Source organism: Eubalaena glacialis, chromosome 20 (genome assembly GCF_028564815.1).
Source record: "Eubalaena glacialis isolate mEubGla1 chromosome 20, mEubGla1.1.hap2.+ XY, whole genome shotgun sequence".
NCBI lineage: Eukaryota > Metazoa > Chordata > Mammalia > Artiodactyla > Balaenidae > Eubalaena > Eubalaena glacialis.
In genome coordinates this window covers 32,560,474-32,704,652 of record NC_083735.1, presented here as the reverse complement: position 1 = coordinate 32,704,652, position 144,179 = coordinate 32,560,474, and the positions used below count along the sequence as shown (strand labels likewise).

Below are 144,179 nucleotides of genomic sequence, written 5' to 3'. Positions count from 1 at the left end.
TATCACTGATGAATATAGACGCAAAAATCTTCAACAAAATACTAGCAAACAGAATCCAACAACACTTTAAAAGGATCATACACCATGATCAAGTGGGATTTATCCCAGAATGCAAGGATTCTTCAATATATGCAAATCAATCAATGTGATACACCATATTAACAAATTGAAGAATAAAAACCATATGATCATCTCAATAGATACAGAAAAAGCTTTTGAAAAATTCAACACCCATTTATGATAAAAATTCTCCAGAAAGTGGGCATAAAGGGAACCTACCTCAACATAATAAAGGCCATATATGACAAACCCACAGCAAACATCGTTCTCAATGGTGAAAAACTGAAAGCATTTCCTCTAAGATCTGGAACAAGACAAGGATGTCCACTGTCACCACTATTATTCAACATAGTTTTGGAAGTCCTAGCCATGGCAATCAGAGAAGGAAAAGAAATAAAAGGAATCCAAATTGGAAAAGAAAAGTAAAACTGTCACTGTTTGCAGATGACATGATACTATACATAGAGAATCCTAAAGATGTCACCAGAAAACTACTAGAGCTAATCAATGAATTTGGTAAAGTTGCAGGATACAAAATTAATGCACAGAAATCTCTTGCATTCCTATACACCAATGATGAAAAATCTGAAAGAGAAATTAAGGAAACACTCCCATTTACCACTGCAACAAAAAGAATAAAATACCTAAGGAAAAACCTACCTAGGGAGACAAAAGACCTGTATGCAGAAAACTATAAGACACTGCTGAAAGAAATTAAAGATGATACAAACAGATGGAGAGATATACCATGTTCTTGGATTGGAAGAATCAATATTGTGGAAATGACTATACTACCCAAAGCAATCTACAGATTCAATGCAATCCCTATCAAATTACCAATGGCATTTTTTACAGAACTAGGACAAAAAATCTTAAAATTTGTATAGAGACACAGAAGACCCCAAATAGCCAAAGCAGTCTTGAGGGGAAAAAATGGAGATGGAAGAATCAGACTCCCTCACTTCAGACTATACTACAAAGCTACAGTAATCAAGATAATATGATACTGGCACAAAAACAGAAATATAGATCAATGGAATAGGATAGAAAGCCCAGAGATAAACCCACGCACCTATGGTCAAGTAATCTATGACAAAGGAGGCAAGGATATACAATGGAGAAAAGGCAGCCTCTTCAATAAGTGGTGCTGGGAAAACTGGACAGTTACATGTAAAAGAATGAAATTAGAGCACTCTCTAACACCATACACAAAAATAAACTCAAAATGGATTAGAGACCTAAATGTAAGATCGGACACTATAAAACTCTTAGAGGAAAACATAGGAAAGAACACTCCTTGACATAAATCACAGCAAGATCTTTTTTGATCCACCTCCTAGAGTAATGGAAATAAAAACAAAAATAAACAAATGGGACCTAATGAAACTTAAAAGCTTTTGCAAAGCAAGGAAACCACAAACAAGATGAAAAGACAACCCTCAGAATGGGAGAAAATATTTGCAAACGAATCAACGGACAAAGGATTAATCTCCAAAGTATATAAACAGCTCATGCAGCTCAATATTAAAAAAACAAACAACCCAATCCAAAAATGGGCAGAAGACCTAAACAGACATTTCTCCAAAGAAGACATACAGATGGCCAAGAAGCACATGAAAAGCTGCTCAACATCAATAATTATTAGAGAAATGCAAATCAAAACTACAATGAGGTATCACCTCACACCAGTTAGAATGGGCATGATCAGAAAATCTACAAACAACAATGCTGGAGAGGGTGTGGAGAAAAGGGAACCCTCTTGCACTGTTGGTGGGAATGTAAATTGATACAGCCACTATGGAGAACAGTATGGAGGTTCCTTAAAAAACTAAAACTAGAATTACCATACGACCCAGCAACCCCACTACTGGGCATATACCCAGAGAAAACCATAATTCAAAAAGACAGATGCACCCCAATGTTCATTGCAGCACTATTTACAATAGCCAGGTCATGGAAGCAACCTAAATGCCCATCAACAGATGAATGGATAAAGAAGATGTGGCACATATATACAATGGAATATTGCTCAGCCATAAAAAGGAATGAAATTGGGTCATTTGTAGAGACATGGGTGGATCTAGAGACTGTCATACAGAGTAAAGTAAGTCAGAAAGAGAAAACCAAATATCGTATATTAACGCATATATGTGGAACCTAGAAAAATGGTACAGATGAACTGGTTTGCAGGGCAGAAATAGAGACACAGATGTAAAGAATAAACGTATGGACACCAAGGGGGGAAAGTGGCAGGGAGGGTGGTGGTGTGCATAAATTGGGAGATTGAGATTGACATAAATACACTAATATGTATAAAATGGATAACTAATAAGAACTTGCTGTATAAAAAAATAAATAAAATAAAATTAAAAAAAAAACAAAAAAACATTTTTCCACCAGTGTCTCCATTAAAAAAAAAGCAGGGGGGGAAGCTTCCCCTCATTCACTTCCCAGGTCCCTCTCCATCCAGGTTACTGAAAAGTTCCTGACTTTCAATATGGCAGTTGGGTAATTTCAGGTTTAGAAATGGAAAGAGCAGCCACAGCCTCCTTTCACTGGGACTGTTAATCATTCACATTGCATTTCCAAGAACCTCAGATGGGGTCTGTGTGAGTATGTCTTAACTCACATTTGGATGGTTGGCCCTCAGGGGCCTATGCAAAGAAAACCAATACAGACCAGTAAATAAAATCTCATCACAGTCGAACATCTTGTGCATCTAAAGTGACCTATGAATGTTTTTTCACTTTCTGGGGCCCTAAAGGCAGCCTGCCAACCAACACAGCTTCTGAACCAAGGAGGGCAGGGTAAGCAGTCTACTGGGAACGCTTCCTCTCCTTGGGGTTGGGATGCTCTGCTTGGCTGACCTTGGCCTGGAGTCTGGCCTGCCTGGGATGAGCACCTCCAGAGACTGAGTGTCACCTATGCCTTCCTCCAGGCCTCCCAATATAGACTGCAGGTCCCTTGAACTTCATCATCTGGACTACTGCTCATCCTTGAAAGTGTTCCTTTAGTCCTCTACCTTTCACCGTAGACAGCCTTGGCCAACTCCCAATGACAGGTCCAACAGGTGACCTGTAGACCACTTTCTATGTTACTAATGTTTATGGGATAATTGTATTAGTTAGAATAGGCTACATTGTGCTGTGATAACAAATTAGCCCCCAGATCCAATGTTGAGCACAAAAAGATTTATTTCTTGCATATGATACATGTCGGTCACCAAGTCAAGGGTGGTGGGTATGTGTATTGGGAAAATTCCACACCATCAGTCACTCAAGGATCCAGGCTGATGGAGGCTCTACCATCTGTAGCTGTAACATCTAGAACATGTGACTCCTTTGGTCTCCAGGAAAGAGAGAGGTTGGACGTCTCATCCGCTCTTCAATGCGGAGGAGTGACAGGTGTCACCTCAGCTCACACCCTGTTGGCCTAAACTGGTCACACTGCCCCACCAAACCCCAGAGGGCTGGGCAGTCTTGTCTTCCACATGCCTGGAAGGAGAGGAGACCCAGATGGTGTGAGCATGTCACGTCTAACAAGGCCTACGCTTTTGTTTCAAGCACGACTTATTTATTTACTTACTATAATGAATAAACACCAGGCATTTCAGGGCAGACCTCATCCAGAGCAGTGAAAAGTTTCGTGAAGCCCAGTAAGCTTGCCTCTGTAGCCTCAAGCAGGAACATGCAGGGTTCAGAGGGTTTTTTTTTCTCCCAGCCAAGAGGTCAAAAACCAAAAATATTTTGAGGAGCACGGTCTTAGATAGCCAAGCTACACAGCAGCAACTAGGAAACCCTGAAGAGTGGGGCCTGCACTAAAACAGCCCCCAGATAATTAACCCCATGGCCTTTTGTGGTCCCATCCACCCACAGGCATGCAGATTCAGCCTGAGTCTGCGTTCAGAATTCCTCTGTAGCTGGGCAGGCTGCGCCAGTTCTGAGATGCCAGAGCTTAACTTACTGGAACAGAGACCACATCAAAAACCCTGTCACATGACAGAGCCAAGGGACTCAAACCCCACATCAGAACGCTTTGGCTAGTGTAGAAGTCCTGAAATGTAATGTGTATTCTTCACTGGGAATTAAAACCATGTGGGCCCATCCTAAGTATAGCTTACTCTGAAAGTGTTTTTAATTAGGAGTTGAGACACTTGAGCATTAGTGGCCAGAAGTGACCTGGCTACAAGATGAAGGCCACAGGGATGGGGTCTAATGTCTGAGAACTTAAATAACTTGCACATAGTAGGTGCTCAGAAAGGTTTTTCTTCGTGATGATGATCTATTGTGTGACTTATATGGTAGAGATAAAACTCGGTTGAATTTCTTCTGCTTGTTCATTAGACGATGAAGCCACAAGGCCACATGCTGCCTTAACTTCTTGGCAGTGAGTAGAAAGGCTGATCATTTTCAGGATCTGAGAACCATCAGCAAAGTTTACTTACCAAAAACAATAATAATTTGTATGATTTATTGTATGCCTACTCAGTTCAAAGGCACTGTTTGAAGAACTTTACACGGATTATTTTATTTAATCCTCACAACTACCTATGAGTAGTTGTTATACAAATGAGGGAACTGAGGCTTTAAAAGTTCAAGGGACTTATCTAGAATCACAAATTCCAGAAGTAGTGGAGCTGGGTTCTAATATAAGCCTGTCTGATTGCAAAGTCCACATGTGTTTCAAAATAACTTCCTTTATACAGCCCAACTCATAGAAAAATTTTAAAATAGAAAAATGAAGAGGGAATGAAATAAATATCATTTGTAATCCACTATCCAGAGATAGTAACTGTCATAATTTGGTGCATGTATATCTCAGACTTTTCCTATTCTGATGTTACTCACAAGTGACTTGAAATTCCTTAGGTTATTCTTGTTCTTGGTCTGGATCTGCCTTCAGTGCATGTCAACGTCACCCCAAATTTTCCCCCAAAGAGTACAATCCAACACCCAAAAGAATTTCTATAGGTAATATAGACATTTTAACAATGTTCATTCTTCCAGTGCATGAGCACAGAATGTCTTTCCATTTATTTGTGTCTTCAATTTCTTTCAGCAATGTCCTATAGTTTTTGGTGTACAAGTCTTTCACCTCCTTTGTTAAATTTATTCCTAGGTGTTTCATTCTTTTTGTTGCGATTGTAAATGGAATTGTTTTCTTAATTTCTCTTTCTGCTAGCTCATTTTTAGCATGCAGAAATGCAACAGAGTTTTGTATATTGATTTTGTATCCTGCAACTTTTCTATATTTGTTTATTATTTCTAATAGGTTTTTCTTGGTGGAGTCTTTGGGATTTTCTGTATATAAAATCATGTCATCTGCAAATAGTGACAGTTTTACTTCTTCCTTTCCAATTTGGATGCCTTTTATTTCTTTTTCTTGCCTAATTGCTCCGTCAAGGACTTCTAATACTACGTTGAATAAGAGTGGCAGGAATGGGCATCCTTGTTTTGTTCCTGATCTTAGAGGGATAGCTTTCAGTTTTTCACCATTGAGTATGATATTAGTTGTGGGTTTGACATATATGGCCTTTATTATCTTGAAGTACATTTATTCTATACCCACTTTATTGAGAGTTTTTATTGTAAATGGGTGTTGAATCTTGCCAAATGCTTTTTCTGCATATATTGAGATGATCTTATGGTTTTTATCCTTAATTTTGTTTATGTGGTGTATCATGTTGATTGATTTGTAGATGTTGAACCATCCTTATACCCATGGAATAAAATCCCACTTGATCATGATGTATGATCCTTTTAATGTATTGCTGTATTCAGTTTGCTAATATTTTGTTGAGAATTTTTGCATCTATGTTCATCAGAGATATTGGCCTGTAATTTTCTTTTTTTGTGTTGTCTTTGGTTTCAGCATCAGGGTGATGTTTGCCTCCTAATATGAGTTAAGAAGCATTCCCTCCTCTTCAATTTTTTGGAAAAGTTTTAGAAGGATAGGTATTAGATCTTCTTTGAGTGTTTGATAAAATTCACCTGTAAAACCATCTGATCCTGGACTTTTGTTTTTCAGGAGCTTTTTGATTACTGTTTCAGTCTCTGTACTAAAATGGGCAAAGAGGGCTTCCTTGGTGGCACAGTGGTTAAGAATCTGCCTGCCAATGCAGGGGACACGTGTTCAAGCCCTGGTCTGGGAAGATCCCACACGCCGCAGAGCAACTAATCCCATGTGCCACAACCACTGCCCCTGCGCTCTAGAGTCCGTGAACCACAACTACTGAGCCATGCGGCACACTACTGAAGCCCACACGCCTAGAGCCCATGCTCCGCAACAAGAGAAGCCACTGCAATGAGAAGCCTGTGCACTGCAATGAAGAGTAGCCCCCACTCACCGCAACTAGAGAAGGACCACGTGCAACAATGAAGACCCAACACAGCCAAAAATAAATAAATAAAATAACTAAATTTAAAACAAAAGAAATGGAAAATTTTTAAAAAAATGGGCAAAGAAGCTGAATAGACATTTTTCCAAAGAAGACATACAGTTGGCCAACAGGCACATGAAAAGATGTTCAACATCACTAACCATCAGGGAAATGCAAATCAAAATCACAATGAGATATCACTTCTTTCCTGTTAGATTGGCTATTATCAAAAAGACAAAAAAACAACAAGAGTTGCCAAGGATGTGGAGCAAAAGGAACCCTCATACACTGTTGGTGGGAATGTAAATTGGTACAGCCACGATGGAGAACAGTATGGAGAGTCCTCAAAAAATTAAGAATAGAACAACCATATGACCATAACTTTCCCACTTCTGGGTATTTATCCAAAGAGTATTAAAACACTAATTCAAAAAGATATATGCACCTCTATGTTCATTGAAGCATTATTTACAATAGCTAAGATAAGGAAACAACCTAAGTGCCCATCAGTGGATGAATGGATAAAGAAGATGTGAGATCACACACACACACACACACACAATGAAATATTATTCAGCCATTAAAAAATATGAAATCTTCCATTTGCAACAACATGGTTGGACCTTGAGGGTATTATGCTAAGTGAAATTAGTCAGACAGAGAAAGACAAATACTGTATGATCTCATTCGTATATAAAATAGAAAAAAATGAATAAACAAACCAAAAATAATCAAACCAAACCAAACAAAAAGAAACACATAAACACAGAGGACAAAATAGTGGTTACCAAAGGGGAAGGGGTGAGGGAGAGGGTGAAATGGGTGAAGGGGATCAACTTGTATGGTGACAGATAGAAACTAAATTTATGATGGTGAGCACACTGTACTGTATACAGAAGTCAAAATAGAATGTTGTACACATGAAGCTTATATAATATTGTAAATCAATGTTACCTCAATAAAAATAAATTTTAAAAAAAGAGTTGCCAAATAACACAGGTTTTACTGAAGGTTTTGTGGTGACCTGGAGGAGATTCCCTGCAGCCCACATAGGAAAATTATCCTCCACCCACACCTTTGAACAAGTCATCCTCTCTGCTTTTGCCTCCTTCCAACATCTCTTCCTTTTCTCATGGAAAAAAAAAAAAAACCTTCTTATTATCTCACTTTTACTAATTTGTACCCTCCCACATCACCCTGCTCAGGAAAACAACAGATTCTACTCAGGATCTGCTCTTCTTAGCGCCAGAATTTAGGATCACAAATAATGAAAAAAAATTTTATTCTTGACGCTCTCACACACATTTTCTTACAAAATGGGTTTATTCTGTTTAGTAAGCCACTTTATCTTCCTCAAGAGTATATTATGTTATTTAGGGGAAATCTTAAAGTTCTATTTGCAATTGTTTTGCTTGATTAATGAGAAAGGAAACCAGGTGTTAGCCTGTGCACTGGGGAATTTCTGATAGAACACTGTTACAACTATAGCCCTTCAAGTCATAACGTCATTCTGACTATATTTAGGTTAATATTCAATATAATTTGGTTTAAAGTATACTATTTTAAAAAAGAAATTTTTTACAAGTCACCAACACCTGACCAGATAACTGATTTATTTCTACGGTTAGTCAAACTCTTTCACCAAGCAAGATAAAGCAGTAGTGCCAATAAGAGTTGGTTCTATTTTTCCCTACATTATCCTGCATATATTCTTCTGACCATGCTTTCGGAGTAAATAAGCCATTAAGAGAAAAGCCTAATGAAATAGCTTTGGGGAGGCGCATCAATAGGAGCAGACCAGCTTCTGATGGCCAGGAATTTCTTATACAAGAGAGCTAAGCCCCAGTCTGGCGGTAGAGCTGCTGGTACATATTCTATTTACGTAAATTAGTGGTTTTCAGACATTTGTGACTGCATACAATGTAATGGATTAAAGATGGGCACAAATGCTTTGCCAGATCACTCACTGAGAGATGGAGTCTGTGCCTCCACCCCTTGAATCTTGGATGGACTCTTGGACTCCTTTGACCAATAGAATATAATGGAAGTGACATGATGGTATTTTCTTGCTTCAGGCCTTAAAAGACAGACAACTTCTACTTCCTGTCTCTTGGAACATTCCCTCTTGGAATCCAGCCTCCATTTCATGAGGAAACCCAAGGAGCCCAACGGGGAAGCCATATAGCAAAGAACTGAGACATTCCCCTCCCCTACAGCCAACAGCCCTGGCTGAGCTCCCATCTTGCCAACCAAGTGAATAAACCATCTTGGAAGTGGATCTTCTAGATCAAGTTGAGCTGCTCCAACTGGTGCTGTTTGGGAGAGGGATAAATTGCTCAGGTTGAGTCCTTCACAAATTTCTGATCTACAAGATTGTGAACAAAATTAAATTGTGTTTTAAGCCACTAACTTTCCGGTGTATTTGTTACACAGCAATAGATAACAAGAACACATCCTTATCATCAAAAATATTTTAACAATCTTTGTTTTCTTATTTGTTATGTACTATCCAGTTATATTATATACATTATAAAACATATCAGAAGTAGAAAATAAAAAGGGATTAGCTATAAATAGAAATTCTAAACGTTTCTTCTTATAGCCCAGTGGTTTGTTTTGAGCATATATATATTTTGGCAATCATTGGTCTAGAATAGGTGATGCTTGAAACCCAACTCACTGACAATAAATAATCTCCCAATACTAATCAAGTGTCTGAAAAATGGAGAGTGTGTAGATAGTACGTGGTCCAACAGGGGATAATTAACCACACATCTCTGGAAAGCTGAATTTGACTCAAGCAAGAACACCCAAACTGTGAGAATAGAAGGGCAATTTTTGCCACTTCTATATTTCTCCCTTTTTAATTACCCCAACCAATAAATAGGCTTTTGTTTGTTTGTTTGACTTTAAAACATAGGGTTAAGGGTGAACAATTATTTGAAACTTGCTGTGGCCTAGGGGAAATGTAGATGTGCTAGTCCAAAATCACCCCATGATATATGAATATTATTCCAGGTCAGTAAATAAAAGTCCACATCATTATTTTAGTAAATACATGATATTCCAAGGGATGGACATATTTTTTTTTTTGACCCATAACTTATCATTGGATATTCAGGCTGTTTTCCAATTTTGGGTGATAGCAACAATAATTCTTATGGCTAAATATTTGCATGCATTCTTTTTTATTTAATTATTTCCTTCCAATGCATTCTGATTATTGGTTATGGACAAGCACTGGATATGAATAAGCACTGTCAAATTTCTCTCCAGAAAGTTCGCACCAATTTATAATTTTTCTATCATTAGTGTCCATTTCCCAGCACCCTCAACAATACTTGGTATTATAATTTTAAAAATAATTTTGTCAACTTAATATAAAGATTGTGCTATACATACACATATGACATGTATTTTATATATTAAACTTTCCCTTTTACTTATTTTGTCTAATTGCCTATTTTTCCTATTTATTTTTATAAACTGCTTCAGAATTTTTTGTGTGTGGGAAGGAATAAAGCATACTACAAATAAACAGTTTTAAAGAGGTAATTTCCTAATTCTGGGAAAGACAGAATCGACAGTTTTATTAGTCAATAACTCCTTTCATTTGCAAGTGTCATAAACACAACTCCAACTGGCTTAAGCAAAAAAGGAATTTATTGGCTCACTGAAGAGTTTCAGGCACAGCTGGATTAATGGGTTAAATAATAACATCAGGACTCTCTCCATCAGCTCTGGTTCCCTCTGCTTACCTTCATTCCTAGTCAGACTCTTGCTTCATGTCAGCAGGGATCCAGAGAAAGAGAGTACATCTTTCCCAAATGCTTTAACAAAAGACCCAGAGAAGACTGTGATTGGCCAGCTTAGGTCATGTGCTCATACCTGAGCCAATCATAGTGGCTGGGATAATAGAATACTCTGATTGGTCAGGCTTTAGCTCCATGTCTTCAGTAAGGGACATGGTGGGTTCTACCACAGCCAAACCAAATGAACTGAGGGCGGGGTGATTCCCAAAGGAAGGGATGCTGATACAGTAGAAATAGGATCTAGGAGTCAGGAAACCTGGAATTCATCCTACCTTTTCACTACTACCTGTGGCAGCTCTCTGAACTTCAGCTATCTCACTCAACCAAGGGAAAGATTGATCCCCACCATACCTACCTCAAATGATTCTGGTCAGATGAGATCATGAATATGAAAGTGCTTGCCAACAATAAAGTATCATGCAAACATACCCTGCCTACAAATAAAACAAAAACAGGAAATTCTGTGTGTTCCCAATTGCAGTTTTGCATGAGCGCCCCCTTGAGAAATCAATGAAAAAATCAGTGCCTTGTGGCTCTAAGGCCCACCCCCGCTCCCACCCTTAATACTGGCTCTGTCTAAAACAGTTCATTCTAATTGTGCTGAAAATCAGGTTGAACTGTTGTCCTCAGGAAGCAGGAAAGGGTAGAGGCCATAATCACCGCTGAAAGTTGGAAATAGTACTGACGTCACACCATGCTGGTGTCTCTCTAGGAAAATTTGTATCCTGTCTGTCTTTGCTTTCCATCTAATTAACAAGCTTGTGACCTGCCCTAGCATGGAATGACCCACAGTCCAGCGTGAAGCAGCAGGAAGCACCAAAGTGCATCTGGGCAGCCATGGAATTGCGATCTTGCTGAATCCCAGTTCAGGGCAGGGCCAGAGACAGAAGCCAGACACGAGGCTGTCTGAGAAGCTGAGGTGTTCTGGCTGCGAAATTTGTTTGGAAATAGCCACATGCAGGCAGGGAATTATACATGGGGCCTGTTTTTCACCCAGTTACCCAGGGAAATCTGTACTAATTGCTCTCGGCCACCAATGTAGGCTCGTTCACGCTCTGTGCTGTACAGGAAAGCAAGACTTTCTTTCACAGCTATTCCTGCTCACACCTGCCAGAATGTGGAAGGAGATGAGAGGCCCAGCCAAAGGAAGCTACAGCCAGCCTCAAGCCAGAACGGCCACGTGCAGGTGGCGAATGTCTGTGGAGTGGTGATTTGAGAAATGTATCAACCCTTAAAATGCAGCCCCTCTCTCCACCCCACCCGCCCAAGCCCGCCAGGTTACTGCCTAAAATTCCCACAGTTCAGACAACTGTTTTAGAGGTATTTTTTGTTGTTGTTTTATTTGTTTTGGGTTTTTTCTTGGCTGTGCCGTGAAGCATGTGGGATCTTATTTCCTGGACCAGGGATGGAACCTGTGCCCCCTGCAGTGGAAGCTCAGAGTCGTAACTACTAGATCACCAGGGAATTCCCCTAGAGGTATTATTATCTCCAAAAAGACGTTAAAAGGCAAATATGGAGAAAAGGTAGGGTGGTTGAGGAAAAAGACTAACAAATCCATTAAATCATTATCCTCCAAGAACTGTGATCTTGTGGGGCAGAGAGGGGAAGAGGGGGCCAGAGCAGGGATGTTAGATACTTAAGTGGAATGAAGGGTCTTGAAGATAGAGTCTGCCTGTCTCTGAGGCTGGTCTCTATGGGTTAAAAATTACTAAAAATGCATCAGCAGACTATCACATCTCCACGCACTGGGTCACATCTGACCTCATCTCTTGATTTAAATACAGAGAAGAAGACAGCAGCCTGCATCTGTCATTTTGACTGCGGATTTTGCTAAATGATTGTTTATAGCTTAGTGCCCTGTTGGAGCCTTCTGAGATTTGAGATTCCCTAGCTGGAACTGGTTTCCAGTACAAATCTGTAAAAACAAAACCTGAGTTTTGTTCATTTCCAGATGGTATCTGTTCACATGAAGACTGCTGCTTCAGGAACACTTTCAAGTCTATTTTCTCTTCCTAAACAAAGTGAAGTTCTGGGCCCGAGGGCAGCCTTCCCTCCATTTTGTGCTGCTTCGATGCCTAACTTGCCTGTTCTTTTGCTCTTTCTTGGCAATTCTTCTTTTGCCTCTGATTAGTGACTAGAACTGTATTTGCTGACTGTCAAGTCACTGCGTTCATTGGCAGTGACGCCCCCATTCAGAGAATCTGTAATACCTCATGACATATGGCACAGTGCACACTTTGAAAGCTAAGAACTGGAAAGTTTCTCTTTTGCCAACGTTTCCCCCAGTTGCCCAGGCAATTTCCACATGCAACACTTTCCATCCTCATTGAGAGCAGAGTTGAGAGGGCTTGAAATAAAAGACCTCGCAGGTTTTCAGGATTGGCCAACAAAGCCATCTCCACCAGATGCCAGGACAACTGGTCAGTTCAAACATTTTGGTCTGAAGCCTCAGTCAATGCAGAGGAATTTGGGGCCTCATTTCTCATTATTAAGGGTAGCCTTAAGAGTGGATTGTTTTCCCCAGGCTGACATTTAGCCCAGTTATAAAATCAAGCAATGAGGCAGTCAGCTTTTGTAATGGCAGGGCTACTGAAAAGAAATTGCTGGGAGAGAGTCAAGAATTATCACCGGGAAGGGTGACTCTGTAGCCAGGGCTGCAGAGTGGAATCTGGGCACTGGGACCTAATAGCAGTCACAGACAGTCCTCTGAGGGATACACAGCAACAGGAGAGCCGGGTCAATTTGGGGATCAATGTGGGTCAAATTTGGAAGTGCTTTCAGCTCTGGTCAAGCTGAGAGAGGTCAGGTCGCATATTAAATAGTCTTTGATTCACCTGAGAAGGCCAGGAGGGCAAGTAGCAACCAGGAAGACACAGGAAAGCTCACTGGACCTCCAAGGATGCTGAGGGTATGTCTGAGGGCCTCCCTCGTGTAAGCCACACGTAGCTCTTCCTTTGCATCCCAGAGGCTACCTTCAGGTGAGAAGGAGGAGGAAGGATATTTTTATCCCTGAAACACTGAACTCTACCCAAAGGGACTGTTTAAGTTACTGAAGCTTTAAATGATGTTGGACAGTTAGTTACTTTTTGCCTTCTAAACAGTGGGTAGAGAGGGCTCAGGGGGAAGACCAGCAAAGTTATAGACAAAATAAATGAATTGCATCTTCTCTGCACAGCTCTGATGCAGTGTGGCTTAGCTCTGCCATCTTGCTACAGGAAAAGTAGGACCTGCCCCCTTGCTCCTCGGCCCACATGGTTTCTTCACTGTCACCTGCAAACAGAACCCTCTGAGCTTTTGGTCCTGCCCAGATCCTCTTGGTTGATGACAAGCTGTGATGTCCCTCAGTCCAGCCCCAAAGGCTTGGGCTCCTGGGCTCCTCTATCCCTTGCATTTGTTGCAAGTTGCTCACACATTGGGCACTTGGTTATTTCCCCTCTGCATGTTCTTTTCCCAAATCTCATCCCTTGGGGAGCTGTCCTTTGTTCTCTTCCACAGTTCCAAGGGGAAGGACCAGACCTAAGACTCAGACTGACCTCAAGGCTATGAACGAGATGCAAAAAGAGATCCTTGAGAAGGGTCTCAAATCTACATGCAAACTGACAAAGTGCAGACTCCTTAGGATAGGACATCTTATATAGAAACAGTATATCTAGAATTAAGTCAACAATAGATCTAGAAAAAAGAAAAATAGCCTAGTATGTTTCTAAAGATTCCCTGGTAAGGATGTCACCCCCTCCTTAACCTCATCCCCTCCCTCTCCCCCTCCCTGGCCTTCTTTTCTTCCCTTTTGTTTGCATATCTTTTTTCCTAAGGGCTCATGATTAATAAAAATAATAACAATAGCCAACACTTATTGAGCACTTACTATGTGCCCGCTCTGTGTTAAGTGCTCATCATAGGAAGCCACATCTGTCCTCTGCGGTTGAAAAAATACTTGGGATTGAAAAATAAGCGGAGGAAACTGCGGCGGGGGATGTGGAGAGGTGGCCGGAAGATGCTGGGTTGGAATATGGACAAGACGCAAATTCACAAAATCATGCTGGATGCAACTCCGTTCTAGCTAATTTCCAGACTTTCCTGTTCCTTTTGCTGCCAAAATCCTCCACACTGTGGCCACACTCACTGTCTCCATCTTCTCTGCCCTTAACCGCTGACTCCCCCGCCCTCAATTCTATGGAAATGTCTCATCAAGGCCACTGTGACTTTCTTCTGGCCAAACACGATGTGTTGTTTTTTTTTTTCCTAGTCCTTGTCCTTTCTGACCTCACGGCAATACTTGACATTGTTAATTACCTGCCTCCCGGGCACGTCCTCTCATCTTCTTCTCTCCCTGCCCGCTTGCTTATTTGCTAGATTCTCCGGGTGCCCCTGAGTGTGGGGATTTTGCGGGGGGTCCCTCCCACTCCCCACCCCCCTCTGCTGGTTGTAACCATCGGGTCTCTCTAGGGCTCCCAAACTTACCCCTTCATGCTCCTGCATGCTGTACGGCAGGGGTCCGCAACCCCTGGGCCATGGACCAGTACCAGTTTGTGGCCTGTTAGGAACAGGGCCGCACAGCAGGAGGTGAGCGGCGGGCAAGCGAAGCTCCATCTGTATTTACAGCGGCTCTCCATCACTCGCGTTATCGCCTGAGCTCCACCTCCTGTCAGATCAGTGGCGGCATTAGATTCTCATAGGAGCACGCACCCTGCTGTGAACTGCGCATGCGAGGGATCTAGGTTGCGCGCTCCTTATGAGAATCTAATGCCTGATGATCTGAGGTGGAGCTGAGGTGGTGATGCTAGCACTGGGGAGCGGCTGCAAATACAGATTATCATTAGCAGAGAGGTTTGGCTGCACAGAAACCATGGTAAATCAATTGCTTGCAGACTCATATCAAAACCCTATCAGTGAGTGACAAGTGGCAATTAAGCTGCATCTTACAGAGTAGACTGGACATAAGCAACACACGTCGGGTGTCCCTGTCTCCCATCACCCCCACATGGGACCATCTAGTTGCAGGAAAACAAGCTCAGGGCTGCCACTGATTCTGCATTATGGTGAGTTGTACAATTATTTCATTATATATTACAATGTAATACTAATAGAAATAAAGTGCACAATAAATGTAATGTGCTTGAATCATCCCAAAACCATCCCCCCGCCCCAGTCTGTGGAAAAATTGTCTTCCAAGAAACCAGTCCCTCGTGACAAAAATGTTGGGGACCGCTGCTCTACGGGTAAGCCACACCCTCCACGTCCAAAATTAAATGTGTCTTCTTCCCTCAAATTAGTCTCTCCTCCAAATATGCCCATTTCCAAAGTGCGTCTAAGGCAAAAGCAACCCCAAAGCCTTGGAGTCATCTGCTCCTGCGCCCCTTGGACTCTACAAACCCAGACTCTCAACGCTTCCCACTGCTGACATCCTCTCCACCCCACTGCTCTGCATGGGTCAGACCCTTCCCACTTCACCCCTCCTCCTTACACTGGTCTTCTAGCTAATCTCGGAGCCTCGACCTCTCCATGCCTCAGTATTTTCCTAAAACATTTCATTTGAAAGCAACTTTTGTGAATTAACACTTTTAAAATCATCTTTGATCTGGAGATTCTATGTATAGAAATCTAACCTAAGGAAATAATCGAAGATGTGTGAAAACAAAGATTCATGAACGAGAATATTAAGTGATAACCAGTTCAATGGACAAAAGGGGGGTTTAGTAAATACACTGCAGTGAGTCCACTACAAGGGAACACGGTGCAGCTAATTAAAACTGTGCTTCAAAAGGATGTTCAGTGATATGGAGAAATATTTATCCTATGTTGTTAAATGAAAAAAGCAGGCTACAACCCAGAACGGACAACATGACCCCTGTCTCAACCCACTCTCTTGCTCATTACATTCCAGTAACATTCCTCTTCTTTCAGTTCTGCTAAGGTCTTTCCTTCCCCAGGGCATTTGCACATGTCAGCAAAAACTGCAAAATGCTTTGAAATGGTGTGCGTGTGTGAAGGGAGGGGGGGATTCATGGGTGTCCTGACTAGTTTACCATCCTGGTTATCTACATCTTTCCTTTTCTCTGAGCTAGTTTACAAGTCTATAAGTTGTAGATAACTGAGAAAAATGCAAATGATTATTTTCCATACACCAGTGAATTCTGTCCAAGGGAGAGACAGCGAATTTTCTTGCACCCAGTTTGACATCTATTTGTATTTCATTTCAATATTCCTGATTGATAAATGTGGTACTTTGAATTCTCCTTTGAACAAATTGTAACATCTTACTGGTTCCCTCATTACTTTATGAGTTAAATAAAATCTTTGGTACATGTTCATTTTATACTTCTATAGAGTCATAATTTACCTTTTTAAAAAATATATCCTTTAACCCTGACTGTTTCTCCCTCTCTTTCTCTCTTCACCTGTCTAAACCCTGCTCACCCTCAGGTCTCAGCTTAAATGTCACATCCTCAGAGAGGCCTCCTCTATTCTAGATCAGGTCCAGATCAGGTCCTCCATTATTTATTCTCTTATTTATCTGTTCCTTCATAGCACTCGTTACGGTTTATAATTATATATTCTGCATGTGAATGTTGGGGAGTCAAACTACCTGTGATTTGCATTTTCTTCTTTATTTTTTTGTTACAAATTTTCTATGATGGATATGTACACTTTTATACATTTCTTAATGTTATCTTTTTTTAAAAATTTTATTTATTTATTTATTTATTTATTTATGGCTGTGTTGGGTCTTCGTTTCTGTGCGAGGGCTTTCTCTAGTTGCGGCGAGCGGGAGCCACTCTTCATTGCGGTGCGCGGGCCTCTCACTATCGCGGTCTCTCTTGTTGCGGAGCACAGGCTCCAGACGCGCAGGCTCAGTAATTGTGGCTCACGGGCCTAGCCGCTCCACGGCATGTGGGATCTTCCCAGACCAGGGCTCGAACCCGTGTCCCCTGCATTGGCAGGCAGATTCTCAACCACTGGGCCACTAGGGAAGCCCCTTAATGTTATCTTTAATCACTACTTTTGAAAGGAAAAAAGAGAACCACAGCATGTCAGTTGCCTCCTGCATCTCCCGTGAAATCTCCCTCCAGCTGCCCCAGGCCACCCAGATTGCTCCCTTACACAAACTCCCTTTGCAATTATATTCTGTTCCACACGATTATACTTACTGGAGCATTCAGGAACAGCATAATGAGCACCTAATGTGTGTATATCACCGTGTGTGTGTGTGTGTGTGTGTGTGTGTGTGTGTGTGATGAGACCCTAAGAAGAGCAAGTTGTGCTTTCTACCCCGGAGGAGTTTATAACCTAATAGGACAGACTAAATAACAATGTGAGGTATTATTTAACAAAGTACCAAAGCTCTACCACACAAATGTTCGGGCCAGAGCTGACTGAGGGCCAGAACGATCAAGTGGCCTTCTGTGGTCTCAGCCTTGCAGTTTGTTAGCTCTGTGAGTCGAACTAGGATGTAACCTCATGGAAGCCCAAATGGTGTTTTGGTTTCTTTGATACCCACAGTACTGAACACAGTCCAGATACATGGCAGAGGCTCTCATCCATTGATTCACTAATTAACTGTCCATGATGATTGGCTGGGTCAAGTCTTAACTCTTAGCTTATCTGGGAAATGGGAGTTTTGCTAAGAGGCCCTCCTCACTCCAGCAGAGTCTGTATCCGTGTTTACCCTATAGACATTCAAGTTACTGCAAAGTTATATATTCGTGATTGCCCGACTCCTGCTGGGACTGCTTACAGGGAAGGCTGAGAATCATGCAGAGGCTAATAAAACCTCCCCCTTGGGGTCCCTCTATGGGCAGTGTCGGGGGAGGGCAGCAATGGCTGCTTCCTGCAAGTGGTTCTGTCACAGCAGCCTAGGGCCCAGACAGCAAGAGTGTTTCCAGGAAGACGGGAAGCTTTGCTTAAGCAGAAGCTGGAGACCAGCCACCTTCCCATGCCCGGCAGGGTCTCTACAATTCCATCTAGTCACAAAGATGTCAGCTCTTGGACAACAACTTGCTTCAGACTCTAGTTCAGGAGGCCCGAGGTCAGACTCTGCCATCATTCTGTTGTTTGACATCCTGCGTGATATGAGTCTTCTCAGGGGCTTCCTTGTAAACTGGCCCCGCTCTCCGCAGTTGCACCTTTGCACGGTAACACAGCCTGGGCTACTTCCACGTTTGGATCTGCAGAATAATCTGTGACAAAATAAATGGACCAAAGGAATTTTGATTGGAGAGGGAGTTACTTTATAATCACAGCGTTCTATACGTTACATACCGTGCCTTCTCCAGGTAGCCTTAGAAACTGGTCTCAGAACATGGTTCTTACCCTTCCAACCACCTCCCATATCCTTTTTTTAGAAAACTCCCTGTCTGGACAAGCTGGTGTCTCATTTCACAAGGAACTGTGTATCTCTCCGTCTCTCTTTTTCTTTCTCACTTTTGGGAGGCATCCCTTCCCTTTAAGACTGACAGCAAAGAAGTCACTATATCATCCCCCAAATTCTGTGATGCTATTTTCAGGAAAGACTCCCGGGCCGGATGAACCAGGGTCTAAAGCAGCGTGGCAGTGATGCCCGTCCTAGAGCGGCACCGTGGGGCCAGGATACCGGGCACAGAAGCCGGGAGGGGCAGCCAGGGTCCCAAGAAACGGACTCCGGGGCACAGCTGGAATCCCAGTGCCCGCCCGTCTCAAGAACATTGTGGGTTGTCTCCTTCTGAATGTGAAATTCTAGCAGCCAGATGTGGGGCGGGAATGCCAGGGCGACTGTACTCTCCGCTCACAGTGTGGCCTTTCATCTGCGTCCAGGGAAGGATAAAAAATGGTCATGTTAAGGTCTGCATCCTGGCTGTGATGATCTCCACACAGGCATGTGGGCGGCATTGTTCCACCTCTCCTGGAAGATCTTTGGCGCTCACAGCGCTGGCTGGCTCCCAGCAGGTCTCCCTGCAGCTCTGCTCAGGGCCTGGATGGCTTGGTCTGATTATCGCAGCCCAGCTTTCCCCAAAGATGCCTGGGGGATGTAAGTCGTTCTAGCAGCCTAATTGACGATCACTTTTATTTCTCCTTTGCTGTTGACTTCCTGTTTACCGCTCCTTCACCAAGCCGTTTGCAGCCACACGATGTTTTAAGATTCTTTTCATTCAGGGAGAGCCAAGAGACAAAACTGCAGTCTGCCTGAGAAAACAAAAGAAACAAGGGCTCTGAGGAACCGTCTGATTCCCCGTTGCGCGGGTGGCTGCCTACCGCTTTGCCCTGCGATGTGATGATTGCAGTCATTAAGGCTGTCTGGTGAGGGGGAGGCCAAGTGAAGAAAAACAACAACAAAAGAGAGAGAAATGAGTCCCAGGGATGAAGAACTGCGCAGGCAAAAAAAAAAAAAAAAAAAAAACCAACCTTGCACTCCTTTTAGAGTTCACAGCCAGGAGGATAAACACCACTTAATTTGCAAAAGATTGCCATTTGGAGATGATAAAAAAAATTAAATGTCGCTGGAAGAAACACTTACATGAAAATCGTGAGATCCTGTGCTGAGAACGTGTGTGAATTTCTCCTTAGCGGTCTCTGTTTGCAACTAGATTCCACGACGTCTATTCCAAGGACAGTTTGGTTTTTGGTTTTTTACCAACCGTGAAGCAGTGGTTCTCAGACCAGGGTGAGAGGGTGATTCCGCCCCTCCCTTCCTGGGGTCATTTGGCATGTCTGTAGACACTTTTGATTGTCACAACTGTGTGTGCATGTGGAACAGGGATTGAGTTGTGAGCGCTACTGGCAACAAGTGTGGAGAGGCCAGGGACGCTGTTGAGAATCCTACAATGCACAGAACAGCCCCTGCACAACAAAAAGTGTTCCAGCCCAAAATATCAGTAGTACGGAGACTGAGAAATAAGGCATCCAAAAGCAGAAAGAAGCAGAGACGAATTGGCTTAAATTCGAACTTTCTACTTGGAAAAAGATGGGGTAAAGGCAAGGGGTCCATCTAGGAAGTTCCTGACTTTCTGGAAACATAGAGACCTAATGAGATCTATGGAACTGGTATTATAGTCCAGATCTGGTGCGATCAGAATATCTGGAGGGTCTTCTAAAGTCTAGGTGAAGATGTGGCCACCCATCACTACCCTCAAGTGGACCAAATCTCTGAGATGTCTATGTGTGTGCAGTCACTGCCCTCTAGGGGAAGAAATGCATGGAGCTGCCCATCGTGTGTTCATTTCAAGGCAATGGGATAAACCTTGGAAGCCCCTTCTTCACTTTAGTGGCATCGGAGAAAGAAGCCTAATTTTATGGTTAGGAGACTGGTTTCAAGCCCCAGCTCTATCACTGGCTCACACTGACAAACCTCTTATGGAACCATTCTTAGCTCCAGTCACGCCCTTTTACTTGACGGGTTCTGGGCATCTCACCAGAGCCTGGATGAGCAGGCACTGCAGAGGCATGAATGCATCACATAAATAAATGTACATGGTTATGGTAACTCTAGGATTATGAGGTCGGAGATGCTCAACTATTAGCAAATAGTTATTCAGGACCTATCATGTACCACACTCTCTTGTAAGGGCCGAGAATGTAAAGTAGACGTGAGAGTCCACAGGTGGGGGAGAAAGATAATAAGCTACCAACAAATGAGATAGAATTGTATTATCAGGTGGGGTCCATGGCCATGAAGAAAAGCATCTAGGACGATGGGATAGAGTAAGACTTGGGTGGGGAGGGGACACCACTTCAGTTAATCCAGGCGCTCAGGAAAGGCCTTTCTATGTCTGGGACATAGAGAAAGTGACCTTATGAGCAAAACTACCCTCGGACCAAGGCACTTGGCACTTCCCTGGGCCCTGTGTGAAGAGGACCCTGAGCAACCTCACTCCTTAACACTGTTTGGACTCCAGGGAAATGCTTCTCCACTCTGCTGTTGGAACGCAAGGTGGCATTGAGAGGACTAGTATGGCGGGGGCACTTAGGGAAGAGGAAGGACAATTGACGAATGAGTTAATTGGTTAAACTCTTCTTCTCGGATTGCATCAGTGCAAAGGATATTGCATAAGGAATTGTTTCCCAGAATTCCTAACATCCATTTTTGTTGTTGTTGTTCTTTGTGTTCTGGAGACGCCCATGGATTAGAGGCGTATTTGCCACATTTGCACGTGGTGTGTGTGAGGAACATTTTGCAATGTTAAATAATTCATGTTTCTCTTAAAGTTGTATGTAGTTTGGTCTAGACGTAAGATGCCTGACGCATACCAATTATTTGCCTTGACAATGACATGGACATTCAAAAGTCATAATGAGAATTGTTTTTTTAATAAGAATATTTAGTACAATTTAGATAAATTTCCATCCAAAGTTCTTCAGCTTTATTTAAATAATTCTAAGTTAAAATGATCATACCTGCTAATTTTAATATGCATTTATGTAATTTAAAATAATTTTGAATGAGAAAAATAACTTCTTTGAAAGCGTATGTGAAAACATTTTAGTTTTTTATACTTACTTTCAGTTACATTTTTAATGATAATATATTCAAATTTTGTACATCTGAGGACAATAACATTAAAAAAAATCTTTTATATCATTCATCTCAATAGAACACAAATTACTCGACAATGATTTTATTAGTGATTTCACTTAAATGAAAGCAAAAAATGAATTTTTGTGAAATAAACATATCAGTTGTGAATAACATATGTCTGTTCTGTTGATCATTCAAATGCCACCCGCCAACCCACAGAACCCTCAAATATGCACAATAATAATTAAATTCCATTTTGTTTTGTGTTTTACTAACATACAGTCATAAAAACCATACATTTACACATATTTTTCAATTTCGCCATTATGAAGGCATTTGTCATGGTAAGAGGACAGAACATACTTTATGTAACAGTTTTTAGTGGTATGTGGGCCTCCATTTGTATCCTTGTCCTGGGCCCCTCTAACATTAGGGGTGAGCCTGTGGGGTGTTGGAGGGACAGAAAAGCTGGTGTGGCTGCAGCCTGGTAGGTGAGATCAGAGGGGTGGGCAGGGCCTCATGACATGGTGAGGGGTTTGGATCTTCCTATACTGGCAGTGGGAAGCCAGGCGAGGGCTTTAAGCTGGAGAAGATGGGTCTGGGGCTTCCCTGGTGGCGCAGTGGTTGAGAATCTGCCTGCCAATGCAGGGGACACGGGTTCGAGCCCTGGCCTGGGAAGATCCCACATGCCGCGGAGCAACTAGGCCCATGAGCCACAATTACTGAGCCTGCGCATCTGGAGCCTGTGCTCCGCAACAAGAGAGACCGCGATAGTGAGAGGCCCGCGCACCGCGATGAAGAGTGGCCCCCACTTGCCGCAACTAGAGAAAGCCCTCGCACAGAAACGAAGACCCAACACAGCCATGAATAAATAAACAAATAAATAAAAATTAAAAAAAAAAAAAAAAGATGGGTCTGGCTGCTGTACAGAGAGTGATGTCTGGGGGAACGAGAGTAGGGGCAGATTGGCAGGCTGCTGCATTAGTCCTAGCAAATGAGAGTGCCTTTGACTTGGGTGTCAGCAGTGGAGTTGGTGAGAGTGGTCAGATTGGGGATATATTTGAAGGAATTGAAATATAGAATTTACTGATGGATTGAGCATTGGGGTGGAGAAAAGAGGGAATTATTTCTAGGGCTTTGGTTTGAGCAACTGGTGTGTGGTGGAGGGAAGCCTAGAAGGTAGGGGAAATTTTACTACTGTACCCTCTGTTGTTTTTGTTTTTTTGGCCGCACCATGTGGCATATGGGTTATTAGTTTCCCGACCAGGGATCGAAACTGTGCCCCCTGCATTGGGAGCACAGAGTCTTAACCATAGGACCACCAGGGAAGTCCCACTACTGTTCCTTCTTACATTCCTATCAACAGCTTGCAGGTCTCACTGGGGCTTGTGAACCAGGTGCCAGTCAGAGCCTGTCCCATCAACCTGTCCCAGGTTTTGATGGGATAACTGAGCCATTATCCGCTAAACTCCTTTCCAACCTCGAAATTCTATGATTTTAAGGTGACAATGTAGGACCCCAAAGTATTCGAATTTTAAAAGGAGACTTTTCGAAGACAGAAGAAGAATCAATCTGTAAAGGTAGAAGTGTTTGCAGGGCAGACTTCCAACTGGCCACCACTCACACTAGCATCCTTACCCGCAAATCCTTGTCTCTGTACACCAAGGGGTTGCACATTCACCCAGACGTGCTATTTTTTTGAATTAACGAATTCGGTTAGATGTCACCATGTGTTTATGAACCCACAGTGCTATGCACTCAAAATAAAAGCATAGAATATGAGTACAAGAAGGAGCTTTAGGGAGCAGCTGCTCTGACTCTTAGCTGCCCTGATAAGGGAAGCGGAGGGTAAGCTGCTACGTGATGGTCCATGACATGATCACACAGCTGGCTGGTGATGGATGTGGACCCCAAGCCCAGGCTCTGGGACATCCGGCCCAGGGTGCTTCCCACAAGTAGGGTCTCTGCCCCTGGGATGAAGCAAGGGGTCATGCAAGGCGAGGACCTGACATCAAAATAGGTCTCAGATTTCTTCTTGCAGTGACTGCAGACTCACGCCATTTTCTGCTCTGTATAACCTTGTCATACCTCCCAAGAGCTCAAAGCTCTTTTCATAAATACAGTAGCATCCATCTCCACTGCCATTCATTCAATCGACCAACATTCGATTGAGCGGCCAGCTCAGCGGGTACCAAGGATACAAAGAAGAATGGGGGCGTGTCTTCATATGGCTGATTCACTTTGTTGTACAACAGAAACTGACACAGTATTGTGAAGCAATTATACTCCAATAAAGATCTATTTAAAAAATTAAAAAAAAAAAAGGTGCTGCCAGCGTCTGTGTGTGGTAGGTGGCATGGGGGTGGAGGACACACTGACATTGACAATTCCAATGCAGTGCGTTCGGTTTGGAGCTGTGATGGCAATGTGCCCAGGGTCCCGTGGGATGGCCCAACACTGACAGCAAAGAAGCGTAGGTATTGAGCCCTGGGCTGCACGGAGGGACAAACAGGAGTTAAACAGGAGAGAAGGGAAGACTGCTGAAGGCGGTTTCAGGAAAAGGGAACAGCGTGTGCAAAGACCAAGAAGGAAGGCAGAACTTGGCACATTTGAAAAATTGCCAGTACTTGATACCATGGAGCCCGGGGTCAGAGCGCGGAGGCAGAAGTGTGGACGGGATGGAGAAGTGGGTGGGGCCAGGGGCTGTCACTCCACGATACCGGCGCTTGAATCTGAAGCAGAGTGAGATTCCCAGGCCTTCACGCTATTTGCTCCTGGGTCAAGAAATGTCTCCTCCTCCAGGGCGGAAGCTTAACCAGGAGAAATCTTCGGAGTGAACAGCAAGGAGAGTATTAAAAGTTTAGGGACTGGTGGAAAAGGCAGCCCCAGAGCGGGGTCTTCCTCTTCTCTCTTGGGAGCACCTGGTGCCTCCACCTCCTTCTGTATCTTACCTTTGCCTCCCCCAGTGACTCTCTTTCCCACCAGCCTGAGTCATGCGTGGAGCCCAACCAAGACAACCCCTGACTTTACCCCTGTGGAAGGCATAGGCTCAGCAGAAGACCATAAGCCCATTAATCACAAGGTATCTGGCACCTAGTAGGTGCTTAATTTCTTTTTCTGTGTGTGTCATATGAATGAATGACGTGAATGCATCAGTGGGATTCTTTGCTTTGTCCCTCCTCCCCTTTCTCTCATGTGCCAGACCCCAAATCTGATTGGCTGGGGTTGGAGAGAGAAGAGCCCTAGCGGGGTTTGTGTGGCAGATGATTCAGACAAGTCACCAACCTTTATCCTCACAACACCCTTGTGGTCAGTATTGCCAATTCACAATCTTTTACCCAAAAGCCAGGTGTACTGCAGGATTCTGATTTTTTTTTTTTTCCTAAGATTTTGGAAAGGTAATACGACATAATATATGTTTTATGATAGCAAGCCCTCAGTGGGTGGGAGGAGCACCTTATAATCAAACACATAAACCCTTTCTGCCGTGTAATGTGAGAAAATTCACATTAAGTAGTAAAACGCATAACCTCAGGTCAGTTTAGGTCAGGTCTTGCTGCCAAGTGAGTTGCAAAACGCTTCTGGTTTTCAGAATGTGGGAGTTTGGAAATGTGGACAAGAGAGTGTGGCCCTGTGAAATCCTCACTTTTTGGATGAGGCAACTGAGATTCCCAGAGTCGCTCTAATCAGAAAGGGGAGTCGGGATTAGGACACGACTTTGTCCAGCTCCAAAACCCACGCTCTTTCTACGGCACCTTCTGGGCTCCTTGCCTAGTCTGCCGCCCAATGCAAAAAGGAGTAAAGGGCAGACCCTGCTGATCCTCAGCAGCGCCAGCAATTCGGAGACCAAGTTTGGAAAAAAGAGTTTTCTTTCTGGAACAGCAATGCCTCCATCTACTGGACGTATCTGAGAATGACATCTGACTCACCCAGAGAATGACTTTTACTGGCCTGGTGGGGGCCTCTATAAAGGGCAGTGGAATTGGCTTTCCCTCTGTAACCATGCAAGCCATATTTCAGGGAGCAGATAGCTGCTACTAAATTACCTCTACGTAATCCCGCCTTCAAAACAAAACAAAACAACCACAACAGTAATAATAATGAAACCCCTTTCACCCCATTGCCAGAAATTCTGGACCACTTTCACCGTTCTCAGTGATTGCAGTACCTCTTCTAAAACATGACACCCTCTTTCTTCAAACTTTTCAGTGGTTCCCATCAATTACAGAAGCGACTCCATAGGCCTCCTTTTAACCACACCTGCCTCTCCCGCCATTCCCCACGCCATACACTCTCTGCTTTCGCTGGGCCCTTAACCTACCGTATCTTCTATTATAGCACCTGGAACTGCCCGCTACGTTGTTTTGTTTGCTTGTTTCCTCAGCCAGACTCATAGCTCCTGTACATTTCAGGCTACCTGCGATATAGTAAGAGTTTGATCATTTTTGAGAGATGAAAAATTAGAGTGAATTTATTTCATTAACTTAAAACACCCCAAAATTTGTTCATCAATTAAATGCACATACAGTAATCGTTGTCAGGCTCCTAAATCTCAGGTAATTCTACTTTCAAAATTCTTTCTTGAATATGACGTTTGGTAGAGGGCAGGATGGAGAGAGTTTGGGGATATTTATTTCCCTAAAGAAGGAAGATTCTCAAAGAATATGCAGAATAAAGTGTTCCTCTAAGAAATGATTCTTTCCTTGAATTTCCCACATCATCTTTTCTTTCTCAATGTCTTGAATTTCTCAAAATAAAACCTCAAAATGAGTTAGCGAAGGAAACAAGAAACTGTACATAGACTATGGCACTTTAGAAGTTGGGGTAGGTTACAAAACAAACAGAAATAGTTATCTTTTCAGGTATGTGTATTATTTTTGCAACAGCTTTATTTAGATATAATTTACATACCATAAAGTCACCTACTTAGAGTGTACAATTCCGTGGCTTTTAGTATATTTACAAAGTTGTGCAATCATTGCCACAATCAATTTTAGAACATTTTCATCATTCCCCAAAGAAACCCTGTACCCTTTAACTAACAACCTCCCATGCCCTGCTCCACTGTCACCCTTGGCAACCACTAATCTACTTCCTGTCTTTTAGGAGTTGCCCATTCTGGACCTTTAGGATAAATGGAATCATATAATATGTGGTGTTTTGTGACCAGCTTCTTTCACTTAGCATGATGTATTCAAAGTTCATCCATGTTGTAGCATGTGTTGGTACTTCATTTCTTTTCATGGCTGAGTAATATTCTATTGTATGGCTTTATCACATTTTGTTTATACGCTCATCAGTTAATGGACCTTTGGTTGTTTTCACCAGCAGCTATAGTGCAGAACGCTACTACAAACATTCGTGTACAGGTTTTTGTATGGACATAGTTTTCAGTTCTCTTGGGTATATACCTAGGAGGGGAATTGCTGCATCAAATGATATGGGTATGTTTATTTCCATCCCCTACTAAATACAAACACCCCCAGGGCAGAGTTTGAGGCATTCATCTCCTGGCCCAGTACTTTGTACATAAATGTTCAGTAAATGTTTATTGACTGGAATGAAGGAATGGATGATATTTGCAATTCTAACATGGAACATAGTAGGGAGTTGGAGGACTAGACAGGCAGCATCAGGAAAATGAATCTTTGGAAAAAACTTAAATCATGAACAATCTTGACAGTGCCAAGTAAAATTGCAAAACGTACTTCTCAGAAACCAGCTCCCCTTCTGTACAATGAAAGTAACAACACCTTTCAGAGTTGTGTCAAATTGCTTTCTATCTGCGGAGGCTTCAGACAGGCCCAAGACACACCCTAGGCACTCAACTAATGCTGTACCGCTACTTAAATTCAGGATGGTCCCTCAACCACAAACCATCCAAGCTTTGACCTTCTGTGAAATATTGACTAGATTCTTTTAACCTTGAAAAGACTGGGTTTTCATCTCACTTCAGCTCTGTCTTTTGCTGCCCAATGTGAGGTCATCATACCTGTGTCTACATTCATGATATCAATTTATTTTTTTAATTTTATTCTTTTAATTGAAGTATAATTGATTTACAATCTTATGCCCATCTCTGCTGTACAGCAAAGTGACTCAGTTATACACACGTAGACATTCTTTTTTTTATATTCTTTTCTGTTATGGTTCATCACAGGATATTGAATATAGTTCCCTGTGCTATGCAGTGGGGCCCTGCTGTTTATCCATCCTATATATAATAGTTTACATCTGCTAATTCCAAACTCCCACTCCATCCCTGCCCCCCCTTGGCAACCACAAGTCTGTTCTCTGTGTCTGTGAGTCTGTTTCTGTTTTGTAGATAAGTTCATTTGTGCCATATTTTAGATTCCACACATAAGTGATATCATATGGTATTTGTCTTTCTCTTTCTGACTTACTTCACTTAGTATGATCATCTCTAGTTGCATCCATGTTGCTGCAAATGGCATTATTTCATTCTTTTTTATGGCTGAGTAGTATTCCATTGTATATATCTACCACATCTTCTTTATCCATTCCTCTGTCAGTGGACAGTTACATTGTTTCCATGTTTTGGCTATTGTGAATAGTGCAAAGCAGCTAGTTTAAAAGCAGGTGACTAATCTAGTGACTCTTGCTCTCAGAAAGAGCATCAGAAGTGCCATTCCCTCAGTCTTGCCTGGCAGCATCCCCCCATCCCCATGGTGAGCTGTGCCCACCTGGCTTTACACTCTTCAAGTCCATGGAATTAGACTTTTGCCCTCAATTGGGGGCAGGATCGATCTTTCAAAAACACACTTTGTTTATTATTTAGATATCAAATAGACTCTATCTGTTGACCTTTTTTCAGAGTGTAATTCTTGAGATTGTTTGGGGATAAAAAACCAGGTGAGGGAGTTCTGTGTTTGTGATACTATCATGCTTAAATATGTCTAAAAATAAAATTGGCATCTAATTAAATACTTTTAATGATGGTTTAGATTTTGTTATGATTATCTCCACAGTAAAACATGTTCAAAATGATAGACTCTCTAAATTTCAGAATATAAATGCATGTCAATTACTTTCAAGTTCAGGTACCGGACTCAAGCTAGAACACAAAAATGTCACCTAGCTCAGTTTTGCTTCACTAACTAGATAAAAATAGTATGTAATCAGTACATCAACTCAATGATCTAAAAATTGTTAGCCTCAGCCTGTTATGTGTATAGACAGTATAATTTCTGTAAACTGAAGGAGACTTCCAAAACATTTGAAACTTTCTAACCTAGTGAATTGGCCCAAAGTTTTTTTGTTATAATCTTGCTTACACTATTCATTTGTTTCTTACCTACCCTCTTTCAATAAATAGAACAAAGGAGACGTTCTCATTTCCTGTTTGTGGACCAATCCCCCAATCAGTTCTTGTGAGAACCACCAAGTTTTACTGCAGGGGTCAACGAGGACCCCCAAAGCTTCCCAATTTGTGGTGGCATTTGACAGTTCACAGACATGCTGCCCTCCAGGGGACCGCCAACAACTGAATCTCAAGATGCCTTCTCACCCCCATGCACCCCCTACCCTCCAAGAATCACAGCTAGGAATCTTCTCACTTCATCCCTGGGGGGCCAAGGAAGCAGAGTTTGTAGTTGGAACCGGACCCCATTTGGGAAAGATAGCCCATTCCTGTGCTTCCGTCATAGAAATACCTAGAACGAAGAGAGGGCCTGGAAGACGGTCACTACCCCTCTCTGCCACACAGCACACACATTGTTCTGTGGGCAGAGGTGTGCGCCCGGGGAAGGCTGACCCAGGCAGGACCCCATGAGCCCACAACCTAAGGACATTTTCTCTGCCATCTTTCAACAATTATTATTGTTACTTTTCAGTTAGAAGGGGAGGGGGGAAAAAAGTCAAGGGGGACTTCCCTGGTGGTCTAGTGGTTAAGACTCCATGCTCCCAATGCAGGGGGCCCAGGTTCAATCCCTGGACAGGGAACTAGATCCCACATGAATGCCGCAACTAAGAGTTCGCATGCTGCAACTAAGGAGCCTGCGTGCTGCAACTAAGGAGCCCACGTGCTGCAACTAAGACCCGGCGCAACCAAAAAAAAAAAAAAAAAAAAAGACACTGTGGTATTGGTGTAAAAAAAAAAAAACATTAACCAAAAAAAGGTCAAGGAGGGATGTGGGTGTGTATATTTCTTGGAATCCAGAGGTTCAGGGGGAAAAAAATCCATCAAAAATGTCCCTAGTACAAAAGTTGGCAAAACAAAGAGCACTCTGTGTCTGTCTTTTTTTCTTAAAGCTGAACTGTGTAACAGGAGAAATCCTCTCACAAGGGGAGAGTGTTCCTGAGCCAAGTTTAGGCCGAGGAAAACTTTTCCAGCATGTCAGGAACGAAGCCGACGTTCCATTAAGGAAAGAAAAAAAAAAAAGTGCCGCAGGAAAGAGTAAGCGGGAAAAGGATTCAGAGGGAGCTTTAAATTCCAGACGGGGCCGCAGTTGAGAGCCCTCGGGAAGCTCGCTCTGAAGGGAGACTGCAGCCAATTTCTCCCTGGGGCTCCCAGCCCTAGTGGACATTTCCTGTTCTGCCCCTGGACATTCAAGCCAAAACTTACAAAACATCCTTTTCCCTCGAACCAAGCGTTTGGTTCGGAGACCCACCCTTCCCCACGTCGGTGATCTCAGCCCGCCCTCCCCTTCCTTCCACGCAACCCCTCCCAGACCAGAGGCGCTCGGCTTCCTAAGCAAAGATGATGGATCCGCTGTAGCAGGTGATGCCAAAGGGAGAGAGGAGACCCGGGGACCACCGCCGACGAGGTAGGAACAGGGGTTGGGTGTTCCGGGGTCATTTGGCATTTATTGAGCAAAGCGGGGGCCCTTGAGCTTTAAGCCTTGGGCTGGGGACGTTTTCTGGTTGATGGGGGTGTGTGGTGGGTGAGTGGACTCCAGGGAGGTCGGGCATTTCTTTTCCCTCTCCCTTTCCAAGTTTTACTTTAATTCTTGGGTCTCTGGAGGCACGCGTTGTTTGTCTGGTGTGGAAAGTGTTAGGGCAGAATTCTGGGAATTCCCTGATTTCTTTTTTCTTTTGCTTTCTTTTCTTGGAAAGAGAGGTCGTGGGGAGGGAGTCTTGCAATGTCAAGGAGCATTCATAAATACATTCATCTCTGAATAGATTCAGAGAGGAATGACCCACGCGGCTGCACAAGGAAAAGGCATTTTCCCCTTGATGAGCTGGGGTCCAGCTGTTTCCCAGGACCTGGGTGGTGTGTGCTCCTGGTCCGCCATGCTTCCCCCTTCCCCCCCTCCCACCCACTGTCATGGGGACACACACCTTGAGCTGTTTCTCAGGTCGGGGGATGTGGCACATGGCCCCAGTGCTGTGCATTTATGGGCAGAGCCCAGGTGTCCCTGGAGACTTAGATGTCTGTGGCAGAGCTAACTGGTCTACCTGGAAGGCTGCATGTGGCTTGTTAGGGAATTGCCCCAGCAGCTGGTCGCTGAGAAGTTAACCTTGGCAACACGTGCTGACATTGGACTGACCCAGAGAACTCAGCATGGCTTCTGCACAAGGAGTGCTCAAAATTTTATGAAGCAGTCATAAACAAAGAATTTCAAACGCCCTTTCTCTGAATTCCTATGGCCTTTACTTCTCAGTAGCACTCATTTTGCTCCTTATCCACATACTGCCTTGCACTGTTCTCTAACAAGATAAATAAATGAGAGAGGGAATTGGACAAATGAATCATAACCTATTATGGTTATGATCCCAAGACAGCTACTAACTCTAGCTGAGCACTGGCTGTGTGCCAAGCACCATTGTAAAGGTGGCAGGTTTCATCATCATCATCATCCCCATTTTACAGATGAGGAAACTGAGGCTGGAGACACAACTAGTAAGTGCAGAGGAGGGATCTGTACTGAGTCCAGGATACGATGTTCTGAAACCAAGATAGGGGTTTGACCCTTGGTTCCCTCATTGTCTAGCTGGGTGATTTTGGACAAGTTAAATGTCCTCAGCCTCAGTTTCCTCATCTGCAAAGTGAGACAATAATAACCACACCTCACAGAGGTGTTGTGAGAGATAGATTAATTTTAAAGATTATTTTACTGAAGCAGGTCAACAATGTAGGCATGCTCTTCCCAGACCCTCCTGTGTGCGTTATAAATGTGAAGGGATCTCTTGCAACTGAAAAGCCTCAGGGTTCTGTAGGAGGTAGCAACAGTGCCTTGTTAGGATTTGTACCTTAACGAGGGACGTTGGAGTTCACTTGCCGGCCAGTACAAGCCTGTAGCTGCCAGCTCACTAGACTCTAAGCTCGCTAAGGGCAGGGTTCGTGTCGTATACACGTTCTGCATTCTGGATTCAACCAACCTTGGAACCACCCCCCCCCAAAAAATTCCAGAAAGTTCCCCAAAGCAAAACTTGAATTTGCACTGCAATTATTTACATAGCATTTACATTGTATTTACAACTATTTGCATGGCACTTCTGTTGTATTAGGTTTTATAAGTAATTTAGAGATGATTTAAAGTATAAGGGAGGATGTGTGTAGGTTATATGCAAGTGCTATGCCATTTTATAGAAGGGACTGGAGCATCAGTGGATTTTGGTGTCCGCAGGCATCCTGGAACCAATCCCCGGGGGAAACCAAGGGACGACTACGTATTTGTCTCTCTTAGACAATGTTTCTCAACCTGTGATCGAAGGACCTCATTGCTCTTTAGAAGTGTTGCAGGGTCCCCTTAGGGGAGGAGTTCAACAAAGAAGCTGTGGATGCTCCAGGAGCCTCCTCTTCCCACTCCCGACAAAGCAGCTCCATCTTTACCTGATTACGTGTTGGGGTGCCCATTTGAAAGAAAGTTTTGAAAGCAATGTTCAGAACTGCTTACCTGGGACAGGTAATGTTGTGTCTAGGGAGAAAATGACTGCTTACGGAACGGAGTTAATTTATGGAGGGATTTCCAGCTGGGCCCTGTCTGGACTCTCACTTGGCCCTCCCCATCACCTTCTACTTAGTGACCATCTCCCACTCTGGGGAACCCACAGGAGGTGTGTGTCAAGCGGGCTCGGGAGGTGAGCCCTTCTGTCCCAGGCAGCCGGTCCTCAGGTGCAGGGACAGACAAGGGGCGGGGCCCCAGAGAGCTTATATTACAACCCGGCCTCTCTCTGAGTCTTTTCGGAATGTGTCCTTCTCAATTCTGCTCACAGTGATGGACTGCCTGATCAATACTCATAATAGCTATGATTCATCTACCTTAACGATGACAGCTTACTTTTTGAGCCTGGCGCTGTGCTGAGCACATTACGCAGATATGCTCAGGTAATCCCCACGAAAGCCCTGGAAGGCAGTTTCAGCCTGTTCCCCACTCTGCTGACGAGCAATGTAAAGGTAAAGATGTTACATCACTTGACCAAGGGCACCCAGCCAGTTAGTGCTGAAGGTGGGATTGGAGCCCCTCCCCCAAGTCTGAGCCACCCCACCTCGATTATTTTTGCAGCCCCATTTGACAGAGGTAAGAGGGATGTTGTTGTGTGTTTCTTTCATATTTTTGGCAAAGGATGGTCCCTGAGAATAGGCTGGGAGGAACGGGGCCAGGACAGAACGTTCCATGGAGGAAGAGTGCTGCTGTGAAAAAGTAGAGTCGGAATTCCTGTCCAAGCTGTGGCCCTGGGAGCGTCACCTGTCCTATGAGAGGTGATATGGTTTAGTGGGAAAGAGCCAGCTCTATAGCCAGACTCCCCGGGCTCAAATCCTTGCTCTGCCCCATATTAGCTAGATCATCTTCGGCGAATTTCCAAAATAAAGATATTCCATGTAGAGGGATGATAATAACCGCACCTATATCATAACGATATTATGATGAAATAACTTAGTCCACATAAAGCATTTAGAGCTGTGTCTGGCACATAGTAAGCACTCAATAAATATGTTATTATGTGTAAAAGAGGTTGGTTTAAACTTAGGCAAGTAGTTGGGTGGCAGGCTGGAAATAAGAAGTAACTAGTGTTTGAGATTGAAAAATGGACACCAGCAATTTCACCTGTGAGCTGGGGATGGGACGGTTGTGCCTGGACCCCAGCCAGGAAGGATCCAGGGTCCCTGAGAGACAGCTTAAGACCTACGAGAAAAAGCTTAGATGTTCTCTTAGAAGTTTAATAAAACTGAAACAACTAGTCTTCAGGATTGGACTTGCCAAATTGGATCCTTTGATTAAATGAAGTTTAACTTATTTATCTTTGTAGTTATGGAAATTAGTCCCACTTCTGACCTATTGTTATTTCCAAAACAAAAAACAAAAAACAAAAGCTTGCTTGTAAATGCCATTGGCTGAACCACTTGTACTTTTGGAAGGATGACTTTAAGATTTCAAGCTGAGATATTAAATTTAAGAGCTAAATATAGCTGATAAAAAAAAAAACAGGAAGGGATCATGACTTACAAAAGAATTTTGAGGCTTTTTCAGAGAACAAATCCGTGAGTGCCGCCTAAGTCTAGATTAAATTCGTAATGATTTTGAGAGGAGCATGCATCTGTTTGCCGACTGTTACTGGAAGCAAAAGTATGCAAGAAATAAATTAGCGGGGGCTGTTTATTGAGCACTTACTATGAGTCAGGCATTGTGCTAAGTGCTTCATACGTATTATCTCACTTGTTTAAACCCCATGTCTGCCTATCAGGTGAGTACAGTTGATCCCTGAATAACATGGGTTTGAGCTGCGTGGGTCTACTTATAAGATGATTTTTTTTCAATAAATACATACAGTATTTAAGTATCTATTGAAAAAACTACCCAACCTGGGGTTGGTTGAATCCACGGATGCGGAATCTCGGATACGGAGGGCTGACTCTGTGGAGGGTGGTGATCCCTAACCCCCTGTGTTGTTCCAGGGGCAACAGTACTACTATTATCCCCAGTTTGCAAATAAGGATAACAAGGCTTAGAGAAGGAAATAATATGCAAAAAAACACACAGCTGCTAAGTGCCAGGGTAGGGATTCTAACTCAGGATGTCTGGTTTGGGTATGGGCGCTTAACTCTTACCTTATGGTAAATCTAATCCTCCCTGATTTAAGCCCTTTCTATCTGCCTGAGAAGGGCTGTATTTGGAAGGGGATGGAGTAACTCACAGCCCTCTTAGGTATTTGGAGAGCAGGGGTCAGAAGATGTAAAGGGCACCTGACAGCAGAGGCCCAGCGCAGCTGCATCCAAGCCAGCAGACTGGGTCAGGCGGCCAGGCGTGGGTAACCTCGTGAAGCAGGTTGTCTTCTTAACCTTTCTCCGTGCACTCCGAGAGGCCCACTGTCTCCAGGGATTTGTCCCTCCTTTTCTGCAGGGATCTCAGCACCTAATCCCCTCTGTATCCCATATTTAAAATGGAACTTCTTATTTGATGTCCATCCAACCCTCCTTTGACCAGTGCTTGACCTTGAGCAAACCATTGAAAGTGACTAATAAGTGAATTGATACACAGGTGCATCTCCAGTGGGAGACTTAGCTGTCACTGTGGCAGCAAATAGGAGAGCATTTTGGAGGAGGGAGACTCCCCAAGCACCCGCTAGCCAGCTCCCCAGTTGTTTCCTGCTCCAGTCTGGAAAGACAAGCTCCTTTGTGAGGGTCTGGGGTCCAGATCGCAAGCTTTTCATGTGTTACTGGATACAGAAGCTGCTTATCTGAATTCTCCAAATCTTTATAGCACCGACTCAACCGGGACAGCTCCAGGCAGCGGCATGAAGTGTGATGTCTTTCCTTGGTGCCCAGAGCACTCTCTCTCTGTCTCTCTCTGTGTCTCTCTTTCGTAGAGGCCCTTCTTCCACCCACCTTCTCAGCCTCCGACATCCAGACCCCTTCCTTCCGCATCTCTGGTAAGGCTTTCAGGCCCTTAATTCACTGAACAACCTTAAAGCACACATTGCCCACGTGTGGGTGTGTTTACAACAAGAATAATTTTTTGTTTTTTGTTTTTTTTGCTGGAGACAAGGTGACAATGGAATTTAGGAATCAATGAGCAGTTTGGGGAGGGTTTTTAAGGATTTTGGAATATAGGTCCTTCATACACGATAAACTAAGGCTCACGTGGGGCCTATCAGTAGTTATGGAGGGACCTAGTGTAATGGCTAACGGTAGGGTTAGGGGAAAAGGAGGAATCTATTTTATCTCCCAGGTCACCCAAGATACATGAGAATGGGGAGGTTACACCTTCTGCACTTTCAGCCCTGGAGGGGCTCCTAGCTTCACCTCTATTTTCAAAAGGAGGTTCCATGAGACAGAAGCAGACAGAAGTCACTGAAAAAGCAGACACAGTACCGAACAAAATGTCCCAAGGCAGCAGGGGAAGGCTTGGTGATGTTCACTGGTCCATGCGGGGCTCTCCTGGACCCTTGGAACTTTCCATAGTTTGACTTTCTGGCTAATTATTAGCAGCTGCATGGTGGCTGGCAGCCACCACTGCATTGGGCCTGCCAGCCAGAGTTCTGGGCCAGCCTGAGGGCTGCTCCAGCTGCCGTCGGGGGCTGAGGTCCCTGGAGTTTTCTTCAGGAACAAGCAGGTGTGCCCCGGGCTGCTGACCCCCCCGCTGGCTGAGGGACAGCTTCTCTGCTGCCTCATGGCCTCTCACCGTTGGTTGTCCAGAGCCCCGTCTGGTTTTCCTACCTCAGGTTTCCTTCTCCAGCATCCCTGAGCGAGCACCGGCCGGCTCCTTTCCTGGGAGCGGCTAGGCAGCCCGCCCGCGCTGCCCATCCCTGCAGAGATGCTGGGGGGCGTCAAGGAAAAGAGACATTAGTAAATAAACAGCTACTGGGGCTCCAGGCAGGGATCAGCCTTAGCCTGAAGGCATTCAGTCTGCTTCTGGAACCAGGAGCGTCAGGCCTGAAAGGGATCTCAGAGGCTTTCTGGTCTAAACCCTTCATTTTACAGATGAGGGGACCGATACCTAGAGAAGTGGTGACTTGGCCAAGGTCATAGAGCTTGGGTCCACAAAACCAGTCTGCTATGTGGGTGGTCTGGGAGGGGTGGTTACAATTTCTCGGGGGCTGGATATTTCCATTGGCCCCTAAATCCCCTCCCCACCCTTCTCTACTCTCCTCTCTGTTCAGGAGGCTGACTTGAATGGTTCCCTTGCATTTGGCTCCTATATAGTTTAGGTTCAGCCAACGGAGGCCTCAGGAAGGAGGTCAGAGGGAGGGGAGAGGGACACAAAGGTATTTATTCCCCTTGGTCCTTTCGTGCTGCGTTGCCTGGGCTGGTGTGTCCCCTGACTGAAGGCCACACTCCTATCAGACGGCCCTTGCCACACAATTCTGTCCCTCCGACCCTCAGGCCTAGGGCAGCAACAGTGTCTCCCCGACCGTACAGCTCTGGAGAACTGCACTTTCTCTTGTCCCCAACTCTACTCAGGCCTTTGTAAACCATCCCTTTATTAAACTCTCGAATTGGAGAGTGTTACCTGCCAGGGTCCCGACAGATACAAGAGGGTTTGTTTATTAGAGAGAGGAAAGTCTATATGACAGGAGGATGAAATTTAGCAAGAGGGTGTATTTGTTTCCTGAGGCTACTGTGAGAAATGACCATGAACTTGGAGGCTTAAAACAATAGGCATTTATTCTCTAACAGTTCTGGAGGCCGCACGTCCTACCTCAGCATCACTGGGCAGAAAAGAAGGTGTCGCCAGGGCCGTGCTCCCTCCAGCGTCTCTCAGAGAGGATGGCTGCGGTGGGCTGGAGTTGAGTATTTCCCTTTCCAGGTCAGTTAGGCTTTGATGGTACCCCAGCAGGTTAGGCTCTGGTTAACTAGTTTCCCCTGCAGACTCACAGACTTAGAAAACAAACTATGGTTAACAAAAGGGAAAGGCGGGGGAGGGATAAATTGGGAGTTTGGGATTAACATATACACACCGCTATATTTAAAAAGGATGACCAACACAGCACAGGGAACTCTGCTCAATATTCTGTAACAACCTAAGTGGGAAAAGAATTTGAAAAAGAAGAGATACACGTATATGTGTGACTGAATCACTTTGCTGTACACCTGAAACTAACACAACACTGTTAATCAACTAGACTCCAGTATGAAATAAAAATTTTAAAAAGAAGAAGAAGAATGGACCGCTCTGGCATGTTTCAAATGGTTTCTTTCCCTCTCCCCTTGCCGGAAGCCCAAGGGGATTTTTCTCTGTGGGAATCTGGTCTAGCTCCTGGGGATAAATCTCAAAATTCTGGGTCTCCCTGGAGTTTGAAACCTTCAGAGCTGTCCACACTGAGCCCCCAGCAATTCGTCAACTGCAGATAACCCCAGCATGGTTTCCGCCGTGGTCTTGGCTGTGAGTCTCTGCTCCGCTAAGCAGTGACTTCCTGCATTCACCTGTATGCTGCTCCAATCCGGCTGCAGTGGTTTGCCCTCTTTCCTCCCCTCTCTTACGAATCCCAGAAGAGATGTTGATTTTTCAGTCTGTTTATCTTTTTACTTGTTGGTAGGACAGAGTGGCGACCTCCAAGCTCTCTACACACGGAACCGGAAAACTCCACACATTTATTGACCTCCCCGTGCTTGACAGAAGCATTGCCCAGTCTTTGGGGGACATGTATTGCTGAAGATGCCTTTCAGCCCCCCAGACTCTCTAATTCTCTTATCCTTGGGCCTGGCAGCTGGCAGTCACTGTGGCATTCCCATTCTGAAGCCAGCAGATTAGTCACCAGGCAAAACACTGTGGGAGACAAAATGGCATCAGGGGTGATGGGGCACCAAAGTTGTGGAAGGGCCCAGCCTACCGACATTATGTATGTGGAGGTTTTTTGACTCAAGAATTGAATCCTACAATTGGGAGTTTGGGATTAGCAGATGCAAACTATTATATATAGGATGGATAAACAACAAGGTCCTACTGTATAGCACAGGGAACTATATTCAGTATCTTGTGATGAACCCTAATGGAAAAGAATATAAAAAAGAATGCGTATATATGTATAACTGAATCACTTTGGTGTACATCAGAAAGTAACACAACATTGTAAATCAATTATACTTCAATAAGAAGTATACCTGAGTATACACACACATTTATAAATATTTTTATATGTAACCATATGAATCTATATTCAGCAGAACATGAATTCACACTGATGCCTCCAACTCCAATCCATGACCACATGGATCTTTCTAGACCTCCCTTTGCTCATCTATAACTTCCCACTCCGACAGTGAGAAACCTGGCTCCCACCATCTGCCATCCACTTCATTGTTCAACTGAGACATACGTGTATAGCGGTATTAGACGTGTTAACACGTACACCCATGGGAACAACTTTATCAGCTAGAGAACAGTGCTTGTGCACAATTTCCTTTGCCTTCAGTTTTACAGACTCCACTCATTTCCAAAGTTAGTTAGGTCAGCATCTTTCCCCCCACATCCCCTCCAGTGGACTTGTTTCATACATTTGCAATACAGTTAGGTCGTTTTGTCACAGTCTGCATTCCATCCTGGGATTTCCTGATCTCCTAAATATTTTTTCTTTAATTTGAACACATTAAGTTTCACTTTTTTGTGCCGTAAAGTTCTATGGGTTTTGACAAATGCGTAGTGTCATGTCCCCACCATTACAGTATCATATGGAATAGTTTTATACCCTAAAACAATCCCCTGCCCTTCACGTATTAAGGCTTATTGAGGAGTAACACCTGAGACAGGAAAAGGAGAGAAAGCAAGATTGGACACGACAGCCTTCAGACTGTGAAACAGGTCACATTAAGTCTGCCAGGCCAACGTGAAGCTCCAAAGCAAAAATTGCCTGAGAGAGGAGTCCCACATTGGGCAGGAATGGCCAGGACTTTGTACCACCACCTTGCTCAGCCATTGGCTGGGGGCTGCCAGAGAGGACTGATCTCAGCTCAAAAGCCCAGGCAGACTCTGAAGGCACTAACAGCTGGAGGTTAGCAGCTAACCACATTCCTTGATGCTGGGTTGCTAAATCCGTCCTTGACAGGGGACTGAGTGCTGCAGCTCTGTGTCTGCCAGAAAGATCTTTGAAGTTTCCAAGCAGAGGCTGGCTAACCACTGATCAGGAATCTTGAGTGGAGGATCCCTGCATCAGGTGGGATTTCAAATCAGGTGATCCAATGGCCTCTCTCAGCTGTTGGGCCCCATGACAGGCCTTCAGCCTGCTCTGGTCCAGACGACCCAGCTATTCCGTTTCTCACATTCATTCCACCTTGCTCAAGCCCCTGCTTCTCTTCTTACACTGGCTAACGTATGCCCTGCTCTGTCCTAGAGGTAGGATCAGGGACCAAGACTATTCGTGCAGGTGCCAAGGAGCCAAAAGATGGAAGCTATGGCTCCCACTTAAGCCCACACCTTCTTAGGCCCCAGATGCCCAACAAAATGGTTACAGTATCAACGATGAATGTGGACCACAGATTAGAGCATAGATAAAAAGCTTGTGAGTGCAAGCAAGAAAGTTGAAAAAGTCAAAGCTAAGACTACACAGACCAAATCCTGTTTGGAAATGTCCGCTCCCTTGAACATGGAAAAAGCAAAACAACAGCACTCCCTACTGATCTGTGTATATACCATACCTGGCAAGGTATGATACTTTTATTTTCTTCAATCCTAACTCCTATGGGCGCCCCTGGGTTTTTATCTGCAGATGTGCAATTCTGGTCTTTCTCTGCAGGAAGGTGGAAAACTTCCAGAAGAAGGAGTGGCTCTGATGCTTTGTTCTACCTGTGCTTACTTTTGCTTTTATTTAACCTGTTGAAGGTTAAAAGCCTGTTTTATTCTTGTAACTTGGCAGCTCGCCTGGCTCACAAATGTCCTAAGATAAACAAGCGTGGTCTGTATATAACCTCTTAGGACAGTCTTAGCTTCCAAGCCAAAAGAACTTGTAATATTTACTTTGTCTCTCTTTAGAGATTTCCTTTGAATGTTTGCTTCTGCTTTGAAGCATTTTCAGACTCCATAGACCCTGTTTGTTTTGCCCAGCCAGAGAACAGTGGCATTTTTTTTTCTTATATTCATGCTCCTATTTTTGTACAATGACCCATGCATACTGATTTTAATTCCAAAGGCTCACAAATTAAAGCGCTTCCTTGAACGAAGACCCTCAGTACTTTTGCCAGCCTTCTCATTTTCTTGTCCACTTTGTCGTTTCTTGGTGGAGTAACTAAAGCCAGAACCTGCTGGCTCAGAGTGGAAATAAACTATTGGTGGATAAACTCTCCTGACCCTCCGACCCCCAGGACCAGACAATGGGGTTGGAATCCATGTTTAAATACCCAGTGGTTGCTCCAGGTCACTACCCCAAAGTTATACGAGACCCACAAAAGTACTAAGAGTTACTATTCCAAGAAGACACTTGCGGTTTCTGAATCCAGGACTTATGAATTATAGGCAGGTTCTGTCTCTGAACACAAAGCTGGAGCACACATAAATAGCCTGCTTAAAAAAAAAAAATCAATAAAAAGCCCACAAAGCATGGACTGTCCCTGAAGCATTATGTCGGAATAGAAGTGACAAGTAAATGAAATAAAAAAACAAAAGAAGTTTTTTTTTTAAGTGCTTTCATTCCTCTCCCTGAGAATACAGACTGAAATTGTGAACCTGGCAGCCGTTTCCACAGGAGGAGATGAGGGTCACAGGTCTGAAGCGCGAGCTGTCTTCTAGAAACTGCCCTCTTATGATAGGTGACAGTTGCATCACCTTGAAATAGGAGAACACTTTTTTGTTTTTCTTTTCCCTCCATAATTCAACTTTGCTGGCACAGTGTGTTAGAGAACAGTCACAGAGTGGCTATTGGAATTATAGAGGAATTTCTGAGAATTAGCCTTAGGCAAAAGGCATTTGGCTGGAAACTTGCACTGAAAACTTACCTTGCAAGTCAGCATGTGACTTCCACCTGACTTAATTTTCTTCAGTCCCAAGGGTTCCAAGGCCAGAGAAAAGGTTCTGGTCTGGGTTGCTGGCGTGTTTGCTCTTCAGAGTCAACTGGGAATAAATTCAAAGACAAATCAACAAAGGTAACTTCTCTCTTTGACACTGAGTGTAACTGGGAGGGTTTCTTAAGTAAAATTTTTTGTTTTCTCATCAAAATAACAGATATGCAATCTTTGTATTTGGTTTAAGTGTGAATGAAAGAGATAAGGATTGAGGAAAGCACAAAGGACCGGGCAGGGGCGGGGAAATCTGAGTCTTGGTTCTAGCTTTGGCTCTGTCTCTTGACCTGGGGCAAGTTGCTGGGGTATCAGGGCCTTGGTTGACATATTAAAAGAAGAAGGTGGAACTAGATGGCCTCTAAAAGCCTTTCCAGGTCTGTTCTAGGAATCAGTCTCTTAGTTTTTATTTTTTGTTATCTTTAGGCCAAAACAATGATGCAAGGTAGAATTAGGGTATAGATTTGCATGAGTGTCATCTTTTTTTTTTTTTAATTTTCTTTTAATTAATTTTTATTGGAGTATAGTTGATTTACAATGTTGTGTTAGTTTCTGCTGTAGAGCAAAGTGAATCATTTATACATATATATATATATCCACTCTTTTTTAGATTATTTCCCCATATAGGTCATTAGAGAGTATTGAGTAGAGTTCCCTGTGCTATACAGTAGGTCCTTATTAATTATCTATTTTATATATAGTAGTGTGTATATGTCAATTCCAGTCTCCCAATTTATCCCTCCCCCCTTCCCCCTTGGTAACCATAAGTTTGTTTTCTACATCTGTGACTCTATTTCTGTTTTGTAAATAAGTTCATTTGTACCATTTTTTTAAGATTCCACATATAAGCAATATCATATGATATTTGTCTTTCTTGCAAGAGGGTCATCTTGAGGCTGGTAGCAGGCTTCAGGTGACTCTCACCTCATCCAATATGTTTGCAAAGATGAACTGAGATCAAGACGGGCATCAGGGTAGGCGTTTATAGATATTTGTCAAATAAATGAGTGAATCAATCAATCAGTCAGGATAGTATTGAGGGAGAAGGGAATGAAATCATTCCACTGGAGGAAGTTTATTTGGGGTAGGGCATAGATTTGCTTAGCAGTGATGGCTGGGGAGAGCTTTTATAGACAGATTCAGCCAGAGCTGAACTTCAGGACTGGGAAATATTAGGGTTAAGACTAGTTTACATAGCACTCTTTATCTATAGAATAAAATAGAGTGATTGCTGGCAGGCTGCTAAGGACTACAGTTTTTCCAGCTACAGGTGGTTTAACTACAAGATAATGGGACTCTTTTTCTCCCCAGTTTAATGACCAGAATATTGATTAGTATTTGCTTTGGCTGAGTCTTACAGAAATCCAAACTTATAGTGGCTAAACAACATGTAAGTTTATTTTTCTCTTACATAAATGAAATCTGTAGGTAGGCAATTCAGGGCAGGCTTAGAGGTTCCAAGGTGTTATGGATTAGCATCCTTCAACCTCAAGTTTAAGTATGGCTGCGTGAACTCAGCTATCCCATCAGCATTCCAGGCAGCAGGCAAAAGAAAGAGCCAATAAAGGGCTCACCTCCTTTCTTAGTCTGTTTGGGCTGCTATTACAAACTACCACAGACTGGGTCATTTATAAACAACAGAAATTTATTTTTCATAATTTTGGAGGCTGGAAGTCTGAGATCAGGGCGCCAGCATGGTTGCATTTCAGTGAGGGCCCTCTTGCTGGTCCATAGCTGGTGCCTTCTAGCTGTGTCCTCACATGGTGGAAGGGGCAAGGGGTCTCTCTGGAGCCTCTTTTATAAGGGCACTGATCCCATTCATGAGGGCTCTACCTCCATGATTTAAGCATCTCCCAAAGTCTCCACCTCCTAATCCCATCACCTTTGGGGGTTTGGGGGTTTTTTTTTGTTTTTTTTTAAAGGAATTCGTTTATTTGTTTTTATTATTTATTTAATTATTTATTTATTTTTGGCTGTGTTGGGTCTTCGTTTCTGTGCAAGGGCTTTCTCTAGTTGCGGCGAGCAGGGGCCACTTCTCATCGCGGTGCGCGGGCCTCTCACTATCGTGGCCTCTCTTGTTGCGGAGCACAAGCTCCAGACGCGCAGGCTCAGTAGTTGTGGCTCACGGGCCTAGCCGCTCCGCGGCATGTGGGATCTTCCCAGACCAGGGTTCAAACCCGTGTCCCCTGCATTGGCAGGCAGACTCTCAACCACTGCGCCACCAGGGAAGCCCAGGGGGGTTGGGTTTTAACATATGAATTTTAGGGGGATACAAACATTCAGACCATAGTACCTCCCCACGTGCCATGAATGATACCTCTTGGAAGTTGAACTTGACACTTCTATTGTCATCCCATTGACCAAAACTTAATTACATGGCCACACCTAAGTGCAATGGAGACTGGGAAACATAACTTTTATTTATAATACCTAAAAATTAGCTTTTTTTGGTTTGTTTTAAGAGAGAGGGGGAGAACAGATATTAGGGAATATTAGTCTGTCACCTTGAGAGATTACACACTTATTCCAGTTATGCAGTGAAGCTCCTGTTGTTCAACTCCTTTGGTCCTTACCCCTTAAAATCATCTTCAGGGCCCATAGCAAATTATTTTCAGTATTCCAAATCTTTACCTTGTGGAGGTGAATTTGATTTTTGAAAGCAGTCCAGGGTCACTCAGGACAACTGTGATGAGTAAGGTGGGTGATAAGGCTGAGAATTACCATTTCATAAGAATGAGATATGGGCTTGTAGATCTGGATATCATAGGCTATACTGGGCATTAGGATCATTCCTACAGAAAACAGCTCTAGAACCTGGACATAATACATAAAGCGATTACCTGAAGGTACTGAAGAGGAAACAGAAGTAGGTAGATTCTGGTGTTGCATGTAGCTTGGAGAAGAGGAGATGAGGAGCCATACAAGTAGTCCCTCTGCCACGGCTTTTAGTGCGGGGCTAAGTGTAGTCCACACGGTGGCTTGTGTAATAGAGACATACAGGAAAAACTCCCGAGTCCTGCTGTTCTGGGGAATGAGAGAAGTGAAGCCAGGAAATGATGAATGCTGAAAAAGTGGGGGAACCTAGAAAGGAAAGAGCCAAAGAGGGGATCCCTACACCAAATCATTGGCCAACCCCTGAACCACACATGCACAGAAAACACTCAAAGCAGCTCAGCTACACAGAAGGTCTGCACTCAGACTGGAGCTGCAGCCCCGAGAAACAGGGTTTGGAGTTCAAGCCCAACAAGAAAATTATCTGCTAAAACAAAGGAAAAACAACTCTCACCAGAGAAAAATAATGGAATCTGAAATCTCCACAGCTTAGTATTCATGATGTCCAAGATGCAGTCCAAAACTATCCGACCAATGGATACTAATAAACTAACACTAATATTAGTCTCTAACATCTGAAAAATCAACATAATTCAACAAATTAATAGAATATAGGGGAAAACCAATACAATTATTTTAATAAGTGCAGAAATGGCATTTGTCAAAATTCAACACCCATTTATCATAAAAAATGTCTTAGTAAATTATGAATTAAAAAAAATCTTTCTCAACTGCATCTACAAAATCAGACAGCTAATGTACTACAATGTGAAGGATTTTATGCTTTCTACCTAGGATCAGGAACAAGGCAAGGATGTTAACTAACTAGTTTTATTTAACGTTGTATAGAAGTGCCTAGTCAGTGCAGCAAGGCAAGGAAAAAAAAGTTTACAGATTATAAAGGAAGAAGTAAAATTGTCTTTATTTGCAAGTGATATATAGAAAACCCTAAGGAATGCACAGAAAAGCTATTAGAAGTAATAAGTGAGTTTAGCAAGGTTGCAGGATACGCTATACAAAAGTCAATTGTATTTCTATATACTAGCAACTAACATTTAGAAAGTAAAATTATAAAACAACTCCATTTACAATACCATCAAAACACTTAGGAATAAATTTGGCAAAAGATATGTAAGACCTGTAGGCTGAAAACTACAAAACATTATGGGAAATTCAAGAAGATCTACATAAATAGAGAGCTGTACCATGTCCATGGATCAGAAGTCTCAAAATTGTTAAACTGGCAATGCTCCTTGTATTAGTCAATAGAATCAATATAATCCCTTTGGAAATCCAATCACTGGGATTTTAAATTTTTTTTAATTTAATTAAATTTTTAAAAAGAAATTTATAAGTTTATTTTATTTATTTATTTTTAAAATTAATTTTATTTATTTATTTTTGGCTGTGTTGGGTCTTCATTGCTGTGCGCGGGCTTTCTCTAGTTGTGGCAGGGGCTGCTCTTTGTTGCAGTGTGCAGGCTTCTCATTGCAGTGGCTTCTCTTGTTGCAGAGCACAGGCTCTAGGCACGCGGGCTTCAGTAGTTGCAGCACGTGGGCTCAGTAGTTGTGGCTCGCGGGCTCTAGAGCGCAGGCTCAGTAGTTGTGGCGCACGGGCTTAGTTACTCCGCGGCATGTGGGATATTCCCGGACCAGGGCTCGAACCCGTGTCCCCTGCCTTGGCAGGTGGATTCTTAACCACCGCACCACCAGGGAAGCCCTATAAGTTTATTTTAAAATTTATACAGTAACACAAAGGACCTAGAATAGTCAAAACTATTTTGAAAATTGAGAACAATGTTGGAGCACTTACACTACCTGATTTCAAGAACAGTATGTGGCTCTTAAGTAGTAAATCCAGTTTTAATCTTTGGTTTATAAATTGGCATTTAAATAATTTCCAAAAAAAGGGAAGATGGTGCAGCTCTGAGATAAGCATGTAGCTTCCCAAGTTGGCTACTTTGAAGAGTAATATTCATTTGGCATGATTGCTGGGGGAAAAAAAATCCACTTTTAGCATAAGCTTTGTAATAAAGACAGAACTGGGTTTAAATACCGAATATACCACTTTCCTTTCTACATCTCAGTTTCTTCATCTTAAAGTGGAGTGCACAGTGTAAAAATTAAGGAAATACAGCATAGAAACTAAGCTTTATGTTATAGCTCTGGAACGAGCCTAGCTGGGTTAGAACCTGGCTCTACTGTTTTCTAGCTGTGTGGCCTTAGGTGTGTTTAATCTTTCTATGCTTCGTTTTACTCTTTGTAAATTGAGTATACTAAAAGTACCTACCTAAAATGTTGTGATGAACTAAATGAGTTAATAAATCTAAAGCATTTAGAACGGAGTTTGGCACATTAAAAAGTGCCCAACAAGTGTTACCTACTATTATCCTTTCCCAGTGTTATGAGGACTAAACGTGGTTACTTTTGTCAACCACCAAGCAGGGTCCCTGGTATCCAATAAATGTTCGCTCCCATCCCTCCTTGCAGCATAAGTAGCATTCTGAGGGTAGGATTTGACACTGAAGGGTGTATTTTGCCATCTCGGGGACAATCTTGAATTTCAGTTTCTTAAATTTTCTTTCTTTACTCTTTTTTCAATGTTTAAAAATGACTTACTGACAGAATCACAATGCACAAAGGGAAACCTTAACACTGGATATCAAATACTACCCCTTCTGGACCCCATCAGGCATTTTCCCTGAAAAGCCCTCATAAGTTTACTTCCCAAAGACAAGAATTCCCTTCACTGTCTTCACTCCTCTGGTTATCCCTGTCTCTGTACCAGACGGGGCAGCAAAAGCAGTAAACACAAGCATCTTAGTAGAGATGCCCTTTGGGCCCCTGTAGACCATCTTTCACATTATTGTACAGACTCCTTTTCCCCCTCATTGTCTCAGTTTCTGTGCACCACAACAGGATGTGGGCTTCACTCTTTTCCTCTTCTTTTAAACCATTTTAGTGATGCTATCCTGTGCCTTTCCGCACAAATATTGGATTGGACAAAAAGTTCGCTCAGGTTTTTCTGAAAATCTTACAGAAAAACCCGAAGGAACTTTTTGGCCAACCCGGTAGTAATAAAACTCCTCCCACAACCCATCTTGTCTACCCGGTAAAAAGAAAACTTTCCCATCCTCATTCCCCTCTCCCGCCGCTTCCCCTCCCATTTTTCCCTTGGAATGACCCACCTTTCTCCCTAGGAAGGGCTGAATGTTCCTCTGGAGGGGACCACAGCTCTTGACAGGGTTGTATTTGCATTCTCAATGACACTTCGATCACATTGCCAAAGTATTCCAGGTAGAATGTGGGGAGAATTTGAACTTTTAAATTATCTGCCAAGAGTCAACTTTTCTTCAGCTATTTGAAATCCTTCCCACAAAACCTCAATGCCCAGTCTCACTATACTGTTACTAATTAATGTTTATTTTCCCACCCTCAAATATTCTGCTTGTATATGTCTACAATGCAGCAGCATCCTGAATCCTGGGAACCTTCTGGCTATAGTAGAGTGAAGATAATGTATAAACAGGAAGTCAAAATTTGACATGAAAAAGAGAGATCTGTTGTAAATATAAGTCTGTATTAGGGGTTTCCCGTCCTTTCTGGGAACATTAAAATGTAGCCACATACATCTTTACTGCCTGTAGCTTCCACTCAAGGGGGACGTTAACATTCCACGCCATTCTGTGTGCTAAACCACTGGCTCGTTCATTCATTCGGCAAATATTTATTATATATAAGCCAGGATACAGGCACTGCGCCAGGCACTGAGCTTGGATACAGAGATAAGGAAGCTTTCCTGCCCTTAAAGAACTCATATCCTAGTGGAAAGACAAGTAAGTGAAGAGATCATTACAAAATAAGATCGGTAAGTGCTATGTTAGAGAAATTAACAAGTGCTATGGGAGCAGTGGGAAGGAAGGTGATAACGTGTGTAGGATGAATGCACTTATCAACAATTATGAGTATGTACTAGGTATGTGCTAGGCATGTTGGGGGAACAGTGAAAATGAAACAATGAAATAAATTCCCTGTCTTCACGGAGTTTACATTCTAGTGAAGGAAACAGGCAATAACAAAAAAGTTGTAAGATCAGGATGCAGGATAGTGTTATGGAAGGGAGTTTGAGTTGCGTCTGGAAGGATAAATGGGTGTTAGGAGAAGAGAGCGTTCTTCTTCCCACAAAAAAACGAAACGCTGGGGTGAATGAAGGAGAGATGGCTGGAGGGGAGGGAAGTGGGAGGCGGGAATGGATGAGAAACAGCATGAAGTATTCTGAAAAGGGAGTTATGAGGTGTATGAGTAGGTGGATCACAGGTGGAATGGGAGGGACAAGGTGCGTTTTTCCCCGCCCAAGACAGAGTTCGGAAGAGAATTCATTCATTGGTTGTCAGAACCGGAAGGGACATTTAAGAGGTAAAGAATGATCACATTCCCTTATTTTACAAATGAACAAAGCAAGACTCGGGGAGGGCGCAGTAACTTGTCCCAAGTCACCCGGCTAGTCGGGAACATGACCAGGATTCCCCCAGTTTTCTGCACAACTCCGCGGAGGCCTCTGTGCGGGACTAGCGGCTGGGGGAGGCCGCGCCGCGGGAAGGCAGCCCGGGTCGGGGATGCCGACGCACACCGCCCCCTCCCGGGGCTTCTCCGCACCGCCGCCCCGCGGGCCTCCTCCCAGCCGCGCCCCTTCCAGCCTCGCGCCGGGGCTCCCCGGGAGCCCGCCCGCGCGCCGGGCGGACAGGGAGGACGACGGCCGCCGGGCCCCCAGCCCACTCCACCTGTTGCCCTCCGCCGCCCAGGGTCTCCCTGGCGCCGTGACCCGCTCGCTCAGCCTCGCCCCGCGGGGTCCCCGGGAGGGGGTCACGGGCCGCCGCGCCGGCCGAGCCCTGCGATTGGCGGAGAAGTAGCAGCGTCTCCAGCAACGCCCTTTAGCCGGCTCTCCCGGCGGCCGGGACCCTGAGGCCGGGCTCCCCGGCACCCCCGCCCACCCGCGGCCCCACCCTTCCTCCTCCGCCCGCCGCCTCCTCCTGCCGGGGTCCGGGTAGGGCCGGCGCGCGGCGGAGCACGAGCGGGCGCAGCCGGGGCGCCGCGCTCCGAGCTATGGGAGGCGCCCACTCTCAGAGCCCGAGGGGCCGGGAGCCGGCCGCGGAGAGGCCCCCGAGACCCCGAGAGATCGCGTGAGTCCCAGAGCCCCCTGCCTCCCGCCCCCAGATCCCGGGGCCGCCGTTCCGGGCTTTGCATGCCGGCCGGGGATAGGAGCGCACGGCTCCCGTCCCACCAGGGCTGGGAAGGTGGGGCTCCCGCTGGCGCCCGCGGGGCGCAAGGGCACAGGGGTGGGCCTGGTGGGACATCCCGCCCCGAGCCTCGCCCTGCAGTGCCCCGGGGGCGCTGGGCCACGACCCACGGCGACAGAATCGCGCCCAGGCGGGGCTGCTGTCCCGCGCCCCTTCGCGCTGCGCGGGTGGGACATAGGGACCCCGAGGTTTTCCAGACTCGTCCAAGCAGGAAGACGCACGTGTCCCTAAAGGGCTCAGAAACACTCCAGAGACAGATCTAGTTGCAGGGAGGAGTAGAGATTAGAAGGGGACTCGAGTCTCCAAGATAACTCGGCTCGTGTTGGCCTTCAGGGTCCAGGAATTTGATGCAGTGCTCGCTGTTCGCGAAAACTCCCTCTCTTGTTTGCTCCGAGGGCTTCATGATGATCTCAGAGAAAGGGCTGTATTGTAGCATTAGCAATTAGTCTTTTGTTCTGGGACTGCAACAATTGGGGACACCAAGTACTGAAATGCTCCGAAGGGACATTTTTAGAGAACGTGATTTAGAGCAAGTTGCACGGTTTGGAAGATGGCCTTGCTTCTTACCACAGAGAGGATGCGTCGATAACTATATATTTATTTGAGAACCCAAACAATCTTTAAGCGTATAATTAAAAATGTTTAAAGGGTGTGCGTATCTTGGAGGTGAGGTAATGTCAAGGAATCCACACTCTATTTGAATTCAGCCAATGCCAAAGCTATTTAGTTTGAGAAAGATACACTTAGCCATCACATATAGGCAGCCTGGGCCATGGGAGGGCTTTTTTTGGATTATCTTTTCAAGGCAAAGTATCTTCTGGAATACCCAGATGATAGACGTGTTAGTTGTTCCTTCTGATGTTTACATATGATCGGTAATCTAAACTTAGTTCAGGCATCTTATTAATCATAAGAATAGCTGAGAATTATTGAGCACGTAAAATGTGCCAAACCCTGTTCTAAACACTCTGTGTGTTATTTAATCCCCAAGAACACTGAGTTAGTTTCTATTATTGCCCTCATTTTATTGGTGAGGAAACTGAAGTAAAAGAGATGTGACTCGTCCAAGGTCACAGAGCTAAAATGTGGTGGACCCTGCTTGTCTTACTCCAGAAATCCTGCTGCAGCCACTTTCCACGGGAGAGTTGGGACTGACTTAGGAAACAAACTGTTATCTCAGCTGGCAGAACATACCCCATTTTCCCCTTTAATTCCTCCCAAATAAGGGAGAAATCTGAATTAGCAATATTTATACGTAATGAGCAAAAACTGCCAAAGTTGATTTAACTTTTTAAAAAGTGAAGAGGCAGTGTAACACTGAGATGAAGTTTCAAGTTTTGGAGGCAGATTGCCCTGGGTTGAACTCTAGGCTCTGCTCCTGAACAGCTGGAACTCTTTTATCTCTTCCTTAACCTCTCTGGGTCTGTTTCCTTGTATGTAAAATGGGAATGAAGATAATGTCCACTTCATAGGCTGTTCTAAGGATGACATAAGATCACGTATATATGAATAACAAGTTCTAGTTTTATCTCTGAGCAGTAAGTTATTTTAGCCAAGGATGACAGTTGACTGTTTAATCTTTGTGAGCACGTGGCTGGTGTAGCTCAAAAGTAAATACTTAAATCATTCTCTGAAAGGATGCTGAAGCAATGAACTCAGGGCTTTCTGTGTAGGATTCAGTTGTCAGGAGCTGATTCTTAATTGTCAAATTATCCCGTGCTTCGGCAGTAGGTAGAGGATCCCTCTCTCTCCAATGAGGTTCTGCATGTGCCTTATATATTTAGCTAAACTTGCCTAAAGATAAACACAAAAGCCATCCTTGGTCTAAACCTGGGAATACCGCCCAGGGATGCCCTATCCTACTGGAGTGAGTACATTAAGAAGGACGTAAACGCACGTAGGCAGTGTTGGGAGTTTTGGCCGCATCAGAGTGTGCAGGCTTAATGAGTCAGCCCTACAAACCACTTGGTGCAGACCAGCTGAAAGACGAGAAATATGAGCTTCGATGCCTGTGATATATATACATGAAAAGCAAAAAGCACGCTTTTAATCCAAATCCTGGCTCGTTCAGATGTACAGCCACAAGGGTCTCCACGGTCATTGTTAATGTCACCCGGCTGCAGATTTCCTGCCGGACATATGGCTGCCATGGATAACCCTGACCTCAAGGAAGTTCCCCTAACTCAGGCCATTGCATTTTCAAAATCTATTGTTCCTTTTTAAAAAAATAAAAATAAATACATGAAAACCTCACAAACATTGCATGAATACTGGCATTTGTCTTTTGAGGGAGAAAATTATGTTTCAGAATGTTCACAATTTATATTTCAGAATAACTTAATCAAGTATGAAAATTAACCACACAAATCTGTCTTAACAGAGCTCTACTGCGAAATATAAACAGGTGTGGATGTGCATGAAGAGAAAGGTCTGATTTTAAGATAAAACACATTATTATTGAAAACTGTAGCTGTCTACCTTCCCCAAACCAGAGGAAACAAATGAGCCGGCCTTGGTAAAAGCTAGGGGGAAATTTCACTTCATTTATACAAGGAGGCTGCTCACGTGGTGATTAAGAGCAGAAGCTGTGGAGTCAGGCCGACCTGGGCTGGAATTCCAGCAAGATTGCTCGCTAGCTTAGGTCAGGAAGCTTTGGAAAATAATCACTTAATTCTTCAGTTGGGCAGATATCTGCATCTGTAAAATGGCAATAATAATCATATCTACCTTATGAAATGGTGTGTATTATTAGTGCAGGGCCTGGTACCTAAGATGTGCTTAATACCTGAGTTACCGGAATTCCCCTACATACAAACGAGTTCCGTTTTGAGAGTGCGTTTGTAAATCCAATTTGTTCGTAAGTCCAACAAAGTTAGCCTAGGTACCCAACTAACACAATTGGCTATGTAGTACTGTACTGGAATAGGTTTATAATAGTTTTCACACAAATAATACATAAAAAGCAAACACAAAAAATAAAGACAACCTTTTTAATCTTACAGTACAGTACCTTGAAAAGTACAGTAGTACAGTACAACAGCTGGCATACAGGGGCACGTTCGCATCTTTGAAAGTTTGCAACTTGAAGGTTCGTATGTAGGGGACTTACTGTATTATTAGTACATTCACATGTGTATGTACCTATACATCAGATGCTACGCTAGATTCTGTGGGATGTATATTTTTGAGTAAGGCTGGATCTCTTCTGAAGGGAGGGTTGACTTGTGTGCTAATTCAGCAAGGCCTCTTGGAGAAGCAAGACAATGGCTTTTTAGAGTTAACTTTTTCCTCAATTAATTTCCATTTTCCAGAAAGATGCACTATCCCGAGGATGGACCTGTGTTTGGGGATATGGTAGTTTGGTGAAATGTTTGTAAACAATGACTCCTTAGTTGATTATTTTTGGCAATGGGGCCAAAGTGGGTTTTCTAAGAGCAGTAAAGAATTTGCGGAGAGGTTTGAAGAATGACATAGAGCAGAACCTATTTTTCAGTAGGGAATATGGCATGTAACTAATTCATCTAGAGCTTGTTGAGTTTGTCCACCTGGGATGAATGATAATGCACTTGTTGTCAATTCTTTCAATTAAATTTCTAGGCCAGTCTTTGTTTGCATTTGGAATGTATCCTAATGGAATAGGTCGGTGGCGAAGTCAGGAGGAGTTTCTGAGGTCTCGAGTGTTTTTTGCCGTGAGGTTTTCTGATCCTGTGAATTACATGTAGGTTCTACAATGTTCTGGAGAACTGCAGGGTCAGTTGGGAATTGAGCCTCCTGATGGACAGACGTCCTGACATGAAGAGGGAGGTGCTGGCTTTGAAGTTTTAGACACAGGAAAACAGGACTCAAAACAAGTAAACTTAGGAAGCAACGTTCTTGAAACCCACTGCTTTCAAATTCTTATTGTTCACCACCTCCTCACCACACAATTTTTATTGTTATAAAAAACATTTAGGTCCCCAATTGCTGTAAAAAATTTTCAAACATCCATCCAAAATGTTTTAGTGTACAGTTAAGAGAGAGACTTACAGAAAGTTTGTGGAAAAGACCCAGAAAAACCAGCTATATGAAGAAACGTTAAAAGAAGTGTAGCATTTAGCTTGAAGGAGGGACTGGAGAGATGGTGGAAATATATAATTTTCAGGGGATGTTGGTGGCCTCTATCTCTGATGAAGCCAACCCAACAGGAAATGGTTTGAATTGCAGGACAAGGGAATTATTTGTGTGTGTATGTTGAGTTTAGATAGCACAACTTCTAGACTGTGAGGGTAGTTGATATACCAAAAAGAGTTAATAGGGGAAGAAAAATCCCTTTCTGCAAATCATTAAAAGGTAAGAGAGATAATCTATCAAGGATTGAGACTCCAAGGGGGTTCGGGTCTAGTTTTGCTCCACAATTTCTGCTCTTTTTTAGCTTCAGTGGAGCCCCACCCCTACCTCTACCCTACGGCTTCTCCTGGCTGGTACAAGTTTCTGTGTTAAAAATCAAGAAGAGAAAGGGTGGGGGGCACAGCTGCTGATGTCCTGAGCTAGCGAAGTGGGTTATTTAATATCTGAGTTGGCTGGTAGCCAGAGTGGGCTGCAGGGTGTGTGAATTTGTTAACCCAAGGTCAGGAGATGAACTGGTAGCACCCTGAATGGCCATGGAATGTGGCGGTCCATCTTCTGAAGAAGCTCACTCTGGCTCCTATGGGATGCTTTTTTTTTTTTTTGCAATTTTTTTTTTATTGTGGTAAAATATACGTAAGATAAAATTCACCATTTTAATCATTTTTAACTGTCCAATTAAGTCCATTCACAATGTTGTATAACCATCACAATTATCCATTTACACTTTTTCATCATCCCAAAGAGAAACTCTGCATCCATTAAAAAATCACCCCCCATACTTCCCTCCACCAGCCCCTGCTACCTCTATTCTACTTTCTGTCTCTATCTGCCTATTCCTCATATAAGTGGAATCATATAATATTTGTCCTTTTGTGTCTGGCTTACTTAACTTAGAATCATGTCCTGAGGGTTCATTCATGTTGTAGCATGTGCCAGAGTTTCATTCCTTTGGATTGCTGAATAATATTCCCTTGTATGTATAGACCACATTCTGTTTATCCATTCCTCTGTTGATACACACTTGGGTTGCCTCCACCTTTTGGCAACTGTCTATGATGCTGGTATGAACATTGGTGTACAAGAATCTGATTGAGTCCCTGCTTTCAATTCTTCGGGGGTATTTGCCTAGGAATAGAATTGCTGGGTCATGTGGTAACTCTATGGTTAACTTTTTGAGGAACCAGCAAACTGTGTTCCACAGGACTTTATTCCATTGACCTATAGCTCTATCTTTATGCCAGTACCACACTGTTTTGATTACTGTAGCTTTGTAGTAGGTTTTATTTTATTTTTTAATAAATTTATTTATTTGTTTTTATTTTTGGCTGTGTTGGGTCTTCATTGCTGTGCGCGGGCTTTCTCTAGTTGCAGCGAGCGGGGGCTACTCTTCATTGTGGTGCATGGGCTTCTCATTGCGGTGGTTTCTCTTGTTGCGGAGCATGGGCTCCAGGCATGTGGGCTTCAGTAGTTGTGGCACGCAGGCTCAGTAGTTGTGGTGCACGGGCTCTAGAGCGCAGGCTCAGTAGTTGTGGCACATGGGCTTAGTTGCTCCGCGGCATGTGGGATCTTCCCAGACCAGAGCTCGAATCCATGTCCCTTGCATTGGCAGGCGGATTCTTAACCACTGCGCTACCAGGGAAGCCCCTATAGTAGGTTTTAAAATTAGGAAGTTTTAGTCCTTCAGCTTTGTTCTTTTTCAAAATTATTTTAGCTCTTTGGGGTTTCTTGAGGTTTGTTTTTGGTTCTGTGTTTTAATCTCTCTCTCTGTTTCTCTCTCTCTCTGTCTCTCTGTCTCTCTGGATTTTTCTTCTTGGCTGGTGGCAGTCAGCAGCCTTCATGAGAGAATGCTGGACTGCCTTCAGCTTGTGTGTGGTGCCCCAGAAATTCTCTTTCCCTGCCCTCCCCTCTACCCCCTCTCCAGCCAGACTTTTCACCCCAAGACATGAACCTGCTTGTGAGTCAGACGCTCGGGCACTGAGTATCCAAAGAGGACCCAGATGTGGGGAGGAGCCCGGGAGGGGTGGGCAGGAGACTGGAGTCACTGTGCAGGTCAGAGGTTCCAAGAGTTGAGCATCAGGGACCCACCTGTTCCCAGGGGAGAAGCTGACCCTGGAAGGAGTCTTGAAGGATGAGTGAGTGGCCAGGCAAGGGGGGTCAGGGGAGGGCAGGCCAGGTGAGGAAAGCATGGCAGATCATGGCCCGATGTGTCAGGATCCATCCTGTCTGGGCAGTGGGGAGGGTTTGGGGTAGGGTGGGTGTGGAATGGATGGGGGATTGGGAAGCAGTGAGTCTGGAGAGGTGAAGAAGGGCTGCGTGCTGGGGGCTTTGTGACTGGCTGGGAGCTTGGACTTAATTCCAGGAGCCATAGATGAGGGTTTGCCAAGCCCTGGACTGAACTGGGGAGAAGTGTTCTCGCCGAGAGGCTCAACCACATGGTGGGGGTACCTGTGATTTTCCTTAGCACCTCATCACTCACCCAGGCATCACATCCAGGGCGCTAGATTTTCCTTTTTCAACCTCTTACTTCGTCTTCATTTTTGTATATTAGCAATTCAGTAACACATATAAACGTTTTCTCCTTTTCATTTTTCTTGTTTTCCAAATTTTCTACAACAAACACCTTTTCCTTTGATAATCATAACATACTTAAAAAAAAAAAACCCTGAAAATTTAGAAAACCCAGAAAACTGAAGAAAATAAACCACTCATAATCTCATCACGCAGAGATGACTGTTAATACGTTGGTACATTTTATTACAGTTTCTTTTTTTTTCCAGTAAATATAATTTTCAACAGTGGGGTTATACTATATGTGTTTTGCATTCTGATTTTTTCACTTAACATTATAAACATTTCTCTGTATCATTATACTGAATTTTAAAATGTTATTTTATTGCTTGCTGAACAGTACACTATGTGCATATATTATAATTAATTTAATTTTTCCCAAATGGTTGACATTTAGGTTGGTTGCCGTTTTTGATCATATAAGTAATACAGTTAATAAATATTCTTATAGTTCTTTGTGTATCTCTGATTAATAATTAGGACACATTCCTATATTTTGTTATATATTACTATATATTGTCAGATTATTCCCCCAAAAGTCATCCCAAATTATACTCCCCTCCCCCTTAGCAGTATAGCATACTTTCCATATGCTCATAGCATCCTTCCCAAGCTAGGCACTATCATTTTCAATCTTTGCCAGTTTGGTAAGAGAAAAATGTGTAATCTTGGTTTGATTTTTTAAATTCTTCGTCAGTGAGAGTGAACTTTCCCCCCTATGTTTAGTAGCCATTTTGTAATGTTTTAATTTCTTATGTATTTCTCTTTGCCAGTTTTGTACTGAGGTACTAATTTTTCTATACTTATTTCTGAGAATTCTTTATACGATGAAGCCAGCTACTGACTGAGCACTTACTACATGCTAGGCACATGTTAGTCTCTCACATGCATTAACTCATATGATTCTCAAAATAACCCTCTAAGCTAGGTGCAGTTTTACATTTCCACTTTACACATGAAGAAACAGGTATGGAGAGGTTAATTAACTTGTCCCAGGTGTCACAGCTGGAGTGACAAAATTGAAATTTAGGTGGCCTCATTCCAGAGACCTACATGCCTAGCCATTGTCTTATACAAATCTGCTAACCCTTGTCCTCCATTTTTGTTTTGTTTTGTTTTGAAGGGGAGGTATTTTTAAAAATTAACTTCTTAATTTAGAACAGTTTCAGATTTACAGAAAATTTCAGCAGATGTACAGAGAGTCCTCATAGATTCCACAAGCAGTTTCCCTTATTATTAGCATCTTATATTAATATGGTACTTTTGCTACAGTTAATGAAACCATCATTGATATATTATTATTAACTAAGGTCCATACTTTTTTAAATTTTATTTTTATTTTTTATTTTTTTTTAAACATCTTTATTGGAGTATAATTGCTTTCCAATGGTGTGTTAGTTTCTGCTTTATAACAAAGTGAATCAGTTATACATATACATATGTTCTGGTACTTTGTTTAGATTTCCTTAGTTTTTACCTGATATCCTTTTTCTGTTCCAGAACATATTACCTTTAGTAGTCATGTTACTTTTTAGTATAAATCAACCTATCACGTTTTCCTTTGGGGTTTCTTCCTCGGCCTTTGTGCATAGTAAGCTCTTCCCTGTCCCCAAATGAGATAACTCTTTTCTTCTATTTGTTTCATGATGTCCTTTTCTTTATAAGAAACCATTTACTCGATCTGAAATTTCTAGAATCACTAGTGTAAGATAAGACTCTAACATTTTTTTCTTTAAGGCTCTAACTTTTTTTTTCAAAATAGCTAACCAGTTACTCCAGTACTAGTATTATTAAATAATCCTTTTTCTTCCCACCGATTTGTAATACCATTTTTTTTTTTTTTTTTTTTTTGGGCTGTGACATGCGGCTTTTGGGATCTTAGTTCCCCGACCAGGGATTGAACCTGGGCCCACGGCACTGAAAGCATCGAGTCCTACCTACTGGACCTCCAGGGAATTCCCTGTAATACCATTTTTTAAAATTCAGTGCTATAACCTGTCTTTCCTTCTGTTTAACCCTCGATGGTTTTTCTCTTTCTGTTCTCACTCATTCAGCAAATACGAATTGACTGCTTTCTTATGTTCAGGCACTGTGAATATCCTTTATTATTTATGTGGGAATTTACAGGGGCAGAAGAAAGCATTTCTAAATGTGTAAAATCTGAATATTCATTGATAATGTTGGGGGCAGGACATTTGCCAGAGAGTTGGATGAGGGGAGGTGACCTGTGAAAGGAGCTTGGGAAAAAAAAAGGACATTCGTAGTTGAGCTTTCCTCATAGGTTTTACACCACCCTAGGCCACTCTGCCATCCATCTGAAGGTTTCTTTTTTTTTTTTTTTAATTTTATTTATTTTATTTATTTATTTTTGGCTGTGTTGGGTCTTCGTTTCTGTGCGTGGGCTTTCTCTAGTTGCGGCAAGCAGGGGCCACTCTTCATCGCGGTGCGCGGGCCTCTCACTGTCGCGGCTTCTCTTGTGGCGGAGCACAGGCTCCAGACGCGCAGGCTCAATAGTTGTGGCTCACGGGCCTAGTTGCTCCGCGGCATGTGGGATCTTCCCAGACCAGGGCTCGAACCCGTGTCCCCTGCATTAGCAGGCAGACTCTCAACCACTGCGCCACCAGGGAAGCCCTGAAGGTTTCATTTTAAACAATGTAGCTTCCTGTCCAGAAACAGCTGTGCCTTCAAATGCTCTCAGGTCATCTGCATGCTTTGTCAGGCTCACATTTTTCATGTACAGTCTAGACTTTATTTTTCGCAGTAACATGATATAAAGTCCTAACAGATTTATATAAGGAATGAAGGATTTATATAAGGATAAACCACTCTCCTCTGCTGCTCCTGATCTTCCACCTCTTGTGCCTGTGGAGACGTGGGATCCTTGGAAAGTGCGAGAATCCCTCACTTTGACATTCCTTCATTCTCAGGATTCTTACCGTGCAGGACACTTTGGGTATCGTTTTTTGTGGGGTTTTTTTGCCTGTACCTAGTACAAGTTCGCCTTAGCCAATCTTATGGTATGTCTGCTGTGAACGTTATGAATAACAGTTGTAGGCAAACTGTAGGCAAGTTGTATTCTGTAACAACTTTAGAGTCATATCTATATTTTGGAGGCAGGATAGTTCTGTTTTAAATATAACCCATACATCTGTCTCGCACTGCATGTCCCCATAAAAGCCTGACAGCATAAGATATCATTGGTCAGGATGAGAGCTCCCAGGAATCTGGCAAAGACCCTTCACTTTAGAGCAATAGCTCTGAAAACTTCATTGGGTCAGAGATCCTGTGATAACATAAAACTTTTATAGACTTTTTCCAAATGAAAATACACATACACACAGTACAGAAAAGTTACGAGAGTCAGAGATCCTGAGACATAGGCATTAGCTCCTTTTATCCTTTCATGGCCCCTATAAAGTAGGTGTTAATAGCTCCATTTTACAGAAAAGTAAACTGAGACCTGGAAAAGTTGAGAAACTAAGGCTGCAGAGCTAGTAAACGGTCGAGCAGGGATTCAAGTGAACCTGGCTGAGGGAAAACAATTACTGGTCATTTCCAGAGTGGGTCAGCCACAGAGCAACTTATTAACCAGCAGAGGCTTCTGTTTATCTGCTAGAAAATAAGTTTTTATGGCTCCCTCCCTACTGATAGCACAGTTTCCGGAAAGTAAACGTTTGAGAAAAGTAAATGGTTGAAAAACACAGCCCATTCTGTAGACAAATACCCGTACACTGTGTTGCATTTACACAGAGCAGATAGAATGCCTCTCCCGGGTTTCTTTGCTGAATTATTTTCGTCTGTGAGTCTTGTTTTCCTAACAACTGCAAAATGTTATGTTTCCATGGCTACCTCAAAAGTGTTCTTAAATAGGGGTTTTAGAAAACAAAACTAGGAAGACTTGGGCAAGACATAATGGTAGGAAGATGACATGTTTTACCTGCCAGGCATCACCTTCTCAGCATTTCTGTGAGTCCAGCGGTGTCTTGTCTCTGTCCCTTCCCCAGTTGCCTCCTTTGCCTTTTAAGACCTGTGATCCACTGGTTCCACCACGTGTGAAAACATGGTTCCTGTGACGTGTCCAGTGGCCTGGAGTGATGGCGCCTGGGAACACAACTCAAGTTCTGAATAACATGGGCCACCTTTACAGTTGATACCCGAAGTGCGGGTTGGCAGGTTCCACTGAGGACAAGAGTAGAACTGAGAGATGTGCCCACGTTTCAGGAGCGGCTGTTGCTGGCGGGGAGGAGGAGACAGAGAGAGGTGTCTGCAGTGGACCTCTTTCACCTGCCGTCCACCTCCGTCCCGCTTCTGGCCGGGTAGAGGGTGCTGTTCTCCAGTCTTCCCACCAGGGGGCGCCAGCCACCATCTGCTTAGTTTCTGGCCTTGGTTGGCCTGGGGTGACCAGGACGGTCTTCAGCCCACTCCTTTGCTGGGTGGGAGAAAACGAGAGAGTCTTCGGATGCTAACTTACAGTGCACGTAGGAGGAAAGGAAACAGATTAGGGAGCGAGGGAGGATGAGGCCGAGGGTTTTGGTATTTCCATTTCCTTCTGCTGGCTGGGATCCTGCGTCCCCCGGGTGTCTTGTTTCTCTTCACTCCGAATCGTGTGGTTCAGGGCATATTCTTTGTGGCTTCTGAGGAGTTGGAAGCCTTCCCCCTCCTTTGCGTTGTTCACTGGTGTTCGCTGGTTGAACTGCAGTATAAACACCCAGGGCTGGACGCAGAGGGGGCTCACTGTGACCTTCTGACTGATAGAAATACAAAGCTGGAAGAAAGTCTCTTCAAAAACATTTGCGGGTTGAAGGTGTGACAGAAGTTTCTGGTGCCCCCTGGTGGCCGCTGTTCATTACTTCATCACAGAGAGAAAGGAGGAGCCCCGCGTCCCCGCCCCCGCCGGCCGCTGGGTCTCCCGTGACACGACCGGGGTATCGCCGCTCCGAGGAGTCTTCTGCAGACACCAAGACCAGACAGCTCTAGCGCTTGACTGGCTCCTCCGACATCCCTTTTTCTCAGTTTCTGTTGCCCTAGGCCCACACTTTTAAATTCCTCTTGTGTTTCTCATTCGGCAGTCTTTTCCCAGTTCAAGGCCTTTTTCTTTTAAGTAAAAGTTGTTTTTATGCCCCTGATAATAGTCCGTTTTGTTTGATTGATTCCATACCCCTGTTTGAATGGTCAGTGGGGCTGGGGAGGGTCTTGTGTTTGGGACTGAAAATGCTTGAAGGGGGTGTGTGTGTGTGTGTGTGTGTGTGACGTGTGTGAGGTGTGTGTGTGACTGCGTGGAAGGTGTATGTATGTATATGTGGCTGTGTAACTGTGTATGTGGTGTGTGTGAGATTATGTGTGGGAGGTGTGTGTATGTGTACACGTGTGTGTGTGTGACTGTGTATGCGTGTGTGTGTGGTATGTATGACTTTATGTGGGAGGTATGAGTGTGTATATGTGGTGTGTACATGTGACTGTGTGGTGTTTGTGTGAGACTGTGTGGGTGTGTATGTATATGTGGTGTGTGACTGGGTGTGTATGTATATGTGGTGTGTGTGTGACTATGTATGGGTGTGTATGTATATGTGGTGTGTGTGTGTGACTGTGTGGGGGTGTGTATGTATATGTGGTGTGTGTGTGTGACTGTGTGCGTGTGTATGTATATGTGGTGTGTGTGTGTGACTGTGGGTGTGTATGTATATGTGGTGTGTGTGTGTGTGACTGTGTGTGGGTGTGTGACTGGGTGTGTATATATATGGTGTGTGTGTGTGACTGTGTGTGGGTGTGTATGTATATGTGGTGTGGGTGTGTATGTGTATGTATATGTGGGGTGTGTGTGTGTGTGACTGTGTGTGGGTGTGTGTGTATATGTGTGTGTGTGTGTGACTGTGTGTGGGTGTGTATGTATATGTGTGTGTGTGTGACTGTGTGTGGGTGTGTATGTATATGTGGTGTGTGTGTGTGACTGTGTGGGGGTGTGTATGTATATGTGGTGTGTGTGTGTGACTGTGTGCGTGTGTATGTATATGTGGTGTGTGTGTGTGACTGTGTGGGTGTGTATGTATATGTGGGGTGTGTGTGTGTGACTGTGTGGGTGTGTGACTGGGTGTGTATATATATGGTGTGTGTGTGTGACTGTGTGTGGGTGTGTATGTATATGTGGTGTGTGTGTGTGACTGTGTGGGTGTGTATGTGTATGTATATGTGGTGTGTGTGTGTGACTGTGGTGGGTGTGTATGTATATGTGTGTGTGTGTGACTGTGTGTGGGTGTGTATGTATATGTGGTGTGTGTGTGTGTATGACTGTGTGGGTGTGTATGTATATGTGGTGTGTGTGTGTGTGTGGTGTGTGAGTGTGAAGGAACCCCGGTGCTGCCAGCCCCAACTTGCCCACAAGTCCTTCGTCACAAAGCAGTGACATTTCGTACATAGAGACGTCAGGAGACTGGTTTCCCCGCTGGGCTGAAGGGCTGTCTCGTGTGTCTGGTACAGAGCGTGAATACTCTACTGAGAGCATCAAATCCCAGGTTCTCCGCCTTCTTTACAAAGCACAGAGGGTTTTTGACGTTTCCTTGTTTATCAGCGTGAAACTATCTCCCAGGGAGCAGCGGTGTCCTCGCTTTCTGGGTCATCTGGAAGGGAGCGGGGCCTTGGGCTCCCGTTTCTCCTTTGCATCCGTGCCATTGCCACCCTCGGGTTGCCCCTCCTCTCTCCCTCTCCCCACACATCTTCCCTTGCACGTTTGAAAACCCTCTATGGAAGCTGAATCATGTCGCTTCCTTTTTTGGTCATCCTGGAGCTTTCCTCCACTTGCATCACTCGGATGTGTGAAACAAATCAGTTCCTTGCGTTCTGTCTGTTTTGTATGTTCAGAGTTCAGAGAGAATAAGCAGTGCCCTGGGCGTGGGGTGTCCCACTGAACCGCTCCGTAGATGCTCTTGCACAAGTCAATTTAATTAAAGGGTGGGTGCTGAGATAAAACCATTCCGAATATCTTATTTGAGAACAAAAATAAAATCAACCTCTAAAGGGAGAAGAGAAAGAAAGATCCCAGCACAAAGACATGTTAATATCTCTGAGTTGGGGAATTTCTGTGCGTTTGGCCCTTGATGGTGTTGTCAGGGGAGAGAGTTCTGGGAACATCTGAGGCCGCGTTTTCCCCGACAGATGTACCAGGAGCCCTGGAATGAGGCTGAGGAATGTTGCCACACAATCTGCACGTATCCATCCCGGCATCTGCCAGCCTGGGAAATGTGTCTGCCAGCTGTCACTGCTGGAGGCTTTACCGGGTGTCTCAAATAGAGGGATTAGGGAACCAAAAGGCCAGTGACTAATGGAAATGCCCATCCTGGTGGCTGATCCCAGTGCAGGGTCACATTTCTGCATGTCCTGTCCCCTGATACGGCTGAAGCGGGCTCATCCTGTCCCCAGGGACGCCTCCTGGTCGTCCCTCCTACAGGTGGCCCCTCTGGGCAGTGTTCGGCATGCCTCTCTCCCTTTGGAATGCTGCCAAAGGGCACCAGATTTGCTGCAGGACGTAGGAGGGGTAGTGATGGAAGAGTTGATGAGAGGTTGTCAGGAGACATGAATCATCGACGGCCTTGGGTCCCGCTCCCTTGGCTGAGCCAAGCTGTGTGGGGCTCACGTGCAGGGCTGGCGGTGTGTGCTGGGTATGGTGTGGGTCGTGCTGAGTCAGACCTGAGTCACTTTCCCACCCCTGCGCTAGGAGCCGGGGGGTCCAAATCACAGGCCCTGAGAGTGAGGGGGGCAATGTGGATTGTGGCTCAAAGAAGGGGACCGATGTTGGGCGGACGAGAATCGGGAGTCCCCTGTGCAGCGGTAATTCGGCTGTTCTGAGTTAGGTGAGTTTTATTACGGTAATTCAGAATCTTTTCTTAAAAAAATTTTTATTGGAGTAGAGTTGATTTCCAATGTTGTGTTAGTTTCTGCTGTACAGCAACGTGAATCAGTTATATGTATACACATATCCACTTTTTTTTAGATTCTTTTCCCAGATAGGCCATTACAGAGTATTGAGAAGAGTCCCCTGTGCTATACAGTAGATTCTTATTAGTAGCTACAGAATCTTTTGGAGGAAAGGAAATGGTAAATGATATTCAGTCCACAAATGCAGTTTTGAGGAGGAAATATTGAACCTGCTATTGATCAAAAAGCTTCTTGTCTCCAGTTTAGAGGTTAGAGACACGTTTTCTGTATAGAAAGTGAGGATCTACAGTGTGACTGAAATCCCAATGATTTAAGGCATTTCAGCATCTATCCAGAACGGCCCACGCCCGGAGTTTCTGATTCGATACGTCCAGGGTGGGGATCGGGAATTTGCATTTCTAATTCTCAGGTGATGTTGATACAGCTGGGCCAGGGACCCTACATTTACTGATTTAAGGCAAAGGACTGAAACATTCCATTTACCAAAAAAGAAAGAAAGAACGAAAGAAAGGGAGAAAGGAGGGGAGGGCAGGAAGGAAGGAAGTCCGCCAGTGTTTCAGTAAATACATTACAAGATATTCAGACTTCATTAGTAATCAGATGTGTTAGGTAAAACCAACAGTGGCATAGCATTCCTACCCACTTGCCAAAGTTTTAGAAGACTGACTGACTCGGTGTTGGTTAGGATTTAAGGAAGATGCTGTCTCCTATGCTGCCATTTAAAACTGTGAATTAGTACAGCCTTTCTGGAGGGCAGTCTGCCTATGTGTCTCCAGATACAAAATGTGCTCCAGAGTTTTAACTCTAGGAAATAATCCTGTACGTGTGAGAAGATGCTTGTATAGGGTTTTCATCCCGGTTTCGTTTATAATGAGGAACAATGAACCCCCTAAATATCCCTCCACGGGGAGCAAATTATGTAAACCATGGAGACACACAAAGGCTTGTTATGCAGCCTGGGAACACGGGCTCTGCAGGGGTCAGGAAGGGTCTTGACTCCACAGCCTGGTTCCCACTCCCTCCCCTGGGGAGCAGAGCTTATGATGAAAACAGGAGAAGTTGGGAATAAGCCCTGGCCTCTAAACGAGGACAATACGTATATTTAAATCTCATTTGTTTAAAAGTATCTATCTGTCCATCTGTTTATCTGTCTGTCTGTCTGTCTATCCGTGCTCATAAGTACGTGCTTGTGTGTATGTAACAGGGTGATTTGGGAGGTTTCTGTCTATTCATTCAGTCACCAAATGTTATGGAGCAGACAGAGCAAGACAGACAAGATGCTTTGTGTTCACAGAGCGCCCTTCTAGTCAGGAAAGACAGATACTAAGTGGAAAAATAGAAATAATTTCATTCCAGGTGTAAAAAGTGCTTCGAAAAAAGACAAAAACAGAGTGTGTGGCTCACCAGCATTTTAACAGTTGGTTGTTTAGCAAAAACACGACTCTGGGTAAGTTTTCCTTTCTTCTTTGTACTTTTCTGTGCCATCTGAAATTCACTGTTTCAAAGACCGTGATCCTTGACGTTCGAGGATTCTCCCGTCACTCACTTGGCTTAAGTCGCGCTTGCTGCCAGGCTGCTGTCTGCACCGTTCTCAGGCTCCTCCCTCAAGCCTCAGCTAGTCACTTCCTCAGAGCAGCCTCCCGGCTCCCTGATTCATCATCTCCACTCGTCCTCCCCACCCCACCCTCCCTGGCCTTCCTAGGAGCCCCTGCACTTTTCTTATACGTCATTCATGACAGGTTGTAAGTTAACATATTTTCTTTGCTTACTAAACTCACCAATATGCAAGCTCCATGAGGGCAAGGACGGGGTCTGTCTTGTCATTTGTGAAATGTGTGGGATGATTGAATGAGAGAATTCTTACCGAACTCAGGTTCGGCTGCTTGCCGCTCAAAAGCCAATAGTTCAAGAGGCAAGTGTCAATAGAAAGGAAAGGTGCTTTAGTCAGAAAAGCCAGCAATCTGGGGAGGAGGTGGACTTGTGTCCTGAGACCAGCTCCAACAAGTCTGCTCAGCCATGACAGTTTTTAAAGGGGAAAAAAGGGGAAGAATCTCAGTGAATCATCAAGGCAGGAGGTTGGATTCTGCATCGTTCTCTGTTGTGTTGCAGACTGGCTGACTCTTTCTTCAGATGTTATCTTGTCCAAGTGATCTGCGTGCAGGATTGCTAAGGGGGCTGTTGCGGAGTAGAGAGCTAGTCATTTTAACTGCTTAATTCTTCATTTTTACTGCTTTTTATCTAGGAAAAGAATCAACAGGTTAGACAAGGCATGGTGTGCATCCAGAAGAGCATAAGTCAGGAGTTACGTTAAATTGCCTAGTGATCTCATTCCTATAATTAGGTTCTTTTAAAGTTAGAGGGGAACAGAAATAGGCAAACAGGAAAGGGGCAAAAGAGCTGCTTTCAGAATGAGCGTGTATATTATTTTGCCTTAAACAATAAAGGTATTTATTTAAAGTACTTTTAAAAACAAAGCACAATATTATTTGTATATGAAAGAATCCTTTTCTTGATTAAACAGTTCATGTTGCCTTCTAAAATGAGGTGAATTTGGGGAGGGATGTTGTATCTCTGTTACACATACCAACTGTGCATATTGTTGGGGAGGAAGACATTTCCCTCTACCCTTCTAGATTCTTCTGACTGGTCTAGGAATTAAATGGACGTAAGACAGATTAACAGGAGAAAATCAAACAAAAGCTGAATAACATGTGTACGTGGGAGAGACCCAGGATAACCGAGTAACTCCCCCAAATGGCGGAAACCCTCACCTTATATACCATCTTCAGCTGAAGACAAAAGAGTATGCTGGGGGTAGTGGCTGGGACTTCGAAGGGATGGAAGGAAATTCACATGAAGATGGAAAAGCAAATGTTTGGTACACAACTGTTTGCTGGGCCCTACAGAGACAATGGGACCCAGCGGGGACTCTGGTCTCTAGGTCCTGCGCCCACTGCACTGAGCCCATACTCTCTGCAGATGTCTCTGGTGACAGCTCTATCCCGGGAACAGGCCCTCTATCTGAATTCTTTTAGTCAGTTGGGAGAACGTCAGAATTTCTTCCAGAGTTTTGGTGCCTTCATTGTTTTCACCTTGATATAATCCACATGCCAAAGAGACATTTGGAGGTGGCGAAGTTTGCTTCCCTATAATATCCTTCAGAGTTGAGGAGAAAGCCTAGAATTCAGACGTCCCACCCGAGAGGACTGAGTCCTAGTCATGCAAACTTTGGTGTCTGGTACTCCTCAGGAAATCCTTAATGGAGAGACTCATCTGCTTGTCTGGAAGCAGGATATTGGGCCCAGGGATCTTTGACAAAGGGCCTTTCCAGCTAAAAATTCCTGTGTTTCTATGAGATCTGGGGTGGAGGCTTAGGCTTGGAGTCAATGACTTATTAGTTCAGAAAAGAATTGAGAACAAATACATTCTACTCAGTAGCTAGCTATGCCTTGGCCAAAGGAAATAGAAAATACATATGATATTCCTATATCATATGTGTTAAGGTGCCGAAAAGAGCAGTAAGGATAACCTTGCTTATGCTAGTTCTGTAAGATAATAATCACAGGATACCTTGGGAATTCCCTGGCAGTCCAGTGGTTAGGACTCCGAGCTTTCACTGCCGAGGGCCTGGGTTCAGTCCCTGGTCGGGGAACTAATATCCCACAAGCCTCATGGCGTGGTCTATATATATGTATGTATGTGTGTGTGTATATATATATATATATATATATATATATATATATATATATATATATATATATCTTGACTAATTATGAGTCCGTAAGAAAACAGTTTCCAAGAAAATACTTTTTGGGTGAGTGCTGGAAATCGTCACTAACACCAGTTAGTGTTACACCCAAAGGACAACAATGGTTAATTCATTTATAGAGTGTTGGTCAGTTATTATTTTAGCCTTTGAATTGGAAAAAGACTCATTTATTATATAGCTTTTCTGGATTTATAAAATCATATTATTTTCAAGGAAATCTCCCCAAAGAAGATAATATCCTCGTCCAATATCCAACCTTCCTTTCCCTCAATGTATCAATATTTTCACTTACCCAATTGAATTTACCATGAAGCTAATGAAGCTTAAACTTCAGGACCCCTCGCTGTGCAGCCCTTCCTAGGTCTCCAGAGGGGCTCTGGCATTGTGTTCACAAGGTTCATTTGTAATTTGCTTAAAGAGAGCTCCCCAAATTCTTAAGCTTCCTGCTTCACAGAATTGGGCCTGGCAGCCTGCTCCATGCCTCGTTCCTCCACTGAGCCCCACCACGGTTCCCGCTTTCTCCCAGATGGGAAGAAAGGCAGCTGGTAGTGCCATCTGCGTCATCAACATGGTGTCCTGGAAGAAACCACCCTAAAGGGAATGTTAGAAAACAATTCAACCCAGTAAACTGAAAAGTCAAATTGGCTTTATTCTGTGATCCAAGAATCAAACAGCATCCCACAGAGCCAATAGGAGGGAGCTCCCCAGAGCTGCACAAAGTGAAAGGCTTTTATGGACAGAAGGGGCGGGAAAGGGGAACTAGCAAAGAGTGGATTGTTTCAGGCAAGGTCACCTCCCTTTGGGAGGCAGCAGGGGGCTATGAGGTGTTTACCTCCCCAGGGCTGACCAGGGAATTCCAGACTGTCTGGTCAAGATCACATTCCTAGGAGGCACTGACTCTGCAGTCAGGTTAGGTATTAAGTCTCAGTTTGGTGCCGTGGGCTTAGCACAAGTGACTCCATTTGGGGCCTGTTGTCTCTTTTTGAACAATTCCCCCCTTTTGATCAGACTCAAGCTTAACTGAGAAATGTGATCCAAATTTAAGGTGTTGGCACCACTCCCAGCTACGGCTCTGAAGTTCTCAGTTTTTGTTGATTCTCTGTGTGGTATTCACAGGTCGTGACTTCAGGTTCACAATTTTTCAGCTGGTCATTTTCTTCATTCCTCTAATGGCCTTCCAGTCTTAGGGAGATCGTGTGCTTGGAGGTTAGCGGCTGCAGACACGCATTTAAACCTTTTTGGAAAATGCAGGGACTTCCCTGGTGGTCCAGTGGTTAAGACTCCACACTTCCACTGCAGTGGGCGCGGGCTCAATCCCTGGTCAGGGAACTAGGATCCCTTATGCCATGTGGCATGGCCAAGAAATTAAAAAAAAAAAAAAAAGAAGGAAAATACAGTGTGCCAGGATTATAATGATTGTCACAAGCAAGCTAATTCCCAGTGTTTGGAGTGCACTTTGGAGCCATGGTCCCCAAGATCCAAACCCATCAAAACCAAGTAAGTCAAAGAAGGACCCCACTGAAGGAGTCACCATCTTAAGCCAAGTGGCTTGTTTGGTGATCTTCTGTAACTGAGTTTCAACTTCCCCAGAAGAGTTAATTCAGGTGCAGCAGGTGGTGTTGACCACAGAACAGACACTTCCTTGCTCCGCTAAAGGATAATCAGGACTTTCCTATTACCAAGAACAACTTTGGCCAGAAAGTCTAAGGATTTTGGTTCGGCAGCTATCATCTTAGCAGTGGATTCTGCAATGTTTTCAAGAGTTGAGGAGAGGTTCCTGATCATAGCTTCATGTACATTTACTCCAAACCAGGGAAGTAGGGCACTGCCAAGGGAAGTGAATCCTAAATCATGAGAGACTCCTGTTAAGTCTTTTCTAACTGGACAAGGCAAATTCAGGGGAGTTGACCAATGATGTGTCTTTGTTTGTTGGTAAACAGTTCGGGGCACAGTTAGAGAACCTAAGAGGCATTGCCCGGCCATGCACCAGCCATCTAGGCATCCGTAGGCCCAAGGAGAATGATAACCACCACAGACAAAGGTAAATCCTGCCAGAGCACAAACCACTTTCACTAAGGTGGTTAATGAGTTCATTCTCAGGAATTGTTGCATTTGCCCATTCAAGCTAGGAGTTAGGTTTTGTAGTGCATTCGGGAAGTAAATCTCCTACTCTGAAATTAAAAGTTACTCTAGATTCCAGAGGTTACCTGTCTTAACAGTGGCCTGGGAGATATGGATGATGGCATTATCTTTCCAGGCCAATGTCACAGTAAAGGAAGGAAAACGAGAAGAAAGGGTTGCATGTTTAGTTAAAGTGTGAAGTCTTGATCTGGTGTCTTGGGAGGACGCAAGTCCTCAATGTCAGCTAAGTCTCTTCCTAGTCAATTTGATTTTTTTTTTTTTTTTATAAATTTATTTATTTATTTTTGGCTGTGTTGGGTCTTCGTTTCTGTGCGAGGGCTTTCTCTAGTTGTGGCAAGCGGAGGCCACTCTTCATCGCGGTGCGCGGGCCTCTCACTATCGCGGCCTCTCTTGTTGCGGAGCACAGGCTCCAGACGCGCAGGCTCAGTAGTTGTGGCTCACGGGCCTAGTTGCTCCGTGGCATGTGGGATCTTCCCAGACCAGGGCTCGAACCCGTGTCCCCTGCATTGGCAGGCAGATTCTCAACCACTGCGCCACCTGGGAAGCCCCAGTCAATTTGATTTTGAGGTCAACAGCTGGTGTAGAGGACCAGATATCAGTGGAGACTTCTTCAACTGTGAGATATATACCTTTGGTTCAAGTCATCTGGGTAGTGAAGAGGACCTGGTATAGTCTCTTCCAGGGAGATTCAGGGGCAATCTTTGTTCTTAGTGATTCCAAATCAGAAGGGTGGGAGAAAATTGGACAACTTAGTTTGGAGAGTCGTAGCCAGCTATTTGAGGAAACTAGAAGAATTCAGGGCACAGTCCAGTTTACAGGTATATAACAAAACCTCAAAAACAATTACTAGAACTAGAATCTAATATCTATGAAGGTGCAAATATAATTTTTCTCTCTTCAGTTACCCCATTTTTTTTTAACCAAAGATAATCACAGTAAAACTAACTTGCTTCCATTAATCTTGGCCTGATTATTTACGTAAGTGCAGCAAGAACAGTGATTGACCATATAAGCTCTTATAAAGGCTGCTTTGCTGGAACTTTTCATAAGGAATCTCAGATTGACCTCTTAAAAGCCTCTGAGGCCAGGAAGCCAAGCCAAGGACTTACCATTAGAGTTTACCTGCAATACCTATAGTTTGGGTGAATTCCTCTCTTCTCAAGGTCCCCCCAAATATCCTGAGGTTCCTGAGCCGTCAGGCAGTGACCTTTCTTACTCACCTAGAAGTAAGGCCTCCAGGAACCCTATAAGCAAGGGACCAGCCTGATTTTTCCAAGCAGTTTTTAAAGCTATACAGTTTGAGATCTATATCTATATCTATACCTATACCTATATCTATATATATCTCCTCAGCACTATGTCTGAATTTATACACATCTCTCTCAGATATAAGACTTGGTAATATAGTCAACGTTTCCAGTTGTGTCCTCTTACAAGGAGAAGAGATTCTTATTGAACTTATGCAAATAATGAATTACATTGCCATGAAAAGAATACCCAAGATTTTCCAAATTCTGGAAGGATCAGGTAGGGAGAAAAAGTAAATGTTTCATCTTTGTTTACAAAGATATACTTTACAAAATTGCTGTAAGTCATAGAGAGCTTAAGAGGAAAGATTTCCTTAAATCTGGAAAAACTAAACATTAAGGAACCAGCAGTGCTTCAAACAAAAATATTATTAAAAATTATGATCATCCTCAGTTCATTCAGTCCCATGTAATTATACTTGTTCTGCTTGAATTCTGTTCAGTTTTATGATCTTAGAGTTATTAGAAACCTGTACTTGTCAAAGTTCTTTCCCTGAATCTCCTTGAAGATGAAGTACTATTGTAGGAACACTTTTGCAAAAACATCTAAGACAAAACTCTGTAAATGTCAAAGACTTAAAGTACCCATTGTTAAAGATCTGATAAGAGTTCATTTTATAAGGAAATGTAGTTATTTCTGTGATATACAACAGTTTAAGAGAATAGAATTATGACTGATAACATTATACCACAACATATCAGATTTCCAGGAATTTCACAGTTTCTAGAACACTTACAAAATATACCTATACAAATACAACATCAAGAAGGCTTAGGGCTTCCCTGGTGGCGCAGTGGTTGAGAATCTGCCTGCCAATGCAGGGGACACGGGTTCGAGCCCTGGTCCGGGAAGATCCCACATGCCGCGGAGCAAATGGGCCCATGAGCCACAATTACTGAGCCTGCGCGTCTGGAGCCTGTGCTCCGCAACAAGAGAGGCCGCGATAGTGAGAGGCCCGCGCACCGCGATGAAGAGTGGCCCCCGCTTGCCACAACTAGAAAAAGCCTTCGCACTGAAACGAAGATCCAACACAGCCATAAATAAATAAATAAATAAAATTAAAAAAAAAAAGGCTGAGTATTACTTTCTTATTTGACAATGCCCATGTAATTTAACATATCAAATAAGCCTAATTAGTTTAACATCTCCTTTTTTATAAGGAGAGAGAGAACGAATCTTTTGAGATGTTCCAGGGGCCCTCTGGAAAATTTCGAAGTTGGTTCAAGGTCAAAAAAACTTTATTTATAATTTAATTTTTTGGCATTTGCCAAAAACATCAAAGGTTTCCAAACACTTGGTCAAATAGGATCATAGGTAACTGTGAAACAATACTTAGTTATCCATTTAACCAAACTGACAATTGAAGACTTTGCAGGCAAATATAGAAAGTTAAGTAGTTGTCACAGAAAATTATTTTGGCAAAACACAGAATCTTTGCTTTCTAGGCAGATTACTTAAAAGGTAAAGAAACTTTCACAACTGTTCTCAAAAGCAGACCAAAAGTCTAAAAAAAAAATTAATCTTTTTAACAGAGAGAAAACCAGTTCTCATTTTGCACCAAAATTCATTTCATTTTTTTAAACTTAAATAAATTCATTCCAATATTAGCCATCTTGACCACACATAAAATTCCTTTACCAAGATTCCTTTTCCACAATCCGCCTACAGTTTTGTCCTATGTTTTTCCTCTTTCCCATTCTGAAATAACCAGTCTCACTGTAGGACAAACTTTCTTTTCCTCAACAAAAATGCATCTCCATTCCTCATACCTTCTTTCATCAAAAACACACATCCTGCTCTCCTTTCACACAGAGATGTTTCTTTTATTATTTCTAGTAGCTTTAATTGTACTATATATATTAGAATTTTTAACTCTAAAAAACCTTAATTTTTAGTGAAAATAAAGAGGTAAACAACTGTGAACTATCTTTTATATTAGCATTCTGTGGCTTGACAAATTTGTAAATACTTTTTATAATCTGTAGAAACAATTGCTTTCTCATAGTAAATTTTTCAGTGTAGCACAAAACATATTTACTAATAAACCCAAATGTCTTTAGTTCCTCTGTAAAAGGAAGCCCAAAATGGACAAACCTGTGTTCAGTAATTATTTAATCTTTTTTGGAAATGATCTAGATATTTAATAACTATCCGTCATCTAATTTAACTTAGTGAAACTTTAAGGTTTCAGGTTACCAAAAAGATTTGGGGAAACTATTTCAAAAGTTCACATAAAAACTTTTATTCCACTGTATCTATTTAATTCACTTGTTCTTGATAATTATGTTTAGACTAACCACAAAAACTTCATAAGACATTAGACAAAGTCAACCGTCATCCCAAGCTATTTTTCTTGCTGACATATTTCATAACAGAGATAACATGAACTTCTTTGACCAATAAACCCAAGTAGGATAAAGTTGTATGTCGGCATTATTTTAATGCTGATAATTCTAAAGACATACCTATTTTAATTAATCCAAAAAACTTAAACTACCTTTTATTTACCAAAGATGATCTCAGATCATGTGAACTTGAAAAACATTTGGGTTAGCTTCTATTATATTTCTGAGAGTTTTAAGAATCCTTTATATATACAAGTGCTTAATTCTCTTCAAGCCAGTTAAATAGGGCTCTTTTACAAATTAATCTAGTAATACCATCTGAAGGTGGAAAATACCATGTATCTACAACACATGTACATAGACAGACATACACATACAGACAGATGCAAACAGAGACCTTATAGCTTCTGTTTAAAAATTTAGCCATGAATCAGGTAGTTATAAAAGAGATTGGATCCAAATTACATTTCTAGCAGATGGAATAATCTAAGGTTGCCTGCTCAGATGGCTAAAGCTTTTTATTAATATTTGTAGAGAAGACATTTAGGATTTTTCAGTTGCCTAAGTTTCAAAATAACCTTTTGTTTTCCTTCTGGTAAGAAGTACCTCCCTGAAGTTGGTATGTTAAAGAGATGACCTAAATAAGAGTTCCTGGAGCCAAATTTCTGATTTTGCAAAGATATGTGAGATAAAGACAGTTGCTTTTAATTCCTCAAGGAATTGGGCTGCAACTTAAATGACATCATAGGCTGGTCCACCCATAAATCCTTTTACAAGGGCTTTAGAAGGTTTTTTTTTCCCTCTGGGTACATAGTTTTATTTTAGCTTAGGGAAGAAGGCCTAAAAAAAATTTGTATCAGGCTCTGCAGTTTGGCCAGTTTCTGACCACAGAGCTACTTTGTAGTTGTCAGCTGGGACAAACAGTAAATATTTCTGGCAGTATTGAACAACCACTTGGACTCAAGAGGCATCTCCAAAGAGGGTACTGAAACCGAGCAGGACCCTGTGAGGCTCTTGGGCAAGGAAGCCTTTCTGTGTCCCCCGTTTCTTGTTTGTAGGGAATAGACTCCAGCCCCCATAACCTTCCCTGAGTTCCAAAGGGCAGGTTCGAACAGTTCTTAATCAGGGAAGGGAGGGGATGCAGAGACAAGGGAGGAGACCACCTAAGGCCAGATTGAAGGAGTGCAGGCCCTGCACACACCCTGATCCTTATCAGCAACCCTGCCCTTGAAACATTGCCATAAAACTCCTCACCAGATCCTCTCAGGTTGGGACACACAGTTTTTGAGGCATGAGCCCACTGTGTCTCCCTTTGCCTGGCAAAGCAGTAAAGCTATTCTTTTCTACTTCACCCAAAACTTTGTCTCCAAGATTCAGTTGAGCACCAGTGCACAGAGGCCGAGTTTTCGGCATCAGTACAAAAGATATTTTATTTCCCTCTCTCTACCACGTACTAGAGACAGCTCTTCCAGAGCTGTCTCTGATAAGAATTCTCACCCTTAGGTGGTTTCTGCCAGTTTCTCCAGGAGCCCACCTATAGGTTCCACGTGGAGTTTACATAGAGAGTGTAGCACTGGTATCTACCAGAATTTGGCCAGGTTTCTCATTCATTTTTTTTTTTTTTTACAATGTGGTTTTTTTTTTTTTAATTTTATTTATTTATTTATTTATTTATTTATTTATTTATTTATTTATTTATTTATTTATTTATTTATGGCTGTGTTGGGTCTTCATTTCTGTGTGAGGGCTTTCTCCAGTTGCGGCAAGTGGGGGCCACTCTTCATCGCGGTGCGCGGGCCTCTCTCGTTGCGGAGCACAGGCTCCAGACGTGCAGGCTCAGCAAATGTGGCTCACGGGCCCAGTCGCTCCGCGGCATGTGGGATCCTCCCAGACCAGGGCTCGAACCCGTGTCCCCCGCATTGGCAGGCAGACTCCCAACCACTGCGCCACCAGGGAAGCCCTCTCATTCATTTTAATTTTAGTTTTCCTTGGCTGTTTAAGTGGTTTACCAGAAAATTCTTCAGAGGCTCATCAACTCTGGGAAGGGCACATAAGAGGGTCCTCCTTTGAGAGTAGTAGATATGGGGGGTGTCTGCACGGCCACTAAATTGGTGGACTTTTGTTTATGGTGTTGTGGTCTCTTCAGAATGGAAAGACTTTCAGACAGAGGATTACTAGAAAAAAGTGAGTGCTGCAAGGAGAATAGAGGGTAGCAGTAGGAGTTATGTTGGTCTCACATTTTTGTTTCAGGTACGTCTTGTGTTTAGCTTTCCATTATCAGAAGCCTTTCGGAGGCTTCTGCATGCTAATTAAAATAGGTATCCCATTCTGTTTTTGATTTGGGAGCCTTTGCTTTTAAGTGCACTTCTTAAATGATCTTATCTACTTGGAACTTTTGTCACAGTGGTCATTGTAATTGTAGGTTGTCTTTAGTAAGATTTTGCCATTTTTGTAGATGTTTATAGCTTCCAAAGCCATAGTTCTTAGACATAAAATAAGCAGCTGTGCTGAAAGGTAGCACGCTTGACTCTTTGGAGCTTAAAGATCCCATTCCTTTTTTTGTTTGTTTCTTCCTTCTGCTAAGCCTTTGGGCCTCTTGGAGCCAAACTAATAACTAAAAGGGATGTGCTGCTGGGTTGGGGATTGTGCAGTGTTTTACAGTGTACCTCATTGCTTGGAAACTTTCTTGAGGTTGGTAGGTGACCTAGTGTCAATCTAACCTGTCCTGTGACCACCTTATCCTAACACAGAGTCTTTGAGTTAGGTGGCGGGTGCCCTAATGGCCTTTAAGTGTTTGATCCATGCCCACCAATTTTTGCAGCTTTTTTGGCTTCTGAGATTCCCACCAGCAGTAGCCTTTATATACACAAAATGAGACAAATGTGCACCTTAACAAACCAGCAGTAACCAAGAGATGTTACTGCGGACTGGCCACACCACCAGCAATTCCCAACCCGGAACTGGGGACTGGGGAGGGCACTGAACCACAAGTGAGGACGGCGGACTGGAAGGGGTTTCCAGAAGGGGGAATTGCAGACTGGAACGCCAACGAGGTTGGGAGCTCAATGCAAAGAGAGCCAAGCTCAGAACTGAGAAGCATTTACACGCAGCCTTTGGAAATGGTGGGAAAGACTGGGAACTCAAAGGGCTCTCCAGGCAGCAGGCCTGTGTTTCTCATTGTCCCCAAAGCTGTCAGAAGTTCACTTTGGATCCCATCACTGACACCAAATCTGTTAAAAACCAAAATTCAGCTGAGTGCATTGAAAGATCAAATAGGCTTCTTTCAATGATCCATGAATTGGGCAGCATCCCATGGAGCCAATAGGAGGGAGCTCCCCAGAGCTGCACAAAGTGAAAGGCTTTTATGGACAGAAGGGGCAGGAAAGGGGAACTAGCAAAGAGTGGATTGTTTCAGGCAAGGTCACCTCCCTTTGGGAGGCAGCAGGGGGCTATGAGGCATTTACCTCCCTAGGGCTGCCCAGGGAATTCCAGACTGTCTGGTTAAGGTCACATTCCTGGGAGGGACTGACTCTGCAGTCAGGTTAGGTATTAAGTCTCGGTTTGGTGCCGCGGGCTTAGCACAGGTGACTCCATTTGGGGCTTATTGTCTCTTTTTTTAACAGGAAGTACACCAAAAAGAGACAGCATCCCCAAAAGAAAAATGTTACAATTATTCTTTTGCATCCCCCTCATGAAGTGCACCTTTTATATACTGGCCCAATTTTGTATGTCTTTCAGGAGGCTCCTGTGTATCAGTAGGGATCCCTGGGAAAATCTCCCTTTTTACGGCATCTTGGCTGCTTGTACAAGGGTGTCACACTTTGGTTACCAGTCACTTACATTAGACCCACGGGCTGCCCACTGGGTCTTCCTCTCCTTTCCACCTGTGGCGTGTCATCCAAGCTCACTGCTTCTTGTATTAATCTCTGGCAGGTCTGGATTCTCTGAGTATGGGCCTCTTGGGTTAAAACTTCCTTGTAACTGATGGGGGAAGAGAATCTTCTATTGGTACCTCTTTCAGATTCGAAAATTCATCTTTAATCAGCCTAAAGCATTGTTCCCGGAGTGGAGCTTGACTGTATCTGGGGAAGAGGAGGGGGAGAGATGGGTGCAAACACACAGGGATAATTTCTCATGTAATTTCAAGGAAGTCATGATCTTCTGAAGTCCTTCCTTACTAAGCCCAGATCAAGAGCCTCTGCTCTAGAGGTTGAAAATGTAGCCAACTTGTCCTGCTTTTTTTTTTGAGCTGTAATAATACCTTCCTCATGAGACTGTGGGGCAAGGGGGCGGGGACTAAGATGAGATAATTCTTGCAAAGCGCTCATAATGGTGTCGACACATAGTAAGCAGTTATAACTGCTCACGTCTCTGTTGGGTTTGGATGATCTTACTGGTTTCCATGAGTTCCTTAGGTAATAACAGTGTGAGCTTTGGGTTGCCACTATTTTCCTCAGCCTGTCTGTTTGCCTTTTAATTTGAAGGCAAACATTCAGGAACTTTCCTCTTCTTAATGGAGCCAAATTTGCGATCTTTATTTTGTGTGTGATTTCGTTAATTACTCCAAAGTTTGGACAGTCATCCTTCTGACAGAGCTTTGACAGATTCTGTTGCTTCTGGATTGTTTTCTCCCCATGGTTTGATTTAGCCATCTAATCCATCTGGAATTTATGTTGGTATATGCTCTGAGGTAAGTGTTGAATTTGAGCTTTTTCCCATTGCCGACCAATTATTCTTCAACCATTTATTAAGTAATCTTCCCTTCCCCACTGTATTGTAACCTCTTCTCTATCATATAACAACTTCCTATATCTTACAGGCTTTTTTTCTGGGCTTTCTGTTCTGTTTCACAGAACAAGGATATGCCTATTTTTGCATAAATGTGTCTTAAGATCTTGCATAACTAATCCCCTTCTTGACATTTTTTAAAAGAATCTAAAGTATGCTTACCAGTTTATTTTTCCAGATAAATTTTTGAAAACTATTGAGAAATCCTCAGAAAAATCCCCTAAGAATTTTGATGGAAATCGCATTACACCTATAAATTAATTGAGTAGGACTGCCGTCTCTACAATATTTAATTTTACCAACTTGGAACATTGTCATGTCTTCCTGTCCAGCTAGTCATTTAGCTTATATTTATTAGCAGTGTGTTAATATTTGGCACTTTTACAAATTTTAACACCCACAAAAAGGACAGGTTTCCCCTCTCCCTGCTGTGTACTATAACAGAGATGTAAAAGAACATATTTTCCTTGAATTTTCACACACATGTAGCTTCAGAACCAAATTATGGCAGTTAAACTTTTAGCATAAAAAGATAAAAGCTGGAAGTAACAGGAGGCTGCATATCATGTCATGAAATTTGCTTCTTAGTTTCTGATCTTTTTCTTTTAGAAACACAAGAAGATTTTTGGTCACAAACACACGAGGTCCTGTGATGAAATTGCCCCCACGTGCCCAGAGTGAAGATTTCAGTGGAGTGGGTTTCCCAGTTACTTTGGAAACCCTCTTGCGGTATTATTCTTTCTTCTGAGAGGATACCTCTCTCCATATCCTCTTACCAGTGACTCTCTGCTGCCCTTTCCAAGTGCCCTCCCAATCTGTACCTTCTAACTACTTGGTGACAATGTTTTGTAAGTGAAAATGGGGACAAGTCTTTATGAGGACACTGGGTAGAATATTTGATATCAGGATGCTCTCAGAAAATCTGGGCCATCTGATCAGTGTTCTTCTGGTCTAGCAGATGGGGAGGTTTATTGGGGGAGTTTTATTTTATTTTGGACCGGCACCGCTCCACGGCCCAGGGGTTGGGGACCCCTGACCTAGGTGGAATGACATAACTTTCTGGGGAAGTCAAACTTTGTTTTTGTGATACAGAACAAAATAGATGAGAGGGAGGATCTGACGAGAGTTGTTCACCAGAGCAAAATCTGGAGCAGGTCTCCTAGGTGGGGAGCTTGGCCAAGTCTTTAATGGATGCAATCTGAATCCCTTTTAATCTTCTTGGAGCTCTGAAAGAGTTTTAGCTATGGACATAAATCCAGCTTTTCTGTTTTAAAAAAATGAGAAAGGAGGTTCTCTTTAGGATGTAATTTTCAGTGTAAACGCATACTACAAATTCCCTGATTTGGGCGTGTTTGGGTGGTGGAGGGAAGATTGTGATTCTCTAGGTGATGATAGCCTCCAGGTAAAGGATAACATCGGATCTTGCAAGGTTAAGACTGTAACCTGAACTTATTTGAATACCTCAGATGCCGTTGTTGGCAGTGGCAACTCTTCACTGGTGGTGTGAGGTATTCCTAGTTGTGACTTTGCAGCCCGTGCCGGGTAAGCAGGAAGCCAGGACTGCAGCAGCTGCAAGAAATTGAGAGGGGTGTCCAGCTAATGGAACCACAAGCTACCAAGTGGCTCCAGGGGCTTTCTGCTTTCTTCCGGTTTGATACAAAGCAAAGGAAGGGTACTGAAAGGTAGGAGACTAGGGTTCCAGATTCAGTTCTGTGGTGCAGTTTCAGGCACGTGGCTGCCCTTTCTGCTTCGGTTACCTCATCAGCAAATTGAGAATGAGAAAACCTACCCCACTACCGGAGAATGATTGTAGGGATCAGATGAAACTTTATTATGTAAGATACTCTTATCATTGCATCGTAGAGACCTTCATCACTTAAATATTCGAGTAGAAAAAGGTTAAGGGTTGAGAGTGTTTAGCTCAGTGATCGGGCTGATGGAGTGAGCACACGCCCAGAGTGCCCCACTGTGTCTTGGAAGCTCAGTCCGTCGACAGGGCGGCTCTCAGAAAGCAGGGTGGGGAGGGGACATGGTCTGTCGAGGTTCTGCTGAGGCACCTAAACCTAGTTGCCATTGGCCGTTTCAAGTCGGTATGGGCCCAAGCTTTTTCTCAGCCCTTCAGAGCTGCCCTGCCACTTTGGTGACATCATCAATCTGGCATTTCATGTTAATTGAATTAGGTGTATCTCTTGCTCACCAAATTCGTCAATTGTTAGGAAATACAGATAAGTTGATGGGTCTACCTGCCTGACCTTTCTGTTTTCTCAGCGGTGACTTTATCTCTGTGATTCCCTAGTGCCACCCTGGCCCCGCCCTCATCCTCTCCGGAACATCGTACACACGGGCAGTCAGAAATTCACCGACTGTCTCATTTCACTGGCTGTCGGAAATGGTTTTCTTCACAGTAGCAGTATTCTCTTCCTTCTGTTGTAAATTGTGCTTGGATTGCTCACAGCTCCAATTCTTCTTCTTTATTCATTTATTTATTTAAATTAAAAGAAAATTCTTTTGGCCGCACTGCACGGCTTATGGGATTTTAGTTCTCCGATCAGGGACTGAAAGATAAGGATGCTAATTCCAGTTCTGCTTCTTTACCCTCTGGAGGAGAAGCCGGCTGCCTTCTTCAGGCGGCTTGGGGCAGGGAAAACAGCAGTTTCAGGCGTCTCCCAGTCTTCACTCCTTCCATCCCAGCCCACAGGTTGTTGCCAGAATGATCTTTCTAAATGGAAGTGTTTTTTACTGGCTCCAAAGCGTGATGACTCCCCTCGGCCCATCCAGGCTCCATGGACCACGCAGGCGCACACATGGCTTTTATTTGTCCTGCACCGCGATGGCCTCCACAAGGTTTAAAACAATTGAAATTAGTAAGAACATGAACGCTTAGGGACTTCCCTGGCGGTCCAGTGGTTAGGACTCCACGCTTCCACTGCAGGGGACACGGGTTCGATTCCTGGTCGGGGAACTAAGATTCCGCATGCCACACGGCCAAACAAACAAACATGAAAGCTTGGAAGATGTCTTATAAAAGCCAGGATTTGGGTTTCTCTTGGGAGATTGTTAGGTGGGCACCAGGAACTGGGTCGGGCCGCCCCTTAGCCTCCTCAGGGTTCTCCAGCTGCCACCCAGGCCTCGTCGCTCCCTCACACTATCTAGGTAGGGACCTGTGTTTGCGCCCCCTACTGCAAGATCCAGCTCAGTCTGAGTTAAGACCTACTCCTTAACAGTAAAGGGATCCTTCCTGGTCAGGCCCCACCCTGCCTCTGCCCTCCCCTCCTGCCACATTCCCCCAGACATTCTCACAGTAGCTGCGCCACTAAATGGATAGTTGTTTGCCTGTGTGAATTTGCTTACTCATATATTTTATCTTATTTTATTTTGTTTTACTTTTTACCAAAGAGACCCATTTCACAGACCCCTCTGGAGCATCCATTAGCGGCAAGGTGTGTGCCTGGCCTGGCCACCAGTGTGGAGTGTTTCAGGGAGTTTCATTTTAGATTTTCATGGTGTATGGATCCAAAGCTTCTGTGAAGGGCAAGGAGCAGAGGAAGGAAGAGAATGGATGGGCCCTTCCTGTGCTTAGGGTCATTTCCAAAACAAAGACATTCCATTTGCAGACATTCTGCTCCTTGAAGCTAAGGGCTTAGCAGCAAAATGATGGTTTTCCTTGGTTTTCAAACATTGCCCAGTCTTTACCAGAGTTACAGGAAAATTGACATATCAGCCTCATTATTTGTTCTAGACAATAAAAATAATTCAGGCTATAGAGTAATTACTTTATTGCTGTTCACGTTAAGTCCAGGAGTTTGCAGAGATTTTCAGAAATCTGGGCATTTACCTCTCTAATTTCAAGAAATTGCTCTATAGTCTGGGCTTTGTCTTGCTGGGGCCATCACTCATCTGGTTTCTGTGCTATGCTGGTTCGAAATCTTGATTTCCCCCAGAAGAGTCAGGCTTTAGGAATTTATGTCACCCTAGCCAAACTTAGAAGGTCTGATGTAAACTGGAATATTCCTTTTCTGCACATTTACAGAACACCCTACTGAGTGTGTGTGGCCCTGTCCTGATTTCTGGGGAAACAAAAATAAATCATAAATATGACGTGGTCCTTGCCGTTTAAAAGCTTATGGTCCAGAAGTGGGAGAGACATGTAAACAAATATGTTATATGTAGTGCACTAAGTGTAGGGTGACCTTATGTCCTGGGACGTCCTGGTTTATGCCTGTTGTCCTGGTGTAGCTATTAATGGTACCCTCTTTCAAAACTACCTAAGGGCCACAGTCAAAGTATCTCTGAATGTTCGGGGTATAGAGATGGTAGAAAGCAGGGAGAAATCAGTCTGTTTTCCCAGGGTAGACACCTGCGCTGGGTGAGGAAGGAAGTTTGGGCAGCCAAGGCCTGGGGGCTTGACATGGGGGTGGAGGCCAGGGCTGGGGGGAAGAGGGTGCAAAACTCTGCAGGCAAAAGGGAGATTGTTTCTGATGCAGCAGTTAGTTGGCTCAAGCTAGTCATTGTTTCCCAAATTTATCCTGTGGAAGAAATTCCCCAGGACACTTGGTCAAAATACAGATTTCCAGAATCTGCTGGCAGTTTGGATTTGGACTTTTAAAGAGGGGCCCCAGATGATTCTAGGACATATTAAAGGTTCAGAACCAATTCTGTAGAGATTATGGCTACGACTACAAAGGGTCGGAGGAGAGGGGAGCAGGGACAGCAAGACTAGAGCACAAGTCACAGATCAGCCAGGCAAGGGTGACCCCAGCCGAGACAACCCTCAGAGGTAGAACCAATTGGACACATTTACAGTAGATCTATGAAAACTAGGGAGTGTGGGAATTATGTCAGTCACAGTGGGGATGCAGAGGAGGGAAAAGATTCGAGAACCGCTCAGGAGGAAGAACGAACAAGACCTACCATATGCCAGCTACAGATTTACATGGGCAACAAAACACGTGTCAGATCCAGGAACCTGGGGGGGACCTTATAATCTGAAGGTTTGTGTGGTGAGCCATAAAGCAAAAAATATGACCAGGTGGATAGTATTGTGGCATATTTCATGCAGACCTGAAAGAAAAAAAACGACTCCTGCTTATTTCTCGTCTTCGTAGTCTCCAGTATGGTCAAGACAGTTGTATTTATCTCTGGGAAGGAGCTGGATGAATTCTAAAGCATCCAGACACCCCAGCCCTCTAGTCTAGACTTCAGGCGAACCCCCATCCGTCTGTTATGGTGAGACTACCTGCCACGCCTGATCTTGCGTTATTTTTGCTTTTGTTTTTGTTATCAAATGTGTAAGACAGTCATGATTCATCAGCAGTTTGCTGTGCCAACCCCTTTCAGTGGAGACGTCCGTGTGGCAGTTTCAGCCTGACTTTGTTCTAAATTCTGGAGCTGCTGTCTCTGTGGGAACCTGCAACTCTGGAAATTACAATAGTACAAGAAACGCCTTATCCAGGCAAGGAGATCAAGAAGCCTGGTTGTTCGAGGCAGATTCGCTTGGTGCCTTGGTGATTCTGAGAGGCGCAATCCCTAAGTAGAATCCCTTGATGGAAAATGAAGAAAATCAGAGGAGAGCTCTGCTACTTCCCTGCCTCTCCCTTCAAACATAGAGGGTTTTTATTTTGAATGTTGAAATCATTAGGCCTGTTGGCAGACTTCGGAAGCAGCAAACGGAGTCAGAGACCAAACACTTAGAAGTTATGAAAAGAAAGCCTCAAAAAGGAGAATGGGAAACGGATCAAGCTATAATTTCACAGGGTAATTTAGCACCCTTTACCCAAGACCTGGCCACGGCGCTTCCACCAGTGAGGACTGAGGAGCCACAAAGCATCTAAAATCCCAGCCCTTGGCTACTCTTGCAGCGTTGCTGAGGGAGCTGAAGGTTGAAGGCGAACAGGCTGAAATCTTCCACGCCGTCCTATTAGGGAGGGGAAAACACAGTCAACAGCGGCCTCAGAGTTTTTTATAATAAGGGGCTGAACTTCTCTACGATCCAGTATCACCAACGCCATTAAGTCGCAGTAGCAAGATGAGAAAATAAAAATAAAAAGGGAAGGAGGCACAGTCCAGCGTGCACGTACACAGAAAACGGATGTTCCCGGCTCCCGACGCCGGTGGAGCTGTTGGGGGCGCCCAGGTCCTCGGCCAGCGGCCAGGGTCGGAGCCGAGAAGCCCCTTCCCGCAAGGCGGGCGCGACCACTGTGGCGCGAAGGCGGGGGGATCCGGCGGGCGCGCGCGCTTCAAAGTGCCGCCGCCGCGGGCGCCCCCACCCGCGGGCGCGAGTAGTACGGTCCGAGGGGGCGGCTCCTGGGGCGAGGCTCCGCCGCAGCTGATGCGCGCCCAGCAGGCCGGGAGGCGGGAGCCAGGAGGCTGGAGCCGGGCCGCAGGGACCAGGAGCAGCTGAGCCGCCGTGCAGCCAAGGCCGAGCCGCCGGGCGTCGCGGACCCGGACCCCGAGGAGGCCCCAGGAGAGGCATCTCCCCCGCGGGAGTCGCCGGGCGCGGGGGCGCCGTGGCCGCACGTTCAGGAAGGAGGACGCGGAGGAAGCGGCGCTGCCAGCCGGAGGAGAGGAAGCGCTCCACCCGGGCCCCCGACGGCGCTCGTTTAACCACATCCGCGCCTCCGCTGGAAACGCGTCCGGGCGCCTGTCACCGGTTCCCTCCATTTTGAAAGGGAAAAAGGGCTCTCCCCTTTCCCATCCTCCTAGGAGCCGGAGCCGGAGGAGCCGCGCTCATGGCGTTCAGCCCTTGGCAGATCCTGTCCCCCGTGCAGTGGGCGAAATGGACGTGGTCCGCGGTGCGCGGCGGGGTCGCCGGAGAGGACGAGGCCGGAGGGCCCGAGGGCGACCCCGAGGAGGAGGACTCGCAAGCCGAGACCAAATCCTTGAGTTTCAGGCAAGTACACGCGTTCCTGCCAAAATGCAAACGCGCTGCTATCCATCCATCCATCTGCGGCTCATTCTGTGTGCGTGTGTGTGGTCGCCACCCGCGTAACCGTGTTCATGGCAATGCTGCGTCCCTGCCTGTAACCAGGTCCCCGCTGTGCCTTCGAAGGTTCAGGATGCTCTGTCCTCCCGGGTATTTTCTTCCCCCCCGTTTCAGTATGAGCTTTCTGAACCTAACCCAGAATCTGCAGTCTCTCTGCATCCCCGTCTGCCTCGGTCACTTTCTCTAAGCTTCGAGCCCCCAGCCCCCGCCCACACACACATACACACACACACACACACACACACACACACAGTCGTGGATCACACCCGGTGGAACTTGGGGCCTTCCCTGTGGGGAAGAAGTCGCTCCCAGGCCCTCCTGGGGGTCCCCCTGTGTCCCGAAAATGCAGCCTTAGTAAAGAAGGTCGCGTAATGACCGGCCCCTGGCAGCTGGTGAGAAATGGTGGTGTCTGCTGAGCTGTCACCCGTGTGATTGCGGAAGGCAGGTGACAGCATCCTCGGCCTCTGGCCGGGTGAGTTCCAGACAGGTAGAGGCCTGCCAAAGAAAAAGGCATCATGGCGAATATTGGCTTAATTTCTTTAGAATGAGAGGGCAATTTAATTTTTAAACTTCCAGGAAAGGGCTCTTGTGAGAAAAGGTGTCTGTTGAAAGGGCTTTTTTGGGGTATCAGAGAGAAGGATGACCTCAAAAATAAATGGTGCTGGAAGAAGGCTCCTGAGGATGGAGGAGATTTCAGGGAGACAGGAGGCCAGACAGAAGCCCGAGGAGGGCGCGGCAGCAGCTCCCACAGGCCAGTCCATGCTGAGGACCCGCAGGTTGTAAAATTAGGCAAAAATACTGGACTTTGCGGATATGTAGACTATAAAGGGTGTCGGAAATACCGTTGAAAGTGGTAATTCCTCATTTTTCCCCCTTGGCAGCTCGGATTCTGAAGGTAATTTTGAGACCCCTGAAGCCGAAACGCCCATCAGATCACCTTGCAAGGAATCCTGTGATTCACACCTAGAACTGGCAGGTCCTGGGGCCAAAACCCAAGGTAAAGAAAGACTTTCCTTTTTTGCCTTTTTTTTGTTTAAAGTTTTGAAAATGTAAATGAGGGAAGGAAAAGTGTTAATTTAGGGCCATTTGAAAAGGTTGGGATTGTCTCCTTACTGAGCAGGGGCTGTTTGAAAGCTCCTGGCTCATTTGAAACGGTTTTCTTGTTTATTTATTTGTTTATTTTTTTTACGAATGTGGTGGTCAGAGGCTTTCTTCCCTAAGTAGGCTGTACATTTGCAGTATGAGAGGATCATTATCAGAACATTCCCGCTGGGCCCTTCCCCTCGGCCCCTAAAAAACAAAACTGTGTGCGGTGATGCCGTGATGGAGGTATGTTTAGATTTGGCTTCACACATTTCTCAGGCCAACTCACTTTCTACAGGGTGTGGCTGGAGACAAGAATTATAGGTAAGAGTTGACTTTTTTAGATAAGGAGGACACTTAAGAGGCTGTTTCAAAGTTGTTTACTGCTCCCTCTTCCACCAGGGATGGTGGTGAGCCCCTGAGTCCCCCCGAGATTGGAGGTTCTCTCCCGGCCCCTCAGAGCCCAGCCTTGAGCCTGCCCTTCATCTGCAGAAGCTGCTGCTGTTCCGCTTCATTAGTAGAAACCTTTTTTGTGACACAGCCAGTTTTGAGTAAAATTTCACCTGTCCTGATCGAATGCATTTAGCTATTCAGTAAACAGAGTGGGCTGGGGTTCAGCAGTGAAACAGTCCCGATCTCCGCAAGCCAGCGTTACGGAGGGAGACGGGCCTCTTAGAGGTTAAGCAAAATGTATATGTCAGCTTGTCCTGAGGATTATGGAGAAAAATAAAGCAGGGGAAGGGGGAACAGAGCGGGAGCGGGTAGGAGGCGCTGAAGGCCGATGGGGGGCGGGGGAGCCCGACTGATCAGGGGGCTTGAGCAGAGCCCTGAAGGAGGATTGAGGGGAACAGCTGTGCAGGTTCCCGAGAAGTCTTCCAGCACAGAGGATGGCACCTGCGAAGGTCTGAGACAGCAGCAGCCTGCGCGTGGGCCGGCGCGTGGTGGCAGGGTGGCAGCATGTTCGAGGACCAGGGAAGAGGCCAGGGTGGCTGCAGCGACCTGGTGGGCAGGGAGCTGTGGGAGCCACAGTCAGCCAGGTCGGGGGAGGCCTGGGTCACGTCGTAACGAGGCACTGATTTTCCTCCTGAGTGAGACAGGAAGGGGCTGCCTTTCAAAAGTGCCACAAACAAACGGGGCGGCTTGAAGCAACAGAAATTGATTCTCTCACAGCTCTGGAGGCCAGAAGTCCGAAATCAAGGTGTTGGCAGGGCCACGCTCCCTCCAAAGGCTCTAGGCAAGGATTCTTCCTTGTTTCTTCTAGCTTCTGGTGGTTGCTAGCAGTTCTCGGTGTTCCTTGGCCTGTGGCAGCAAAACTCCCCTCTCTGCCTCCTTCATTCCATGGCCAGCTCCTCCCTCTGTGTCTCTGTGTCTTCCACGTGGCTTTCTTACAAGGACACCAGTCATTGGGTTTAGGGACCACCCTAATCCAGGTTGACCTCATCTTAACTGGATTACTGCAAAGATACTACAGTGGAGCCTTGAGCCACATGGGTTTGAACTGTGCGGGTCCACTCACACAGATTTTTTTCAGTAGGTATGTTCTAGAATACTACACGGTCCACGGTTGGTTGAATCTGAGGGTGCAGCACCGCTGATGTGGAGGGTTTTCAACGGTGCTGGGTGGTCGGGGGTCGGAACCCCTAACTGCCACGTTGTTCAAAGCTCAGCTGTACTTCCAGATGAGGCCACATTCCAAGGTGTGGGGAGTTAGGACTTGAGCTTATCTTTTGGAGGAATACAGTCCAACCCACAGCGGAGGGCTTTGAGCAGAGGGTTGATGCCTTGACTTCCTTTTTCAGAGGCTGGCGGGCTGCTGCCTGGAGAAGGGCGTCTAGGAGGCGTGTCCTTTTCACATGCTTTTTCTATTCCAGTGTCTGTCACTGTCACCTGCAGTGACCAAGTAGAGCCAGCTTTCAGTTATCCAGTTACCTAGTTTTTGATCTGATCATGAATTTATTCTCCCAACGGTGATTCTATTTTCTTGCTTAGCAACTTCCTCATGGGTCGCCACGGGAGGTCAGGTTCTCTGTGCTGGACTTCGTGACGGAGCTGGAATTACTGGGGAAATGATACCAGCTTTTTGTGATGTGGTTTTGCTTTAAATGGTGAGCTCCATAATGTGCTGCCCTGCTGAGAACTCCCTCCGCTGTCCCCGGGCTACTTTTTTTTTTTTTTAATAAGCTATTTTAAATTATTTATTTATGGCTGTGTTGGGTCTTCATTTCTGTGCGAGGGCTTTCTCTAGTTGTGGCAAGCGGGGGCCACTCTTCATCGCGGTGCGCGGGCCTCTCACTATTGCGGCCTCTCTCGTTGCGGAGCACAGGCTCCAGACGCGCAGGCTCAGTAATTGTGGCTCACGGGCCTAGCTGCTCTGTGGCATGTGGGATCTTCCCAGACCAGGGCTCGAACCCGTGTCCCCTGCATTAGCAGGCAGATTCTCAACTACTGCGCCACCAGGGAAGCCCCCCGGGCTACTTTTTACCATGGGTTCAGGCAGAGACCGTGTGGGAACAGGCACGTTTGCGTGTGGGAGGACTTGCGTGTGGCACTTCGCTGTGTAGCAATCTCAGTGACAGAGATGCCGCCTCATAGCTTCCCTTTTCTTCTCAGGATTGGCAGATCAGAAGGGAGATTTGAAAGCTTGAGAGAACTATTTCGTGGCCTTCGCCTCAAATTCATATAAAGCTCACAAGACATGTTAAGTAGCTGTTTGAAAGCCTCTTTGAATTGCTCAGCCTGGGCCGCCCCCTTCCTCGTCATCCTGTCAGCTGGTAGTCTGATTCATCCTGACAGATTCTTTGCTAATTGAATGGAGGCCAGTATGGCCGAGGCCCCCAGAACCACACAGACCCAATTGTTTGGTCCTTCCTGTGCCACTGACTCATTTTTACAAGTTTTGGTAACTTGTAGCTCATACTCTCTTTTTCACTCTTTATAGAAGTTTTCTTTTTGTGTTTTTTGTTTGTTTGTTTGTTTGTTTCTGGCCACACGATGCGGCTTGCAGGATCTTAGTTCCCCGACCAGGGATTGAACCCGTGACCCCTGCAGTGGAAGCGCGGAGTCCTAACCGCTGGACCCCCAGGGAATTCCCAAAGTTTTCCTTTTAGAGAGTTATGAACCAAGAAAGCTCAGTGGAGTAGGTCATGATTGCGGACCATGAATATGGCAGGGGTACAGACTAGGAAACAAGCCACTACAGATTATGAAATCTTTCAATTTAGGGTCTTTAAATAACAAGATGATTCCTCTTCAGCCTGGCAGTATCCTGCCTTCTAGGGTTTCTTCTCCCCAACACCCCATCCTTGTCCAGAGCCCTGTTGATGGCCTTGTCATGCATACACAGTAAGTGTAAAAATACAGCCAAAGCACAAGTCTGACCAGGAAAGAGATCAGTGGACAAAAATTCCTGGAGTCTAATGTTTAAGTCTAATTTCTGGGCTTGGATGGTTCTCTTTCTCCAAGAATTGTTGATTATTTGGCTCCTGATAAGGTTAGTCTTTCATGTTTCTGTGGTTCAGGACATGGGGCAACAGCAGGTGTAGATCATATAAGGCTCTGTCTTCTCAGGGGATGATCTATGAGTTGTTAGCCGGTCAGGGTTGGAATTAACATATGTAAAAGATCCTGGCTTCCTGGTGTAGAAGGGCCCTCAAATGTGTGGCTGCATCCCATGTACTGTACCCATGTCCTCCATCCCAATCTCCATCTAATTCTTTGAACTTGGGGAAACATCTACATCTATTTTGAACTAATTTTCTTTTTATTGGAAGCTTTTTAGGGACCTAAAGTGTCTGAACTCTATACAGACGTATCTCATTGTACTGCACTTCCCAGATACACCATTTTTTACAGATCGAAGGTTTGTGGCAACCCCTGCATTGTCAGATGATAGTTAGCATTTTTTAGTAATAAAGTGCTTTTTACTTAAGGTATATATATTGTCTTTTTAGACATAATGCTATTGCATACTTAATTACAGTATAGTGTAAACATAACTTTTTTTATGCACTGGGAAAACAACAACAGAATGCATGTGACTCAGTTTATATGCAATACTTGCTTTATTTCAGTGGTCTGGAACCAAACCCGCAATATGTCTGAGATAGGCCTGTAATAACTCTTCTTAAGGCAGGATTGTATGCCATCCTAGGAATTAGACAGTGGATGAGGTTGTGCGGTTTTTTTAAGCCACAGATAGAAGCCGGTTTCAGACTAACTGGTAAAATAAAACTGTAGGCCAAGAGGTTTCTTAAATGTACCAGAATGGTGGCTATAGTGCTTGGGCTGGTAGCTCTGTGTTTGCTATCTGTCTGCCTTTCTCCGCAAAGGGTGTTTAAGTTGCTGGTGTTAACTGTTCTTTCTCTTTGCTGGGAGATGTATCAGTAAGGAGACATCACCTAGGAAAGGACTTTTGAAAGGCACAATGTCAAGTTCATCTGTTTTTTGTTGTTTGGGTTTTTTTGGTGCGAATGGACTGTGGTTTTGTCCAGTGTTTCGGGTCCTAAAAGCGAAAGCTGCAGTGGTTGTCCTCTGTTAATTGACACCTCCCCTCAACACACACACACACACACACACACACACACACCCCTTTATTTACAGATTGTTACCTTTCTTTGAGAGAGGGAATTTTAATTCACGCTGAAGCTCTCTATGCCCTTGGAACAAAACTACCCTGTTTGATGTGTTGATTAGATGGCTAGGTATTCCAGACACACACTGTAGTCCTCCAGAACAGAAGGAGAGAGATAAACAGGGTCAGTCCATAGGTATTTACTGCTGGAGGCCTGTGGGGACTGCAGACTTGTTTGTCGACGCAGTTTGGGTTAGTCTAAATCAGGCATCAGCCAGTGATGGCTCATAGGCCAAACCTGGCCTGCTGTTGCCTTTTACTGTTCTGCCCGAGAGCTGAGAATGGTTTCTGCATTTTTAAATGGTGGAAAAACATATTTTGTTTGAAAAATATATGGAAGTTCAGATTTCAGGGCCCATAAATAAGGTTTCGTTGGCATGCAGCCATACTTGTGCATTTCGCTGTTGTCTGGCTGCTTTTGCACTAAGATAGCAGGTTGAGTACTCGGAATAGAGACTGAAAGAAAAATGGGCAAAAGCCTAAAATATTTAGTTCAGCTCTTTACAGAAGAGTTTGCCGACTGAGATCCACACTTATGACAATTTTGGTAAAATTATAAAGTTTAAGTAATTAAACTTCAATTTAAAAAAAGCTACAAGGCTGTAGCTGATTAACAAATGAACTGTGGGCGCTGGGTGCCATTCCTGTAGGCCTGAACAGTCAGGTAAGGCATCACGGAGAGACTGGTTTGGGCTGGCTGTTTGTCTCCCTTGCAAAACAATGTTTTGGTCTGTCAATATACCTAATTTTCAATTGACTAAAAGATCTGAGAAAAAAGGAAATTAGGGAAGAATGGGGAGAACATTGGAATCATTTAGTACAAGTACAATCATAGAGGCTTTTCACTTGTGCCCATTAACTGTATTTAATGTAACTTTGGGTGTTTGAGAGTTTGTAATTTGACTGTTGCTATGGTGTATTGTTGGTATAGGTTGTGTGGTTGATATGGTGTATTTATTGGATTGTTTTAGACTGTATCTGTATAAGACCTAGAAGGGAGATCTTATTAAAATCTGAGCCTTAGATTTTTGACTCTAAGGCTTTGGGCTACATGTATAAGCAAATATTATGCAAACATTTTTCATGAGGTACTTCTTGAAATGTTCTAGTCGAAACTATGCGTGTGGTTCTCCTAGAGATTTAGTTTGACATCCTTTCCCTGCTCCTACCGCAGGGATTGCTTTATTAGAATGTCCTAGAAGTAATGGGACTAATAAGGACCCTTAATGTTACCTAGTCCGACAGTTCAACCCATATGGCTCCTTTGACAGCATTCCAGGTTAATGCTCTTATTTTATTTTTATTTTCAATTTTTTTATGTGATAGACTTTTTCGCAATTTAAATTTTTATATTGCACTATTTTAGATTATTGTAAGAGAAAACATCTCAACGATAGGCTTGAAAACCTCAGCTACATGATACAATTCCTTTTTTTTTTTTTTTTTTTTTTTTTTTTTTGCCCCCCTGTTTAATGTTTGTAGCTATCAGCTTGGAGATTCTCACTAGTTAGTAAATGGGATCAGGCCATGTTTCTCTGTTGCTTTATTTATAACAATGTAAAGGAGCCATGTAGGGAGCATCTCTATCTCTATATGGTACTCCACCCAAGGACACTGTACTCTTGGGGGAAAAGTATCATTTTTCCAGCAGAGACTCAGAGAGTGTTGAATAAAAAACTTGGGGGCAGGGGCAAAGTCTGCCTGCTGGAAGTGAAGATTTTAGTAACTGTCAAAGCAGTATTATTCTTTTAAGGTGAATAGCAAATTCAAGACCTTCTTAAATATTGTAATGATTGAACTCACCTCAGACTTGCATTTCCCGATTTGGGGCTTACCTGAGCATCAAATAAAGCAGTATAGCTTTCTTTGATAGCTTCTGGCCGTGGAGGCATTTTCTCTGGTGTATGGGCGGGGGGTGTGAGCAGCCCTGCTAAAATTACGTTGCTACCACTTAATGTTCCACATAAAAAATGGATGTGGTCTAAAGCCATTTAAACATTTAAAGAGCAGTCATAGTACCTTTTCCAAGTGATCAATAATACTGTTCATAGGAAGCCCTAGCAGTACATGCCATTTTGTCACAGTCTTCTAAACTCAGATTAGTGATGGGAAGATCCTGGTTGATCCACCCAAAACAGCTGTCTCTGTGGGGATTTGATAACTGTTAACCTTGGGCCTAGGAGGGGGTTGCTGTTTCTGAGTTCAAGATCTCACCCTCACCTTTGGGTGGACATGAACCTAATTTTATGGGCTCTCACAAACATGATTAGATCCCCAGGGCCTAGATTGATGATGGCCAAACTCACAAGAGGATAGTAGCCAAATGGAGTATTTCATTAATTCACAAATGGAAAAATGTAATCTGGGAGTTCTGTTTGGCAGATACAGACATTGTCCTAGCCAGTCCCTCTGCCCTATGTCATTGCTGGAAATACGACAACAAATTCTTGATCTCCAGCTTTCGCACTGCAAGATTCTGACCTAACAGACCACCAACTTTCTGTTTCAGCTGTATGTATCGTACGTATTGAAAGCAATTTTTTTTTCAGCATCTTATTTGATTTTATAAGAGTGATGCTATGAGATAGGACACATGTGATTTCCAGTCTAAAAACTGGGAAATCAAGGCCATAGCTTTTACAGCAGTGGGGTCGTAAGTTCAGCTTTGAAGATCACACATCGAGCTCACAGGGAATGTATGAATCTCCCTCTCTTCGCTGACTTAAGAGAAGACCTATCAGAGGAAATAGAAGTTCTTAAAGTGTTGCCAGGACAGAGTGTGTGATGGGGGAAAGCATCTTCTTTAGTATCTTATTAAATGATAGTAATTTTTAAAAAAATCATCAGGGGATTACATCTTTCACGTTTGTTAACTTAGCATATATAATGTATGAAGTATAAAATGTATTTTTAAGAGTTTTGAACATCAGAAGTTTACACACAAGTTAGACATCGAGTCAGAAGGGAAAAAGGAAAAAGCATCACAGGGTAAGCAGTGCCGTTGGACTGAAAACATTTTGCTTCCTTAACGCTCAGCTTCTGCTCATCCATGAGAAATAAACAGGGAATGGACACCCTCGTCATAGCTCTTGCTTCCCTCTCCACCTGTGAGTCATGTGTGGGTGAGGAAAGGCAGGTGCGTGGAGACGTGTGCAGTCTCCTGGGACTCTGCCCCTATTTTGGTGTAGAGAGAAGAGTTTCCAAGAGGCTGGTATTGGTTATGTATTGCTGCCTAACAGATAACTCCAAAGCTGATTAGCAGCTTAAACCACTGGACATTTATCATCTCACGTCGTTTTCATAGGTCTGGAACTTGGGAGCAGCCTAGCGGGGTGGTCTGGCTTGGGGTTGCTTGTGAGAATGCAGTCCCGGCGTTGGCTGGGACTGTAGTCCTCTGGAGGCTTGACTGGGGCTGGAGCCCCTCGGGCAGCTCGCTCACGGCTGGCACCTCGGCCTGGCTGTTGCTGGGAGGCCTCAGTTCTTTACCCCTCGGGTGGACCTCTCTCCATGAGGTTGCTTTAGTGTTCTTGCAGCACGGCAGCTGCAGCATCTCTTATGACAGCCTCAGAAGTCACACCCTGTTATTTCCACAGTATCCTTTTGGTTACACGGGTCCAAGGGCGTGAACACCAGGAGGTGGGGCTCACTGGGGGCTGCCTTGGAGGCTGCCTGCCACGAAGCCCATTACGCCTTCCTTTGGGGCCTCTTCCCTGCATCCCCACCCCTCCTTCTGCCCCTCTCCTTAGGGTGCAGGAGCAGAGGAGGCGGGAGCAATGACGTGGGCTTCGGCCAGGGTCCCCGTCCTGCCGCGGAGACATCTGCTTGCTCTGTCTGGAGGCTCCCCTCTTGCCGAACATTCTCCCTCTTTTTCTTTATCCTGCGTCTGCTTCCCAGCTCTGTGGGTGGTTGCTGCTTTGTGAGAGAGGCAGTTGGTGTTTTGAATGCTCTAGTAATGATGTCTAAAGAGATGTGCATTATGGTTGTTTGGCAGCAGTAGAGTGAAGTTCGGGTCTCTGCAAGGAGCCCGTCTGTCAGCACGCGCCCTTTCTCCTCCTGCTGCCTGCTAGGGGTGGAGTAGAAGGCTCTGGGGAGGGCTTCTGTCCGTGCAGGGGGTCTCTGCTCTACTGGAGATGCAGCCTCAGACGAATCCAGGTGCTTCCAAACCCAGGGGCACCTCCTGAGTGAGAAGAGAAGACGCATCTGTCATTGGCTCAGCTTCTGGGCAAGGCTGGGGTTCCTGGGGGTGGACTCCTCCTGGTGAGTGAGCCCCACCCTCTTACCTTACGGTCACCTTGGCCTTCAGGGGGTAGGGTTTGGGTCTCTTTTTAAATAAAATAGCATAGGGCGCTGGTTTGGAAATTTGAAGTACTTTCGTCATCCCTAGTACAAACTTTTCCAGTTTATCGAGTGGCTTTCCAGATTATTCTTTACCTGCGAAGTCTTGTATATTAGAGTGAGCCTCTCTCAGGAGTTAGGAGCTTCCAGCACCTGGCCCCATCTCTTACAAAAAAGCAAATAAATTACCACCCCCCCAGCTCCTGGGTAATGTTTTTGTTTTTGTTTTTTGGACAGTGGGGAGGTTTAGACCGTCAGTTTGTTGTCTGGGTTCAGGCAAGGGTGGGCGTGTGTGTGTTGGTGCTGTTTTTCTGCTGTAAGTGGGGACATCTTAACATTGCAGCATACTTGAAAGGCTGTTGTGCTTTTTCCCACCTTGACTCACCCACTCGGAACCCCCTCGTCACTCCCAGGCTCTGGGTGACCCGGGGCCCCAGTGGTTGTTAGGGGAACGTGAGTCCTGCGGCCACCACCCTTAGGGTCTACCCAGCAGTCCTGGAAAAGGCCTTCTTGTCCCGTTATCCTGTTGTCCTGCCCCTGGACGGTGCACTTCTACTCCATTTTAAGGCTGATGTCCTTGACGGAGTGGCTGAGAACGTACATATATGAAGTATATCTCAACTTGGGGGGAATTAGAGGGACTGGGAACTCAGAGATGTGAAACTCTAAAAAAAGTTCACATTTTGGATGCTCCCCTAAATGCTAATACGTACCTTATTAACAGTCTTCTCAGGTCAGACCCCTTGTGTTTCCCTCCTGAAGCCCTCCATTGGTTCAGACTTGGGAGAGCAAGGGTGGGAGGGAAGACGCAGAAAGGAGGGGGGTCTTCGAAGGGACAGGGTCAAGTGAAGGGCAAGCGTTGCTCCTATGGATAGAGCTGAACAGCTTTATCACTACTGTTCTGTGTACTTTTGTTCTGTATGAAAGATGATCAGGTGGGAAGGGGGTCCTGTATGTATCAGACATCAGCTCAGCAGTGACCGTGAGCATCAGCTCTGTCTTGAGTGCTCAGTTTCTGCTTTAGGGACACAAAAGGGACCAGGGGTTAAGGCCCTGCAGAGCTCAGAGTCTGGAAGGAGCTGGCCGCCTCCTGTTCCCCAGGCCCCTTGGTCTCCTTGGCTTCCCCAGACGTTTAGCAGCAGACAGGTAGTTTTAGCAAGGGAGTGTGTGAGGGAGGTCTGGGAAGAGGTCCAATGTTAAAAATAAATACATAAAAGACTTTAAAAAAGCACACAACTCCCCCTACCCCCAAAACTAAAACAAAAGCCTTTTGAGCATGCCAATTGTCATGTCTCTAAGATGGTTCATATACTTGGCTACATCTGTTGTAGAAAAGAAGAGTGATGTCATTTTTTCACCTCTTTCTGTAAATAGAATTTCTCTAGCATGTTGTGGGCTTCCTTAAGAAAAATTTAAAATCCCAAATTGATGTGATGGTGAGACCTACCACCTCTCTCAAGTATGTGTTCCTACAAGTGACACACATAAGAGACTATTTAAAGCATTTTCTGAAATGTAAGTCTGTGATGTAGTAGAACATTTTGTAGGAATCGCAGGACATGGTTCTGCTCTGTTACCCTCTGAGTCTCTTTGTTCTCTCCTTTTTTAAACAGTTTTATTGAGATATAATTCACATGCATACAGTTCAACCATTTAAAGGGTATATACAATTCAATGGTTTTTAATATATGAACAGAGTTGTGCAACTGTCACCTCAGTCTAATTTTAAGAACATTTTATCACCTCCCCCAAAGAAATCCTGTACCCATTAGCACTCATCCCCCATTTTTCTCTCACCCCCAGTCCTAGGCAACTGATAATCTACTCTGTGTCTCAATAGATTTGCTTATTCTGGACATTTCATATAGATGGAATTAATACAATATGTAGTCTTTTCTGACTGTTTCTGTTCACTTACCATAATGTTTTCAAGGTTCATCCATGTTGTAGCATCTATCAGCACTTCATTCTTTTTTTATTGTTGATTAATATTCCACTCTATGGATAAACCGTATTTTATGTATCCATTCATCAGTTGATGGACATTCGGGTTATTTTCACTTTTGAGCTGTTATGAATAGTGCTGCTATGAACACTCACGTTCAACTTTTTGTGTGGGCGTATGTTTTCATTTCTCTTGGGTGTATACCTAGCAGTGGAATTGCTGGGTCATATAGGGTAACTGTTTCTAATTTTGAGGAGCTGTCAAACTGTTTTCCAAAGTGGCTGCACCATTTTACATTCCTACCAGCAGTATATGGGGGGTTTCAGTTTCTCTACATCCTAGCCAACACTTGTTAATCTGTTTGATTGTAGCCATCTTTATAGGTGTGAAGGGGTATCTCATGGTGGTTTTGATTTGTATTTCCCTAATGACTAACGATGTTGAGCATTTTTCCATGTACTTTTTGGCTGCTTGTATATCTTCTTTAGCAAAATGTTTATCCAGATTCTTTGCCTATTTTTAAATTAGGTTACTTATCTTAGAGTTGTAAGAATACTTTATGTAGTCTAGATACAAGTCCCTTATCAGATATCCGATTATAAATATTTTCTTCCATTCTGTGGGATGTCTTTTCACTCTTTTGGTTATATCGTTTGAAGTGTAAAAGTTTTTACTTTTGATGTTCAGTTTGTGTATTTTTTTCTTTTGTCCCTCGTGCTTTTGGTGTCATATCTAAGAAGGCTTTGCCTAACCCATGGTCACAGAGATTTACTACTGTGCTTTCTTCTAAGAGTTTTATAGTTTGAGCTCTTACATTTAGGTCTTTGATCAATTTTGAGTTAATTTTTGTACATGTTGCGAGGAAGTGGTGCAACTTCAGTATTTTGCATGTCGATATCCAGTGCCCCAGCACCATTTGTTGAAAAGACTGTTCTTTTCCCTTTTTAATTAACTTTGCACCTTTGTCAAAAATCAGTTGACCAGGGGTGTAAGGGTTGAGCTTTTGATTCTGTTTCATTGAGCTATATGTCTCTCCTTATGCACACTGTCTTGATTATGGTAGCTTTGTGGTGAGTTTAGAAATCAGGAAGTGTGAGTCTTCCAACTTTGTTCTTTTTTCTCAAGGTTGTTATAGCTATTCTAGGTCCATTACATTTCCATATGAATTTTAGGATCAGCTTGTTAATTTTGCAAAGAAGCCAGCTAGAATTTTGATAGAGATTGTGTTCAATCTGTAGATAAATTTGGGGAGGATTGTCATCCTAACAATATTAAATCTTCCAATCCATGAACATGGGATGCCTTTCCATTTATTTAGATCTTCTTTAATTTCTTCAAATACTGCTTTGTAGTTTTTACAGTACACATCTTGTACTTTTGTTAAATTTACTTCTAAGTATTTTATTCTTTTTAATACTACTATAAATGGAATTGTTCTCATAATTTTGTTTTTGGACTTTTCATTGCAAGTGTATAGAAATACAGTTGATATTTGCATATTGATCTTGTATCCTGCAACCTTGCTGAATTCACTTATTAGTTATAATAATTTTTGGTGGATTCCTCAGAACTTTCTGTACAAAAAATTGGGTCATCTGCAAATACAGATAGTTTTACTTTTCCTTTCAATCTGGATGCATTTTTGTTCTTTCTCTTGCCTAATTGACCTGGCTAGAATTTCTAGTACAATTTTGAATAGAAGTGGTGAGAGCTGACATTCCCGTCTTTTTCTTGATCTTAGGGTAAAAACATTCAGTCTTTTACCATTAAATATGACATTAGCCATGGATTTTTCAGAGATGTATTTTATCAAGTTGAGGAAGTTCCTTTTTATTCCCAGTTTGTTGAGTTTTGTTTTTTTTTTAATCATGAAAGGATGTTGGATTTTGTCAGTTTTTTTTCTGTGTATATTGAGATGATCATGTGGGTTTTGTCTTCCATTCTATTGCTATGGTATATTACACTAAATGATTTTCAGATGTTCAACCAACCTTGCATTCCTGGGGTAAATCACGCCTTTTTATATGTTGGTGGACTTGGTTTGCTAGTATTTTGAGGATTTTCACATTGATTTTCAATAAGAAATATTGGTCTGTAGTTTTTCGGTTTTGTATTTTTGGTGATATCTTTGTTTGGTTTTGGCATCAGGGTAATATTGACCTTATAGAATGAATTGGGAAATGTTTCCTCCTTCTATAGCTTTTTGAAGTTTGGGAACAATTGATGTTAATTCTTCTTTAAATACTTGGTGGAATTCACCAGTCTGGTCCAGGTCTTTTTGTGTGTGTGTGGGCAGGGGGAGTTTTTAATTTACCAGTTCAATCTTGTCCTTGTCCTTTACTTGTCCTAGATCTATTCAGATTTTCTATTTCCTCTTGAGTCAGTTTCAGTTGCTTGTGTCTTTTTAGGAATTTGTCTATTTTATCTAAGTTATCAAATTTGTTAACATACAGTTATTCATAGTGTCATTTTCTTGATTTTAAATGGAATTAATAAGCCCTGCTATGCCTTTTCCACAGGGTTGATTTGAGGATCAAGTTAGGTAATATGTATGGAAGTGCTTTGAAGATCATATGACTGCGAAGTATTTTATTTGTTCTAAATTCTTAGTTCTAGGAAAACATACCCAGGGTACCACTGTCTGCAGTTTAACATTTGTACTACGTTTCCCCTTTGTGAGTTGCATTTCAAGGGAGAGATTGTCTCCCTTGTTACCAAAGGAATATGAACTAAGATTGGGTTGGAGGGGGAATTGAAGTGGTTTGGGGGCTTGTCTACCTGTTTCTTGAGGGGTAGCAGAAGATAGGTCGTACGCTTTCGGAGTCAGAGGGCATCAGTGCCCCATTAGGACATCAGCGTCAGGCTCTGACCCATCCAGCTCCTGCCTAGACCCGAGAGCAGCTGTTTCCTTTCCTCTCTGAGGAAGAATGCTGAGTCTGGTCTAGTTACTGATGTCTTCACCTCTCCCGTAGCCCATACCTTAGATGCACTACATTCATTCTTCTTACCTCTTCCCAACTTGCTTTTTTTTTTTATTAATTTATTTTTTTAATTAACTTTTATTGGAGTATAGTTGATTTACAATGTTGTTAGTTTCTGCTGTACAGCAAAGTGAATCAGTTATACATATACATATATCCATTCTTTTTTAGATTCTTTTCCCATATAGGTCATTACAGAGTATTGAGTAGATTTCCCTGTGCTATACAGCAGGTCCTTATTAGTTATCTATTTTATACATAGTAGTGTGTATATGTCGATCCCAGTCTCCCCAATTTATCACCCCTCCGACCCCCTTGGTAAGCATAAGATTGTTTTCTACATCTGTGACTCTATTTCTGTTTTGTAAATAGGTTCATTTGTGCCATTTTTTTTTTAGATTCCGCGTATAAGTGATATCATATGATATTTGTCTGTCTCTGTCTGACTGGCTTCACTCAGTATGACAATCTATAGGTCCATCCTTGTCGCTGCCCAGCTTGCTTCTAAGTCAACAATAAAGGTCCTTTTAAAATACAACTGGGACTTCCCTGGTGGTGCAGTGGTTAAGACTCCACACTCCCAATGCAGGGGGCCTGGGTTCGATCCCTGGTCAGAGAACTAGATCCTGCATGCCCCGACTGAGATCCCACATGCCGCAGCTAAAGATCCCGCATGCTGCAACTAAGACCCGGTGCAGCCAAATAAATAAATAAATATTTTAAAAAAAAATACAACCTACCTGGCTTTCAAAAATAAAGAATTACTTTAGTGCTTCTAGAAAGTTCTCTTGCTAAATATGGAGGCACATTCAAAGAGGAAATAACCCATTTAGAAAGGGAAGAGAAGTCGGTGATGCAGGAAGACCAGAGGTCAAGCAGTGGTGGTTTTCTCTGTAAGAACACGTGAGGTGGCTGTCACGTGAGAAGGTGGTAGTAACTTCCTCACGATTCAACCCTTGAGTGTCTCCGAAGGGTCTTGGAATGTGGCTGTCCTCTCCTTCACTGGATTGTAAGCCCCACGTGCTGATTTTGTGGCCCCTTCATGCCCAGCGCAGTGTATGCTGCAGGTCATAGGGCCTGTGGTTGGTTGGTTAGATGATTATCTTAGACATAATTTTATGATTTGACTTTAGGGCTTCAAGTCCCGATGAAGCTGAGGGTTTAAACTGATTAGGGAGTGCGGACATGGAGCATCTGGTTTGGGTCTGCATGTAGGATTTCTTAGTTCTGTGGCTGACAGTCAGCTTGGCTCACAGCAGTACATTTGTAAAACTTTTGTCATCGCTGGACCCTCCACGTGTGTGGATCACTGTGGGATCAGGCACCCCCCACCATGAGGACAGAATGGAGCAGTGAGGGAGGAACAGTCCCATCTGTTTGTTTTGTGTTTTGGCTGCGCCACGTGGCTTAGTTCCCCAACCAGGGATCGAACCCGGGCCCTCGACAGTGAGAGCACCAGAGTCCTAACCACTGGACCGCCAGCGAACTCCCTAGTCCCACCTGTTTGGATGTCTAGCCCAGCTTGGTCACGTGGGTTCTGTACCTCACTTGTGAGCTCTCAGAAGCATGGCACAGGTGTTTTGTTCCTAGACACGGACTGCCCCCTGCTTCCGTCCTGACTCAGATGCCCACCCCTCCATGGATGTAGCAATGTAGAGCAATATACTTGATTGTGTCCTACCATAGCATTGAACCTCCACCCCAGAACCCTTCTTCCTGGGCTTGTGACCCCATTTGGTTTTTCTCAGGGTCATCCCAGGAGTGAAGAGAAATGAGGTGAATGCAGGCGGCTCTAGAATTAACTGGGGGGCTGTGTAGCATGGTTGAGCCATGACCTTCCTGTGCCCCAGACCAGGCTCCACGCCCCCTCCTCCCTCCTGCTCCCTCACCTCCTCTGTTCTAACCTTTCTGGGCCATGGTTTCTTCGTCTGTAACATGGGCTTAAGGAACACCTTAAAGTAATATATCTGGAGCACCAAGCACAGTTACAATAGTAGTGTAATTACGAAGAATTTTTCAGGAGGAAGGCCCTTCAAAAACAGCCCTTAACAAAAAATAAATTCCACCCTTGCATCTTGGGAAGAGAAGGAGAGGTGGGGCTGGGTGGGCTTGGGGCAGGAGTCCTGTGTTGAAATGGAGACAGAGGAGAAATGGGTAAGAGGGGATTAGGTTTGGGTAAGAAGAGATTTTTGTGCTTAGTAAGAAGGATTCTGGGCCTCGGGATGGGAGAATTGGCTTAATATTAGTCATTTGTTTATATATCTGTAACACTGGGGTATAATGTAATGCTTGTCTAAGGCTTATTGCATGAAAATCATTGCACAATAAACAGTCTCTGGGTAAGTTATTCTGGAAGTGAGGTCAAGGCTCTGGGTCCCAGTGTTTTCTAAAAATTGGTTTCTCTAATAATATATAGCCAACATCTTTCTATGTCAGTAACTACTTCAAACACAATTTTTAACATGGTACCACAATATGTTGTTTTTATTTTAATCATTGAACTGGAGTCAGACAGCTAGTCACCAGGAAGTTAAACAGTACTGTGGGGAAACTTTTTCTCTGTTTTTTTTCTGGAGGATGCGGGGATGGGTACCCCTGCTGGACATCTTGCAGCATCTGGTTTTGTGCGAATTTGCCTCGTTTCCCTTGTGAAGATCATCAGCCTTGGATAATTGTGAATCAAGCTGTTTTTTCCATTACACGGAGGCAGAACCTTTATCTTGCTACTAGATAAGACTGTATTTATCTACTGTCCGTGGTCAACCTGTAGCTTATTAGGATACATGAAAATGTGACTGAATGTAAATAGCACTTGTAGTTGAGAGGGTTTTGGGTTTTTTTTGACACCAAATATGTGGTGTCTTTTCAAATACCAATTCTCTGTGTGGTTGATACAACAACTAAGTGTCCTACAGTTCAATCCTAGTCTGACAGTAACTACCCAGAGTTAGCGTCAGACTCCAGAGATTTAAGGGCTCAGTCCCTCAAGGCTGCCCTCACCTGAGGCGCCAGGTGCATCCCAGGTCCCACACTTCTGTCCAACTTGGCTACAGATTTGGGGGATCCTACAACGCCTCTCAGCTTCTCTACTACAGTGACTCACAGAACTCAGGAAAATACGTTTACTGCTTTATTGTAAAGGGTGCAACTCAGGAACAGCTGAATGGAAGAGATGCAGGGGGCCGGGTACGTCCTGTCCAGGCCTGTCACCCCTCCAGCACCTCTGTGGGTTCACCAACCTGGGAGCCCCGTGAATCTCACTGTTCAAGACTTTTTATAACCCGACTGATCTCCAGCCCCTGAACGTTCCCACCCTCTAACCACGAGTTGGGTCTTTCTGGTGACCAGCCCCATCTGGACGCTATCTGGGACCCGCACCCTGAGACACCTCATTAAACGCAGGTGTGATCAAAAGGGGCTTGTTATCAATAACAAGACACTCGTGTCACCCAGGAAAATTCTGGGGGTTTTAGGAGCTCTGTGCCAGGAACCTTGGACAAAGGCCATTTTTATTGTATCACATCTTCTAGTATGAAGATACGTACATGAAAGTCTTCAGTCAGCAATAATTATAACGACAAAGAAATGTGAAAACCCTCAAAAATTACGTGACATGTAGCATGACTTCAGCGCTTCTGTCATTAGTTTAACCAGTGAATGGATCTTTTAGGCTGGAAGGTGGGGGAGGGGAGCTGCTAAGTGTGAAGGAGAAACACGAAGCAGGAGAGGTGAGTGCAGGTGCCCACGCGCCTGCTCCGAGCTGTCCCAGGTTTGCTGTTTGCATTCGCTTCATTTTTGAAGTTGCTGTTCTCAGGACACCAGAAGGCTTAACAGCACTGAGACTTCTCTCCAGGGGGAAACGGTTAGGTACATACAGCCGTGGAGTTGTGTGATTCAGGTGTTTCATGGCATCCCCTAGAAACCTGCTTTGTCCAGTAAGGTAGCCTGTCGCCACCCGTGCCTGTTTAACCAAAATCGAATGAAATTGAACATTCAGTTCCTCCGTCACACTGTCACATTGCAAGTTCTCAGTAGCCACAAAGAACTGGCGGCTGTCTTATCACACAGCTCAGATGATAGGACGTTCTTATCCTGATAGAAAGTTCCATCAGACAGCACAGCCCTCAGTCCCACTCTGCATGTTAGAATCATCTTTTTAAAAGTGCCTGGGCCCCTCACCGGACCAACTAAATGAGGGGCTCTGGGCTAACACCCAAGGATCTGTTTGTTTCAGAGCTCCCTAAGGATTTGATTCAGGGGCATTTTCAAATCATTGCACTAGATGCATCCGTTTCCACCATGGGAATATCTGTCCTTCCATCTTTCCGTCAGGCACTCCTGCATCCTCTACCACTGCACAGCCAGCTTACCTCATGCTCTTTTCCTACAGCCTGTGTTGTTCCATTTCTGTCTTAAACCGTCTGCCGTTTGCTCGCCAATTTTGCACTTGCTCATGCAGCCAGACTTTGATTACGCTTTCTGCTTCGCTTCTTGGAGAAATGTTTTGTCTGGTTGCGTCGTGCACCAGCATTGTGTTAAGTTACCTCTTACCCTTCTGTGACAGACTATGTCTGTAGGTCATTTTCTGAAACCAAGTTTGGAAAACGGTCAAGTGCATCAAGGTACTGGCTTGGGTGGGATCAAAGGGGATCGGGGCTTCTGTTCCTCTGCGTTGTGCTTGGGGGCGGGAGGCGAAGGGTGCCTGGGAAGAAAGGGAACTTGCCTTGAACTCTCTAGAAATAGGTATCGTTGTACGTAGCCTTGGAAAATCATCGAAATAATATTCATTGTAGACACAAAGTAGAAAATCTAGATAAGCAAGTAAGAGAAAAAGAAAAAACAGACATAGTCCCAATTCAAGGGACGAGGTGTTAAAAAAATTCATGTACATTGTTCTAGAGTTTTTTCTAGATATTGTTTTCTTTATTCTTATGAAAAATCTAGGCATACAATAATAGAAGAGTATAATGAATCTCCATATGCATGTCACCCGGTTACAGCAATCAACACTTTGGCATGTTTGCTTCTTTTTGTTGAAGTATTTACGAGACGTGTTCCCTAAATATTTAAGTGTGCATCTCTAAAACATAAGGACATTTTTCCTGTTAACCATAAGACCATAATCATAACTAATAAAATTAACCTAATTAATGTTATCTAACCCAGGCCGTGTTTAATCAGGCTTCCCCAGTTGTCCTCAGAATGTCTTTAACGTTGGATCCAAGCAAAATCACATATTGCATTTGGTAGAATTACGTCTTTTTGGTCTGTTTTAATGTATTAATTGATTCCCTCCATTCCCACACCATTTTTTTTTTCCTATCACATTTTGTTTGACAAGAGGGCCGTTGTCTGTATGCTTGTCCCATCTTTTGGATTTATCTATTCCCTCATTGCCTGCAAAACGGACATTAGGTCTAAAAACCTGATTCAGGTTATGTATTTATTCTTTTTTAAAAAAAGTGTAAAGAGAATGAAGAGGGCCCATCCTTCCGTTGTATGTGTGCCCACCACCCTCCTTTCCCCTTTTCTTTGTTAGAAAATTCTAACGGTACAGAAAGCTTCTTTCTACTTTCCCCCAAGGCAGTCGGTCAGCGGTAATTTCCCCTTCCATCTGTAAGGTTTGTGTCTTTATATAACTGAAGAAGGTCTCATACCTTGTGCACCCTTCTTCCCCTTGCTCTTTCCACCTGACGTGTCTTGGAAACCCTCCCATTTCAGCACATACAAGTCTGTGTGTTGTTTGACACCCAGGTATCAATAGTATTCCCGTGCCAATGTTGCACATTAAATGAGCTGTCAGTCCCCTGTGGTGCTCTGTAATAGCCCCCAAAGTGTGTGGGAACGTCGTCACCCTTGTACATATGTGTGCTTGGCCCTCTTTGTGAGCATAATTAAAATAAACTCCTGGCCGAGGAACTCATGAGATAAGCACTTGCTGAAGGATCCCCCATACGCTGTCCCACACGTGTGTGCGAGGGCCGACTGGCCCCCTTGCCTGGCCGCTGTTAACTGAGCATCATCAGTATTTTAATTTTTACAAATTTGATGGGTTAAAAACGGTATCGGGTTTATTAATTGTGTGAAAGCGAGTCTATGTTTCAAATGTGTTTTGGCCATTTTCTTTTTTTAATTGATTTATTTATTTTTGGCTGCGTTGGGTGTTTGTTGCTGTGCGCGGGCTTTCTCTAGTTGCGGTGAGCGGGGGCTATTCATTGCGGTGGCTTCTCGTTGCGGAGCACAGGCTCTAGGCTTCAGGAGTTGTGGCTCCCAGGCTCTAGAGCGCAGGCTCAGTAGTTGTGGCACACGGGCTTCAGTAGTTGTGGCTCGTGGGCTCTAGAGCACAGGCTCAGTAGTTGTGGCACACGGGCTTAGTTGCTCCGCGGCATGTGGGATCTTTCCGGACCAGGGCTCGAACCCGTGTCCCCTGCGTTGGCAGGTGGATTCTTAACCACTGTGCCACCAGGGAAGCCCCTTGGCCATTTTTTAAAATTGCTTGCTTTTTATGAATGAACTGTAGAATGCATTCCTGACTTCAGTTGTTCAGTGGCAGGCATCAGGGACAGTGTCGTTTTAAGTGGGAAACGGGGAGGAGGCTCATGGTCTGGTGGAGGCTCCACCACCTCTGATTTGTGAAGCCCCTGAGACGTGAGGTACTCTGTGTGCGTTTTCCTTAATTCTCCTTTGATTACATGGGTTTTGTTTGTAAAATGCCCCGTCACCGAGCACGCCCACTATTCCGTGCTTCTCCTCCTCCTTTTCCTCCCCACCTTGTGGCCTTGCCCTGTACCAGGCGTGCAGGAGGCAACCCCTGATGTCCAGCCACCACCCTGGTGTGCCCTGCTCGTCTGCCGTGCGAGCCTGTCTCCCAGGGCCTCAGGCGCTGGGCCTCTGCGGGCTGGCAGCGTGGCGCTCCCTCCGAGGGAAGGTCGTTCCAGCATCTGGCTGTTACCAGAGGCCAGGGGCCCCTTTAAGCAGAGCTCCACGTGGAGCGGAGCGTGGAGAAGGGGCTGCAGGCTCAGGCCAGGTGTTGGCTGCCTCTTCACCTTACGCTGCCCTCTGCCCAGCAAAGCCCAAGCCACCCTCCAGAGAAGGAAATCATCCCCCTAGGTCTGATTTCCCACGGGGTGGTCTATCCAAGCGTCCCTCCCTTCCACGCCAGTGCCCCGCTGGGACCACCCCACCAGCTTTCACTGGACGTTTGGTGCCCCTTAGGGCCCGGCCATCCACCACCCTTCAGTCCCATCTCAGTGTCAACGGGTATAGAGCCCGTGACTAAATCCTGTTTAAACAGACGATTTAAATTTGTGTTTTGGTGCGTGTTCCCTCTCAGACGCTTAGTCCACACTTAGAATTGCTTAAAACAGCACTTGCAGCATTCCCTTGGAATGTTCTCGGAGGTGGTGAGCTTTGTTTTTTGATGTTAGGATTTTTTCCCCCAGTAGCGTGAGTTTTTAAACCCCGGTGTGGTGATTGAGGGGGGATTGAAGTTGTAACTATCAAGTAATGAGAGGAGCCCTTTGAGGACCCTAAACGTGGTCCCAAAATACAGTCTTCCGCCCGGTGGTTTCTTTTCCTTTCTTTTTTTTTTTAAATAGTTATTTTTTTTAAAATTTATTTTAAAAATTTCTTTCTTTCTTTCTTTCTTTCTCTTTCTCTTTCTTTCTTTCCTTCCTTCATTGTGGTGGCTTCTCTTGTTGTGGAGCACGGGCTCCAGGCGTGCAGGCTTCAGTAGCTGTGGCACGCGGGCTCTTGAGTGCGGGCTCAGTAGTTGTGGCACGTGGGCCCCGTTGCTCTGTGGCACGCGGGATCCTCCCGGACCAGGGCTCGAACCCATGTCTTCTGCATTGGCAGGCAGACTCTCAACCACTGAGCTACCAGGGAAGTCCCTGCCCGGTGGTTTCTAAGGCCAGGCTTTGGAGAAGGCCATGGATTTTCTCCCCTGGAGAAGGCTCTAATATTTTTCATTGCGTTTCTGGGGCTTCATGGACCCTCTGAAATTTTACCTCAGAACCCTTCTTCCTGAATTATTGCAAAGACATTCATTTTCATGTATTGGTTCAGAGATTTTTGTTTTAGCCTCAGAGTCAGGCCTTGCATCTTAGACTTGGATGTGAGATACTGTTCAGATTTTGAGGTTAGAAGGAGGCCGGGGTGTGTGTGTGTGTGAGAGAGAGATACAGGAGGCCTGTTCAAATTTTGGCAGCTTTGTCACTTTACATGTCCAGTGTTTGTTTGTGTGGTTTTTTTGTTTATTGTTATTTTGGGGTTTTTTGTTGTTTGGCTGCGCCGCAAGGCATGCAGGATCTTAGTTCCCTGACCAGGGATCGAACCCGCACCCCCTGCAGTGGAAGCCCAGAGTCTTGACCACTGGACCACCAGGGAAGTCCCGCATGTCCAGTATTTTACAACCCATAAAAGAGGCCTCTTGTAGCTGAAGGAGAGGAAGTGATGGGCAGATCTAAAACAAGCTTGCAGACAACGTTTCGCCAAAAAGTTAAAATCTGAGGGGGGGAAATGTCAAGCATATTTGAGAAAAATGCCAAATCTGCAGTGTTAATATACAATGTTTTCCAAGTGGTTGCTGTTTTATCTCCTCTCAGATGAGGTTATCCATGTGGAAACAGCCAGCTGAGCAGGTTCTCAGTACATGTGAGCTGGATACATTTCTGAGTTTCAGAAATATTTTGTGTTCATGGCATTTCCCTTCTGCTAAGGTTTTCAAGGTTTTTCATACACTTGTATTTTAACCCAGTATATTTTCAGCATACCAGAGTACAAAGCAGAAGGTCAAGCTGTTACCTCAGTCTTTAGAATTTTGGCGTTCTGTGCCTTTTCTTTTACAAATATTATAAAGAAGGAGGGAAAAATCTCTTTTTACAGGAGAATAGTCTACGTCCTGTAAAATAAGCATATAAGGTATCTGTGTTAAGAGCACCCATGGGTGCGTCACACAACGTTTTAGATCTAGCAGAGGCTGCTCGTTGAAAGGCAGAGTTTCATTAACAGCAGCAGACGTGGCAGAAGTGGATATGTTGGTCTATTTTTGGATTTCCTCTGTGTTTGCTTTGAGCTCATCTACTGATCACCTCTCTGTCTGCGTTCACCAAGCCGCCAGGCAGTGCTGTGCTTGTCAGAATCATCCAAACTCAGTAGACTCCATCCAGGGAGAGAGCTTTTCAGCGCCCTGGAGGAAGGTTTTGATGGAATGCAGGATCTGTGTGAAAGTGGAAGGATGACTAGAGGGAGGTTAGTTACATAACAGTCCTCTCAGACGAAGACCCGAGGTTAGAACTCTTAACCAGAGCTTGCGGACATTTCGGGTATTTTACTTCTTACTGAAAGTTACCTGTGGCGCCATGCTTGCCTTTAGCTTCTGTTGTAGGGCAGCCCTGGGTATGTGGGGTCACCTGGTATTGGCATACTTGCTGATGGAGAGTGTAAATGCAAATAAAATCTTACTCAGAGGTACCTTTCCCAGTTAGGTGAGGAGTTTGGTTTTTTCCTTGTTTTACATTTTCACAAACTCCCCAGACTGGTTTATTTTTATTTATTTATTTATTTTTTGGCCACGCCACATGGCTTGCGGGATCTTCGTTCCCTGACCAGGGATCGAACCCAGGCCACAGCATTGAAAGCGCCAAGTCCTAACCACTGGACCGCCAGGGAATTTCCCCCAAACTGGTTTAAGTCAATGAGCAGCCCTCTCCCACACCCCCCCACCCCTGCCCGTCAGTACTTTCTCCTGGTGACTGAAGATGCTAGACCAGGGTAGGACCTGCAGGGAGTGGGCGTAGGACTGGGCAGGTTTACTGACCTGGTACCTGTCCAGAGCTGGCCAAGAAATGCCTGGGCAGGGGTCTTCTGCTCAGGCTGGGGGGCCGAATTCAGGTGGAGGGTGCTCGTTTTCCTTCCCCCCCCCCCCGACTTGCTGGGTGGCACGCTTTAGGGTACAGCAGAGCTGCAGGGGTCCCCAGGTTGCTGGGCGGGCTCCTTTTCCATCCCTTGCTCATCTGCAGCCGGTGGAGATGGGGAAGGGGAGGGTCTAGAGGAATGGGTGGAGGTGGAGGAAGGTGGGAAGGCCCTGCCCTTTTCTAATGGAGGCGATGAGGGCAGAAATTGAAAGCTAGGAGAGAGTAAGTGAAGGGCGACTCCATAGGTCTCCCCTCGGTCTCTGGGAGGTGTGGGATTGTTGGTGAAGGAATCAGGAAACGGAGACAAAAGTCCCAAGAGGGGAAGGGCCGCTGGGCTGGACACACTGTCCTTGCCTCACCCTTTCCCCTTAACTTATCGCAAGCCTCTGGGGGAAGAGCACAGAGGACTCGGGTATCAGTGCCCAGGGCTCCCACGCGGGAGACTGGCAGTGAATGTTTAGAAGTCAATGGCAAGGAGAGGTTGGGAGAGCAAATATGTAACAAAAGACAATTTTTCTTTGATTGTCATCAGCTTCCAACGTCCTGCGGTAGAACCTGTGTGTGCCCACTGCCCAGGTTAAATCATTGTCCCCATTTGCCCAAATTTGTCCCCACCATGACCTTCTTTTTCTTTTGTTTTGCTGCTTTAGTATTTTTAAAACAAGTTCCAGGTATCATGTCACAAATATTTCAGTATGCATCTCTAAAATGTTTGGGCGCTTTCCTATATAACTATGATGTTGTGATTAATAATACTCTTTTAATTTACAAAGATGATTAAACTTCAACTTTCATTTTAAATTAATCCTTTTTAGGTAACTTCTTTTTAGAAAAAAAGATAATCAACCTCTATTTAAAATTTTAGAATAAGATATGCTAAGGCTCAAAGATGCAATGTAGGAGGGAGATACCTTACAGTTAAGTAGTATCCAGTGTGACTTCGAAGGTAGTCAGTCACATGTACATCGTGGCTTCAGTTAGGTCAAGTACTAGTTGCAGCCCAGATGTGTCTGCGCTACTTACTTCCTACTCAGCATCTCTGCTTCAGGGTCCCAGACAGCTCTCGGTGTCCAGGGCCAACCTCCCCACCCCAGCCCGACAGCCCCAAGCTCTTCGGCTGGTACCCCTGAATCTCGTTGAACAGTAATACCACCCTCTCATTCCACGAGCTGAAAACGTACGAGTCATCTTTGATGCCTCCTCCTCCTTCAGTCCTACATCCAGCCTGTCACCAAGCCTTATCACGTGTCACCTCATTTTCTCAGTTACTGTGCACGTCTCTTCCTGTCCATTAGCACCACCCTAGTCGAAGCCCCAGAATAATATGCTAGCGGTTCTGTTTGTTCCATTTTGACCTCCTTCCACATTTCAACTGGAGAGAGCTGTTGAGAACGTAAATCTGATTTCGATCCACCCCTGCTTCAGCGCTCTCTGTGGCTCACGTAAAATAAGCGGTAACTGTCTGTACTTTGGTATAATCAAGATTGGATTGTATTCAACCGACTGATGCTAGGGTGTGAGCAGGTGTGCCCAGACCCAGCCTGGCTTCTAACCGAGCCTGTTGCATGTAGATTTTTGCAGCCCTGGGGTTTTGATGCTGTGCTTTCACTGTTGCTTGTCTACCCTCCCACCCGCCATCAGCACAGAGAAACAGTCAATAACACCTGCATCACAGCTCAAATACATGGAGAGAGAATAGAGAGTCTGTACACACACAAGTGAAGTTGTCAGTACACTTTAAAACGTTCTCATTAAAATTCTGTGTGAAATGCAGTTGTTTTAAATTTTTTTATTTTGAAAGGGTTCAAGAGTATACGATAGAGAAAATAGTACAATGAAAACTCCTATATACCCATCCTTGGATTCAACAGTTATCAAGATTTTGCCACATTTGCTTTCTCTTTTTAAAAAATATCCTTTTGAAGTATGTTAGTTAAATCCCAGGTATCATGCATTGAGAGCTTTTTAAAAAATTACAGTATTAATAATAGTTAAATATATCTTTAAGAACAAGACATGTTGGACATTGGTTAGAATATCTGAAGCATCTGTGCAGAATAGTTTGTAAACCACTGCCCAATTCCAGCCATAAAGGAATCGTGTAAAAAGATGTGTGAGTGCTTTAAAAAAACTCTCCCCGTGATGCTCAGTTCTTTGATCCTGGATTAGGATTAGGATTACCGTCAGGAAGTAGGATTAGATGGTCATCTCTGAGCTTCCCTTAAATCATGAGATACTATGATAATAACCAGTTTACTCAGTTTTTGCTGCTACTCTATTATCATTTCAGATACCTAAGTCAGGAAATCACTATCTTAATTTGTGCTTTAAAGAAATACCTTCATTTACACCTTCCTGATTGCAGTGTTTCTCCTTATAAAACCCCAATTAAAAAGGATCTTTCATTTTCACAAATGATTTGAGAAGATTCCTGGCCAGCTTAGAGACAAAGCTTCTAAAGAAGAAGTAACTTTATTGTTTTATGATTTGTGTTTTAGTAAAATAAGGGCTGTTTGTTCATAAAGCCACTTTGCTATCTCTGCTTTTTCTAATTAGTTTTTTTATTTGGCGCTTTCCGTTTTTAAGTGTACAGAGAAGTTATTCTGAGCAGGCCATGATGACTTTTTGATTTAATATTAAAACAGTCCAGTTATTTAAACTCTATTGTGGGGAAGAGGGAATACTTAACATCCAGAGATTAAAACCCGCTTAGTGCATAAAATCCGGACCCTGAAACTCTCAGGCAGTGCCTGGGAACCGTATCCGTGCCAGGTGAGATCCCTGTACCTGAGCTGTCAGCATCCAAAGTTTCTTCCAGCCAGACCAGTTGTTTTAACCTGAGGAATTTTAACATCATATTAATATGCTTTGCAGAGGGCCCACGATCTATTTAGCCTTTTCCTAAATAGCTCTGTTTGGTATAATTATTATTTGTATGACTTGGATAGTACACACACACCGTTTGGGCTGGGAAGATTCGCTTTAGAGTGCAGTACCAGCCGTCCGCCTCCAGGCCACACCGCCATCGTTGCAGAACCTTAGGGATGCTTCGTGAAAGCAAAGAGGGCAGAGCTGGCCGTTCGCGTGGCGTCAGCTAGTGGAGAATATTCACCAATGCTGAAAAGGTAATTTGTTAACAGACGGCTTTTGTGTTTTGTTTTAGACTCACAGGAAGTGGACGAACAGCTGGTAGCAGAAGTGGTTGGAAAATGGCCGTCCGAGGCTGGTTCTAGACCCTCAGCAAACAAGGCGGCTCAGCCCGCTACTGCGTCTTACTCAGTCAAGGGTTTCAGAGAAGAACCTGAACACGATGTGAGCAAAATCTCTGTCGTGAGGCCGTTTTCCGTAGAAACCAAGAATTCCACGGCGCCCCGGGGGCCGCCTGGCCCGGCAGCGGCTCATGGCTGCGCGGCCGCGGTCCTAGACCAGGCCGGGCTCTGCCCCCGCGCGCCGGGCGCCGCCCAGGACCAGGCGATGACCGAGGGCGCCATGGGGGCCACGCGGGAGGCCTCAGCGGACGGCGACGCGGAGGCGGGCAGCCCGTGTCCGGAGCCCGGGGCCGGCAGAAGCAGGCTGCGGAAGCCCAGGCCCGTCCCCCTGAGGAAGAAGGCGGCAGGCGGCGGGGTCCCCGAAGCCCACCCCGCCCCGGAGGGCGCGCGTCTTCCCCGGGCGGACCGCCAGTCCGGTCCCGACGGAGTGGCTGGGAACGCCGCCACCCCTGCCCTGCTAGGAGGTGACAGGAGCCAGAAGTGTCCCCCCGAGGTGAGGGAGACAGCGTGTGCCCCCGGCGGTGACACCCACGACTCGGGGGCTGAGCTGCCGGAGGCGGTGAGGAGCTCCCCTTTGAAACTGGAGTTCGACTTCACGGAAGACGTGGAGACTGTGGAGTCCAGGAAAGCCCTCCCGAGGAAACCCGGCCGGAAACCGGGCAGCAGGGTGACGCCCAAGGTTCAGAAAGACGGCGCCGGGGAGCCAGCGGGCGCCCCGGGGGCAGGGGCGTCCTCAGAGCCGGGTCCCCCCCCGTGTCCCGGGGAGAGCCCCGACTTCGGGCCCTTTGGGGGCCACTCCCCGCTGCAGCGCTCGCCCCTGCTCTCGGCTCAGGGCTCCTACGGCTTTGACCCAGATCAGTTTGACGAATCCATGGATCCCTTTAAACCCGCTCTGACTTTAGCGAGCAGTGACTTTGGTTCTCCCGCCGGTAGTCATATTAGTGAAATCTTAGAATCACCCAAGAAGGCAAAGTCGCGTTTGATAACGTGAGTGAGACGGGCGTGGGCCTTGTGTTCTGTGTCCTCTCTGTGAGTTTGGCGGCCACTGCTTTTGGTTTGGGTGAAGGTGCCCCGGGGCAGACGCAAAGCTTGTAACCTCGCACTGCAGTCTTCACTGTTTTGCCTAACTCTGGTGTGGAATCAGAGATAGCTGAGGTTTCCTTTTTAGATGTCTGCCTTGCTTCTGAATCCTCAGTTTATTCAGCTGAGTTCTTTTTCCCCCCACCTTGGGTACTTTTTTCCTATTAAAAAAAAAAAAAAAAGAATGTCATGGGCTAGGTAGGTAGAGATTTGATGGTTTTCAGAAATCCTATCTGAGCTGTCGGGAATTGTTTTATATACAGAATTCAGGTGTCAGTGCTAGCCACCTTCTTCAGCTTCTCTGTGGATGAAACAAGAATCCCAGGGCTGCAGGTTACCTGTGTAGTATCAGTAACACGTGGAAAAGGGTCTTCTAGAAGTCTTTTCACTTGAACAGAAAGCTGTGATTTTTGTTGGAAACAAACCTACCACTAGAAGTTAGTGAGAATTCTTATGTCTCCTGGTAAAGCTTCTGGCTCTTTCAGAAAGGAGGTGAGTTTCCAAAAAGAATCAAGACTATTTTAAACAATTGCCTAAATCTGACTAAATTAGGCTGTTAGTCTTCGTTGTGTGAGATCCCTCTCCCCACCAACCCCCCTTCTCCCGGGAAATCTGGAGCCACTTTTGCAAGGTCCTCGGAGTTCTGTCGGAGTGGTCACCCCCAGGCCATAATTCCATGTCACGTTTTAGTTTAAACTTGTTACAGGGTGACCTTATCACAAAACTTGAGTCGATGACAATCTATTGATATCTTTATGACCCTGTGACATTTTACTAAGAATTAGATATAAAGAAGGGCCAATGGGGAATTCCCTGGCGGTCCAGTGGTTAGGACTTGGCGCTTTCACGCTTTCACTGCTGTGGCCCAGGTTCGATCCCTAGTCAGGGAACTAAGATCCCACAAGACGTGTGGTGTGGCCAAATTAAATAAAGTATTTAAAAAAAAAAAAGGGCCAGTGACATGGTGGATGAAATATGAAAAGAGAGGGTGAGAAGAAGTACCAGGTTTCTCATTGTCACCACAGTTGTATTGGCGAAATGCTTTTCAGCATTAATGTGACTTAAAGAAAAACACTAGATGGTGTGGTGATTGACACCAGAGGAAAAGGGTTAAAGAGCAGAAAGTATCAGTCAGGACCAAGAAGCTTGAGCAATGCAGGAACGGATTCCTCAGCAGCCCCAGAATATTCCCCAGGACGTCTAAAGGGAATAAAATGTCATTAATAGTTCTTGATCTGTTCTTGGATTATAGACACACAGTTAAATGGTTGCTGAAAAATATTATTGATCAGGTGACCTCAAGGTGTTCTTCTGTGGTTCAGGTTAGTTACCTGTGTCTAGACGATGCCCGGGGGACACGATGGCCAGGTCTTTGCCTGGGTTCTTCCTAACCTGGGGTCCCCTAAATATGGGCAGCCCTGCCTATCAGGGTTGATAAGGGGTCATTGGGAGCCTCCCTTTCAGTTGCTTGTTGAAGGTGTGTAGCCAGTGCATTCATGTTACATGAGACTAAAGTGGAACCAAAGGGAGGGAAGTTTATCCTACATCTTGTTTTCAGTAGCAAGAAGCACCCTCTTCCAGTCCTACCACCCTCGCCTGCTAGCATTTTCCTCCTGTTCTGTTTTTGATGAATGAACGTCTTGGTCTAAAATACCTTACAGATTTTTTAAAAACTCTTATGCAACCAAAACTCTTGTCTCCTTGTTCTTTCCGCAGGAGAAGGATGCTTAACCCCTTGTGTAACTCTGGGTTTTTTTTTTTTTTAGAAAATGCCTTCATTGTAGAAAAGGCTGGAAGTATACAGGTGGAGGTAGCATCTAGCAGAGAGTTAGAAGTTCTGATAACAGGGTACTTGTGTGACTTCTTAAAAGATGACATAATTGGCGTCTCAGATCCTTCTTCTGTAAAATAGAGACATCATCCTATGATTGGGATTTTTGTGGGTCAAATAAGATAAATTATGTAAAATCACTTGGAGTTTCTCAGTAATATACACCTACCGGAGATATAAGCAGATACATTTTCAATTATATTTTCATTCACGCATTGATTGCCTTTAATCTGGATGACTAGACATTTAAGAGTAAACATACTCGGCAGTAATGCCGTTTTTTTACATTTACAAATATTTGAAAGTTTACTTTTCATCCATAAATTTGACCGTGTGACATTTCCGAGTGTTTCTACCACTCTCTTACTCCTGTGAATCATTCACTCACCAGTGGTAACATTCATGAGTATGACATTTTTAATTCGTGTGTCACCTCATAGAAAGAACTTTGCAGCCTTTATGTCTGCCAGACTAGAGATAAATATTCCAGGCTTTACATGATTTTTTTCTCCATCTGTCTGTCTCTTTCCCGTCTCTAATTTTGTTGGTGCATCAGGACTACTGAACAAGTGAAATTTCTCTGTTTTCTGTTGTAAGTACTCCTGTTTCTGGCTCTCCCTGGGGCCCTTGGCAGTTCCTCCCCTACCCTCCCCGGACCATCTCTCCATAGCATGTTGGCTTCCCTTTCTGAGTTGGATCTTCTGATAATTTTTTGCATTTCATTTGCCACTTCCTGAGCCAGCTTATTAGCCTTGCCATCTGTACCCAAAGGCTTGGAGATGGGCCCTCCCACCTCAGGTGCGAGAGCTTGCGTCCCCGGCTTGACACACGCCTCGTGCGACGCTGTGATGCTGCGTGCTGGCTTGGCCCTGCTCTTATCCTCGCAGTGGCTTGAGGAACTGCTCTGCTGTTTCGTGTCAGGAACAATTGACTTTTTTGATAGGATAAGGCTGCCGCCTTGGAGCAGGGGATACATTTTACCGAGTCAGCTCAACCTGAGTTTGGTGGCAGGGGTGACACTCAGGCATTAGGGAAGACAAGCAGACACTACCGAGGTGGTGGTTCTTCTTCTGGTAGCCATGCTGGTCTTTGTTTTTGCCCCGCAAAACGAGAAGAACTTGCAGTTTTGGTTGGGGGTGGGGTGTGGTCAGAGCGGCGGTGCTGGAAATTCTAAGTTCATTACAACAGAACAGAATCTGGATAGTCTTCAGATCACAAATCGCGTACTAGTTTAAACAAAGCGGGCGGTTTGAGCTTCCCCAGTTCCGGCCGTGACGTTCGTTTTCCATCTTAAGAGGAATGGTAACAGTTTGCTCAGACATTTTTATTTTCATACTTTCTGTTGCCCACAGTCCTCCTCTGTGAGCACACAGGTCTGGAGCTGTCTTCCCAGACTTCTGTGGCTTTTAGCGCAATAAAGAATTTTTAAAGAATGTGGTCCGGCGTGGTAATTTTTCTGGTGACTATCAAAGCCAAGTGAGCGCGGATCAGATGACCCGACCGTCTCCAGGTACTGGGGCTGCTCTCGGAAAAGCTGTTGGTGGCTGCTGGCGTGCAGTTACAAACCGTAGGGGCCCGAGTGCTGGTGTTTAGCTTCCCGCAGAAGCAAGTGAGGAGGTCACTGAGTTACGGTTCTTTGCTTGCCCTGCCTCTCGGGAGAGGATTCAGAGGCGGGAAGGTGTTTGTTCCTGTCTCTGACGCGTGGAGGTGTGACTCGCGTGGGGCTGTGCGCTTTGGCTTGTGTCTGCACACACCGCTGTCTGCACCATCTCACAGCTTGGAGGTTGTCAGTGTGATTCCAAACCGGCCCGGTGTTCTGTTTGTTTTTTTCCCAGGAGTGGCTGTAAGGTGAAGAAATACGAAGCCCAGTCTCTTGCTTTGGATGGGTGTTCTCAGGTAAGTCTGTGTTCCACATCAGGGTGGTGATTAATGAAGATTTTCCAGTGGGGATCTGAGTACTCAGCTTTAAGGAAACCAATTCCCAAATCCTTGACTTCCTAAGCTGGTCTGAGAAAGGGCTCTGAAGATAAGGGAACCGTTCCTTCACAGCTACCCTTTTCCCACTTTTTTTTGATAAAGTTCCCTCTCACCCGTTCTCAATCTTACTAGGGCGCATCACCACTGAGTGTGAAACCTCTGGGCACCAAAGGGGGGATTTGAAATACTGGTGTAAGTTTTAAGAATGTGATTGACTCCAGTGACTGGATAATATATTTTTAAAGTCAGATGGTTTTCCAGTTCATTGCTTTTAACAAGTTAGGAGAACCTGAATTGTCAGCTGATAGATTATTAAAAATCATTTTTGACACAGTGATATATGTCAGTTATATCTCAATTAAAAAGAATTATTTGGACTTCCCTCGTGGTCCAGTGGTTAGGACTCCGCGTTTCCACTGCAGAGGGCTCGGGCTCAATCCCTGGTCGGGGAATTAAGATCCCCCATGCAGCACGACATGGCCCAAAAGGAAAAAAAAAAAGATAATTATTGATGATAGAATTTTTTGGAACATAATTTGGAAAGGAGTTCAAAGAACTGAGACATTTCTATTACAAACTTCCTTCTGTTTCACCTATTTATTTGTATTAGTAAAACTTTCTTCTGTTTCACCTATTTGTAAGGCTTCTGGCTTCTTGATTATAATTATAAAAATGGAAAACAGGAATCAAATTGATGCTGACCTTTATTTCATTCTAGCAATAAATATTTGTCCATGACTATATAATTAATTGGGAAACACACACACACACACACACACACACACACACAAACACACAAGCAAACAAAAGAAAACCCGGACCCATTTGATTGCAATGAAGTCCTTTTTTTTTTCCTTTTTAAAACTTTATTCCAGCGTAACCATGATTACAGAAATACAGTCATTGCATTTTTTTTAATAAGTGTTTTTTTTTTTTTTTTTTAATTTTTGTCTGTGTTGGGTCTTCGTTTCTGTGCTAGGGCTTTCTCCGGTTGTGACAAGTGGGGGCCACTCTTTATCGCGGTGCGCGGGCCTCTCACTGTCGCAGCCTCTCCCGTTGTGGAGCACAGGCTCCAGACGTGCAGGCTCAGTAGTTGTGGCTCACGGGCTTAGTTGCTCCGCGGCATGTGGGATCTTCCCAGACTAGGGCTTGAACCTGTGCCCCATGCATTGGCAGGCAGCTTCTTAACCACTGCGCCACCAGGGAAGCCCCACAGTCATTGCATTTTAAGTTTAACTTATCTTACGCAATTTGGACCAAAAACTTGGTACATGATTTAAGATTGAAAAAAAAAAAAAGATTTGTAATTTGATTTATTCTTCATCTATTCTCATACAAATGTATGAAGTATCCACCTTCAAATGCTGCTAAAGCAGGCAGCAAGAACCATGAAAAATTTACCTTTAATTTGCTTCAGAAAAATAACACATATTGCATTGTAAAAGTTTTTTAAAATTGGTGCAACAAAATATTGTAATCGATTTCCATTTCTTAAAAATTTTACTTTTGTGTTTGATTGTACTTACCAAACATTGTAATATTTTTAGAATAAATTGTGCGTTTGTAATTGTAGTGATAACTCTCCAGAAGAAAAAAATGTTAACACTTAGAGACTTATGGTTGTAAAAAAAGGTTTAAAAAATTTTTTTAAACAAATGTAATAGGAGACCTTTAAAAAACTTGAAAGCAAATGCATTTCTTTGGGATAATTTCTTGATGGAAGTAGCAAGGAAATACAAATTCAGAGAGGAAAAGGAATGATGTGAATTTCTGACTATTAAAGGGCTTATTCATATTCGATTTTAAACAGATGGTAAAGTATCAAATCACTAGAGTAACTAAATTGAATTAATAAGCCAAGTCAGTATTTAAAATACAATAACAATTTTTTCTTTTTTTTGTATCTGTGTAAGAGAATGGATGTTCTCCAAACTTACTGTGATAATTTCATGATGTATGTAAGTCATATCATTATGCTGTACCTCTTAAAGTTACACAGTGCTGTATGTCAGTTATATCTCAATAAAACTGGAAGGAGAGATAAGTAAACAAGCAAACAAATAAATAATATGTAGCAGATATTATAGCCTTTGTGACTACTTAAGCTCATAGTGAAAGGTTTTTAGATGTCACCTGAAAATACAGTGGGGTGCATAAATTTTCCAGAAAAGTCTAGGATCTATCTATATGAGCAAAATGTATGAAAACTATTTTCTTCAGCCACTTAAACTTCTTGCTTATAAATTTAGGCTAGAAAAGCTTAATTTTTTAAACCTCAGGTGTGAATTACAGAAGGTAGGCCCTAGAAAATACAACCTTCCATGGTTGAGGGGCTGCAGCTTCTTCTTTGGTTGGTACCCAGATTCGTGGAGAACATCCATGTGGAATGGCGGCTGCTTTGCTCTTCCTGAGATATTGCTTTCCCCACTGCTTGCCCTCCTAAATGGTAGCATCTCATCTGTTGCCTTTCCCAGGATGAAGGAGCAGTGATCTCCCAGATTTCAGACATTTCTAACAGGGATGGCCATGCTACCGACGAGGAGAAGCTGGCGTCCACGTCATCTGGTCAGAAACCCATTGGGGCCGAGGGGAAAGGTGAGCCAGAGGACGACCTGGAGTACTTTGAATGTTCCAATGTTCCCGTGTCTGCCATAAATCATGCGTTTTCATCCTCAGAAGCAGGTATGGAAGCAAATCTTCATCTTTCTTACATACATAAGCATAGAAATGCCTGGAAGCCCAGGGCTGGAGACACTTTAAAGAGAGTAGAGAACGGGTCCCTTGATGGATAGGTTTAGGCTGCTGGTCTGTGCTTTGCTTCTCTGCCTGGAGAAGAGACACAAAAGGGTGTCAGTGGAGCGCCAGGGACGTATGATCAGAGTGGCAGGATGTACGGAGACGCTGATGTATCAGACTGCTTGAATTCTTTCCTAATTATTTCAGTCTGGCCATATCGTCACGTGTAGTGACCTGGAACCATGTTGTGATTATTGGGCTCCTGGTTTCCCTTATAGAAATAATAACGACTAACAGGTATAGTTGCTTCCACATGCGGGCACTGTTCTAAGTGCTTTTTGTGTAGAAACTCATGTCTCCTCACTAGGTAGCGTTCTTTTTTTGTTTGTTTCTTTTTAAATTGAAGTACAGTTGATTTACAATGTTATCTTAGTTTCAGGTGTACAGCAAACTGATTCAGTTACATATGTTTTTTCAGATTCTTTTCCATTATAGGTTATTACAAGATACTGAATATAGCTCCCTGTGCCATACAGTAGCCCCTTGTTTTTTATCTATTTTATGTTAGGCAGCATTCTTTTCCCTGTCATCAGAGAGGAAAAGTGAGACAGAAGTTAAGGATCTTGGCCACGGTCTCCTGTCTAGTAAGTGGTGGACTAGGGTCCGAGTTCCCAGCAGTCTTGGCTCCACGGTCTTTTAACCACAAGGCTAATGTGTGAAGAGATGGTTTTCGTTACCCTCAACTATTTGTAAATTTTCCTGCTTGCAGACATGGTGGATTGAAAATGACTGATGCTTCTTCATGTTCTAATAAGGGCCTAGACCAACGTGGGCTGAAGCTTAGTGCTGTTTTCCTCTTTAGAACATTCTAAATCCGAGGCCCTTTTCCAGGTCCCAGGTTGTCTCTGTGGCCTTAACCTTCATCGTGAAGCGCTTGGCACCGTGTTCCTGACTTCATTAAACATTATTGGAAACTCAGGTCTTTAGCAACATAGTTCAATGTGGAGCTTTTATACTTAGAATTTAAAAAATAATGATCTATCATCAAACCAGAGAAGCAGGTGGAAATCTGGACGTTGTGAGAGTTATCTCCCCACCTACCCAGGTCTGTTTCCCGTGTGTAAAATAAACATTCCAGGCACTGTTCCAGATTTCCTCCCAGACCTCTTTTCTGCTCTGATGTTTTCTCCAAAGACCCCGTCTGCCATTTCCTTTTGTGCCCCTTTACCCATTACACAGGCTTACCCTTAGGACGCTCATACCTACACTTATTTCTTGTATATGAAATGCCTTTCTTCACCATTGTCCTGTAGAGATTCTGCCCATCCTTGCCGGTCTGTCTCAAAAAGGTCACTTGGCTCCCACTGCATTTCTTCGTACGTTCCATGTATTAGTTAGGGAAAGTTATCTTTTATGGAAGGTTATCTTTGATAAACTTCTTGAGGTTAAGGACTATGAGTGATTCATCTTCGATTTTCCTCTAGTGCAGGTGCATGGTCCATGTTTGTTGAATTATATATATCCTTCCTCACTAGGAGGAAATTCCTTTGGCAGAAACTTCATGAGGTGGGGTTCTGCTAACAGAACAGCTCCCGTTAACACCGTTCGTAACTGATCAGCCACATCGTGGGAGCGAGCAGGGGCCCTGGTCGTGTGGGGTGGGAGGGTGTGGAGGTGGGATGGGTGAACTGTGTCCTGGGATATCACCTTCAGCCTGGGTCTTGATAGATGAATACGAAGATGCACCCCAAGGAGTCTCTCACAGGGATGGGAAGGAACCTGCCACACAGGTAAAATGCCCAGTAGCTGTCCGTGAGTACAGGGCAAGTGGAAACCCGGGGTCGTCCTGAGGAATTGGGGCTTTATCAGTATAGAAGAGCCACTGAAGGTTTTTAAGCGAAGTAGTGATGGTCACATTTGTGTTCTCAATAATTCACTCTCGACAGTGCACTAAAGTAGTAATTTGTGATTGCAGGTGGATGATTGTAGCTTTAGCATTTTATGTGCTTTTACATATTTAAAAAATTTTCTTCAACGAGTGCATGTTCCTTTAATCAGAAAAAGCATAGTGTTGGTTTTTTGTAAACATTGACTCTGGTGGTAGAGCGGAGCCGAGGAAATCAGCTTGAAGGGTGTGGGGAGGGTAATGAATTTAGTGTTCAGGCATTGAAATTTAGAGTTTTTTGTTTTATCTGCTACATTAATTACACTGAAGTACCCTTCAGGGCTGGAATTCAGATTCACTCCAACTTGGTAATAAGATAGCTTTCAGCGTTAACGGTTTCTCCTCTTTCTGAAATGGTTAGTCCAGCTCACTTGCAAAACTTTTCATGGACACAAGGGGGCAGCCTTGCCGTTCTCTCCACCTGAGGACGTGCTTCCGTCTGAGGCTGACCGACCGTAAGCTCCTCTTTCCTCTGGATGTTTTGGACCCTGAACACAGACAGCGCAGTGGTCAGCAGAATGTAGCACGTCTTCGGAGATCTTGAGATGCTGTTCAGGGGTCCATGGATGTCCTTCCGGGCCTGCGCTGGGGTTTCCCAGAGTCTCTCGGTGGGAAGGAAAGGCACAACCTCTTGGGATGACTCTAAAAATGACTCTCTGTGTTTTAGGCACTGAGAAGGAGACGTGCCAGCAGATGGAGAAGGATGGACCCGCCGTGCCCGTGAGTCCCCAGGCTCGTGGGGGAGGGGTGTGAGCGCAGGGGGTTCAGCGTTTGTTTTGAAGCCCATGTTAACTCAGTAATTAAATTCTGGTCTGTGTCTGGTGACGGGCATGAGATATAAATAAAGCACAGCTCCTTCACTTGAGGCGTCTCAGAGGGTGACCACTAGTACTTGGACCTGTAGCTGGACGTCCTGAGATATCCTCCAAGTGTAAAGCGCAACCAGCGTTTGACGACTTAGTGCAGAAAAGAAGGGAAAATAAAATGTCTCTAACTTTTTATACTGATAACATGTTGATGTTTTGGATCTATTGGGTTAACTAAACTATATTATTAAAATTAATTTCACCTGTTTCTTTTTACCCCTTAAATGTGGCTACTGAGAATATTTAAATTACATATGGCTTACATTGTATTTCTTTTGAGCAGCCCCGGTTGTAGATTACAAAATGGAAACCAGGGTTACCCTGTGGTGAATGTTACACCAGGATGTGTCCCCGGGACTGGTGACACCAGGGCTGACCCACCGCGCGGCAGGTGTCAGGAAGGCTGGATGTGAGCTAATTAAAAACCATTTTTTTTCTTTTTAACTTTTAGGCTTACAAAAATAGTACAAAGAATTCCTATAACTCTTGCACCCATGCTCCTCAAACTTTAACCTCTTCTGTAATCGAAATCAGTAAAGGCTGGTACGGTATTATTGTCTGGTCTGTAAACCGTCTCCAGGTCTTGCCAGCTGCCCCCACTAGTGTCCTTTCTCTGGCACAGGATCCAGGGCAGGACCCCACAAGGCGATCAGTGCCCGTGTTCTCAGTCTCCTTTAATCTGTGACAGTTCCTCAGTCTGTCTCTGTCCTTCCAGACCTTGACTCTTTTCAAGAGTGCTGGTTAGTTGTTTTGTAGAATGTATCTTTCAATTTGGGCTCGTCGAGTGTTTCCTCATGATTAAATTCAGTTTATGCATTTTTGGCACGAATGCATCAGAAGTGACCTCATGGGTATCGGTGCATCCCATTATTGGTGGAATTAACTTTGATCACGTGGTTACGGTGTTGTCCTCTGGGCTCCTCACTTGAACTGAGTTTTAAAGGAAGAATGGGGTTTGCCAGGTAGATAAGGCAATGAAGGGTGTTCTGGGCAGGAGAGTTGTACTGTGCAAAGACAGGGAGTGAGAAGAAGCATGGGCTTTATAAGGAGTTGTAGGGACGAATAATCTCACGTGATCGGAGGATACTGTGCATGTGGTAGGTGAGAGCCAGGCCACTGGGGCCCTAGACATCGTGCCGGGAGGCTTGGAATTCATGGAAAAGCAGCAGAGAACTCTGCTGGGGGTTGAAGTAGGGAGCATCATGATCGGTGGTAAATCAGAGGATGGGATGGAGGCTGGGACTTAACAGGTAGAACCATCACTGCTTGGTGGCTTCCGGGGTGTACGTGGTGGCCGAGGTGGAGGTTAGAGAAAGTCGCTGAAGGCCATCGAGGTTTCCGCCTTGAACATCTGAGAGGTTGGCGTTGCTGATAACCAAGCCCAGAGGGGCCTCGTCTCGACAGGTGGCACCGCTGTCCACCTCGTTGTCTAAGCCACAACCCTGGGGTCCTCTTGGACTCCCCTGTCCTCTGTATTCCCACCCGTAGGGTCTGTGGTTTCCACGTCCAGAAAGCAGATGTTGTAAATCCGTCTACTTTTGCCATGGCCACCACCAGTCTTTTTAAGCATGGTGGCAGTTTCCTAATGAATCTCCCTGTTCCCTGTTCCCGAGGCTATTCTGTCCTCCTTTTCCATCAGCCAGAGTTGTTCCTCTTTGCTTAAACCCTTTCGTTGGCTTCCCTTGTCTTTAGGCTGAGCTCAGACTCTGCTGTGGCCTCCACGGCTTTCTACACCGCCCCTGCCTCCTTCCCACGCCAGACCCTTGCCCAGCCAAACGGGCTTTCGTTCACTGCTGTGGGCCCGCCCCTTGGAGGCACTTTCTCTTCTCCCCGCCTGCCCCACGGCTTGGGACCGTGACTGTGTGCTGGCCCCTGCACCCCAGCACCGACCACAGTGAACACGGCTGAACGTAGGAGCCAGTACGTCAGGAGTGTAGAGGAGGAGCAGAATCGTAGGAGTTCAGTTTTAGACGTGTGGCCTTGAGACATCTGTGAGACCAGCTTCTCGGTTCACATCTCCTGTAGGCAGTGAGAAGCACACAGCGTGAGCTCAGGAAAAGTCAAGGGTGGCTTCAGTAGATCTGAGCGCCCTTAGGACACAGGGGATAGTTGAAGCTGAAGGATTAGGTGACGTTGTGACAGAAACATTCTTAACCTGGATCCACAGTAAGAATACATTTTGCATCCTGGCTCGTAGGTACGTATGACACATCTCAACACACGCGTTTGTATTGTTATCAAACAAATTGCGCAGAACAGTGTCTGCCTTTCTTCGTGTGGCTCACTCTGATTTCTTCTATTCTATTTCATTTTTTTTTTAATGCACGTTGCTTGTCCTAGTAACCGTTTTCGTGACTCACCGTTGGACTGCGACCCACGGTGTTTCCCTGGAGGACACAGAGTAAGGGACGTAGGGGTGGGCGAGGGAGCTGTGGGCGCCGGGCAGAAGGAGGACATGCACACAGGGGTCAGGGACTTGGAGCGTGGTCCCCTCTCAGGGGCATTACACAGCAGTGACGGTGGTTTCCGGACAGAATCACTCTTTTGGGAGCCAGGTCTTGTAATCATTCCCAGCACAGCCACCGTGGCTGATGGCACAGTCACTTAGAGGAGCCACTGAGGCCACCCTTCTGCAAGTAGTGAAGTGTCCCCCCCGTCTGTGGGAGGGGGTCCTTCCCCACAAAAGGATGAGACTCCACCCTCCACTCCCCAAACTGCCTGGTCATGCCCTTAGGGAAACCAGTTTCCTGTGACGTTTTCCAGGTACTGTGGGAGCGTCGTCTAGTCTTCTCTGTGTGTAAAAATGGCAAAGGGATGGTCGAAGGCTGTGTTGAGGGGCCCAAGCACTGGTCTGCAGATTCGGGAGGTTTACCCACGTTCTTGAAACGCCCCGGTTACGCTTGCGCGTTCCCCAGTTATTCATCCACAGAGTTAGCCCCACCTCCCTGCCTCGCCTTGGCAGGGTGATTGTGAAGATGCAGGGAAAGGGTGACGTGCAAGGCTGAGCCAGAAAGCACTGAGCTGCCGTGAGGTGGCGTGACGTTGGCGGGAGAGCTGGGGGAGAGCGGGAGAGAGAAGATGGGGGAAGCCTTGTCTCCAGAGCCCCCTGCAAAGACCACGTCCTGGGTCGTCATCTTTGAACAGTAATTCCAGTTGAACTTGCGGAAGTAAATTAATTTCTACTTCCTTAGAACGCTGAATCAGCATTGCATAAAGAACTTGCAGTATTCAAAACACTGACTAAGAAGTCTGTTTAGTCTGGCCTTTGCCTCAGTAAGCCTCTGGGTGTTGCTCTGAAGGGCATTCCTGGTGCAGTCTCTGCCCAGCGCCAGGGGGCGGCCAGGGCCAAGTAACTAAGACCGGAGGGTGGTCATCTCGCTTCTCAGCTGCTGGTTTACAGCATCTTCCACTTAGGAGTCAATCTGCTGTTTTTTCAAAGAAATCTTAAACTTCTTAAAAGTTGAGTTCACTTGGCTTTTCCAGTGTGTCTCCGTTAGAAGTGGCAGGGGGGACACTGCTCTAACAGGTTCAAGGACAAATGGGATGAGCCTGACAGATTAGGGATCCTGATTTCTCTCATCGCAAGGACGTGAGCAGAGAATTACTTGTGGCATCTGCGCTCACTGTGAACTTACAGCCAAGACTCCCCTGGGTCCCACTGTCTGTAGACAGGTCTTTGTGTGTCCTCAAGGGTGAATGCTTTGTGGACAGGGAGAAAGACCAGGGGATATGAAGCAGGACCCTTTTGGAAGGATGTGATTGATCTGATTGGTTTAGCATCTTTATTAAACACGTTCTAGATTGCCCAGCCCAGGAAGAGATGGTCAGGCCAGTTTTTGGTGATGGTAGATTCTGTAGGCTTTCTGTGCTGTTTGATAAACGGTATAAAGGACTGAGGAATGTAAAAAGCTAAATAAATCCTAGAGGACTGGAAAAGGCAGCTAAAATAGGCCACAGCTATAAATTCCTCGTAAGAGCTGTTGCATTTTGAGCCACGGGGCTTGTGGCGTATGGCCAGGCAGAGGGAGTGGCCGGGAGAGCTGCCGGCTGAAGAGCCCACTCGTCTGGGTGTATTTGTCCCCATCTAAGGCCTGATCTTCCAGCTCGGAACGCTGCCCCTTCCAGACACCTCATTTGTTAGAGCGAGGTCGTTAAACAAGTGGGCGGACTGAATTCATTTATCCCCTCATGGATGAATGAGATGCAGAACTCCAGAACAGACAATATTTCCCTTACTAAGAAAACTTGGCTTATTTCCCAAACTCTTGCTAATGTGAGGGTCACGGAAGGCACAGGGGACCAGTTTCCCAGAGTTGCCTTGTCTTAGGGATTCTGATTTAGAATAATAAGAACAAAAGACTGATTTAAAATGTAATAATTTAGAATTGGAAATGTAACGAGATGAACCAAATGTGTGGGCTGGACCTAGTAGGCAGGTTACACGGGAAGCGGGATGGTGGGGAGGAGTCTTGATGAGCATCGTGGCATGGGAGGTGGGGGGATGAGTCAGATGTCCAGTGTGTCAGTGACCGACAGCAGACGATCGTGATCTCATCATTTCTGGGTCAGGAGTCCTGGGGCAGCTTCACTGAGTGCCTCTGACTCGGGGTCTCTCCCCAGCTGCTCTCAGGGTCAGCCCTGACCAGGGCTGCGGTCACCTCCAGGCTCAATTTGGGTGGATCTGCTTCCAAGCTCTCTCACTTGGCCGTTGGCAGAGACGGCCGTTCCTTGCCACGTGGCCTCTCCACAGAGCTTCTCACAGCTGGAGCCTCTTTGTCAACGAGTGACACTGCATGACTTTACCACTTTCTGTTCTTTAGACGAGGGTCACTGGGTCCAGCCTAACTCGAGTGGAGGAGGCTACACAAAAGGACTCGTACAGGAGGTGGGGTCATTGGGGGCCATTTTAGGGCTGCCGGCCCCTAGTAGCTTCTGGCTCTGGTGATGGAGCTCTCCCAGGATAGAAGGTGTTTCTGGGGGACCTCGGGCTTCCGTCAGCATGGTGGGCTGCCCTCCCCCAGATGGTGTAGGAACGGGCACTGCCAGCTTGTGGCTTTTGCATTTTCCCTCTTCTGTGGCCTCAGCCAGGGGTTTGTCTATTGGACCCTTGGCTGAGGGCAGTGAAGATCTAGGCAAAAATTATGTGTGTGTTCTTGAGCATTTTCTAGAGAGAGGGTGAGTCCATAATGACCCTGAAAAGTTTAAAAACCACTGGTCTACGTTGACCTTGGACTTCCTGTTCAAGCTCGATTGGAACAAGATACCAGAGCCCGATTGATTACAGTCCGTAACTAATTGATCAGTTATGCTGACATTGAAGATTATTAAGATTATTCCCTAATCCTAACCCTAACTCTAATAATTTTTTGAAAAAAAGATTCCCAGGTCACCTTGGCGGGCATTTTGGGTGTTATTAGATCAGCTTTTTCCCCATTTATACAAAAAGTTAACATAGGTGGGAGGAAATAACCCCCAAAAATGCTTTTTAGGAAAAAAAAATGGTACAAAGCCCACGTTCTTGTGAAAAACAAAATCCTAACTGAATGTAACTCTCGGGAACCCAGGTTTATGGCAGAAATCAAGCTGGCACCTCAGAAGGTGACATGTTGACGGAAGGGAACTGAAAACTCAGTGTCGGGAGGACCCAGGACATGGAAATGCAGCCCAGACCCTGGCGTCTGTGCACTTGACAACATCTCTGGGTCTCCGCATGCCAGCCCTCGGGGCCACTGAAATTCCCTGTGATCCTGAATCATCCTGGGGTGGGGTCAGAGTTCACGTATATTTGCCATTTCTACCTGCTTAGGCCTGAAAGTCATTTTAGAAACATTTCCATCCAAAGTGGCCAAATAATAGTACACACAAAGCATCTGTATGTAAAAAGGTTGACACTTTTTTGGGAATTTATTTACATGGAACACATCATCCCCAGAGATCCCCAGGTTCACGAGACATTAACCACAGATGGTTTTCTCTTTTATGCACATGACTCTCTGGTGACTGACCTCTATGATAATTACACTGTCTCCTTTTTGGATGAGAAGAAAACTTCCCTAGGCCGTCCATTAGAACAGAAGCTAAGACCTCCCTGATATTCATTAGAACGGGTTTTCCTTCAGATCATACTGTAACTAGATTTTTTTTTTTAAGCTTCCCCCGCTGTTTTTTCCCCTTCAAACGTATTTTTTAAAGGGTGTGATCAGTTTCTTCAGGAGGAAGTTATCGGAGGATATTTGGGGTTAAGAAGCTGAAGAGCGGACGTCTTACCTGTGCCCTCTCCCCCAACAGGCACTGCTGGAGTCCCTGGGGGAGAAGGGCCCTGTGTCCGTGGCCTGTGGAGGGGAGAGCCCGCTGGACGGCATCTGCCTCAGTGAATCAGACAAGACCGCCGTGCTCACCCTGATACGAGAAGAGGTAAAGGCTTCCTCGCTGCGTCCGCTTCTGGCTCCTTTTCTGTGTAAAGCCCGTGTGCCAGTGGGTAGCTTCCATCTCTGCTGGCTTGAGTTCTTTCTCCCCGGCTGGAAGTCCCTGTTTCCTCCACTTGTAGCTCGTATAAAGGGCTCCCTGTAAAACGCCTCATTGGAGCTGGATTCCTGGCCTCCTGGTATCCAGAGGGCAAAGCTGACGCTTGGAAATATCCTTGAGAACTTTTGTACACTTCTTTATCTTTTAGCCCTCAAGTTTTAAATATCGCATTTTGCCAACTTTACCCATGTATGTAACTAAATCAGCACCTTCATTTCACAGAGGATATGTGCTCGTGCCTAAAAGTTTCTTAAATTCTAGACTTGCAGGAATGTAACATTGTTTCCTACCTTCATCCATTCATTTTTTTTTTTTTCCTTTCAGAGTTATTTTATTCAGAAACAAGCAATTATAAATATATGTATCTTTTCTTCCCTCTTTTAGACAAATGGTAGAATACTACATATACCATTCTGTACCTTGCTTTACTCACTTAAAAATACATCATGATGATCATTCCATATTAGTATTTAATGCATGCCTACTTCTTTTTCTTTTTATAAATTTATTTATTATTATTATTTTTTTAAAATTTATTTATTTTATCGATTTATTTTTTTGGCTGCATTGGGTCTTCGTTGCTGAGCGCGGGCTTTCTCTAGTTGTGGCGAGCGGGGGCTACTCTTCATTGCGGTGGATTATCTTGTTGCAGAGTATGGGCTTTAGGCACGCGGGCTTCAGTAGTTGCAGCACGCAGGCTCAGTAGTTGTGGCTCGCGGGCTCTAGAGCACGGGCTCAGTAGTTGTGGCGCACGGGCTTAGTTGCTCCACGGCATGTGGGATCTTCCCGGACCAGGGTTCGAACCCGTGTCCCCTGCATTGGCAGGCAGATTCTTAACCGCTGCGCCACCAGGGAAGCCCGCATGCCTACTTCTTTTTCACATCTGTATAGTGTCCCACAGCCAAACTGGGTCATCAAGGACTTAAGTTCTTGCCATTTCATCTTCAGTGTACTGGCCTGTCCCCTTCAATGTCATAGGTCAGCTCCCCTCATGGTTCTAAGATGGCTGCTACAGCTCCATGCTTCACACTGCAGACATCAATGCCTAGCATTAGAAAACGTCTAATTCTCGCCATTCACCTCTCTTTAGGAGCAAAGTCCTCTTTTTTAGGACTTTCCCAAAAGTCCCCAGCAGACTTCCTCTCACATCTTAATGCCTATAATCCCTTCATCCATTCTTTAATTAAAGAACTCAACTCTCGAATCCCTGTATTGTGTTTATTGAACATCTTCTGTTCAAAATAGATCTCTGCTAGGCCTTTCCTGGGTGATCTGGAAAATATGAAAGACACTGTTAGGTACCATTAATCAGTCACCTCCCTCCTCTGTTATGTTTCTCTGCTGTATTTTATGTGTTTGGTTTGTGTGTTTCTTGATGATTCCACCTTTTTTTTAAGAAGGTAATTCCCTCAGTGTAGCGACTTAATTTTTATAATATAATGAGAGTGGTTAAGTACCTCTGACCTAGGTCTCTCGAACTGTTAAAACATAGCAATAAGTTGGTAATTAGGGGTGTCAGCTAGTCCTGTTGTCAAAACTTAGACGCTGTGGTAAGGAGGCCCCTACAAAATCTTGTAAGTGAGAAAAATGACTTCTTCTTTCTCCTGAGAGTTAAAACTATAAGAGGACCACCAGATGCACCAAAGATGTGCCTGATCCCCTGAAGCAGACCGGTTGGCTTCTAGTTCTTGAGATCCTGATTGATGGCACCAAAATAAAGATTGTACCAACTAGAAAGAAGCACAGAGAAGTATAATCACAGGAGAACGATAGATGCCCATCTAAGCTCTGTGCAGGGCAAATGGCATTTGAGGCCATGAATTTAGAGTGTTTCTTTCCAGTTAGCACGAGCCTCCCAAACGCAGCGATATGGGTTCTGGTCTGGCGAGCAAGACCTTGCCAACAGTGAGATGGATGCCTCTGCCTAGAGGAACTTCGGGGTCCTGTTCTGACTCAATCGGAAATCTCTGCAGAAAGAGACTGTCTGGTCAGGCCAACTTCCACCGCTCTGATTTGGTGTCAGTTTCATTTCTCAGCCCAATTAAATTGGTGCTCTGGCGTCTCCCTTGGTTAAGATGAGTCTCTGCCAGACAAATGGCTCAGCTGTTGGCGTCCTGACCCAGCAGGGTTCTGGGCTGAGAGCCAGACCCCGGACCAAGCTGGAGTTAACAGAGATGGTAATAACCACTTGGAGCTTTCCTGGGAGAGGTTCTGGTCAGCTTCATCCTGGTGACCACGTTCCAGCATCCTCTGCAGCTGAGGGCGTTTCCCCAGTGTTTGTGAGCATCATACACAGACGCTGAGGTTTCTTTATTCCTAAAGTAGATTGACTGCCTTCGGAGGGACCTGGTTGTGTGTTGTTTTCAGGCTCTAGTCTTAAATTCACGAGATTGAGTAGGTAAAACCAAGCTTTATCTCCATTATAATCTAGATAATCACTAAAGAGATGGAAGCAAATGAATGGAAGAAAAAATATGAAGAAACCCGACAAGAAGTCTTGGAGATGAGGTTAGACTGGAGGTTTGCGGGAGGGGTGGGTACCTTTATGCATTTTTAGATTTAATACAAAGGAAGTGATGACAGTATTTGCTTACAGAGAACCAGCTGTTGAGAACTCGAGGGCTTTGCTATTTGCACCTTAATTTGTGACTGATGGTGTCATTTCCTGAGGATTGCCGACCAGTTATTGTATTCAAATGCTGTAGCTCATTTTGGGTTGTTCAGAACATTGCAAATAAGCAGAACCCACATAATTCTTGTCTTTTGAAAAGACAAATTTGTGCAAAAATATCCATTTGATATTTGATATTATAACAGAAATACAGAGATTTATTGACATACTCAATTATGGAAACACTATAATTTCTAAAACGAATTATACATGGTAGCTTCAAATTTCACAACCACAAAATAGATTATAAAAAGCATGTTAACAGGAAACAAAACTGACTTTACACTGAAATCTTTTTATTTTTGCTGCTCACTCCCTAGAGTTAGGAGCTGTGAAATGACTAAAGATGGCATCAAAGAGTGGGGGGCATAAATAATTTATAAACTGTGCAGTCGGCACTTGAATGATTAAGAAACATTTTAAATATGTCCACTCTAATTTGTGGCTCTTGTATTATTTGGTTTCTTGAGCATTTACTGGGTGTAAGTCCCTGTGCTGGCATGGTGGGGAGGAAGGCACAGCCCCCGACCTTGGGGAGCTTACAGCAGCCATCGTAAGAACTTGGATGCAGGGTCAGCGTGATGGGCTGGGCGCCGCCAGTGAGGGGCAGGGGAGTGGTCACTTCTCACGATGGGGGATGAGGTCACAGGGAGGGGCACCCGTCACTGGGCAGGATCAGGAAAACACTGCACTTCCCTAAAAGAAAGGTTAACACGACAGGGCGATCTTTAAACCTCTTTGAATAACTAAAATACTTCTGGAATTAGGACAATCAAATGAAACCTGGATCTGAATCAGAGGGGACCCACTGCCTGTAAGAGTGGTTTGGGGCCAGGGGAAGCCTGAACTCAGGTCAGGTCTCTTAGGAAGAGCCCCAAGAATGTCCTTAACTTATTTTGTAAAAGATTCACTTCTCTAAGCAGAATTCACGTATTGCCTTGGGGTCATTCACACAAGTGCAAAGAAAAGGTGAAGGCAGTTGTTTCTATAAATAGAACAAAAACCTTGTTAAACAAAATCTCAAGAAAAACCTTTCTGAACATTAACAAATCTTAGGTTAAGCGTAAAAAAAAGGAGGAGCCCCGAAGCAGGTAACTGGGTTATGTAAGTTTGTCAGTACATGTTCATGTGTTTAATTGTTTGGGGCAGCGTTTCTCCAGCTTCCATTGTTAATAAAATTCTCTTCTGATAAGAGTTTTTGTTTGTTTGTTTGTTTAAGGAAAATTGTGGCTGAGTATGAGAAGACCATTGCCCAAATGATCGGTAAGGAAGTTTTTTTCTAGGGTATGAGCCGTGGGATCCAAAGGTGATCTTCAAATCAGAATATAAATGTCAGTTTGTCCATCCCGGAGATACAAGCGATTCTTATTATTTGCAGTAGTTGATGAAGTTGCCCAAACACTGAATTAGCAGATACTGAATCACTGATCCTCAGGAGAGCTTGCCTTATGGGTGTTGCCGTCTAAAGACACCTTATTCAAGGTGTACTGTTGACTCATCAACATTGAGCTCACAGCGGGTGCTGCAGTTCATGCCAGGACAGAGCTCATCTCACATGGGTTTTCCCCCTAAGACACCTCCAGCCCTGTGGCCCTTAGGACACGAGACAGCCCCGCAGCCTAGGCTTGAGGCCCATTTCAAAATCCCCAACAGGAAGCACAAAAATGCCAAAAACGTGGCGCTAAGTAGACTGAAAAGGACACTTGCTTGCAGTATGAGACGAGGCAGAGCATCACGTTGTCCAGCTTCAGCCGAGAACGTGCCCGGCAGGTGACTCCGGTTCTCTGCCATTCCACGCGTGTCCCCGAACGGCCGGGGGCGCACCACACGTACTGATTTGGGGGCTACACGTAGACTATAGCGAGCAGGGCATCTGCAGATGATGAGGATCGCTGTCGTTAGGTTCCTTTTAGGGGATGGCAGACACTCGAGTTCCAGCACCAGGGCGGGCGGCCTCACCTCGTCCTTCGTACCCCCGGGGGGGCGTCTCTGCTCTGATGCAGCGGCCTCACTCCGCTGCAGGTGGTGCTTTCCCTGCGCCAGACCCATCGGTGCCTTTAGAAAAGGACAGCGCTTCACCCTCCTGCATTGCATTTAGAACCTCTTGTAGCCCCTGTTGTAAGGACCGACTCCCTAAGTCAGTCAGGTCTTTCTGCATTAACTTAGGCGGCGAGATGATATTTTCTGCCGTCCACATCACCTGACGCCCGGGTAGATGCATGGCTCCCGCCCTCGGCTCCTCTGGGTCTCCGCTCACATCTCTCCTCTGACAGAGGCTGCTCACCCCTCTTGCCCGGCTGTGTCTCCCCCGCCAGAAAGTCAGTCCTTGAGGGTGGAACCTTTGTTACCTTCCCTGCTGGGTTCCCCGACCCAGCGTACTGCCTGGTGGCTCGGGAGGGCGGCTGTGAGCTGTGTGTTGAGAGAACGTGCGTTGCTTCTGATCATGACTCACAGAAGATGAACAGAGGACGAGTATGACCTCTCAGAAGAGCTTCCAGCAGCTGACCATGGAGAAGGAGCAGGCCCTGGCCGACCTAAACTCGGTGGAAAGGTCCCTCTCCGACCTGTTCAGGAGATACGAGAACCTGAAAGGCGTCCTGGAAGGGTTCAAGAAGGTAGCCCGTCCTTTGCCTTCTGCCTCCCTGGTGGTGTGTCTTCTTGGTAATGGGTCTTCAAACGCACGTGCCAGAGGTGCGGGTGGCCTAGAAACAGGGAATCGGGGCCCCTGGGTGGCATGTCTTGGTCATTCCTCTCCTGGGTCAGGTCAGGAAGCCTTGGACACGACCGGAGTGTGGCACGGAGCGTAAGAACCGTGGGACCCTCAGACTTAGGAGAATTCTAGAAATGTTCTTTTTGATTATTCACCAATTTAATATTAGTAAAAGTAAAAGGGAGTCAAGCCATAGCACTGAAAAATACAGGCTACATATTCTGGAAGAAAGTAAGTTTCAAATTTAGTGTAAGTGGGCATATTGATTTAATTTGGTTGTACACCATCACTAAGACACATTTATAGCAGTGAACACTCTTTTTTTCATATTAACCATAAAAATGACTGTCCGGTTTGTCTAAAATGGGGATCCGCTTGCCCTTCAGTTTTGAATATCTGCCCTTCCTAAAGCAGGTGTGTCAGTGTAACTTACTGTATGATTTGAAAGTTAATACATGAAGTTATCTGCAGTTTCTTCAGTGAGAATTATTTGTGCCTGTTTCAAACTACCATGGAGTCTTATTTGGAGGCATCTGAATGTATTAGGTTTTCTCATTTTTTTTAAAAAATGAAAACCCTGATATGTGGTATGTTACTAGTAGAAGGAAAACAAACTGACTTGTTTCTTTCATTTTAAATTGTCACTTGGGAACAGAATGAAGAAGCCTTGAAAAAATGTGCTCAGGATTACTTAGCCAGAGTTAAACAAGAAGAGCAGCGGTATCAGGCCCTGAAAATCCACGCGGAGGAAAAACTGGACAAGTAAGAGCTTGTGCATAAGAATTCCACTTTTCCTGATGTTGTGGGAAGATTGACAGAGGCGAGGGGAAAAAAATCACTATTTTGCAACTCCAGGTCGCACTTGTGTGTACCTGTGTATCTTATTTAGTTTTTTGAATAGGGGGACTCTTCACAAGGTTCAGACATTAAAAAGAATAAAAAGATACAGTCTCTCCCTCCCACCCCCTCCCCCTCCCAGTGGGTTCCCACCTCTTTCCTCACCCCAGGAAATCGTTCTTTTATCCTTCCAGACATCCTTTTTCCCCTTCTTTTCCCCCCACCCCAGCTGTATTGAGCTATAATTGACATAAGACATTGTGTAAGTTTAAGGTGTACGGCATTGATTTGATACATTTATATACGTATGACCATAGAGTTAGCTAATGCTCCATCACGTCACATAAGTACCATGTTTTAAATGTGAGAATCTCCTTTTGTAATGGAGATTTTTAATTAATAAAGTCGCTTGTAGGTCTGTGTTTCATAGATGCCAGTGGTTAGCATCCTGACTCGTTGGCTATGTTAATCCACAGAGATCCTACCTGCTATTGCACTGGGTTAAAAAATATCTTAAGACTGTTGTAGAAACTGTCATGTGATTCTGTTTTCTAGTGGCATGTGAATGTTGAAGGGTCCCTTGTGCCTTTTAAGGTTGATTCTGCCATTGGTTTGCATCGTGGAAATCTCCTTAGCAGCTGTGTGTAAATTGAATTTTTGTAAATTAAAATTGAATTACGTAGCTCACCAATTCCTCTTTTTCCTCTATGGTGGAGTCAGTCCTCCTAGTTCTGTGTCACAGGTGTCAGCGGTTAGCATCCTCATCGGGAGCCGCGACTGATGACAAACCATGTGCTTTTTGTCCCTTCGTTCCATAAACAGAGCCAATGAGGAGATTGCTCAGGTTCGAACAAAAGCAAAGGCTGAGAGTGCCGCTCTCCACGCGGGGCTCCGGAAAGAGCAGATGAAGGTGGAGTCCCTGGAAAGGGCCCTTCAGCAGAAGGTAAGAGGGGCGGTGTCACGCCCACCGAGACCTTTGGTTTTCCTCCTCGGCGGCAGCTCCCACATCGTCTGGATGAAAGGGGCTTATCTCTGCGCAGACGCTTCAGTCCAGCTCCTTTGGGAAGTGACTCAGGTGGCAACAGATACTCCCAGGTGTATTAGTGGGACCCGGCCACAGGCAGGGTGCAGAGAGGAGGTTGCATTAACTGAAGCTCAGAGGACCAAACGCTTAGTTAGGCTCCGAAGCTACCTTTTTTCTCTTTTCGTTTTGTTTCTTTCTGTAATATAATATGTGAAGCCATCTTCCCCCTTCATCGCAATTTTCCCCTCCAGGGGGACATTTGGCAACGTCTGGGGGTATGTTTGGTTGTCACGACTGGGAGACGTTACAGGCATCTAGTGGGTAGAGGCCAGAGATACTGCTAAACACCCTATGGTGCACAGGATGCGCCCCACACCGAGACTGGCCCTGCCCAGATGTGGTCGAGAAACTCTGCTACAGAAGTAAAAATCAGTGGTGATAACGATCCCCATTCTCTTGCTAATTAGTGACTCTTAGACTTCATTTTCTGTGCCTCTAGTGTTTTTCTTACTATGTCTCCAATCGTGTTGTTAGGCCTGTGGCATCCATTCAGCCAGGGCAGGGGTTTTTATCATGGCGTCTGATAACCCCTAAGACAGTGGCCCCTGGGATACTTAGACTCTGGGATCCCAGGTCCCTGGGGATGCTGATGGATCAAGTGAGGCCCAGATATTTATTTTTTTTGTTTTTCTTTTTTTTTTTTAACAAATACCCCCAAGTAATTCCTATGATAGCAAGGAAGTTTGACAAACTTCAAGGACAGACTTCAGAGGGCCAGTAATTACCCTCACTCCCTACTCAATATAAGCATAACTTTGTGAACACAAGACCATTTCTCAGGGGAGAAGGTATAGAGCTTTCCTTTCTTTAAAGGCTTTCTGATGTAGAGAAGTTAAGAACCACTGAATTGGGATGCCTAGGGAGGAGTATAGCCAGTCTGGGGACTATTTCACTGTGATCCGTTATCTCGGGGACACAGCTTGCATCATCACATCATTTATCTTTCAGAACCAAGAAATTGAAGAACTGACGAAAATCTGTGACGAGCTGATTGCAAAGCTGGGAAAGACGGACTGAGTTTCCCCTGTTAGCTCAGCAGATCTGCATTTGGCTGCTTCTCTCGTGACCACGATTATCTTGCCTTATCCAGGAATAATTGCCCCTTTGCAGAGAAAAAAAAACCACGGAACTTTTACAAAAGCACATGCCTACCGCTGCCTGTCCCGCTTTGCTGCCGACGCACCGCCGCCCGGGAGGCGCCGCTGGAGGATTTACTGCGCAGCCGCGGAAGGAGTGGCCTGACCGACCCGTCGGGCTCAGTGAGACGGGCTGCCCAGTCTGGGCGGGATTCTCTACCTTTAGTTTGTTTTAAAGTCATCTTTACTTTCCCCAAGTGCGTTCAGTTTATGATTTTATGGCTACTATTTGGGACCATATCCTGTCCACCACCTGTCTGATTTTTTTAAAAATTTATTTCATCTTTTACATTTAATTTTCAATATTAGTGGTTTTATTTGAGGAGATAATTTGGCCTATTGTTACTTCCAGTTGAGTACCCATTTATACACACGCTCTCTCTCACACACACGCACGCATGCACGCATATTTATATATGCTGCTGCGTTTTGTTTTGTTTTGTTTCCCTGAAGCATAATCAAATAAGAACTTCTCTACAGAAGGGCATATTTCCATAAATGTAAAACCCTATTTTGAAACAGAGTCCTGTCTCAGAATGCCAACTTCAGAATTTGGGGGGTTGAGGAGGTGAAGCCCCCAGGCTCCATGTCTGGCGTGACTCATAACCTCAGACTCAGGTGTCACATGAGGGAGACTGTTGGCCGTAGTGTCCTGTTGCCCTGTACTTGGGACGCTCCTCAGCCTGGATGCAGGCGGCCCCTCTGGAGTTAGTCCTCAGACCCAGGGCATCTACTTTGTGGGATCCCTCACAGCTGGGGTTCGGCAAGTCTGTCAGTCTCCTCCGCTTCCATTTGTTGCTCCAAGATCGACATTTGCTCTCTATTGTCTCTCTATTTGGAATATGCAAAGGAAGTCTGCTTGTCAAAGGTTTAGATGATCTTATTTAATTAACCCCATTAGCAATCGTAAGGTGAAGCAACAGTTGGATTTTTGCAAGTGTGATGCGTTGTTCTTCAGATTTTTTTTCCCCAAAGGCAAAAAAAAAAAAACAAACTTGCAAACTTAAAGATAGTAGAATTTTCAACCAAATGGACAGGAAAAATCGTGCGAGCCACTCGAAAAATCAGTGCGTTTTGAATATTTTTAAACCAAGGCCATTCGAAGACTGGAGGAGGGGAGTGCAGGGAGCAGATCCCCACTCACAAAACCAAATTCCTCAAGCCGGTCCTGGACTCCATTCAGAGTGGCGGGGCCCCTAACCCCCAGTTGGAAGTTTCCCGTGTGAACCCCTCCCATTTGATAGGCGAAACCAAATCCACACAGGTGTTTTAAAGCACTCTTTTGTCTTAATCTGAACACCCTGCGCGTCTTCATGGTGATATGCATTATCTCCAGTACACGTAAGTTTTCGTACTTTTCTTGTAAAACTACTGCATGACCCAACTTCAGCAATGAATTGTGCCTCGTGAAGACCCGCTCTAGCTCTTTCGAGATGACTTTTTCTTTAGCCGTGTACTATTCACACAGGTGCAATCTTTAGCTCCAGGGAGGTCAGTAATGTCTTTTAAAGCCAGAAGTCCCGTTTAACCGATATGCATTTCTCACAATTGGTGCTTAGGCTGTATTTTAAAGCCTACCGTCTTAACATTTTGTACAAAAAAAAACCAACAACAACAGAACAACTGAAATGATCTGTGTTTGGAGAAGTGATGTGACAATCATTTGGGCCCCGAAAGCCGTCGCGGGTTTGGTGTGAGTGCCCTGCTACAGCCGTGTCCCTGGAGGAGCAGGTGTCTCCAGGCAGTGTGACTGCGGCCTCTTCCAATCCTCCACGACTAGAGAAACTCATTTTGTGTTTTGCAGAAAGAAACGTTGCTAAACCTTTTTGCTGCTGTGTTTTGGTGACATATCCGTGTTTACCTGTTTTGTATTGCTCTGTTTGACGCATGAAAGGCTTATTATAGGGGTCTCTGTTATAAACCTACAGTCCTCTCTTTTAGGCTTCTTGTGTATAAAAAGAGAAAGTAGCTGTGTGTTGAAACAGAGGTGACGACAATCTTTCCCAAGCACACTGGTGAGAAGAGACCCCATAAAACTAGACCCTAGGGAGTCAAGTTGCTGCACAAGGAAAACGAAAGGGCCCTTATTCAGTAATACTTGCCACTGGCCTCTCAGCTATGACCATTACAAGGAAGTGGTCTTCCTTCTAACTTAATAGATGGATATTCTCCAACAAGAAGAAAAATGTAGCTTGTACAGCTGGCAGATCAAGAGAATATACTGGGCAGAATGAAGTATGTTTGTTTATTTTTTAAAAAACATAAGGGGGAGAAAGAAACTTTTAGTAATCTGGGGAGTAAGAATGTGGCCTAGAATTTTGCTTCAAAACATGGGCGGGCCAAATTACTCATAAGCTAGACAGTAATACTCCCTGTGACAAATATGAAGGGAAAATGAGAGGAAGCCACTGGCCTGGATGGTGGTTTGGGAACATGAGTGGTCTTGTTGAGGCTCTGGATCCAGAGCCATATCCCAAGTTTTCCATTTTGCCAAAGTATAGATAGATAGTCTTTACCTAAAAGTGTTTTCATTGGAGGATCTAATGGAAGACAGACTGCACAGTTTGTCACTTGGTTGGCTAGTCATTTACAGTCAGACCTCCCAAAATTTACTTTATTTGGAGACACTCCTGGAAGCCAGTGACCTGCCCAGACCTTCTGTTCTGTGAAACCGTCCTGGAAACACTGAGAAGCCCAGTTTGCTCGCGTGGCTTCTAGCATCTTCAGACCTAGCCCAAATTAGGAAGTGTAGACGCACATGATGGTGAAAAACTCTGAGGACCTGGCAGCCTTCCAAACTGATCCGGAGTCCAAGGGAAGATTTACCTTTCGTTTTGGAGGATGGCTCAAGTTGAATCTTCTTTCCAGCCAGTTACCTTTTTTTACCCGTCCCACACTTTCTGCAACTCTCACGCAAATACTTAGATACTTTAGTACGGGCCTTGGATTCTTACTGACTGATTATAATCCAGCAGAGTAAACTGCCCCAAATGTCCCTGGGCTGACTCAGTGCAGCCAGAGTGAAGCACTCATTTTACTGAAAGGTAACAGAGGACTTGATGGCTCTAAAGCTCAAAATGGAGTTGCGATAAGCAGGCAATGGTGAGTCTGCATGCACTAACTGGAAATGATTCAGCACGTCCTTTTTCAGTGGAGTAAAATCCCTAAAGCTCCCTTTTGTTCTCCTTTTGGTTTTTTGCCGCAGTTGGTAGCCATCTCATGAATTGTCCGCGACCGGTGTCTCTTCTTTGTAGTTTTGTGACCATGCAGGCTTGCTCTCGGACTTGGGTGGTTTCTTACTTTATCCTCTTGTTGGGAAGAGAGAAACTAGGTGTTTGAAGGATTAAATGATTCAAGCGAAGTGTTTTAGGGTAAAGATGTATATATTCTGAAGAATTTGAAAGGTGGCAGATTATTATTTGCTTATTAAAGAACAAATAACAGTCTGGGAATCCCAGAATGTCAAGCCAAAAGTCTATAGGGTCATCGTCTTCAAAGATTTTCATGAAGAAGTATTTTAAGGAGACTTCTGTCCAAAAAGGTTTGACTGGCCTCCAGATTCCAGTGATTTGAAGAAAGCATCTTATCACTCAAACCTTGAGTCTCCCATGTAGTAAAGGCAAAGGAATGGTCATGATAGATCCTTCTCTCTAAGGATCTCCTCTGGAAAATTGTATGAACAACAATTTCCAGCAAAGACCCACCCCGTAGTGCCCAGAGCTAGCATTCTGGAGACTAAAGATTGCACTTTCCGTAGTTTTTTCGTCCAAATGCAATCCCATTTCTGTGCCTCTTAGCATGCAGTTAGATTTGGACAAACAAGATTCCTAAGGAATGACTTTATTAACTATAATATGGTTACAGCTACTACATATATATATACACATATATATACACATTCTGGTTCTAGTTGTACTATGGAGATGTCGCGTGCAATGCTGGCCTGTGACGGTCCATCTAGCGCCCTGACTCAGCCGGCGGAGACCAGGCCTGGTGCTGAGGTGTGGTCTGAACCTTCCCTGTATCCATTCATCACTTTAGAACGTTAAAGATGCCACTTTCTGTCTCTCTGCCTTTTAGCGGCATCTGAAATATGCTCCACAAAGAATCTCCCAGTCACATTGTTAACTGATGCTCTGTGAATAATTTTCAAGGGGACATATAAAAATACGAGCTCCGAAACCACCCCCGCCCCGACCCAGTGCAGGAAGGTCTGCAGATTTCACACTCTCAGCCTCAGGCTTGGGCCTTCCCACCCAGTGAGACAGGATCCAGGCATTTCTTTGAAATCTCAGAGGTAGCAGCAACCTTTTCAGTGTCGCTTTTAGCAAGTGTGTGTTTGCCAATAGATACCCCTGTGTACTAACGTGCCAACAAGTAAATGTTAATTAATTGCACATCTGCTTCCACTGTGTCCCCACGGGTGCCACAAAGTGTGTGAGGAGCCTCGTCCGGAGGAATCTAACGCTGCATTGACTACTGCTATGAGGGTTGTGTTGTGTGGAATAAATCATCTACATAAATTTTATATGCACAAGTAATTTCCCTTTTATATGTCAGGTAAATATTTGTAAAAGTTATACTCACACAAATGAAATTATTATAATGATTACTAATATATTTTTTCCATGTTTCATTGCCTGAATAAAAACTGTTTATCACTGTTAGATGTGGCTGTGTGGAGACTTTTTTTATCCTGGTTATAAGTCACTTTATCCCCAAATGTGAAAATTCATGACAGCCTCACTTGTATGGGCTCCATATTTCAGTCTAAAAATACAAAAGGTGACATTTTCGCTACATTCATTTTGTGGGATTTTATGCATTTGGTTAGGTGTGTAATTGAAAACAAAACAAACTTTGGAATTCAGACCTTGCCACATAAATTTCCATGCCTTTCCATCTGTGCAAACAAAGTATTTACTTGGGTG

The 144,179-nt window shown here is 44.6% G+C and overlaps 1 protein-coding gene across 13 annotated transcripts; it reads left to right on the top strand.

The window, feature by feature from the left end:
• Positions 1-30,383: 30,383 nt before the first annotated feature.
• TACC1 (transforming acidic coiled-coil containing protein 1) lies at positions 30,384-143,915 on the top strand. 13 transcript variants are annotated; one of them, XM_061177412.1, is made up of 14 exons: positions 30,442-30,525; positions 84,009-85,600; positions 86,575-86,690; positions 113,745-114,837; positions 118,597-118,657; positions 121,213-121,333; positions 124,087-124,139; positions 130,574-130,699; positions 133,242-133,318; positions 134,701-134,744; positions 135,936-136,096; positions 136,847-136,953; positions 137,851-137,971; positions 139,061-143,915. In XM_061177412.1, exons 2-14 carry the CDS (start codon positions 85,440-85,442, stop codon positions 139,127-139,129), a joined length of 2,310 nt encoding a protein of 769 aa, XP_061033395.1. In that variant the 5' UTR covers positions 30,442-30,525; positions 84,009-85,439; the 3' UTR covers positions 139,130-143,915. The 13 variants fall into 13 exon arrangements, with proteins under 13 accessions (XP_061033398.1, XP_061033397.1, XP_061033395.1 ...); XM_061177408.1 differs by having other exon boundaries at positions 121,213-121,420; XM_061177409.1 differs by lacking the exon at positions 30,442-30,525 and adding an exon at positions 41,631-41,714 and having other exon boundaries at positions 121,213-121,420.
• Positions 143,916-144,179: the final 264 nt, after the last annotated feature.

Bases quoted from the DNA above. Each gene is read 5' to 3' on its own strand.
- TACC1 (XM_061177408.1), top strand. From the start codon at position 85,440: ATGGCGTTCAGCCCTTGGCAGATCCTGTCCCCCGTGCAGTGGGCGAAA. The intron at 114,838-118,596 runs GTGAGTGAGACG...TTTTTTTCCCAG, and splicing joins GCAAAGTCGCGTTTGATAAC to GAGTGGCTGTAAGGTGAAGA. The intron at 130,700-133,241 runs GTAAAGGCTTCC...ATTATAATCTAG, and splicing joins TCACCCTGATACGAGAAGAG to ATAATCACTAAAGAGATGGA.